Raw genomic sequence first — 144,179 nt, forward strand, 5'->3', positions numbered from 1 at the left:
CCTGAAATTGAGAATTACTTAAAGCAGCCGTTCCCAACTCCTGGGCCACAAACCAACACAGGTCCATGGCCTGTTAGGAACCGGGCTGCACAGCGGGAGGTGAGTGGAGGGCAAGTGAGCCAAGTTACATATGTATCTGCATCTGCTCCCCAGTGCCAGCATCCCCGCCTCAGCTCCACCTCAGATCACCAGGCATTAGATTCTCACAGGAGCACCACTGGTCCCTGGAGCCAAAAAGGTTGTGGGGTGCTGACTCAAAGCAATGATTTCTTGATCTGACAAAAAAAAAAAAAATCAGTTGCACTAATGCATAATTAAATAGGAAATTATAAGATCCCAGAATCAAAAGTTTATGTAAAAACCCATGAGTTTGGCCACACACTTTTTTCCAACCAAATGGCAAGAAGTTGAACTTATGGCTGTTATAAGACTCTGGTGAGCAGATGCCATTATACCCTCAGGAAACCACTGTAATCACCACTGATAACCTGTATACTCTCTTATAATAAAATCATGAATAAATAAAAAATAGCATATTTATAATAAAATCATATTACTGTGGAACAAGAAAAGCTCTAAAGTTTAGGGATATCTTTTTTTTTCTTTAAAGTTCATTACTCCTAGAGAATGCTAATATTTAAAAGAAATCAAATCATCCTCAAAGGCCTGAATCAACTCCCAAATGTTAAGCAGTTACTGGTCATAATATTTCATTCCTACAGAAACATTGAGACTTAAATTTGGAACTTAGGCGATGTTAAGTCTTAAATGTAGACATCATATACATATATATGTGTGTGTGTATGCTATACACATATATAAATTTGAATTGAAGGGGAGAAATGCAGTAGGATTTACAACTTCTATGCATCAAACCCTATGAGTCTAACCAAGCCTGTGGGAAAATTTCAAGAAACTTGAGTAAATATGGATGTATTGGTCACATTGATTTTTATTTCTCTCTCAATGTTGAAAAAATACTACATAAAACAGAAGGAAAAAACGAACCCATAAAATCATTTGATAAAGTCAGTCTCTGCTTGCATCATAGTTATGTTTAATTTAACCAAAATCAAAATCAATGCCTAAAATGACCCATTTGGCAAAATGTTCCTTAAACTGCTCCAGGATTCTTTATTACAAATCAGAACATTCAGTATCTCTTTTGCATTAAAATTAGTTCCAAGTGTTGCAGGGCCTCAAAGGAGGAGCCAGCCTCAGGTTTCCGACACAAAAGCCTTAAATTAGCCTGAAGAATTCTCTTAGGCACATCGGGAGTAATCAAATTTCATGTTAACTATTAAATTACAAACATTCACCTATGTTTTCCAAACCTCTGTTTAGAAATTCAAAAGGCCCTTAGAAAACATCCTTAAACCAAAGCCCAAGTTGGCAAATGAAACCATTTACCTGGCAGAGCGAAACAAAGAGGGGTCCTCGCAGTGCCTGCAGGCACATTGCTAAGTGGCACGCGATGTACCCCATCCCTATTGTGAGGCACAAATTCTTTGTGACACTGGGAGACACCGCAGAACAAAAATACTATTAGAAATGCTTCAAAAGGAACATTTTTGGCTGCGATAGAGACTTTTGACATTATTTATTAGGTTCAAAACTACTTCACAAAAGCCTAACAATGGTTCTGTGGAAACCAGTACATCTGAGGCCCTTTCTGTTGTTCTGGGCAGGCATTGATTTGAAGATGGGCCGCCCTCCCGGAACAATTCCCTCGCAGCGGTCAATATAAGTGAGCATTCACCCTCAGCCTAGGAGGGGCCTGTGAACAGACCGTATGGAAACGCGGGGGTGGACGGGAGGGGGGATAAGAGCAAGTCACGATTAACTTCTTTGTGGGGAGATGGGTGGGAGACCCGGCAAGCTGAAGATGGGGCGCTCCTGCCAGACTGTCATGGAGGGAGGCGTCTGCCCTGGGCCCCTTTATCTCCAGGGGATGAAGATGCTTGGGGAGCATCTCCGGTGTCATGGCAACTGCGTCTCTTCTGACTAGATTTCCGGGCGCACCCTGGAGCCTGCTTTGGGAATCTGGGTTTGCCAGAGTGTCTCCTGTGGCTGCCATCCTCTCCTCCAGCTTGGTCTCTGAGGAGCTCCAGGAGACTCTTGAAGGGGCCAAGGGGCTCTGTCTTCTCCCGCAGAGACCGATGGCAGTGGAAGGTCTCGCAGTGGGACCTGGAGGGCAAAGAAGGGTAGAAGTGGCACTGAAGTGTGAGGAATCGACTTGCCCACTGGGACATTTTTTTTTTTTTTAATATCTTCTCATAACCGAATGTTTTAGAAAGCGACATTTGCAATGTAATGTTCTGAGTGGGGAAAATATCCTTTGACGTGATCCTCACGTGCTCCCTTACATTCTTTAAGAGGATAAAATGCTGTTTTTTTTCCTATTGTTTGAAAGCACCCCCTCCAATTAATTTTTATAGAATCCACATATAACTTTCATTTCAAGGAAAACTATTCAAAACTTTGAAAGACTGGGAACCAGAAGAATTGGTAACTAAATAGGGCTTCAAATTCTAAATTTGGGGAAAGTTTGTGAATGGAAAGTTATCAAGTGGAGTTACATATCATACAAAACAAATGGATTCACAGCCCATTTAGACTTACAACTGATAATTTAAAAATCCAAGAGGCAATTACTTCCTGAGTTTTATGAGAAATTTCAAAGCAACTGAAAATGAAAACAATTAGTGAAGTAATCTGATGCCTGGTCTATACAACGCACACATACACACTAATAATAATAGATTTAATTTTTTTCTTTGTCCAACCAAATAATTTTTTCATGTAAAAGACGAGGCATTTTTTACAATGCAATCAACACTGTGAATATACATGCATATATACATATATATTTCACATGTATTTTCATATATATACATACATATAGAATGTGCATATGTATATATCATATATACACTATCTTGAAGTTTTTACCTGAGAAATTCTACCCATTTACTTACACAAATTAAGTCTAATTCTTCAATAGTTATCTAAGATAATTTACATGCTTTAAATCACTTCTTACAAAAGTTTTTAAAGGGCTTCGAATAGAATGTAGAAGTCTAGAATATTTGGAACAACCTACAGGATCATTTGCAAATTCAAAAAATATGTAAAAGATTTAGAATGCATATTGCCCTCCTAAGAGTGGGTGTCAAATAGCCAGTCTATCTCTAGTTGACTCAGTTTAGTCCACCACACACTGTTCGGTCTATGCCTGGTATGAACTGAGCATCTCCCACTCGACATACCCAAGTCAAAGAGTGAAAATTTTTTCATGAATACGATTTCTCCAATGTGATAATTATTTCCTGGAAATAAAGATGAAATGGCTTTTCAATATCTCCAGGTAAATAAAATCTTTCGGAGAGCAAACACATTGCCTTTTGAAAAAACTGGATGCTTAATAGCTATTTGTCGATTTCCAGCCTTGGCAGATGACCCATTCATTGTCATCAATAATCAATGCAAGAAGATTCCACCAAAGAACATGAATGTGTGTGTGGCTCTGGAATTTGGAGCAACAGAATATGACCTAGACAGAATATACTGTCTTCTGTCTTGAATCGAAAATTGGAATTCCTTCCCTGGATACACTTTGGTAATAATGTATTTTGTAACAAACTGTCTTAGAGGGTCAGTGTGGTAGAATGGAATAAACAAGTTTGGGAGGTCAAACTATCATAGATTCAAATGCTGACATATGACCTGGCCTAAGTTTCTTTGTCTGTACCTGAAACATGAGGATTGTACTACCTACTGCATAGGATTGCTAATATAATTAAGTTTGCTTATTCATTTATTCATTCATTAATATTTGACTGTCTGTTATATGCATGACAGTATTCTAGATGGAATAGAGTGGGCAACGTCCCTGTACTTATAGAGCTTCCATTGTAGTTGTAGGGAGAGGGAATGGGGAAGGAAAATAGACTATTAAATAAACAAATGAAGAACTGTGCAAGTGTCTGAGGAGAGAACATGACAAAATGTAAAGCATCTAGGACCCAGTAAGTGCTCAGTACCCAAGAGATGCTATTGTTATATTTAGATTCTAAATGTAGGAGTTCTCTGACCTGGAGTCAGATTGGAGGGTTTGAAACCTGGATCCAGCCCTAGAAGTTATGGAACCTCTATGGGCCTCCAATTATGTATCTAAACTGCTGGAAAATAAAAATTCTTAGAAAATGGACATATGAATCAAAACTAAAGATATATGTTCAGATTTTTAGCACACTGCTTTTTATATAATAAGGATTTAAAAATGTTAACCAACCAGCATCCTCAGCATCCCACCCTTAAGCCTAGCTTTCCAGAAATGAAGGAATCTCTGTATTAGCATCTTTAATAGATAATATCTCAGCCATACTCTAACACTTCTGGCCCACAAGCAGTATACTCTCCTCTAGTTCAAAGAAAGTTCCCCTTTTTACTGAGTCCAACTATGTCTTTTTCTGCTATCGATCAATTCCAATGAACTAGAAATGTTTGGAGAAAAATCCACCGAAAAATTCCCTAAAAAAAAAAAAGGGCTACATAAAGGTAATCTGATCCTATTTGATCCTTTCTCTACATGACAGTTCCTGGACTACTTGGAGATAAGCAATGTTTCCTGACATTTTCTCTCCTCCGGTCTGAATATCAGCACCATAAACACCACCACCATCATCCCCACTGCCATTCAGTCTCTGCTATATTCAGGGAACCTTATTTATATTAATCCTCTAATTACAATATCTCTTCAAGGAAGAAATTATTGTTTGTTCATAGATGAAAATACTGGGTTCAAAGACCATTCGTGGAACTTGATCATGGCTACATAACTGAAACGAAAAAGCAGAGATTTGAGCATGGACCTCCCTGGTTCCAAAGCTCATTCTCTCTGGTCCATCTCCTTACATTTAATTATTCCTCCTATGAGTAATTCTAAGATACTTCGTTATCATATACCTCATGCTGTGCTATGAATTCACAGCTTTCTCATCTTTAAAATGGGAATCATCACATTATCTGCCTAAGAATGTTTGTTATATGAGGATTTCATAAAATAATGGTGAAATGCTCAGCATAGTGGCTGTTATAGGATAAGAGCCTAATAAATGAGGGGCTGGAATGGTGACAGTAATAATGATTATCATTATCATTATTATCTGGGGAACGCCTGAATCATCAAACTACTTGTTATCAGCTCACACTTGCTCTGTCCTCCAATACAACACTTACCAACAAGTAGACTTCCATGAAGGACTGTCTAATATGCTTCTTACAGAATCTTCTAGAATAGAACCCACCATTGAGTCAGTAATTTTGCTGATTATACTGATGTGAAAAATAAAATATGGCCAATTGAAAAGAGGAAAAAAAAAGAATTAGTGAGACTTACCAGGTGGGACAGAATTTCTCTTGGAATTTCGAGAGGGCTGGTTCTGACATCTCACGTGTCTAATGAGCTGTGTGCCCGCAGCCTCCAGGCGCAAAGGATACGCTGAGTTAGATGGAACAGGCACTTCCGTCATTGGCTTTTCCAAAACCACACTGCTCCAGGCCTGCTTGGGTGCGCCTCTGTCGCTCTTATTAAATTCTTGTCTAACGGTGAACATCAGCGGGGTCTCGTACCATTCGCTGGATGATGTTGTGCGAGAACTGGCTTCTTCATGGCTTTCTTCTTCAAAAGAAGCTATGCTTACATCAGGAGAGCTGGGGACACTGTACTGGCAAGTATAAAGCAGTTTTTTACGTGCCATTGGAGTCTGAATCGCTTCTGGAAATACTGTAACAGGTAAATACATCGGTTTGAGAATTTCACTTCCGTATCACCTACTAAATTGGGGGCCAGAAAGATGGATTTTTGTTTGGTTCATATTTCTATCTTGAGCAAACAGAAATGACAAACAAGCCAAGGACTGGGGTGACGGAGTGGGAAAGTAGAGGAGGGAAAAGATGTGGAAAGAGAGGCAAGAGCCTGAGACTGCTTTTGTTGAGTTCAAGCTACGTTGCAGGCTCCGTGTGAGGGCCTGGACACATTGGTCATTTAGTCCTTACAAGAACTGGATCTAACAAATACTATTATCTCTGCTTTATAGGTCGGGAAGCTAATTTGAGGCTTATGGGTTGAATTGTGTCCCCCAAGAAGACATGCTGAAGTCTTCACTCCTTGCACCTATAAATGTGACCTTATTTGAAAATAGGGTCTTTGCAGATGCAATTAAGTTTATACAAGGTGATTAGGGTGAGGCCTTAATTCAATACGCTAGCGCCCTTAGAAGAAAAAGCAGATACAGGCACAGGGGAAGAATGCCATTTAATGACAGAGGCAGAGACTGGAGCAATACATCTACTCTAAGGATTACAGCAACCATTAGAAGATTTTATTTTAAGCCATCTAGTTTGTGGTTCTTTGTTACAGCACTCCTAGGAAACGAATATACTCATAATAGTTCCAATTTACACATGTTATCCCAGAGTAATTATTAACAGCAGCCCTTTCACTCAAAATGAAAAAAAAAAAAAGTATTCAAACTTGGGGTAAGATAAGAGGAAAAGTCAGGAGGTGGGAAGGTATAAAATAGGGGGAAGAAGGAAGTCAATTTCTTGAGTTCTACTACATGGCAGAATCTGTGCCTGGGTGTAAGAACTCTTAACAAGACTCTTATTCCTTGTGCTCAAGATGCAGTCAAGTGACAAAGAGGATATTGGCCATGTTAGGTTCCAGGACACACTCCTTCTAAACCACAACTTGTCTACAGGAAGAAGAGTCAAAGCAAATGCCTCCAGAGGCATTGAAGATAATAAAATGAGAGGAAGGCCATGTAGGGATACCCTGGGGATATGTGCCCCATCAACAGGGGCCAGCCCCTTTTCAGACCTTGTCTTTTATTGCCATGAGGGAACACAGGCCCCATGTAGACAGATTTTGCTAGGTTTTCAGGAGAAACAGAAATATTGTGTGTGTGTGTGTGCACGTGTACATGTGTGTGTGAGGGGAGAGAGAGAGAGTCAGTCCTGACATTTAAATATTAGTAACTCACTCTATTTCTCTATATTTTTTTAATACAATGTGGGCTACACAAAACATATCTACTCTCTGAATTACCACAAGCCCGTGTGCAGTTTTGGCCTATAAAAGTCATACTATCATTCATCTACTTTCATACCATCTCCATCTCAGAACGTGACTTTATAAATATTCATCCTGGACCTGTGGGAATGCATTTGCAAGCTCTGTGCATAAGTAGATTTTAGAGCTCTAGAAGTTTCATTTACCTCCAAAACCTAAGAAAGACTAAGCTCTTCATTTCAATTTTGAATGGTTGCCCCATTTCGTCATGAAGCCCAAAATTTGAAATGGTAGACAAATTTATCAGGCTTTCCCGAATATGGAGAAACATCTAGAATCTTTCAAAACAGCAGCTCTTGGACTCTAGATCTCAAAGGAAAATCTATGACACCAGGACTAATGGCATTTGATCTGCCCTATCTGTTGTTCGAATATCAAGAATGGGATGCAAGACCTGATGGCACTTCGCACACCTTTACATCCTAGAAGTTATGGATTGAAAGAGTCCTTACCACCCTCAACATTCGTTTCTGCTTACATACCCCCAGGGGTCTGAACTTCACTACCTCTGCATCAGAGACTTCACTGTTCATCAGGAGAGCAAATAGGTAACTTTATATTTGCAACATACAAGGCATATTTAGATAGGTAGATTTAGATAGATAGATGATAGGTAGATGATAGGTAGATAGATAGATTGATAGATGATAGATTGATAGATGATAGATTGATAGATGATAGATAGATAGATAGATAGATAGATAGATAGATAGATGATAGATAGATAGATAGATAAATAGATAGATGATAGATTAGATGATGAGAGCCATCTATCTGATATTGAGACAGGTGAAGACAATGTTTATATATTATTTGACCAATATTTGTTGAGCTTATACCATAAACTAGGTACCACTCCAGTGACAAAATGTTACTTAGGCCAACAGAATCTATCATTTTGAGATTAAATCGACCAGCTGATTGATAGCAAATTGGACTGCAACACAGAAACCCAGAACTCCCAGTTTCACAGAACCCTGAATGAATTTCAGGAGTTCTCTATGATACAACAACTAGGTAGGTTTCCTGAACCGAACAGAACCAGCAGCTGTTTTGCATTAAACAGAGACCATTGGGTATGGAAGGGCCCTTTGCAATCTCCAATGGCTTCCAGTCTTTTTCTTTTTCAATTTTTCAAATTTATCCACCAAGATAGTGACAGAAAATTCATTGCTCATGATTCGTTAAGTTACACATCTTTGTTAAGTTACACATCTCTTTAAGTCTAATTTGGCATGCATTGAAAAATACAGATATGTGGTCCCGGGACCCCAGCAACTGTAGTTTGTAAACCCCTCAGAGATGATAATGTGCAATCTAATGCTCTAATTCAATCGTTAAATGACTGTTATAAACTTTATTCAGTCCAAACAATCATCATGAACATGCTAGCGCCGTGAAGTTAGGGATGTCATCCTCAGAGTATTACCACTCTGGGGCCCGCCATCATTTCAGACACCAGCATTCTATGGAATCTTACAACTTGTATATTCCTTTACATTGTATCTGCTTTCATACTAGTAACCACACTGGAGCCTGACAAAAATGTTTCAGTTTATTAATTTTACTAAGGAGGAAACTAGTTCTGAGAGAAAGCATCTTGTTCATAACCCTTAATCGAGCATCAGAGAAGCTGGGGTTGGGACCCAGTTCTTCGATTTTGAAGGATTTTTGTTTTTTCACTACATAATCAATGCCAGTAGTGCCAGAGGAAACATGGCTTCTGAGAACTGGGCTTGATGAAGGGAAGGATGCAAATGTCCACAACAATAGCTGAGAAATAGTTTGCCCTGACCACAGCCCAGGCACTACCCTATTGTCCATGCCTTAGCCTGTATAAATGCTATCAGCAATACTTTTAATGTACAGAAGAAAGGGTACCTTAGGCTGAGTATTCTGCCTGTGGTCCAGTTACTAAAATTAGCTCCCAAGAAAGCTCACCTTCTAACCACTCCCCAGTCTACCTCTTCACGTGTTCACTCACTGGAATAACAGTCCAGCTTTGCCCAGCTACCGAGGCACTTGTTTTCTGGTGTTTTGTTCGTTTAAAAAAAGAAACAAAACACAAAGCAAAAACAAAACACAAAACAAAAACCAAAAAACAGCCAATGCTTAAGTTGTGCAATTTATTTTAATGTGTAGGCAACTTTGTCTCTTTTTCTGCAGCGCAGGTCTTCCATCTGTCACTAATCGCATTTGAAATAATATTGTGGCAGACAGGACATTTCAAGGCACAATAAAATAAACCTTGGAACTAAATGTATTTCACACAAGCGATTTGCCTTTCTGTTGAGCTGCAAAACAGTTCAAGATAAATCATGGCGGATGTTGATTTATTCATTTCTATTCATTAGAAAAAAGACAAACATGGCAAATCCTGCACGCTTGGCCCCGTTGAGATTCCAGGGGGCATCATGTTACCTACACCCTTTCATACATGTGCCTGTCAGCTATCCCTCAATACAGAACCTCTGTGTCTTTGTATCCGCACTCCATCCCTTCCACTTTCTTGGGCTTCTAACTTCAGCATGTTCATGTTATAAAAAGGCCAGAGATAACTGTCCTAGAAGGAGAAATGAAACCCAAAGATAATTCTCCAAAGCCCATTTTTCCCTTTACCGTAGGCACAAATAGGGCCTAAATCTAATTGATTTCATCTCCTGTATACCTAAAATCAAACATAAACCTTAAACAGGTCTTCGGTGATCGCTAAAAACTCCAATGATACACCCTTTAAAAGAATCCTTAGACCACATAATGGGATTAATGGAGTCAGTCCCCTCACACTCAATCTTTTCCCTAGCTGCGGAATGAGAATTATTTTTAAACTGATAGAGTCGAGTCCATGTGAGGAGTCTCAGATGCATCAAACCCAGAGCATCGATGAGCTTAAAGGCCAAGTGCACAAGCTCTGAGTCCAGACTTCTTGGGTTAAATCTGTGTTTTACACCTTCCTGGCACTGTTACTCTAGGCCAAGCTACTTAAGTGTTTTCTGCCTCAGTTTCCCCATTCATAAATGGCAACAATAATAACATCTACCACACAGGGCTGAGGTGCAGATTAAATGAGTTAATAAACAAAGGCTTAGAACACTATCTGGCATATAGGAAGTATTCAGCCAACCTTGGCTGTTATTGTTGTTGAAAATGTTTTTTTCCCCTTCTCTTTGCGTAATAGCTCCTGAATGGCCTCTTTCAGTGATAAGGACTCAAGTAGAAAATAATACATTTACCATCTATTCAGTTTGCCACATTTTATTCATTCCTTCATATAAACATGTTTATTGAATGCCTACTGTGTGCCTTGCCCTGTATTTGGTTCCAGTAGATACAACAGAATAAGGCGAATACAGTCTGTACCATCATAAAGCTTATAGTCTACTGAGGAATATGGCATAATGAAAGGGTTACAAATTATAGAGAGTCATTTCAAGAGAGAAACAAGCTGCTGAGACACAGAAACTTGAGTGGAGAACTGTGAAGGTAACATTTAATCTGAGACTGAACCAAAAGCTGACAAGGATTTAGTCATGTAAAAATGGGGAGAAAAACATTTTAGCCAGACAAAAACTGAGATGTGTTCCTAAGGTGGTTAGCTTCCGCGGCTGAAGAGAAGTGAGCAGGAGGGAAGGGGCAGGCAAGAGGTGGAGGTCACACAATGAGCAATGGAAGGCTACTAAAGGTTTCACAGGTAGGAGATGACAGCAACGCTTAACTTTAAATAAGCTCTCTCTGGGTAGTGGGCAGAAGGGGACAAGAGTGGAGGCCAGTTAGAAGGCGGTTAACAGTCAGCCAAATGTGCGGTGATGGCAACTTGGAAGTACATGGTAGTTTTGTATAGTGCTCAAGAGCTAGACAGTCTGGGTTTGATTCTCCTCATCTGTAAAATGGGGGTGATGATAATAAAGTTGACAGGGGGAAAAAAATACATGAAATGGAATTCTGGTTTGAGCTCCAACATGAAATCAATAGGTGTGCCAATTTCAGCTTGGAAATTGACACACTTATCCTTAGGACAAGAAAGAGCTAAACAAACTGAAAATCAACAACTTCACTTGGACTCAACCAAGAACTTAGTTTGCAGGCAAAAGGCCACCCCGAAATCTGGAGAGACAAGTGAATCCAAAGAGTCAAACCAAGATCTGTTTACCTGGAGTAGAAGCTTCTAGAGTCATGTGCAAGTAGGAACATTTAAATGGTAATTTTGATGACTTGCTATAGTCTGGGTATAGACGATCTTGAGAGTGAGAAACTCCTGAATACTCTAGTTTTAGCGAGTCCCTACTCTGCAGTTGGTTTTGCCTAAAAAGAACCCCACCAGTTTCTCAAGCTGAGGATCTGAGAAAGATCCCTTAATAGCTCAGATACAGGGAAGAGAAGGATAATCACTGTGCGATATGCTCAGAGCATTCTCCATCACAAAGGCATATTGGGGCCTTATCCCAGCTGAGAAAGGGGCAATAATACTGTCAATAATACTGTACTGAACACTGAAAATAAGCTACGTGTAAATTTCAGGTGCTCTCATCTCTCTCTCTCTCTCTCTCTCTCTCTCTCTCTCTCTCTCTCTCACACACACACACACACACACACACATACAAATGGTAACTATATGAGGAGATGGCATGTTAATTAGTTTGACCATAGTAATCATTTCACTAAGCATATGTGCACCAAATCATCAAATCATCATGTCGAACATGCTAAACATGTGCAATTTTTATTAAAAAATAAAATACGATAAAATACAGCAACAACAAAAAAGAAAGGCTGCAAATATAAGACACTAACAGAATTGAAGAATGTCTTTGATAGTTCGAATACGGCCAAGGAAAGAATCAGTGAGTATAAATATAGGTCAATGAGAACTCCTAAATGCAAAGAGAGAAAGGAATGGGGAAAAAAAGAACGGAACATGCAATAACTATAAAACAATTTTGTAAAGTATAATGTACATATCTTAACTGGAATACCAGAGGGAAAAAAAAATGAGAGAAAAGGGCAGAGAAATATTTGAAGTAACAAGGATTGAGAACTTTCCAAACGTAATGACAAACACAAAACCATAGATCCAGGCAGCTCAGAGAACATAAAGAAAGTTAAATGCCGAAAAAGAAAAAGCAATTACATCTAGGTGTGTCATATTTAAACTATAGAAAACCTAACACAAACAGAAAATCCTTCAAGAAGCTCAGGGCGGGTAGAGGGAAAAAGACAGGAAACACCTTTTGGAGAAATAAAGAATTAAAGTGGACTTATTAGAAACCATGAGAGCAAGAAAAGAGTGGACTGAAATATTTACAAAGTGTTGAAAGACAATACCAACCTAGCATTCTACATCCAGAAAAATTATCCTTCAACACTGAAGAAATAAAGACTTTCTCAGATTTAAAAAAAAAAAAAAAAACCTGAGAGAATTCATTGTCCACAGACCTGTTTTGCAAGAAACGTTAAGAGAAATTCTTCAGGGAGAAGGAAAATAGTACATGTCATAAACTCAGATCTACATAAAGAAAAAAAAGGCTCCCAGAAAAAAAAAATTAAATTTTTTATTGTTCTTTATTTTTAATTGATTTAAAAGATAACTGCTTCTAAAAGACGTTTACTCCCCCCCCCCACTTGATTCCCAAATGGTCCCCTCTGACCTCCATCATGTATCCTTTCTCTGCTTTATTTTTATTCAGTATTATATAATGATATATTATACATCTAATTGTTTACAAGTTTAACGGTTCATCTCCCTTACTAGAATGAAGCTCTATGAGGGCAAGTATCACCTCTGAATTATTTCTGATGGCATCTCAAGCACCTGGCAAGGTAGAAGATACTCAGAAAATTATCCTGAAAAGAACAAATAAATGAATGGATTCCTTACCCCTCCAATGGAAGCTCTTCAGTATTATAGCATTACCCTTCTTCATGCCCACCTCACCACCTTCCACCCTCCCCTCTGCAGACTTATCAGAGGGAGGGGAACAATCACTTCACCTCTCTCTCCTCAGGAATTGATCCATGCCAATTAGTTCACCACAATCAATCATTCCAACTCTAGGGCCTTATGTCCTACCAAAGATGACAAACAAGTTTCATCTCAAACACTGGTACCCAAAGTTGGTTGTGGCATCAATTTTTCAAGAAGAGTTCCAGGGCTATGTCTCAGTTCATGGGGAAATTACAGATGTCTAACAGGAATATGGGAGACTGAAATGGTCACAAGAGGGGCAGGCACTTGTCATTGTTGAGGGATTCTGCTAAGTATCAGGGTACCTGTCCTTGCCTTCTGGAAGAGGGATGTTCCTTCCAATATCACTTGGCCATCTCCCTTCCTCTACAGGAAGGGGACACATGGAGTCAGCCTCTCACTGTACAACAGAAGGTAACTAAAGAGCGTTCAGAAGTACTTCACCCTCCCCTCCTGACACAACCTTCCCCCCGCCCCGCCCCACACCAATAGCCTTATTCAGTTGCATTTGAATCACAGAAAATATCCAGCCCAGGGACATACATGTGCATTGGAATGTTTTGTTTTTAAACTTCTGGGCTAGACTACAAATCATTTCAAACATGATATAGAATTTGAGAGCCAGTACATTTGGTTTCTGGTGGATTCAATGAATGAATGTCTCCAGGCCTTGGTATCCTCAGATACAGAAGAATTAAAATGACCTCTAAATTATTCTCCAGCCTTAATAATCCTATAAGTTTTGAGTTTTTTTAAACTGCATTAAACATTTTTTTCTTTAATTATTTTACTCATTTTTTGAAACATTTTATTACCACATGAAATTGCTATTTTGTAGGTCAAAAATGATCAAATGTGGGCAATTTCATATATTACAACTTATCATAATGACAAGATATACATGATATACACACAGAGTTTAAAGAAAACAAATAGCCACAGACCAACCCGATTTCATTAGATGAAAATCCACAATTTATTCATCACTTCTCATACTGCTGGGTGCACGAGTGAAGCCCAATTTTGTTTTGTTTTTTAATATTACAAATAAGGCTGCTATGAATATTCTTGTAATGTCTTCTACTGGGCGTAGTCTGGTTTCTCTAGGAGTGGAATAGCTAAGTCGTAGCGTATGCTTATCTTCAACCTTATTGTACTCAGATAATGGGTATAATACCCATTGTTTTCCAGAGTGATTTGACCAATTTATTTTCCCACCAGTGGCATATAAGTCTTGTTGTTCCACGTCTTGGCTAGCACTTGCTATCTCTTGATTTCAATTTTTGCCATTCTGGTGGGTCTAAAACAGTACTGCATTGTGGTTTTAATTTATATCTTCCTGATAAATAATAAACTTGAATATCCCTTCTCCCATCAAATCTTTAAACTGAATGGTTTACAAGCTATGTAACTGGGATGAATTTCAATCCCTTTCCTTTCTCCTGCCCTTCGTATTCTAACCAGATGGTGAATAGTGACATAGCCCTGGAGGACACAGTGGGAAGCACTTGGATAATCCACAGAGTCGATAATCTGCCTCTAAATAAATAACCAGGAGTTGACCCTCAGGGATTGTCCTCCTGCAATTCAACTGCCATGACCCAGTGTAATATTTCATGTCTTGCTAAAACTCTGGCCAAACACTGTTTTGCATGCAACTAAGTACTTTGACAATTCTTTCATCTGAATAATTAGCTTATTTCAACCACAGCTTGCTTGAGACACAAAAGGCTTGTGCTACCTGCCTGTTATATCACTCCAGATGGCACCTTAGCCTTCGTACATGAAACGTTTTTCACGTTTCTCACCCTTCTTCTCTGAAAATGTACAGTTTCTCAAAGACCATTTTTAAATGTGGTACTAAGATTGGAAAAATTTTAAACTATATTATTCAATAGTACATATTCAGGAAAGCAACCCTTCATTATTATTTATTCTATAGGGAAAAAGCAAAAGTGTTTTCACCTCAAGCTAGAGAACAGAAGAGGAATGATATCTTTCTTAAATGATTTTGCGAGTAAATGATTCTGATGAATAAAATTAAGGAGACGGGTAGAGAAAAAAATGTCACACATAGAGTCAGGAACAATTGAAAAAGGAATCCAGGCTACCCGCAACCCCAGTCTTTGTTGAAGGGATCACCAGAGATCTAAGTAGATATTATTTTGAAATTTAGAGCTTCGACTTGTATGAACATGAATGCCCATGCTGAGTTTTTGCGTGCCACTGTGAAACAGCAAAAAGAACCCTACAGACCCTATTCTTGCATTAAAGCAACACACTGTGGAAAGCCTGAAAATAAACCATCTATGCTTGATTAATTAGGTTTGTAAGTATTGTTTCAGAACCAAACAATATTTCTAAAGATTTCAATAGTTCAAAGATTGCCCTATGGCCGTCTGGCCAATACATCTTCTAACACACGCAGTTTACAAGCATTTTTCTTCCCAATATGTTGTCTTTGGTTGGTGCGACATTGTTTGAGTGCAGGGCTATTTGGGTCATAGTGGTTTTCTCCCCTGCACAGCAGTGGTGCTGAGCACAGCACTTTGACCATACATCTTCCATGTCATTTCCATCAAAGGCACATGATACTTCCTGGTGACCAATCAGGAGCGGCCCAGCATCTTAGCAGAGGGCATATTGGCAAACCGAGCTTTCTTAATGACAGCCATTGTTCAAGGCCAACAAAAGGGAGGTCCTGAATATTAACATGTGGCCTTGTGTAAAGGTCACCAGTATGGCACATCCATCATATTTCACAGTCAAGAAAGAGAACTTTATAAGTTCTGTCAGAACCTACTGTTGTCCAAATAAATGCATTGGGCTGACAGCTGACATCGACGAGGCAAATGATCTTGAGTGATGATCCCCTCTTTTAAAAAACATCCTTTCACTTCTTTGAAGCAGCAGCAGACATTACGGTGAGGCATCGTGCTTAAGGAATATACCTCAAGGCCACAGGGGGTTAGAATAACCGGGCAACCCAATTAAAATATTAATTTAATAACATATAATCATTACACCAAAGAGCATCTCCTCCTAACAGGGATAACTTTCTATGCTGAAAAGAGAAGTCTCATATTTGAACATCTGAGTCTTGAATGATCTTCTCATAGTAAAGTCCATGAAAATTCTATCAGTAAGATTTAGACTAATACAATATTATAGGAGGACTCAAAGGCCAGGATTTATTGACAGCCCTGCATCTTGGTTAAGAGCTATACAAAGTGATAGAATTTAATGGAGTTAAATGGTATCACATGCATTTAATACTAAACCTAAGAGCTTTTTACCTGACAAACTTGATAGAGCCAGTTCTATGTTAGAATATTAGAGATATACAGTTCTGTTTATTAAACATGATTTGTTTTTAAAGGTGGAATTTATTTCTATTTAAAAGATCCAAAAAGAATATAAGAAAGAGAAAATTAATGAATGAGAATGTGTCTCACCTCCCTCATTCTGACCTTACTGTCATAGTCGTGGATGGGGCAGGAGGGAGATGAGAGAGGAAAAAAAAAGGAGAGTTCTTTTTGGTTCTTTGGACGCATCATACTTTTATACTCTTTCCTAACATTCAGACGCTTTCTTTTTACCTGGAACGTTTTCCATGGCCTCTGTTCCTCTGACCAACTTCTACTCTTCCTTCCATTATTTTTTCTACTCCCCTAATGGCTAAGATCCTTCTGCTGTATGTTCTCATGGTTCCTTAAACTTGCTTTATTGTGACACGTGCTTTATCATAACACTTGAAACTGCTTATCAAATTATCCTGTTTCAAAATTACTCCAAACCCCATGAGGAGGTAGGATATGTCAATTTCATCATTGTAGGTATCCCGTAAACACTTGTACATAAGTAGTAACTTCTAATAATAAAACAGGATCAAAGTCTGAATTCATCACCTCTTGACTTATAATTTTCTGTTAAAGAAAAGAAATTCTCGAGCACATGAAGGAATAATTCAGCATCGGAGCAATTTGCCTTTATTGTACTGTAGAGAAGACACCAATTAACTACAATACAGCCTCACCAATTTGTACTGTTATCTCAGAGCAAGGCATAATCAGATAAAAGAAGTCAGAACTATCTTTAAAAAGGAGATTACTAGGCAAAATAATTTTGCACATAATACATCAGGGACAAAGTCACTCAAAATAATGATGTTTTAAAACACTCAGCCAATTGTCTTGACATTAAGTCCTCTTTTCCACCTCTGTACACTGACTCTACTTAGAATATCTTCCACTTGGAGTGCTGTCTACCTGCTCACTCCCTATTGGCCTTCAAGGTCTAGGGTAACTAACACCCCTTTGGTGAAGCCTTCCCTTGCTGCTCATACTCACAACACCTTCCTGACTTCTGAATGGTTCTAGTTCTTCCTATATTCTCATTGAAAACTAATCACATTGTAATTGGAAGTCTTAAGTGAGTACACTATCTTTTTTCCAAAAAAAGTTTGTAAAGTATTTGAGGAAAGAATCTGCATATTTAGACTTTTCTGAGTCCAGCCCAATGCCTAGAGTGTTGCACTCTGTGAGTATTCAATAAGTATTTTCTGAAAAAATGCATTAACATATAAAAGTAATCATCCTAAGTATTTAAAAAGATTCCCTAAAACATCTCTGTTGGCAACGCTTTATTAAATTTACATAGTAATTACATCTCATTCTGTCTGCTCAGACACATACACATACATGCTTTCTTTAGGCCAATGATCCTATGACTGTAAGTGGTTTAAATGAGAGCTTCCTTATTAGATTATTCTTCCTTTTTAGTTGTAATGGGAAAATCATCCAAAATGGTACCCTACTTCCTGTCCAATATTGATGGGTCCAGGTTTGTGCAACTGAACCAAGCCTGAACTATCACTCTTTCAATGGATTTTTGTGCTTAGGACCCAAGAGACCACATCTAAATTCCTTTATGGAAGGAGATGCTTTGAAATATAAGCTGCGAGTTACTGGATGCCACGTTTTCAGTCTCCATTGAAGAAGCTACTCTGAGGAGATAAAGATGATGTGGAGGAAGAATGAGAGATGCAAGATGCAAAGTTCTAGAGGTTCTCACATTCCCTGGTTCAGATCTTCCCTGAGGCTCAACTCACCCAAATTCCATTTACTTTAGATGTATAAGGCTCCTCTCTTTTTGACCAATGTAATTTAGAATGATCTCCATGTTGCCTACTCAGAACAACTCCAATAAAACTGCACTTTTTACATTAAAACTGGTCTCTCCACCACAAACATGTATATTCGTAAGAATGCTATTAGGTTCATCTGATATTTCTCTTAAATAAATGGAGTGCTTATTTTAAAAAGACAAGTTGTGAAGACCTTTCTTCCTTATAAATATGGTAAAATTTATTACCATATCTTAATGAATTAAAAAGGGAAGAATGATAACATTAAGGCCCCAGGTGACAATAACATGCAATTATACACTTTCTACTGGAAATATTGCAATTATACATTTTAAAATAATAAAATGTCATCAGCTCCTCTTTGTCTGTTTCACTCAACAGATAATGAAGAAACAGGCTTAGACAAGTTAAGAGATTTGTTCAAGGATGCCCAGCTCTTCATGGGTAGAAGCCATCTTCTAGGATCGACTCAGAGTGCCTAGCACCCCACAGACACACATGTCTATCAGATCCCCTTCAACTCACTTCCCCCCAAATTCTTCTCTCTCCTCACCAGAGGACTCCTGACAACTATAGAGATTCCTGAAACCAAGTTCTATAACCTCCCTTTTTGACTTAGAGTAGCCACTGATTCTCTCTGCCTTTTTTTCCCATCAGAAAAAAAAGAGACAGAAATAGTTATTATATTCGCCCAACAAAAAGGAAATTAATGGTTGATTAGATGCCTGTTCAACACACCAAGGATGAAAACCAGTCTTCATGGTGAATTATTGAATTAGGAGGCCAACTTACAGTGAGGCTGTGTCTACACAAAGGCAAACATCCAGTCAATTCAGCCAAAAAAAAAAAAATACAGTTTAGTGACAGGAAAAAAGAAATTAGTTGATCAGGATCACGCAGACAAAATAAAATGTAAACACAAATACAATACCACAGTTAAATTTCTGGAAGACTTTACAAATTTAAAGGAGAGAGTATATAAGGGTGAAACTTTTGATGTTTGCTGTCAGAAAAGTACAAAAAAAGATTCATTAATTTTGTGTAGAGTTATCCTTTCCTCTTTCTCCTGTTATTTCTATTTCATTTTAAGAATGTGAATTTAAGATAGCAATCAAGAAAAAATGAAGTCACTGTCCAAAGATCTGAGTTACGCCCCAGCCTAGGGTATTAAAAAGAGGATCTCTCTTTGATAAGTCTGGTATATGATCTATTATGACGCGATCATTCAACATGACTTAATTTTATGTTGGGTTAAATTAAATATCTTCATTTCCTACAGGGCAGAAAAAAAAAGTATATTGAGATGCATATTATCTATGAAGAATTCTAAATAACAAAATTTATTTGATATCCACACTAGTTTTCCCAAGTCATTTGTAATACTAAGGCAAAAATCAGAAAATCCTCCATAAACTGTGTTAAGTTTTTTGGTTGACTTCTAGTTAGCAGTTGTTGACCAGCATTGCGGGTGTATGTGAATTGTGCTTTTAGGAGGTGTCATTTTAATGTCTTGTATCATTTTTAGATTGATGTGTCAGTTATGAGCACTGCATTACTATACTGTAATACTTAAAGCCCACATACTCGAAATAGGCTCCAAAACCACATTTAGTTTTTATAACTATTGACTCATAACTATTTCATAACTGTTGACTCTTAAGTAGGGTAGGAGAGATGATGATAACTTAAGAGTAATTTATCACTTCATTAAGAATGAAATACAATTAATTAAAAATGCAGATCTTAATTAATAACGTATTAATTGAACTCTCTCCCTAACCCTAAAAGAATTAGCCCTAGGAGTTAGACAAAGGAAGCATTCTCCAAGACAAATTGGAAAGTACAGTTTTGTGAACTGAGTCCTGAACCCTAGAAACGAACAGTTGCAGCTGTAACATGGACTGTTTTCTGTTACCTTAAATACTGCTGGGCCATATGGAGCATTTCTGAAGACCTTCTATTTTAAAACGTTCTGTTCATATTTTATGCTTTTCCATATGTCTCATCCTTACTTCAGAGTTCCTATTCATTTCCATAAAAATAAGATCTTTGTTTTAGAAGAGTTCATTTCGCTCTCTCCCCTCATCTCTATTATGGCCACGAACCTCTACTTGGGATATTACAGCCACTCTAGGACAAGTTGATTGTGGCCAGATGAATAGAGAATTATTTGGAAGAAAAACAGCAGGAGCAGATGATCCATGGGGCTGCAAAGCTCCCATTTTCTTTGCTCATTCCAGCCAACCCAGTGCAGAGGATAATAAACCTGACATTGGTGTTAAACTACTTCAGAATGAATCAAATGTTTACAGAAATCATCGTTGAAACGTTGAAGGAAGTGCTGAAGGAAGATATAATTTGGTTAACCGAAAATTAACCAAAATGTGCTTTCTGAGGAAGGCAGCTCCCTGTAGTTTGAGGTTGACTTCAGCAATTATCCAAACAAAACAGTTGGAGCCTGTGTTGGCGACAAAATAGTATTTGCATAAAGTTGAGGGAGAAGACAAATATGCATGAAAATTAAATTTAGGCCTCTGGGACTTCCCTTTTGGGGCCATAGAAGGGCTGATTACATGTTCACAGCTGGAACTGGTGTTGGCAGGCAGGCCTTATTCATGGGCAGAGAGAGGGACTCCCTTTTTGAGCAACGCTCTCATGGCAAAGCAAGAATGGCAGCATTAGAAGCATCTGATGTTTATAGACCTCAAGCCTCTCAGATCTGGCAAACAACTGGAGTTGTCTCCACTGAGAATGCATGATATGGTTCAGAGCTTCTGTGTCTGATCAAGCAGACATTCTCCTACATCCCTCATCACACCCTCATCCACCCATTCTGCTTTTTGTACTTTTTCCATTTAGAAGGCAGTGAATATAGACAAGAGAAGAGCCAGAATTCTGGATGATAGGAAAGCTGGGTCTTGCAAAGCCAAAGTTGAAAGTCGCAATATAATGCTGACACTATCTTGGAACAGGATTCCTTGAGTACATACTAACATTTTTATTAAAGTCATCCTCCTCCAACTCTGCCTTCATCATTTCTTCAGCAAGTTCCTCCTTCACAATAGGAAGATGCATCTTCCCCTCCCCCAAACCCAATCCTTTTCTTGTTGTTTGGTTCCATCGAGTGAAACATTTCTTGAACAGAAAATATTTCGATTCTTTAGGAAGACAACTTTTCCAATAAATATGGGTGAGCAGTGGTGGAATGGGTTATCTCTCAGAGCAGTGGTTTTCTATCTCTAAGAGTATGCAAGTCATACATTGCTGAAAGAATTGAATAACTGCTAAGGACGGCAGTCTGTTCTGTTTGGGGATGGCTAATACCAAAGGCTCTTCCAACACTAGGATTTCAGTATCGGAAGAAGAAAGATAGAACTCCTCTGTATTTCTTGAACATTTATGACTTGAAAATAATTATTAAGCACCTAGAATGTGTCAGGTACTGTGCCTAAAACTAGAAATACAAAGATAAATGAAGGCATGGTTTGTGTCCTTCAGACTATGCTAACCTAGTGAGGGAGGGAAAAAATGCAGGGGAGATTATAAAATGATGTGATAAGTACAGTGAGGCAGATATATGGAACTATGGCAGCACAGGCGGTGACACTTAAGTCAACAGAGATGCATGGTAGGCTCTTATTTCTACTCTTTCATTATTCGGGAGCCAAATGTTTATGCTAGGACTTGTTAACTTTTAGTTTGTCACCTCGCTGTTTCGGTGGTTACTAAGACAGTCCAAAAGACACTAAATTAAATGATGCCATTGTTCTTTTCAATACACAAAGGCTTTTAGTTTGCTAATAATAAGAATATACACAATCAAAATCTGGCAAATAATAAAAACTTGGGAAAAGGAAAAAAGTATATATAACCACTGTTAAGATTTTCATGCTATTTTTATCTTTCCCCTTCCTCTTTCTACAAACAGATAATTGTAATACATATGAATTAATATGATATGTGTAAATTATATAATGCATATGTGTCTACTCGGAGATCTCTAGATATATATTACACCTATAGTATTACAGTTGATTTTATATTCTATTTTTAACTTGACTCTCCATCATTAGATAGTTCCCATTGCCGACAAATATTTTTGAAGACTTTTTTAGGACTCGATAATATTGTGTACAATAATAATATCACTGTTCCTTTTGTACAGTCTTTCTGACAGGCAATAAAAAGAAATTATCAAGTTAAATGACTCATTTTGGCAGGCAAAGCTGTCAAACTTCAAAACAGGCTGAGATTTACAACTCTAAAAATTTAAGAAAATTAAAGTGCCATAATCTCTAAGGAAGATAAAAATGTTGGACTTTCTTTACTAATTTACCTTCTAAATATAGAAGCAGTTATAAAATATAATTTAGAAATAACTATCATGATTTTATAATATCTTCTTTTCCATTCAGACCAAGCATTTTATTATATTTATAGTGTTGTGTTGGGATGAATACCTATTACTTTAAATACTCAATTTAAAAGAATTTAATGGGTCAATCTTATTCCAAATAGACCTACATGATACAGAGGATGTGCCTCTTGATTTTGCCAACCTGTATTTCTGTTAAACGCCACTAATGATGTTCAGATTATTTTATTTTGTAAATTCAAGAATAAGGAGGTAGTTCCGTTGGAGGTAAAGGAATTGCTTCCAGAAGTGCACAGGGAGTTCTAATAGAATTAGACCCATTAGTCTCAATAAATCCCTTGCGTCAAAGTCTGGATAATCTGTAACCATTAACTTTAAACTGAAGTGGTTGGTTGCTCAGGCCATGGCATAAAGGCACTATATGGGTCTGAATTTATTTCAGATAGCCAGCCAAGTTACATAAGTCTTTGTGGGTAAGAATGAAGGCCATTTGTCTACCATCACTATGGTTTCTAAATTCTCATCTTTTGCTTTCTAATTATATTATATTTCATCATCTGCCTCTGTCTTAACTTCCCATAGGGCTTTATTCCTCACCACCTGCATCATCTTGAATTATAGCCATCTGTGTTCTTACCTGATTCCTTTGTTTATAAGGGTTATCCCTGTCTTCCTCATCTATTTTGTTACCATGTGTCTAAACTTAGGTGTAGGAGGTAGTTGATATCAAAGTCTCGCCAGTCCTCTTTCCTAATCCCAACATTACTCCTCTCCCCAGTATAGACTGGCCAGATTATCAACTACAGGGATCACTGTACCCCAAAGCAGGGATTTATAGGATTTAGGCATTGTGTCACATTCTTGTTTTTTTACATGTTTGCTCATATAAGGCAGGCTCACCTGTGCTTTCATTGTCCACGCTATACGCACACCAGGCACAAGCGCCTCATTCTTTCACCCAGCTTTTCCATTAGTTGGTAAAACTGAGGCTTTGGTCCTATTCTGGTTTCTTATGTCTACTCTCAATTGGATTGGGAGGAATTAGCACCTTACACAAACTAACTCATTTAACCCTCACAATAATCCCACTTCGCTGATAACAATGCTGACGTTTTCTCTGAAAGTAACTTTCTTCAAGATCATAAAGTAAGTGGTGACCTCTCTGGCTTATTCATCACACCAAATTGTTCCAGAGACAATAAGTCAGAGTGTTTGGGACAAATTCCTTAGAAGGTGAAGTGCAGGGTGAGTTTGAAACAAGAGTTTAAGAGCAGCACAGGAGGGTTACTGACATAGGCATTGAAGAGTTCTTAACTATCAAAAATCTCTTAATGAAGAAAAGCTCACGACCAGATGGCTTTACTGGTAAATTCTACCAAACATTTAAAGAAGATTTAGTACCAATCCTTCTCAAACTCTTCCAAAAAACTAAAGAGGAGGGAACACTTACAAATTCATTTTATAAGCCCAGCATTACCCTCAAACCTGATAAGGACACTATAAGAAAAAAAAGTACGGGCCAATATCTCTGATGAACACGGATGCAATAATCCTCAACAAAATACTAGCAAATTGAATCAAACAGCACATTAAAAGGATCATATACCATGATCAAGTAGGATTTATCTCTGGGATGGTTCACCAGACACTTATAAATAAATGTGATATTCCGCATTAACATAATGAGGAATAAAAATCATATGATCACCTCAGTAGATGCAGAAAAAACATGACAAACTTCAACATCCTTTTATGATTGAAAAAAAACTCAACAAATTAGGTTTATAAGGAATGTACCTCAACACAATAAAAGCCACATATGACAAGCCTGTAGCTAACATCATACACAATGGCTTTCAGCTTTCCTCTAAGATTGGGACCAAGGCAAGAGTGACCACTTTTGCCACTTTAATTCAACATAGTACTGAAAGTCCTAGCCAGAGCAATTAGGCAAGAAAAAGAAATAAAGAGAATCCAAATCAGAAAAGAGAAAGTAAAATGATCTCCGCTTGCAGATGACATAATCTTAGAAGATTCTAAAGATTACACACACACACACACACACACGCACACACACACACACACAGAGTTAGAACTAATAATGAATTCAGTAAAGTTATAGAATACAAAATCAACATACACAATTCAGTTGTATTTCTATACATTAACAATGAACTACCCAAAAAAGAAATTTAAAAAAATGATTCCATTTATAAAAGCGTTATGAATCAATTTAACCAAGGAAGTAAAAGGCCTATACAATGAAAACTATTAACTATTGATGACAGAAATTGATGACAAACAAATGGAAAGATATCCTGTGTTCATGGATTAGAATTAACGTCAAAATGTTATTACTACCCAGTTTTCTTCAGATTCAATGCAATCCCTACCAAAATTTCAATAAGGTTTTTCACAGAAATAGAAAAATCCTAAAATTCATATAGAACCACCAAAGACATTGCATAGTTAAAATCCATCTTGAGCAAGAAGAACAAAGCTGGAGGCATGACACTTCCTAATTTAAAATTATATTACAATGCTATAGCAATCAAAACAGTATGGTATTGGCACAAAAACAGAATAGAGAACAGAACAGAGAATCCAGAAACAAACTCACGCACACTGATCAACAGATTTCCAGCAAAGGTACCAAGAACACACAATGGGGAAAAAGTATCTCTTCAACAGTGTTCGGAAAGCTGAATTCCCACATTCAGAAGAATGAAATTGGACCCACGCACCATACACAAAAATCCACTCAATATGGATTAAAGACTTAAATGTTAAGACTTGAAGCAGTAAAACTCCTAGAAGAAAACAGGGAAAGCTCCTTGACATTGGCTTTGGCAATTATTTTTTGGATGTGACATCAGCAGCACAGGCAAAAAGGCAAAAATAAACAAATGGGCCTACCTCAAACTAAAAAGGTTCTGCACAGCAGGAGAAAACATTGACAAAATGAAAAGGTAACTGATGGAATGGTACGAAATATTTACAAACCACATATTTGATGAGGAATTAATATCTAAAATATATAAGAAACTTATACAACTCAACAACAAAAACAAACAAATAAAAAAAATTCAATCTGATTAAAAACTGGCATAGGACTTGAATAGATATTTTTCCAAAGATATCACTTCACACCTGTTAGAATGGCTATTATCGTAAAGTCAGAAGATATAAAGCATGGACAAAGATGTAAAGAAAAGGGGATCCTTCTATATTGTTGGTGGGCAGGTAAATAGGTATAGCCATTCTGGAAAACAATATAGAGATTCTTTGAACAATTAAAAATAGAACTAACATATAATCCAGTAATTCTACTTCTGGGTATATATCCAAATAAGAAGAAATCACTATCTCAAAGAGAAAGCTGCATTCTCATGTTCACCGAAGCATTATTCACAATAGCCAAGGTATGGAAACAACCTAAGTGTTCATCAGCGGATAAATTAAAAATGAAAATATGGCATATATATGTACAATGGAGTATTATTCAGCCTTTAAGAAGGACGTGAGCCATTTACAACAACATGGACAAATCTTGAGGCTGGGAGAACATAATGTTGAGTGAAATAAGCCAGACATAGACAAATACTGCATGATCTTACTTATATGTGGAATCAAAAGAACAGAGAGTAGAAAAGTGGTTACCAGGGACTAAGGGGTGGGAAAAACGAAGAGATGTTTGTCCAAGGACACACTTCCAGTAGTAAGATAAATAAGTTTTGAAGACCTTATGTACAGTGTGGTGACTATAATCCATGACACTGTATTATGTATTTGAAATATGCTACAATAGGTCTTAAGTGTCTTCACTACACACATGCACACACGAACCATTATGGTAACTATGTGAAATAATGGATATGTTAATTACCTTGATTTTGGTAATCATTTCACAATGTATACACACATCGAAACATCATGTTGACCACCTTAAATATATACAATTTTTATTTGTCAATCATACCTCAATAAATCTGTGGAGGGAAAAGGAATCTTGAATTGACCATCCCACCTAAAATGTCGCTTGAGTTTTTATATCATTACCCTGTTTGATTGTCTAAAGAGCATTTATACCTATCCAAAAACAAATGTATGTGTGTCTGTCTATTTCATGGAGGGTCCTGAAAGGTAGTTCTATGTCTAGCTGGTTTGCCACTGTACCCTCAGTAATTCCTGTCTCATGCTAGGCACTTACCGTGAGTTGAATTGTATCCCCAGAAAAAATATGTTGAAGTCTTAACTGCTGGTACCTGTGAATGCAACCTTAGTTGAAAATAATCTTTAGAGATGTATTTAAGATGTAAGTTAAGCTGAGATTATACTGGAGTAGGGTGGGCCCTTAATTTACTCTTATAAGTGTCCTTATAAAAAAATGGGGGGGGGGGTGGAGACCCAGAGACACACAGGGAGAAAGTCATTTGATGAGACAAACAGAGATTAGAATGATACAGATGCAAACTAAGGAACACCAGAGATTGCTGGCAAACCCCAGAAGCTCAAAATGGACAAGGAGCACCCTCCCCTACAGCCTGCTGAGGGAGCATGGTCCTTCCAACACCTTGATTTCAGGCTTCCAGCCTCCAGACTGTGAGAGAATGAATTTTTGTCATTCAAGCCGCCTGTTTGAGGTACTTCTTTATGGAAGCTCTAGGAAACTAATCTAGTACTCAATAAACATTCTTTAAATGGATGAACTCTGAGGTGATATAAGTTTAAACCAGCGAGAGTTGAAAGCGGTAATGGGTAGAAAGAAGAAGGAGATACATAGGAAGCACCAATGGGATTGGTTGGGAATGGCCGAGTCTGAGTTTCCATTTGGTCAATTGTCAAGTCGTTCTTCAAATGATGCATTCTAACTTGGGAAGATTCTTGTGGATCTTCAAATTCTAGAGTTCTAGATCTGTAGGCAGTGTACCAGAATGGTTAAGAGTAAGGCATTAAATGAGACAGGCTTGGGCTGAATCGGGTTGGGTTTCTTAGTGGCTGTGTGACCTTGGGTAGTTACTTGACATCTCTAAGCAGGCTCTGTGATCTAGCCCAGTGTTTCCTCTTTAAAATGTAAATTCTATTTCAGGAGGTCAAGGGCAGAGCCTATAATTCTGCATTTCTAACAAGCTCCAGAGTGACTTCCATGGCGCTGGGCCTCAGACCACATTGAGTATCAAGGAGCTTGAGAACGTTAGCTTTTGTGTAATAAATTCAGCATAACCCAGAGAAGCTAAAATAGAAAATGACCTGGCTAGAAATATAACACTTGTTTTAACAGAAATAGAACACTCCTCCAGCAATACCACTTAAGTCAGCAATCTACAGCCCACGAACCAAACTCAACCCACCTCTGTCTTGCAAAGCCTACAATATTTACTATCTTGACTTTTACAGGGAAAGTTTGTTGACCCTGGATTAACAGGTCTGCCTCTCTGTTCTGGGAATCGAACAAATATTTAGGAAACTGCTTCAAACTGCATAACACATAAGCCATTGACTTGGTACACACAGAGGGAATTTCAGATAGTAAGAAAATACAAAATGCTGATGATGCTTGTCTCACAGGACCATTAAAAAAACTACACATATTTGAGAACAGAGTGATAGACTTTTTTTTGCCTAAAAACTTACCAAAAGTTAAAACTAAATTTCATAAACAAGGAAGAAAGCGAAAGAACGAAAACCTTTTTTTTTTTTTTTTTCCAGCTCAAGCAGGTAAACTGTGCCCTGGCTCTAAAAACTCAGAACGTCACACCCAAGATGAGTTGAGAAACTGCTAGAGTCCTCCTTAAAAATTACCTTGTTGTACTAAGACCAAACTTTCAATGATAAAATTTTAAGATGTAAAAAAGACAAACAAACCAACCAACAAACCCTATAATTCTTCAATTTCAAATCAAATCAATTCCAACTTTCTTGACATATGCCATTCATTCACGTGGGCTCTTGAGCGATTTTGCTTTTAAAAGCTCAAAAAATGTGCTCCACTGTCATTGGCTTTCAGGATATGTCTCTCTTTGAGGTGTCAGCTTTGGGAGTCAATCTCCCAAAGACCGAGAACAATGCCTCATCTTTAATAGAGTAATCGAAAAAGCAAAAATGGCAGCGTCAGTAACTTGTCTGGGCTGTAACTTAGGTACTGTAACTGCAAGTGTTTATTAAGATTGAAGTTGCTGAGTGAATAATTTTTTCAGCTTAATCTGTTTCTATGCATGGAAATGCACAGTTAATCTCTAATTGGTAACTTTCTCTTCCTTCTTCTATTGTGCTTCTTCTGAACAATGTAAAATCCAGAAAGCACCTAAGTCGTGTCTGTTCAAAGTCCATGTGACTCTCAGTTTTACTGCTTCAGATTCTCTGGAAAAGGGGGAAAAAAAAATCCCTACTAACTGGTTGCAGGAGATTCAAGTATCCTGAATCTAAACCATCTTATCTTAACTTGCCTATGTGAGATTTACAAATGGGAAGAGAACAAATAAGGAGTAATTTAAATTTTAATTTAAAAAATTCTCTATTTTCTATCCCTTATCAAACTGCCAGCATTTTTCCCTGCTGACAATGAGCAAGTGACATTGGCACAGACCCTACCCACAACCAAGGAATCTCTTTCATCTAAAACCCTGATCCCTTTAATAAACAAAATACGAAAAGGCAGTCAAAATTACGCCGTGGCTTTATAAAAGAAGGCAGGGAAATCCTCAGAGTACAATCCCCTGCTTGTTATTTTCACATGCCATGTGACTCCAAGTCATTCTGAAGGATAAAGAGACAGGGTCTGCGACCAGATCCCAGCCATGACTTCCCCTCCGTTCCCAGCCCTGGCCCATCTGTTCTCCAGAGGCCACATGAATGGCATATGTCAAGAGAGTCAGAGCTGTGCAAACTGCCCAAAGAAATCACGCGGCCAACTTCCCTTTGCTTCCATGGCTTTGGCAATTGTTGTTGAGCCAACCACCATATGGCGAATAATTAGTTTTTCGACCCCACTCAAGAAAAATGTCCGCTTCATTGCCAAGCGTTAGCAATATGTGTGTTAATGAACAGTGGGAGCTGAATGCCTATACATTAACAAAAGTTGGGTTTTTTTTTTTTTTTTTTTCCAGCTTCAAGCTCTGTCCTTTTTGCTTTGCCTTTTTTCAAATAGGTGACAGTCTGGAGTCTACAGCATTTAGGGGCAAACTGTAATTTTTTTTTTTTTTTAATGAGAGACTGCAACCCGATGGAAGAGGCCTCATTTTCACAACCAAATGTCTTTCTTTCAATAAAATGGCTTTCATCTACTTTTTCTTGAAATGATAAATTCAGTCTATATGAAGTTTGGAACATCAGTGCCAAGTTCCAAGACTCTTTCTGTCCTTGATGCACAAGAGGTGAGCACAAATTTGTAGCGAACTCCATTAGTGCCATCTCCACTACAATGTACTTTGTGGCCTCTTTAAATAAACACTTACCTCCTTACTCTAACAGAAAATACACTTGATGCTTTTAGCAGAAAGATTTAAGAAACAATTAAGATTTCAAGTTCACTATCCCAAGAGTAGAGGCCTTAATAGGCAGATATTTCTCTCAAGAGAAAAAGATCTTTGTACAGTTAGAAAACATACATTTATTTAACATACCCAATGCAAGATAAAAATACCTAAGTTTGCAGCCATTTTTGCATTTTCTAGTTCAAGGCAACACTGATTTGTTCCTGATAAGTCTGGAATTTGCTTTCTGACCTTGGCCTTCACATTCTCTGCATGCAAACATATGGACCCTGAGAAAAAGAGAAGGGAAATTAAAATGTTCTCTAATGCAATTCTCAGAGTCTTGCTATAGGTCAGTGGTTCTCAAATACCTTCAGTTTGCAGACTATCCTACCATGGCAGAAGTCCCTAAAGCTCCTCCCTCCTATTTGTGGCTGAAAAATAAATGCCTCACAGGAATAAATCAGCAGAAGGGTGCTGATTTAATGAGACAGTTGAGAGGAATCTCACAGGCAAAATGTGAATTAGTGCCAGACACAATGACAACTGTCGCATTCTTTTTATTTGTGATCAGTTAATACCTGCATCACTCTCTTGACTATAAACTCATTGAGAACATGAATTGCTTGTTTGCTCATTGCTGTATCCTCAGTACTTAGAGCTCAGCATGAGATAGATGTTGAGGTATCGTAAGTGATATTAAACAAACCACCTAGTGGTATCTTCAAGTTCATCTAATTAGCATTGTCCCTCTGACTACCACTGACCTATAACGATGGTCTTAATGTGTTTCTGCTCTAAAATTCTAATTATAGGAAAAACATGTTCCATTTCTGGTCAGAAATTAGCCAATCTGGTGTTTTCCATATACTTTTGACTGGAGAATTTAGGGGCCAACGCCTAATTTGGAAGTCGTGGATTCTGGCCTTGCTCTATACCTCGCCACTGACCAATTCCCTCTTAATTCCTCCATGTCTCAGTTTCCTCATCTGTTTATAAAAGGTAGTAGGAAAGGGAGAAAATAATACCTCCTTTGCAGCATTTTGTGGATTAAAAAGTAAGTTGTGCAAACTGCTTAATACGGTATCAAATAATAGTAGATCATTTTTTTAAATGTGGCTTTTTGAGTTATAATCAATGAATTCATCTTCAAAGCATCAAATCTGGGGCTTCAGAGTTGAAAGAGCCATCAATAAACACTAACTTGGAACATGAGAGGAGTCGATTATGGGTCTAGCCTCTTATTTTGAGCAAAGCCCTTTTTCTCAATGCATATCAACTCATGAAACACTGAAAATCCATCACCGGGAAAAATAAACTGCTTGAAGTGACTCAAACAAAGCACTAGAGATAAGTTTCCTTTTGCTTTGTGTCTTGATGAGAATAACAATAACTTGGTCAAGTACAGGATTCTTAAGTCTCTGGCATTCTACCTTCATCCGGCTGGTGGGCATTGAACCTGGTTCCAGGTACAGCCCTTGAGGGAAGGGTGGGGAGGGGAGGCACAGCTTCACCAATGAAATTGCTCTTAAAGGAAGTACTTCTGCTGCATTGCCAAAGACTGTTATTTTGCAAAGCTACAGTTAAGTTATGCTGAGTGGCTTGGAAACGTATTAAAGCAGAGTTGCTGTTCTGATTGGTCTAGAGTCAAAAACAGTATTCAAGAAGATAAAGCAAAGTATAAATTCAACTGTTTCAATAAGAAAGTAATTGTCTGCAGGACGAGTCTGTCCCAGTGTGTGCTCCTGTCTGGCAACTTATAAATCCCAGGTGTAAGGTGGGGACAAGGGTCTGAAACTATGAGGAGAAACAAACAGAAAACATGGAGAGGCAGGGTGTTTTGATAGAAGACATGGCTTATCACTTGGACTATATTCTTCTAGCCCGGGTGTCCTCTAATAAGCCACACACACTCTGGCACCCCGGCCCCTGTAAGTTAATACTCTCTCTCCTCTTCCTCTTCTCTCTCCATGTTTGCCCTCACCTTAGGCTCCCTAATCAATGGTTAAATGGGTGTTTTGTTAAAAATAATTCTTCAAATAACCCTCTACAAAAAGCTGCCCTGCTTCAAATGAGCTGGTCACATAAACAGGAGGTGACAATCGGGTTTAACTCTACAGAGTATGCAGTAGGCTCCTCCTCACGCGATGTTAGCTGAGGTGTGCAATAAAATCTTTCCTTTCCTTTCCCAATCCATGTCTTTATTTGGGCTCCCTAGGATTCCCTGAAATTCTTATCCTTACGTGGTCATAGTGTGGGGTTAAGATACTATCTCCAGAAGCTCACCATTCAACAGCCCGCACTTTACTTGGAGGGGATGCCATATTAGTTCCTCGGCACTTTGTGCTTCACTCCGTGGACTTGCCATGTTAGCCATATACACCTTCTTCATTCTCAAGCCCAGAATCTCATTGCCAGCCTGACCCTACTACACCACTGAGAAGACGAAGCTACCAGCATGAACCTCAACACACCACCCCTCTGTCTCTACCCACCCACTCTATTTCTGCACTATTTTCTTTGCTAACACTCAATCAAGCCTCTCCCTGACCTCTTCATTTCATCCCCTGCTACCTCTCTCAAGGCCAGTTGTGTTAATTGTCCATATTTCAATTGGACATTTTGATCTCTTCTTCTCTATCAATGACGCAGCTTTTTTCTTAGCTCTACTATTTACTAGCTTATCATTTTCTTCGCCTTTACGACCAAACTTTTGGAAGTGAGGGGTAGAGTCTACTTCAGCTGCTTCCATTTTCTCACCCCCAATAAATGTGTCTAGTGCATCTAAAAAGCTTGATTTCATTATTTATTTTATTTTAATGAATTGCCATTTAAATTGCCACGCGTGGCTAGCGCTGGTCCATTAAACAGCACAGCCATAAAGTTCTGTCTCATTTTGGGCATCCTCTCTCGGTGCCTCCATCCTCTCCCAGAGCTTGCCCTATCTCCTCTATGCAGAGAGTGACCAAAGTTCTCTAACAGGAAAAAGAAACACCAGCTCTCTAGCCAATACTTAGAACTCAGCATTTCAGATTTCGTGTTTTACTGCCATACTTATGCATTTGAAACTGATATCGTCCTGAAAATGCTCCAAGCAGCATCTGGCTCCTGTCCAGCAAGGTCTTCTAAGGAGGCCTGAAGAAGTGTTTCTTAGTCATCTGCAATTTTTTCATTGCATTGAATCTTTACAATTCTCTCCTCCGAGATTATATTTTCACATAAAGCCCCTCCTCAAGATAAGGGCTTCCTGAAGTGTTTGTATACTTTCCTAACGTTTTCACCTCTCTCAGTTTTCAGACCATGGCTTCATCCCATAGACTACAATTCCTGAGTCCTTGGTGCTTGTCAAATAAGAGAGATGCTCTCTGGATTCTCTGGCTGATTCTCAGCTCACAATGGCTGGGGATGTGCTCATTTGCTGAAAGGGATGTAGGTGGAAGCAATTCAGCAAGTCTGGAAGCAGGAGGGGGGGAAGGCAGGCGCCATTTTGACTGATTTTGGCACTTTTACCAAATCAATAACTGAATCCAATTCTTTAAGAAACTGTTGCCTCACCTCAAAGGCTCAAGCCAATCTCTCTCTTCCTACAAAGATACATAGAAAAGCACATTTTTATGAAAACAATCTCGAATATTCATTTACATTAAACAATAAATATGTGTCTGTGTTTTGTCATTTTACTGATTTTTAAATTACAAGTAGATTAGATTCAGAAGATTTCTCTTCTCTTAACCTTCACAATAAAAACAATTCAAGATAAAATATTATGTGCATTTTGGATCTTTAAGGCAGGATGACGTGTTAAGACACATGTATCATTGGATAAATTCAAATACGCATTTAAATTTTTGTTTTATTTATGTGTTATTGGTACTCTAACAAGGTCATGGTGTTTCAGAACTTCAAGTGGTAGTTGTATCATCTGCTCTCAAATAATTCACTCAGAATTTAAATAAATTATTGCCATTATTACAAAATACATTTAACGGTGTTTCTTGTACAGTGAAAAAGACTTCTTAAAAGCTGCTAGGAAAAAAATTAACACACAAATCAAAAAGGATTTATGTGAAAAGAGTCTCATTCACTTTCGTCATTAACATGGCTAATTAAAACAACAGAACACACACCAAATGGTGGTGAGATTGTGGAGCAACTGGAACTCTCAAACTGTTGATGGGGATTTAAACAGATCAACAAGTTTTTTTTATTTTGTTATTTTTTTTCAATTACAGTTGACATCTACTTTAGAAATAATAAGTCAGTTTCTTAAAAAGTTAAACATGTTGGCCTGCGGGAATCGGTAAATTCAATATAAGGTGGTTCATTTCCACACAGATGTAAGTGGTTTTTAAAGACTTTTCTTTTAAAATTGTCCTTGTCGGGCATTCTTTTTTTACTATTACTCAATAATTTTAGACGAAGAGTCAAGGAATGGTATATCTGAGAGAACTGCCCGATCCAGTTTCTAAGAGTGTTTAATAGGGCTGGATATAGTGACTACGGACTTCTATTTGGGTTTTGAAGAATAAATTGGTTACACTAAAAGAAAGTTAAACATGTTAAGTGAAAAGTGAAACTACCAGATGATCTAATCATTCTTCTCCTAGGTTTTTATCTAAGAAAAATGAAAACATGTCCACACTTAGACTTATACACAAATGTTTCCACCAGCTTTATTTGTAATAGCCTAAAACTGGACACAACCCAAATGACCCTCAGTGGATGAATGAATAAATAAAAATATGCTATATCCATAAAATAAAATACTACTGACCAATGGTAAGAAATTAACTATCGCTATATGTAACAGCATGGATGGGGCCCAAAATAATTCTACTGAAAGAAGTTTGACCAAAAAATAAATAAAGGGTACACATTGCAGATTCCATTTTCATAAAATTTTAGAAAGTGCAAACTAACCTCTAATGACAGAAAGCAGACCAGTGAATGTTTGGCTAAGGATGGGAGACATAAAGAGATAGGAATGAGGGATTACAAAGATAAATGAGGAAACTTTGGGGGGTGATGTATATGTTCATTACTATTAGTGTGGTAAAGGTTTTAACAGTGCATACATACATTATGTTTTTGTACCTTAAATATGTGTTTATTTTATGCTAATTATGCTTCAATAAAAAAGGTTCCCTAGATTAAGTTTATTTTATATTTCAAAAACAAATAAAGAAAAAATTCCTTAGATCAGAAGGAAATTACTTCAGTGTTACTTCAGATTCTTCCTGTCCTACAATATTCTCTACCTGACATGCATCCACTGGGTACAAAGTATAATCAATATTTCAAATAAGCAAGTAGAAAAATGATTATGATTAGATAGATAGATAGGGAGCAATGGATGAATGGATGGATGGATAAATAAAATACCTATGCCAACCTGATCAATTTTCAGGCACATCTGAATTTATATGAATCTTCCAGGTAGATTGGTGCTGGGTCAGATACCTCTGGCACATGACGAATATCAAAGACTCAGTAGATACTCAAAACACTTGATGGTCTTTCCTAATCTTTTACTTTTTAACAAAAGAACCAATTTTTTAAGACTCAAAGGGCTGTAAAGATATCAAGGGACAGTGTTAGGTTTCATCTCTTATCCCATTTAGTCTGGGACATGGTGTCCTACTCTTACAGAGAAGCAAAAAAATAATGCTTTATTGGATCCTGTTTAAAAAGTGCTCAAGTAAAGAGAGGTGATGAATAAAAATGAATATGCACTGAGTACCTACTGAGTACCGAGCACGGTGTTGGGTGTTCCGTATACATAATCTCTATTCCTCAAATCTGCCTGAGTATAGTATTATCACCTGATAACACAGACTCCTTAAGAAGCTCAGGCAAACTAACCAGAAAGCTTGTAAATTTGAAAATATCTTAGCTCTTTTAAGTTAAAAATTGTGAACCCAGACTCAAAGATTACATATGCATTTTTTTCCTTGTTTTTCTATAAAAACAAGCCTACTTGTGAAACTCCATGATAGAAGCTACAAAATGCAGAGACGACTGCATTAAATTACAGATATGACATCAGTTTCCAAGAGTCAGCTATGGAAATAGATAGGAAAATATCACTGTCCTATCACCAGGCCTCTGGTGCCCTTCCAGAAAGAAAATAACCAGAGGAGAAATGGGCAGATTCAAGGGTGCTATGGGCAAACCCTTGCCCCCTCCTCATTTTCAACTTAAATTCTGCATCCAGAAGGCAGAGAATTATAAGAACCCATTAGAGGCATTTTACTTAATGAAAAAAAATATATATGCAAGTATCAGAATTTCAGTACAAATCCAAATAGAAGAATTCATTTTTAAAATATCAGTGTTTGCTCCCAATGTGACTTAACTAAATAAAAAATTCTAATGTTCACGAATGAAAATAAATTGTTTTCTATACCCAAGTACATACAAATATCTTCTCTCTAAAATGGAGATATTCCATATCTTTTTAATTTGTTTCTATCTAGGCATTTGAACCATGTAATTAATTTAGATTGACTTTGAAACCTGATTTAAAAAAAAATCAGTGTAGTAAAATTAAAACATTGCTCTAAAAAGGAAAACATGCTGAAATCAAAGGTTTATTTTCTTAAGTTAGATTGTGGACAAAGTTTTTCATTTCAAAAAGAATATTTGTAAAAGTTATTATGTAATTGAATAATCTTAAAAGAAAGACTATAGTCAGCCGAAGAATACTTCCTGACATGCATTTTAATGGCATTTCAGAACCCAGAATTTTTAGTAATGCTTGAATTGAAGCACAGGGAGAAAATTCAATGGTTTTCTCCAAGGCTGCTAGTTTTAATGTTACAAATTCATTGAATCAGCACCATAATAAGCACTACCGATTAGTGTATCCATGTGCCCTAAATGTACGCATTCAGAAGTAAAGATTTTTATCTTTCTCATCGTTGGACCCAGCCAAGAAGCAGTAGCCAAGCTCAGGCATGTTACTAGATCTCAGCTGACCATGACCAAAATAGGGCAAGACCATGCATCTGAAGCCCCTCCTATATTTGTATAAAATTAAGTCATGTTCAGCCATTTTCATCTTTGTTATATAATAAAGAGGGAAGGCAGGGAAACTGGATCTTGGATCAAGGTAAAGAAATCCTTTCGATTTCATCAGCAAAGATAAAAATTAATCCAATTTCAATTTCTCAAAGCTGTTGTCATGGTACAAAGAGGCCAGCTGCTGGAATGATTGTGATGATGCCAGAGGGGGTACCCACAGGACATCGAACCCCTCCATGCAGAATTATGTGGGAGAACTCTGTGCAAAGCCTGATCAGCAAAGGTGCCAATAGATGAGACGAACCACACAGCCCTTTTCCTTTCTTAAAAAGCTCTAGGCTTTGCCTGTATGATTCCAATCAGTAATAAGTGTGTCGATTCCTGTTTTGCTGTCCATTCCCACTTTTTAGAGACGTGGGCCCACCTATAGCCTGCACAATCTGACACACACACAAACCACAGGTGATTGAATAAACCCTGGGCCAAATTGGACAAATCAGACTGAAATCTGAAATTCAGACACAGGGACTAAAATCAACTGGCTGGAAAGTCATGGAAACCTAGAGAATAAGGGCACATTTGGGGGGTGTCCATGATAGCTCCAGTGCAAGCGGTTCAGAGGAAGCTGGTCAATAGAAGGAGTGAAACAGATGTGCACAGGGTAAGAACACCAGGAGGAAGGGACGGAGGGAGTAGGGGCAGTGGAGAGAGAAAGAGAGAGAGAGAGAGAAAGCCAAGAGGTGAACAAAAACAAAACAAGTGCTAGAAGTCACAATAATGTATAGGAAGGGGCACTGAACTAAGAGAAAGGATATGGACTCCAGTCTATAATTTGTTACTGCTTATGAGATGACTCTGAATAAATCACTTAAATTCACTTGGATTTTGTTCCATAATGACAGCATAGCTTATAACTAAGACTTGAGCAATTTTGGCATCAGGCAACCTTGGATTTGAGTCTGTGCTCTGATCTTTAAAAACCCTATGACTTCAGTCGCCTAACTTGTTTGCTTTGAACTGAAATATTTCACATGTAAAATTAGAATAATAATTATATCCCTCATACAGATTTTTGGAGAATAAAAGGAAATATGAAAAAATAGTAGTCATTGGCATAGGCATTTAAGAAATATTAGGCTAATAATTCTTCGTTATTATAGAGCTATCTACATATGTTTCCTCTTCTATAAAATGGAGATGATAATAGTATCTTACTCATAGTGTTGCTTTGAGGATCAAATAAGTTTTTAAGACACATAAAGCCCTTAGAAGAGCTCCTGGAACACAGTAAGGGTTCGATACTTATAGTTGCCATTATTATCACTATTATTGTTGATGATGATATTATTGTTATTATTATTAATCTCCCCAGTGCCTTTCAGAACCTGGCAGCATTTTTAACATCTCTACCTTTGCAGATTGAGTTAATCGGAAAATTATGGAATTGTGTTTGCCTCTGTGCAGAACTTTGTAAATCTTGGGTCCTTCATTAGGGCCATGTTTACTAACACTCCTGTTAAATATGCAGCATGAGCAATAGTTTACTTTAATGTGATGCTTGAATTCTATACAGGCAAGCATTTCAAAGTTATTCACAAAAAGAAAAAAAAGTAAATGCAACCTAAATGTCCTACAAGAGAAAAGTACTTAATTCAACGATAGCAAGTCAACTGAGTATAATGTTGTTGAGCCATTCAAATAATACGTGAAAAAGTTTATTGTAGCAAATGATGAAGCAATACATAAAGATGACAAAATGGGAAGTTAAAGCAAAATATTAAATTATACATATCCTATGACCGAAACTCTGTAATGATGCCTATGCATATAGGGAGTCTAGGTAAAAGCAATAAGGTCTGTCCAGTTGTGAGGATCTGAAGACTCGTACTTCATTGGCCACACTTTCTGTAATGAATATTCTATAAGGGAAACAACTGCATCTATTAATTAGATTCTTCCAGTGTTAAGTGACAAGAAAAGTCATTGAAAACAGATCTTGTTGTTTTCAAACATAAAGGAAGCAGATGAAAACCTACAGTTTTGACTAATCACTTTTCTGAATACATACTGATAAATATTAAATTAGAATTGGCCAAAGGTTACATCTTTAAATAAATAATACATTTTTCCTGCTATAACTATGGGCTAACCTACCCTAATTTATTGTAGCATGTAAGTGTGGTATATGAATGAATAAACACTAGTACTTAACCATATATAACAAAGCATTCTTTTCCTAAATCTCTGTGCCATGCCAGAGAATGTTGAGATAAAGGAAGACTCTAGCGGATGTAATTAGCAAGGAAGGGTTTCTATTCCCTTCAAGAAGCCCCACAGTGACTTCAGAAGGCACTCCCACACAAATATATTCATTTCCAATGGTTTGGCCATTCTTAGGCAGAATCTCCTAGCCATTGATTGACACAGTTTCACTACAGTAGACCTCTTGTATCCAAGTTCTTGGGTGACATTGGTCCTGTGAATCTTGCTATAAAATCAGGTACCATCTTGACAGAAGTGAGAATAGAACAGGTTGAAGTGAAGACTAGTTCATGAGGTAGTTATGGATGAAGAAAAGTTGCTAACTACTAAACAATAGAAGTGCATTCTTCCTCATCTTTATAGTCTGATTCTAAGTGTTGATGATAAGCAAAAAAGGCAATAAGCTCATTGTTTAAAAAAGAAATAAATTACCAAGTGATAAGAAATATGGAGCAGCTTATTGGTCAGCCTCTCCCGAGTGAATATCATAACATCACTGACAGGCTGCCCCATCTTTTGTAATTATCACTCTATGGATGCTGTGGAATGTAAATAAAATTACATGGCAAAAATTCCATATCTCACCAATCCCAAGTGAAATCCACTATTAGAAGAATAGTATAAACTTCTAGCTGTCATTCTCTGGTGCAACCCCTCCCCACTTCTTGGTAAAATCTAAGCCTGAGAGACACCCTACACTGGATTCTAAGATGCATTTATAAAAATGAGATAGAATGAAAATGACTGTCACTACCAGATATGTACTTTGGCTGATAAACAAAAGAAGCCTGGCTGATAGAAAAAAGAAGGACACATTTTGCACCACATAGTTGTCCGCCCCACCCTCCCTTCCAAGAGAACCAAAGTCTGTGGCCAAAAATAAAAATAAAAATGTAACCACCTCTATGTATTGCGGACTTCTCTAATCTCTGCCCTAGAACCCTGCCTGGATGTACAAGGGAGAGAGAAGACTGGCAGTTGGTCAGTCTATCCCCAGAGGTATAAATCCTACATGAAAGTGTTAAAACAGAGAAAATAACAACGCTTGCAGGAGCTGTAACTCCTCTTATAATCCATGCATATCAGAGAATCAGGTAGTGGAGGGAGGTCTCACCTTACTGTAAGAGGCCAGCACTGTATGGATATAGGGTTATGGTCAGGGTTAGGGTCAGGGTTAGGGCTAGGGCTAGGGCTAGGGCTAGGGTTAGGGCTAGGGTTAGGATATAGGCTAAATCCTAGGTACAAGCCTGGCCTTGTACTCATAAACTTTTGGTGGGAAGGAGGGCAGCAAAAGGAGCCATTTCTTTGTCTTTGATGTGAAAACAGAAAATTTGTGGGGGGCAGGGGGAGGGGTAGGGGGAGGTGTGGGGAGAAGGAGAACAAGAGAGGAACTAGCCAGCTGCTTAGTTTTTCTGGGGCAGCAGAAAGCCTGAAAGGACTAGAATAGCTTCCAAGAGAATAATGAAGAAAAGCAAATGATACCTGCATATGTCTTCTGGAAAGCACCAAGGAAAAAAGAGACTGCTGCTCACTCAAAGACAATATATATATCTATCTATATCTATATCTATATCTATATCTATCTATCTATCTATATATATATTTATATATATATCTCTATATATCTATATCTATATATATAGATATAGATATAAAATGCTATATAAAAATGGATATGTAGTTATATATAGAAAAATGAGGGAGAGAAGGTAGCATCCTGAAAGTTCAGAAAACTTCCTGCAGTTAGTCATTTGGGGAATTTTACCAAAACAGAGCTGGAAATCCTTAATAGCTATGAAAAGACATAGCCTTACTGAACAGAAATGGAAACCTACAAAAGGACAGGATAAGAAGAAAGGACAAGAATATAGAATGATTTATTTACAGAAAAACGCCAGTAGATTGGCAAAGACCAATAAAAGAGACGAAACAGGGCGCGAGGGCAAGGTGAGATAAGGAACAATTCCAAGGAGATTAAATGTTCAAGAACAAATTCAAGATCTTCTTTAGATGAGTAAATGGAATAAATAACCAACACTAAAAAAAACTTGATAGCAATGAGGCTGCAGTAGATAGGACTGGTACAAAGAGAAACCATGTTCTCTGCAAACAGGAAGCACCGAAACAACTGGAACGTTCCACATAGTTCAGTGATGGGGCTGAAATTGAACCAAGAAAAGGTAGCACATATGAACATGACCTAGAGATTTTAAGACATGCAGCCCCTGAGACGGGAAACCACTGAGGCTCCTTTTTGCCCAGATGTGCCTAGAGGCCTCCGTAAATGAAACTTAATTGGCATCTAAAAATTATTTAAATCTTAATTTCAGTCTATTGAGGAAGTACTGAATACTTAGATTCAAAAGACACAACAAATTCCTTAAAAGCCTCTTTTCCCCAACTCTCTTCCTCATTTTCTCCTTCTCTCACTCTCTTTCTTCTTCTCACTTTACTTCTTCACCTCGTGCTCTCCCCATATAAATAGCAGCTGTCCCCCAGTTCTCCCCCTCGCACTCCCCCATGCCAATCCCCCCAGACTCTGCTTCACATCAGCTGGGACCACGGGCGGGTCTCTTCCTCTTCCTCTAGGCCCCACTTGAAATTGTAATTTTTCTTCTCTTGCTTTTGGTACTTTTCCATTGCTTCAATTTTTTCAGTTCTTTGTTCACCGGTAACTCTGATCTGATATTAAAGTCCAAGGAGCTCATTGCTGAAGGCAGAATTCTTTTTTTTTTTTTGCTTTTTTGTCAATAAATTTGAAGAGATCAAGTAGGCTGAGGCAAAAGAAAGAATTCTCACTCAAAGGGGAAGGTGAGGGAGGAGAGAGTCTGTGAAGTTCCTTTACCCTGTCATAATTGACACTCAGACAAATAAGTACAAGATGCCGAAGTATCTATGTAAGTTGGTATGTTTTGAGACTTGGCTTTTTCTCCTGTTACTAGCCACTCTCACTCGCTCATTCTCCATCCATTTCTCCCTCTGTTGATGTTTTCCTATGAGGTTTTAATCAGAGCTTTACAACTTATAAGTGACAACAATGACAAGCTGTGGGCCAAAATAGGAAATCGTCTGCCATTTTATTTTATCATTTTGAAGAAGGCGCGATTCATTAAGAAACTTACAGCATAACTTAGAAATATACACATATATATAGATATATACATAACTGTTAAAGGCATGATTAAATGAACTGGCTTCAGGCAAGGAAGAACAGCAGCCAAAGTTAGAATCACAGACTTTGGTGAGTTGTGTCCACTCTATCACTTAGCATGAACTTCGTGAACTTCAATCAGATACTGAACGTCCCTGATCCTGGTTACTTAGAAAATAGTAATAATAATATGCATGTCTCATAGGGTGTCTATGTGGATTAAATGGATACTTCAGGTAAAGTGTCAAATCAACGCCTGGCACACCATCAAGTTCAACAAGCAGTAGCTGTTGTTGTTATTGTTGTCATTGTTGAATCTGATGTAGGCCAAATGGTCTTATCTCAGAAGACAGGGAAGCACAGGTTTATGAAAGCTAAAGGGGCTAAAAGGAGTTGAGATCAACAGATGTGCATCTAAATAAGGCCCTTATCTAATATTGTTCAACATGTACCAATTGCCTTTAAGTTAGTCTTTGCTCTTGGAAAAAAAAAAAAGAAGAAGACGCTATAATGTGCTACTTTTTACCCATAGCAAACTATGCAGAATATAGAGTCCAAAAGACACCCAGAGTTTTCCCTAAGCCACACAGGTTACCATACAGGCACAAACAAGAGTTTTGCATACTGAGAAATTCAGGGAGCCTACCTTGCAGTGGGGATGGACCAATAGACCAATGGCCGTGGTACTCATAGAAAAAGCCACTCTTTTGTTCCCTCGGAGTTCCATAGAATTTAAAATGGGCAGAGGAGGAGGGGAGCAACTACAAAAGCTAGGAGGCACCAGTGAGTGAAGGCCACTGTGTTTTATTAATCCATGTGATTAATCCAGCATGCTAAGGGAGATTCTTTATAGAATCGAAACTTACGTGGTTTGGATCCACATGGATTAGAAAACACTGCTGCATTCACTTGCCGGCACCTCCTTTGCTTTTGCTAGAGTTGTATTCTTTAGAGTCCCGTAGGGACAAAAGAGAAAGAGCATTTATATGAGGACTAGCAGCATAGGCACTTTGACAAATGTCCTTCTCCCCCTCCCCTCTACGAGACGCTTCCTGAATTTCTCAAGAATTAAGCTCTGGGTTTTGTATTTGCATCATTCCCCCTCCCCCTCCAAAAGGCAAACAACTGGAAATTCCCCCCACACCCCCAAGTGCAGATTTATGTCAACCCATGACAAGTGTTTTTCACCAAGGGATAGGTGGATGGCAAATCCCGCCCCAAGCTCTTTGCAAGAAAGTGGCGAAAATGGCACAGAAGCATTCCAGGTTCCACTGGGAACCACCACTGCTTCATGAGGGTAAGTAACCTGAAAAGAGGCCTGTCAGAGCCCGAGAGTTTTCTCACAAATTTTAATGTGAGAGGAATGGGAGCCTTTGGATATGGCAAAGTAAAAGCAAGAAAACTTCAGTAAAATGGAGAAGGAGTTATCCAAGCAAGGCCCAGTCAGGCTCCACCCGCCACGGTCAGCTGTAACGTGATTCTAAAACTGACGTGAGGTATGTCTGAACCAACTAAGGCATTCTGAAGCCGTTTCATCTCTCCTTATTATGCTTGGGAGGAGCAAAAATGAATCTTCTCTAAGAAGCCTCCATGGTCTGTAACACGGGGTCTCCAAAACGTGTTGAGACTTTCCCGGACAACAGATTGTATGCTGAGGATGCTTTCAGAGCCAGCAGAATGATGGTATGGGTTAGGAATCCCGGAGAGCTTCCCAAAGCACAGTTAGGAACAGGGCAAGCCTTGACTCTCAGTTCTAGAAAGAATGAATTACGGCTTGCAAGTGAAATCGGGCAAGTACAGGAGAACCATATCCCGGCCCTCCCTCTCACGCTTCTGCCCGCCATCTCCCATAGTTCCCTGAGCTATGATTCCAAACCCTACTGCAAAGATTGAGGCCCCTGCAGCAAGCAGGAACCCCCCCCCCCCCGCTGTGACATGCTGAGATCACCTGGTTGTCGTCAATCAATACAGTTCATTAAAAAACAAAACAAAACATAAAGTTTATGAGACCTCCCTGTTCAAAATAATTTTACATTCTCCTTTTTCTTACAGCTCTTTCTAGTACCCACCACAGTGTTTGGTACACAGTCAGCATTTAATAAATATTTCTTAAACTGTGTTATAGAATTCATTACCAGCCAATGACCTTGTCCTCTAGGTAAATTCCTAATTAAATTACAAGATCTGTAAGGACAATCACCCTGAAGGATTTTCTGTGTGCTGCTCAGCACCTAGCAGAACACCCAGAACATGGTAGGTTATTGGTAAGTGGTTGCTGAACCTGTGGGCTGTGGCATAATCGGCTTATGCAGAGTCTTGTCCTGTGGGTCTCTGGAGAGCATTATTAGTGTTTGTGTGGGTGTGTGTGTGCACACAGACATGCACACAGTCCTGACTGCATTTACATCTATATTGGTATATATGTCTGGCTCTCAAAGAAGCAGCACCAAGGAAAATAAATTTTGTCAAGTTAACACTCATTTGGAAAAAAAAAAAAAACATTTCTATAATATTCTGCTGATTGACCATTCGAGTTCTCATCTGTTAATTGAAAAAATATATATATGTATGTATATGTATGTATAGATATAGATATAGACAGGTATAGGTATAGGTATAGATACATATAGATGATAGAGATAGAGATAGAGATAGAGATAGAGATAGAGATAGAGATAGAGATAGAGATAGAGATAGAGATAGAGATAGAGAGATATAGAGATAGATAGATATGGAGAATAGAATATCCCATCTCCTTCTCTTGCTTTATAACAGAGATTGATCAGAAAGGTTAAGCAGCTTGCACAAAGCCACACTGATGACTGAGCCAGGGTCTCAGTCATCTTCAAACCTCAAATCGCAGCAGCCTAGTCTGAGCTTTATGACTCTAGAAAAAGTTGTTCTGGCCGATGTTACCAACACATCCTAACTGTTAAATCAAATGAGCATCCTTAGTACATTTATTGTCGTTTCTTAGTATTTGATGCCAACTAGTCTTTTCCTCCTTTTGAAACTCATGACCTCCTTTGAATGTTGTAACAGTAATGCTAATGATTACTGGGCATTTAATATGGGCCAGGCACCATTCCAAGAACTTTAACTATATTGTGACATTTACCTTTCACAAGAAACCCTAGGAGTCAGCTATATTAGCATTCCTATTTTAACTTAATGAAACTAAAGTGAAGAGAAGTTAAGTAACTTGCCCAAGGTCACACCACTAGTCAATGATTACCTTGGAATTCAAACTTAAAAATCTAATGGCAGACTAGACGCTTCTAACTATAGTGTGCCTTGTTAGCTCCTGCTTTTTCTCATTTGTCTAGGCCACAAGGCTTCTCAACTTTTCTCCTTTTCATTCCCCTTAAATATATTCCTTTGAGTTCCAGTCTCGGCCCTCATACATTTCCCCCTCTCTTATCTCATCCACTCCAAAGACTTCCTTACAATCTCGTTATGACTCCATAACTTTGTTCTCCAGCTCACACCTTTATTCTGAGTCACAAACAGGGATACGTGAACCCTCCCCAATGCGGTCCTCTCCCTCGATCCCCATCTTTAATCCATGATCACGTCCAGTGGGTGTTGCCTCTTAAACATCTCTTTCAGTTATCCCCTTTCCTCTAACTTCACGGCCACGTACCTGCTCTTACTGTTTTTCACTGAGATAATTTTAATAACCTCAAAAGTGGTTTTCCTGTCTGCAATCTTGCCGCCTCAATCATAGTCTCTAATTGCTGCGAAGTACAATTAAATTACATCACTACCTTGCTTAACAAGAGAGAGAGAGAAAAAAAAAAATAGTGGTTCCCTATTACCTAACGAGGAAACCAAACTAGTCTTGGCTCTTCTCCCCTCCAGGTGCCTAACCCTAACAACCCTTCTTCCTACTGACAGGGCTCTGCTCTCAATCAGACATGGTTTCCAGAACCAAAATGCTGCTTCCCATTTGTCTAAACTAAAACCAAGTGAGTTCCTCATCTCTCAAGAGTTCCTGTTGTCTTCATATTGAGGGAGCTCTTCTGTGCTCCCTCAATCCCAACATACCTAAAGGTTTTATGTCCACTATTTAAGACAAATATCAACATGGCAAGGAATTTAAAACTATTAGAGTAAGTCATGTAATTATAAACTGTCACACTTCTCAAAGTTGTACTCATACTCTCAACTCTCAAAATGTGAGCGTACTAAATAAATGTCATACATTTTCCACTCACAGTGGCAATTATATTCTCTGTCCCCACATTGTATTTTCAAAATAATTAAGAGGTTAGCATATAGTTTTATTAAATTGCTTTAGTTAGATGGAACTAAGCCTCAGTTACTCTTTCTTTAAAACCAACAAAAATGGACAAGATCAATTTTTTTAATAATTTTAAATACATGCCATCAAAGCTCTAAAATACGATATCCTAATTACTTCATTAGTCCTTTTTGGGGAATCATGGGTTTCCATCAAAGGAAACTAGATAAATAAATTAAGGTATAATAAAAATATGTATGACTCTCAAGTTATAAGAAAAATGAATGAGGGCATTCTCTGTGTACTGCTGTAGACAGCTCCAAGTTACAGTGTCAGGTGAAGATAGCAAAGTGAAGAATGCTGCTTGCTGCTCACCTGCATGCTTATTTGCTCATATACACACTCCTATTTGCTTACGGAAAATGTGGAAGGATTCCCAAGAAACCGGAAAAAGTTCTTTTCCAGGGGGTGGCAGGGAGGAAGAGGACAGATTGAAACAGGGGTGAGAACAAGACTTTCCACTGTGCGCCTCTTTATATTTCCAGTTTCTGAACCCTGTGATTGTATTACCCCATCTCAGTTTCCAAATTTTTGTAAAGAAAGAGGAGTATGAATGGTACCACAATGTGATTCTCAAAAGGCCCAATAAAATTGTATTATTCCAGGTCTTTTAAACTATCATAGAATCAGGGAAACATTTCAATGGCTCTGATAGCTACACATATGTAATAAACTTATTTATTAATAACATAAATAAATACATTATAAAATAATATATCATCTAAGCAAAAATATAGCAGTCATCTGTTTTATCAATTGTCCTAAAAAGCTTCATTTGTTTCATAGGTAAGCAATTAGACATGTCAGTTTACCTACCTTTCCAGGTCATTGAAATGGTCTGAGGTCAATGATACCAGAACTGTATAGAATATAACTAATGCTACCACCCATCATTTTGACTTGACACAAAATGACACTTTTTGCTTGCTCTGTATTAACTTATTTTAGAAAACCATCCCTCCCATTCTCCACCAGCTCTCCCACTCCATGCATAGTTTGTGTAATTTAAATGCAGTTTTCAAGGTTCAACGCAAGGATGACAAAAGTTGACTGGTATGCTCCGTTCCCCTACACATTCTAAATGCACCAGGAGTGAACTTGGGACTCAAGTTTCATCAATCAGAATCGCTGGATAGGAGTTGGGGACCATTATAAATGGAGAGAAAATAGGAATTTCTTCTATAAAAATTACAAGCTCAAAGAGTCATATAAGCCTACACCTGAACATAAACCCCAAATGAGGATTAGATCAACATAAAGATTTTAAAAAAGAAAAAAGGAAGAAAATCAGGATAATATGGTGAATCCCAGGGTCCGGCCATGTTTTGAACCAGTCCACCACTTGGATTTTCCAACTTCATAAGCCAATGAATTCTCATTTGTTGCTATTTTGAAAAACAATTCTAATGTTCTTCAATAAAGTTTTAATGCTTTTTACCTACATATATGCCAGAGTTTCTTTAGAAACCTTGCTCTTTCTTGGGATTATTTCTTAATTTACCTGGATAACGCAGAAAACGTAGACTGCTAAATTTAAGAGATTCAGAGAAATTCTTCATGTGAGCGATAAATCTGGAGCAGGGCAAAGCAGTTCTTTCATGATGAGGGTGGGGCTATAAGATACACAAAACAAAATCAGGTCTATAGCTCCAAAAACAGCCTCTGCCACCTGTCATTCTTACTTCCCTAATGGGTGATATTTTAAAAAGTATTTTTGCTTCTTTATTCTTTAAATGAAACAATCCTAAAACAATTGCAATTGACTCCAGTTACCTGTATGTGCACATCCTTCCTGTATATTTCATTAAAGTGGCTAATTAAATTATTTATCTGCTTCTTCAACAAATTTTTCTCACATTACATGATATTGCAGACACTGTTCTAAAAACAGGATACAATATATGAAGTCTTTGGCCTTATGAAATGGACATTCTAGTGTGGGTGACAGAGAAACAAACATATACATCTATAATGTATCAGATGGTGAGTTTTCTATTGCTAAGGAGAAAAATAAGAAAAGGTAAAGGGAATGGAAAAATGCTGAGGGCAATGTACTAATTATATACAGAAGAGATGACTTTAGAGACATGGTGACATTAAAGCAGAAAGGGTAGAATCATGTGATTTCCTGGGTGGGGGTTATTCCAAACACAGTCAGTGGTTAGAGGGCACAGGCAAGGGGGTCAGAAGGGTGAGGTGGGGATGTCTCAAGTCAGGCTTTTTCAACTCGAAATAACCAAACTCAAAAATAAAGAGGAGAAAGAGATTTAAAAAGTTGTTGGATAATTAATACAAAATAAAGTCATAAATAAGGACCGTCTGATTAGATTTCATTTAAAAACAATCAGCAAACATGTAATCAGTATCAACTGTCCATTAGTGTTTCTGTATAAATTTTATTGTTTGGATATGACTGGATATTATTATTATTTGGATATCGGATATTATTTCATGTATAGTATTGTTTGAATATTATGTATTTAGGGTGGTGTTCACCTGCTGGTTCTATAAGAGACCCAAACACCCCTGCATGAGGGATTGGATTTTACCTGAAAGGTGAGGTGTTCATCCCATCATTCCCCACAGCCAGGCCAGCCCCGCCCATACCCTGAAGGAAGGCTTGTATCTCAAGCTAAAAACTTTCAACCGAGTAGGGAGGATCTAGGAAGGAACCAGCGTAGGAAGTCTCCCTTTGCTCTGACTACTGACCAAGGAGGCAGGACAGAACTTCAGGGTTGACGCTTAAGAAGAGACATACCTCTTAAAAGGCAGAAAGTGAGCTGGAAATGGAATGGCCTAGGCCAGCCTTACCAGTGACAGCGTGTGGGAGATTAACTGAAGAAGTCTCAGGGGTGTACTTTATAAATCTTGTCTGCTATCAGCTTTTTCTTTATTTCTATACTATGCTTGGCCTTAAGTGAAGTCTCTTTGGAAATCCTTTTAGATAAGCTAAGAGAAATGAAAGGAAGTAGCTTTCTACAATTGTAAAAGGAGAGGAAGCAGTAGCAATAGTAAGAACCTAGAAGGTCACTCGAGCATCCTCCTACCCCGTCTACCTCCAGATCCACTCATAACCAAGACTTGTCACCCCAACCCTTTCAATGTCCTCCAGACCCATTCCCTCCTCTCTAGTCTTTCTGCCTTAGCTTCTCTGCCCATTCCCTGCTTGCAGCTCATCTCAGTGGAATCCTCTTTTCACATTCTCTTTCTGAAACCCAATATGGTGACTATAATAATATACGTGGCACTCGCCTCCTTAATAGTGTTCGATGGCTTCCCATCATTTAAACAGTGGTTCTCAGACTTTACCATGCATAAAAATCACCTAGAGAACATGTTAAAATGCAGGTTTTGATTCAAGAAGTTGAAGGTGAGGCCCAGGAATGTGCATGGTTAACAAGCATCACAGTTGATTAAAACAAATAAGCAGACTCGCATCACTCAGAATGTGTCCATGGACCAGCATCATTAACATCACTTGGAGCTTGTTGGATACAGAAGTTTTCTGCACCCCCTCCCAGCTCCCCACCTAGACCTGTCAAATCAGGATCTGAATTTTGACAAAGTTTCTGAATGATTTGTATGCACCTTAAAGACATAGGCCACACTTTGATCTAAAGAATAAAATATAAAATCTTTTCCGTGGTATAGGAGGCTGTCTGAGCCATCGTCTATTAATCTCTTCCCCAATATGTCACAGGACCCTCTCTTTGACCTACATATGGCAAACTATGGAAACTGGGGCACTAAAAAGCTAAACCAGTGACTCCATCTTCTCCATCTTGGTTACCCCAGTGCCTAGCACAGTCTCTGCTACATAGGACATGCTGCAGTTGAACCAGATTAATTTATATTTTAAAACACCTTTTGAAATATGGTATTACATTCATATTGTATCTTTCATCAAGGTACGATTTAACTGGGATAAAAAAGAATGAATGGAGAAAAGACTATCAATGTCATGAGCCCAGACACATTTTACTCCTTGAAACACTAAACATGTGGTCACTGGGGATGGGAGGGGGTACTTTGTCCTGTCTGCGAAGTCCTTGCTGTTCTCAGTTGATTTACTGCCTGAAGTCAAAACCATGTTCTATATATTAAAGCACAACCCTCACCTTTTTTTTTTCTTGTTTAAGAAGAGTAAACTTTCACCACAAAGATACAAGAACAGTAAATATTGATCTTCTTGACGGATGGTGCACCTCACGCCACAGGCCACTCGAGCATCTGCTCATTACCACCCAGCTCTCCCGTTTGTGGGGGAAATAACGCCAAGTGGCCTCCTGTGCTATCGGCTGCAGATTGCAAATATTTAAAAGAAATAAATTTCTCTGAATGAAAAGCACCTTTCTTTGTTCTCCAGCTCCCTCTCCTTCCAAGTCATGTTGATTTTGGGGCTGTGCATACTGCCAGCACCTGTACTTTTCAATTGTTTGCTTGCCAAGATCACTGTGGTTTTCTTGCTTGGTTTTAAGAACCATTGTAAGTACAGTAGCCAATGAAGGTATATTTTCTTTCTCTCTTAGCAATCTCTAGGGGAGGCACCAGCTTCAGGACACCTAACAGCAACTGTAATTAGAGGAGATGGAAAGAGAGGGACAGAAATTGGAGCTCCTCTATCTGGATACTGTCCTCATATGACAATGAAAATGGAACACCACTGTAGACCAAAAAGAAAGGTTTGGATTTCCTCAGCAGCCTTATTGTTTGGCAGAAAGTTTTTAAACTTGGTTTTACTGAAACCCAGAACCATTCTTTCAGTGAACATGAAGACCTGCCATAAAAGATAAGAATGGAATTTTAGCAAGTGAATATTTGAATTGTGATTGAGAATGGCCTTAGACTATTACACCCAGGGTCTAAATATCAAGATTGAATTAAAATCATTATTTCTTCTACGTGAAGCATTACCTACCATTTGATTTAGTAGGATCGTGCCCTATATGACCTTGGTTACTGCCCTTTATTTCTTCCCACTGAACCATGTGACAATACGCCACTAAAGTAAAATAAACTGCAGCCAGTTATTGTGATCCGATCAACATAGATAACAAACTGGGTAGAGGGACCAATGATTAATGTGTAAAGCTTCAACCCCTTCCCTTACCTGAAGCTGACTTCTCATTCAAAGAGAGTTACTGCCTCTATTACCACCACTGGCGAGGATATTTGTCACTTTTCATTCTCTATATGATTTTATTCTAATTTTAGGAGCAAGTGTTTGAGGGTCCACATGAATCCAAATCTTGGTCCATATGGTTTACCCCAAACTTCAGGAGTAAAGTAAATGACCAGATCCGAGCATATCGGCACATTAAATTCTGTCGGCTACAAGGACTGATGTTCAGAACCAATAGGATATAATGAGATGTTGTCGAGACTTCCAGGATCAAGCTTTGACTGAGAAATGGCAGAGCCTGGGGTCGCCACAGCCATATTACCAGCATGAAACAGATGAATTACCTTGGGCTTTGAATGGACTTTTCTGGTAAGAAAGCTTGAGTTGGGTGAGCTGTCCTCTCCTGTCTGCTTGACTTGGTGCCCAGAGACCTGTATTTGTGATATGAGGGTTCAAAATGCAGTACGTGAAACGGTTTATTTCACTCTAGGTAAAACTGATCAGTTCTGATAAGGGCAGTACTGATAAGGACGATGCCCGCTTTGCCAGCATCATTCTCCAACCAGCTGAGCCAAAAAATATCTCGTGAATTTATTTATCCCGGAAATGAAAGAGATGTTACTTGCTACAAACACTTATAACTAAAATAAAGAGGTATTTTGGTTTTGTCAGTGTCTGTGGTGAGTTACAGAGTAAGAAGATGAAACCAGCCCCCCTATTTTATTTGCACTGGGTGAGGCGGATCTTCATAAAATTGCATAATGAGTGTTTTGGATTATCTGAATATCACTAAGCCACCTTCGGTTTCATGTAAGACAGCCATAAATTACAGGAAATATCATAGGGAACATGAAAAATACCATGGTATAAATTTACATTTAAAATTCAAGTCAGATTTACATGAAACAGATTTGTAAGAGGAGTTCAATCTTTTTTAAAAACTTGTTCTGCGAAAATCATCAGGTCTAGAAGTATTACGATCTCTATTTCAAAATGATTTATCATAAACTTATTCCCGGTGTTGTCATAGTCCATACAATACTCTTAACAGCTTTAGTAACCGTTGCATCAGCAGAAATATTCTTCTCAAAACCTAAACTTATCACAACTAATTTGCAATTTGACTAATCATTTATATTTAATAGGAAAGCACTAAAAAGCTGACTGCAACCTCTGGATTCACATGAGCAGGACTTGTTGACTATCGGGCTTCCCTATAGCAGGGCAGTGAGCCTGCCTTCCCCATAACGAATCCCTCAGTGTCTGAATGAGAAGGGCTTTTCTCTGGTTTCTCCAGAGAGGAATCTCCCAAATGCCAGCCCAGGAACAGAATGAGGGGAAGGAACTGAAAATATCAAAGACCAATATCTAAAATTTCAAGAAATCTCTGTTTGGGGGGCCCACCTCAACTCTGAGCCCACTGTCCCTAGGTTGGGAGTCTCTCTAATTTAATTTTGCAAGAGAATAAATCCTAGTCCTGACTCAACAGGGTGAGCCAAAGGAAACTGGAGCTCTGTATCCAGACGCTCACCAGCCCCCTCTCTTTTAAGCTATGAATACATATAAAATTACAATTGTCAGCAGCACTTTATATGTGATAGTGGTTCTGGGCATTAGCCTTCTGATGTTTTTTTAGGAAAAGAACAAAGTTACTCTCTCCACTTAGTTATTAATTAACTCTTCGGATGGGTCAGGCATCCTTTCTTATCGTTGACCCTCTTTTTATAAGACCATAAATAAAAATACAACTGACATCTTATTTTTTCAGGTTTTCAGGTCTCACTCAGACTCCAACCCACACATTATTCTACACGGCAAAAAGAGCCGAATGTGAATATTTGAGACTAATACCCTGAGAGCCAGACCATCACAAACTTATAACTACATGCCCTGATGTATTGAAGGAAAAAACTACTAAAGTAGGAAAAAAATAAATAAAAGGCCAGTGCCTCCTTGAGAGCTATGGGTACACATATTATTAACTCTAAAGAAAACATAAACTCAAGTTTCTTCCAGGTTCTCCTTTGTGATGGGTTTAGGTCGTGCTTGGACAAAGGAATCATAATTCAATTATCCAATGATTTATTACAAAACACTTTGCCCACACTGGATATTTTGATGTGTAAACATCAGAGTATTACACTCCCTCTATCCCAGGCTTCGCATTTCAGATTTCATTAGCCAATAAAGCCAGGTTTATTTATAATAAAGTTAAGCCCTTCAAACCACTGACCATGGAAACCAGATTTTGAAATAATTCAGATTTGTGTTTCTGTTCTTTCTAATTAGGGGTAATATCGGGAAGCACAGACAGTGGGTAGCATTGTTCGAGCACCATGGATTTAAGCAAGAAAATCTGATTATCAGCTCATGTCAGAAGCCAAGCGATAATGCAGCTTAGCATTCGTTTGGACTTTTTCTTTGGCCAAAAGATAATTACCGTTCGTGAGGCCTTACGTAAGTGTATCTAATATCTAAGGCCCTAAAATTTATGAATAGCAAAGGCACACAATAGGCAAAGAAGAATTACTGTATTTATTATTTCTATGGCTTGTTCCACCATGATAATTTCATTATCTAGCAAAGTCGAACCTCTAAAATCAAAGTATTATTTCTTAAAGGACGATAAGTTAAATACGCTGGCAAGTTTTCTGCCCAATTTCCTCTGGTAAGAGTTATTTCTAACAAATAAGAAGACCAGTCAGAATATTAGTAGGAAATTTTACCAAACGGGTTCAGAGTTACATGTTGAGGTCATTGCACAAACAGATGTTAAGCTTCTGCAGTGAGATATTTTTTTTTTCTTTCATAAAGTGCATTTCTTAATCCTGGGCTGTTGATGATAAATGCAATGTTCCCTATTAAACAATACCAAAAGCATGAAAATTGGAAAGTCCTTCTTAGCAAAGATGATGGTGTTAGACTGAGCACTGCTGTAATATAAGCAACCTGAGTGTATATCAGAATGAATTCTAGGAATCCGGAGGGAAAAATATTATTTGAACTAGAGATTAGAAGTTTGTGGTATAAAACCAGATCTGATTACAAAGATGAAAAAAAAATCAAGTTGTGAAATTTCCAAAGTAAGCATACTGAGATCCTCTAAAACATAAAGAAGCAACTGCTTTTGGAAGAGAAAGACAACATAATAATCCTTAACTAAGATGTTTTTAGGAATAAATTTTATTGTTCACTACTCATTATATACCAGTAGCAACAAACCCTTTATTGAGTATATACCATAGACCAGGCATCATTCTAAATATTTTAGACAATGTTAATTCATCAAATCCTCATAGTAATTCTATGAAATCAGTATTTTATTCTCCCCTTTTTGCAGAGTTGGAAAATGAGTCACGAGGTTACACACCTAGCCCAGTGGACTTCCACTACTCCCAAGTTTATATATAGGGTACTTGATTTTATTCATGCTGGTAATTAGACATAGTTTGGTATATCAAGCTTCTAACCTCTAGTTCAAATAATTTTCTGCTTCTGTGTTCCCAGAATTTGTTATAGGAATACTCACTCTGATACTATCCTGAAACGAAAGAAAATGGCATATTGAGACTAATCAGAGTAGTTCCACTGCTGGTTCTGACACTCACAACCAGCTTTCCCACCTTGGGCAAATCACAAAACTCTCTGTTGAACAGAAGGCAAACAGGAGCACTGTTCCCTTCCCTGTCTGCTTCCTGAGTTCCTTGAGACAGGATGGAACTTTGAGAAGTGTCGAGCTCTATAGAGAGGTGAGCACATGACAGTGCAATGTCATTGGCCAACATTGAAAACAGGGGGTGAAACTGTCAACGGTAAAGCTCTTGGAGTCTTTATCGCACTCCCCTCACACCCCTATTTTTCTTCTTGAGCTCTTACCTGCAACCTTGGTTTATTTGAAGGAGGGGAAAGAAATGAATAACATTCAGAATAACGATGATGATAATGACAATAGGAATAGTAATAAATACATGTAAAAAACAGACCCTGGAGCCAAATCTCCTAAGTTGGATCAAACCCTTGGGCAAATTGCTTAACCTTTTTTTGACTGGATTTCCTCATCTGTAAAATGAGGATAATAATAGTTCCTATCTGATAAGATATTTATGACAATTCAATGCCAATTTCATAGAGAATTTAAAACAGCCTGGTAGAGAGTCACCTACCTATCTATCTATCCATCCATCCATCAATCTATCTACCTTTGTAAGCTATGAATAGTAATAAGACTAATTGGTGACAAGTGCCACTGACTTAATGGTTATTGTCCTTGCAAGGTAAGAGATAGAATTATGTCTTTTCTTTGTTCTCATGTTTTATCCTCATGAAAAGTTAGTGATTTTTTTCCACTTTGGGCAAACGACTAGAACGGGAACCTGTGTTTCACAATTTACATTACTGATTTCCTCTACTTCTGTCTGTTTTTACTTTTTAGTGCCAAAATGTCCTCTTGAGCTTCATAGAACCATCTTTGATTATTGGAACTTTGGAGTTTCATGGGGACTGTGTTTATAGTGATCCCAAGGCATCAACAGCAAAGGGCAAAACAGTCAAGTCAGTAGCAGGCAGAAACAGCAGGGAAAAAGGAACAGACAATCAATAAACCTCTTGCCCCAAAGTCCCTGGTCATAGATCCTCTGCTCTTGCTCTGATCCTAATGACATATACTAAGGCGGAAGAATAAATATGTTCACTACAATACAATGAAATGAAGCACACTGTGACCATTTTACAGGGACAGAAACTCTGGGTGAGAGTATGTGGCTAAACTTGCCAAAGTTCAGCCACAACAAAGGAGTGGGAAGGAGCTACAAGGAGAAACCTCCTACATTTGAAGACAGAACCCAGAGTTCCAGGCCGCTGTTGGCTCAGCATTGCACATAATGATTGAGTAACAAGTGGATCAGAAACCTTTAACACTTTTTGTAGTGTTTTCCCATATTTTTAAGACTGAATATCGAGCAGCCAAAGACCCTAAATATTTTCTGCTAATCGAATGTCGACTTCGATTAAAACGAAGTTAGCTATTAGCATTACCCTAATACCAAAACCAGACAAGGCACTACAGAAAACTACAGACCAATATTCCTGATCAACATTGACACAAAAAGATCCTTAAAAAATACAAGCAAATTAAATTCAACAGCATATTAAAAGGATTATACATTACCAAGTGAGATTTATTCCTAGAATGCAAGGATAATTCAACGTGAAAAAATCAATCAATGTAATATACTACATTAACATAATGAACAACAGCCACATGATCTTTTTAAAAAAATTTTTTAGGTGAGGCAACCCTTGGTTGACCTCACAGATTGCAAGGACCTTGTCGGCTTACAATCCTTTATTTTTTTATTTTTCATGCCTACAGCACCTGGTCTTCCTAGGTGGTCTCCCATCCAAGTACTAACCAGGTCTGCCCCTGCTTAGCTTCCGAGATCAGATGGGATCAGGCTTGTTCAGGGTAGCATGGCCGTTGACTTCACACAATCATTTCAATTCCTGCAGAAAAAGCATTTGACAAGATTCAACAACGTTTTGTGATAAATATAAATGAATGAATGAATGAATGAATAAAACACAATGAAGTAGGGATAGAAAGAAACCACCAAGGCAAAATAAAGGTCATATATGAAAAGCCCACAGCTAACATCATACTCAATGATAAAAGACTGAAAGCTCTTTCTGTAAGATCAGAAACAAAACCAGAATGGTCACTCTCATTACATTCATTCAACGCAGTATTCGAAGTCCTAGTCAGAGCAATTAGGCAAGAATAAGAAACAAAAACAATCCAAACTGGAAAGGAAGAAGTAGAATTAACGGTTCATAGATAACATGATCTATTTGTAGAAAATCCTGAAGCTTCCACTCCTAAGAAAATAAAGGGAGACTGTTAGAACTAATAGATGAATTCAGCAATGTTACAGAATACAAAATCAAATCACAAAAATTAGTTGTATTTCTATATACGAATAAGGAATCATGCCAAAATGAATTAAGAAAACAATCACATTTAAAATAGCATCATAAAGAATAAAATACTTAGGAATAAACCTAACCAAGGAGGTGAAAGACTTATATGCCGAAAACCACAAAACTTCACTAAAAAAAATTAAAGATACAAATAAATGGATAGACATTCCATGCTTGTGGATTGGTAAAGTTGATATTGTTAAAATGTCCGTACTACCCAAAGCAATCTATACATGCAACACAATCCCTTGCAAAACCTCAATACCATTTTTGTTTTTGCAGGAAAAAAAACCTTATCTTAAAATTCATATATATTCTCAAAGGACCTGGAATAGCCAAAGCAATATCAAAAAAGAACAAAGTTAAAGGTTTCATACTTCTCAATCTTAAAACATTTTACAAAGCTACAATAATCAAAACAGTGTGGTGCTAGAGTAAAGACAGATAAACAGATCCATGAAATAGAAGAGAGACCCCAGAAATAAACCCTTTATGTATGGTCAAATAAACTTCAACAAGGGTCCCAAGACCACTCAATGGGGAAAAGATAGTCTCTTCAAAAAATGGTCTTTGGAAACTGGATAGTCACATGCGAAATAATGAAGGTAGATTCTTATACCTCCTTTGTCTTTGAGGTCTATAGAAAGCAAATGGCTCCAGTCTGCCTTTATTCACAAAGTAAGCTTATCAGGAAAAGAAACTGTTGTCCCAAGGGGAGCCCTGTTATTTCCAAGAGCTGCATGCTGGTTCCTGCAAGAGTGCCATTCTGGAGGTCAGAAGAGAAATCCCATTTTTGCCACAAAGCTAAATTACATTCTTAACCTATCTTGTTTTTTGACCTCTATTGGCCGATTTCTCTCTCTCTCTCACACTGGTTCAAAATTCATGCAAAAAAAAGAGGAGCGTTATGTATCCTTAGCCCACAGTATGAATGGTTGTCTGGGTTTTTGTTTGTTTTCTTTTTGTTGTTTTCAACATCAACCCAATCCTTTGCTCTGCGGGAGGAAATTTCCCATTGAGAGGTAGTACCCAATAGAAACTGAAGGGGCAGACTCTTTATCATGTTCCCAACCCTTGGCATCACGCAAATGCTTTTGCTTCTTAACCTATAGAGGTGCCTTAGATACTGTTTTCCAAGCTCAGCCCTCTAGACTTACAGAAGCTGCAAACCTCTGATGTCCTCTCTGTGATTTGAAAATGGTAAGGTCCTCCCTGATACATTCCCTAGACATATGGTGAGGCGTTAAACTACTCAATGATTTAGCTAGATTTTCCCTTTGGTCTGTGCACTGCTCCCCTCCCAAGAGCCTCAGCATGATTGTTAACCTGAAGTTAGATATTAGATGCAGTTTTCTTTATAACTTTACGTCTTGAAGCCTTGTTAGGCAAGAAATGTAACTGCTGCTTGGGCACAGCTCTTCCACTTAAGAGGAATATTGTTATTTCATTTACGAAAAGTTAATTATGAGAAAGGCCAACTTTATCACTAACATATATCTATTTTTTTAATTATAAAATAAATGCTCACTCAAAAAACCTTAAACACTGTAGAAGAATATACACATTTCACGATTCTCAAGAGGTCATTAATATTCCAAGTTGTTCTTGGGTTGCTTTCAGAAAGTTTTGATGCGTATATACACACACATTTTTTTTTACACAAATAAAATCACAGTGTAACCAGATAAAGCTGTTTCCTCAGGGCCCACTCCAGTTACAGGGCCATATTCAAAAGAAAGCAAGCCTAAGTCCTACCTCCAAAAACTAGTTAGAAAGCAACTAAAATCTACATTAGTCATTCAAAAAGTAAAAAAAGTATTGCCTTGCATAGCAAATAGCAATGCAATGGTAGCTTTCTCTTTTATTCTCTGCCCCATCCCGTCTCTCTCTCTCTCTCTCTCTCTCTTTCTCTCTCCCTCTCCCTCCCACTCTGCCCCTTCCCTCTTCCCTATCTCTTACCCCAATTCTCCTCCCAACAGGACACTATCTCCTCAAAACTCAATCCATGCTAGCTCTAGTCTTTCTTCCTTCCTTCTGCCTCTCTTGAGTATTCTGTATCCTTTAGTAACTTAGGTGCATTCCAAAACCACTAGCCTTTCTAGGATTCTCTTAGTTCTTTTTTATACCCATTACTAGAGTAACCCAACAAAAGGTCACACAGACATGGCTGATAGGGCCAGCAACAAAGGCGCTTGACCACTGGAGAGGTCAAGATTATGAATGCACACATACACCTTGTCCTTGTCACAGTATGGGACTTAATGTCTATAATTTCCTTCTTGTACTTGTGAATTCATCATGGACATATTTGCTCATCGACGCATAGCATTCTGACTCATTTTTTTTAAGTACATAGTATTCTATAGTATTAAAAATTCATTTAACCAGTCACCTACTGATAAACATATAGTCTTGTTTGACATTACAAAGAATGTTACAAAGAATAAATTTAGTACTCATATCTCTTTATACTCCAGAAAGTATAGATGTGTTCTTATCAACCACTGATGTGCATTACTCTGGCTCAGCCTCATACAATAATAACTAATACACACTGTTTAAATAAATGAATGAATGAGTTAGCAAATGATTGAGAGCGTGATGATAAACCACAACCAAGGTAAATGGTGTAGCAGTCGGGCCTGCATTATAGGATGAAACCTTTTCTTGGTGACTCCTGAATTTAACTTTCTCACCTGTGAAATGGGGAAATATTTTGAAAAACTATTGTAAGAATTAAATGAGGTGCCTAATTCATGGCATCGTAAGCTATTAATACTGAGCTAAAATCACTCATCCATTTAGATCATCTAAACCATTTAAAGCAGAGTCTGGGTGCTGTGAACCTTTCATGGACTGGGAAAATCTTTAGACGTGTTTGAGAGACACAACGCAGAAGAAGCTGTTTCAAACCTGGACGGGCATTTTCATGACTCCAGTATTTTGGATGTTTTTCACAGCACTATTATAGGCGTTGGAATTTGCCTTGATCTTCCCATGACAACTTCAAAAATTAATTCCACAGATACATATTTTCCTGTTCTTAAAAAAATCTACAGTGACAGCTATGTTAGCACTGTCTAAGCCTTGGGGAATTTATACAACATCATAAGTAAAAGGTATTTATTAAACAATTGCTTACAAGCTAGGTGATGTTCAAAGAACATCAGTATATGTTCAAAGCCAGTATATTCTTTACCCTAGGAAATTAAAAAAAAAAAAGGCAACTAAATATAGTAGAAGATCTTTGGTATCACATAGACCTGAGTTTAAAGCCCAGCGTTCATTCATTCATTCATTCATTCACTCATTACAATTTAAGTGGTTTAAATGCTAGACATTTTGTTAAGCTAAGAGTGAACAAAAATCCCACACTGTCACTTAAAAGATATTTAAATGTTATCAAATGATTTAGTTTCTCTTTGTTTAGGGTACAATGTCAATTTTATAAGCTTTCATAAAGGTAAAGTATGCAGCAGAATTTAGTAAAAGCTGGTTTCTTCTCACTCCTTCCCGGCTAAGAGCTTACAATTCAAGACAAGCCACAAACCTATTAACAGTCACAGAACTTAATGAAGAAAGCATTAACCATAGGAGAATAAAGAGCAGAACAGTTACATCAAAATCAAGACAGGGAATTAAAGAGATCCTGGGGCCTAGTAGTAGGCACATAGTAGATACTCAAAAAGGTCTATTGATTGGGTATAATAATCAAAAATTCAAATAATTAGAACCTCACATTTGACAGGAGGCAATATAGCACTCCAAGAAGGGACCAGTCACAAAAATCAGGGACGTGGGTTTTATTCTAAAAGTCTGGTCCACGAGCCATGTTATCTTGGGCAAATCACGATCTCTGGCCTCTGTCTCCTTATCTAAGAAGTTAGAAGATTGAGCTACATTTTTCCAAAGGTACCCACAATTCCAGGTAAAGAATATTTGTCAAAGCTTCAAGCCACCACTTTGTAATTTATTTGCTCAGTCTGAAATTGAACTGCACATAGGTTCTTCCACTAACCAGAGCTGGTTTGTGGAAGAGACATCATCGGTGTGGACATGATCAGTGTAGCTCTGTTTTATTTTTCACTCTAAAGTATAATATATATTCTAGCAAGTTGAGAAACACATATCACTTTAAAAAAAATTTTTTTTTAAATCTAAGGACTAAAAATTAACCAGTCACTTCATGTTTTTAGCAAACACACTTACCATTGTGTAGGGTTTTATTGTCCCCTCAGTGAATAGAAGCCTTTAAAAATGTATATGCCCAGAACTGAATACCGTGTCAAATCTATTGGCACTGCATGTTTAAACACCTGCATCTCATCATCAGCCCTTCATAATATTGTTAAACAAAAATTACACTTATGATGAGTAATGAAACCAAATATATTCTTCCTTGAGATGTACTCATTCCTGCATGATAAGTAACCCAATAATGAAATAGGAAATCTACTCAGGTAAAACGGAATTCATAAATACATTCATAGAATGCTCAATAAAGTTTTTAAATGATTATAATAAACTGTGATGATCTCATCTCCCTTATTAGAGAATTCTCACCTTATTTGTTCAAGGATGATCGATTTCATCATTTTTGTTTACCAGAGTTCTAAATTTCACTTGGGTTTAAGATTTAAACCTCAAAAAATTATTTTTTTACTTTGAGATCTGACCAAGTTTACTTTGATGTTTGTTTTCATATTTATAATGAAAATGAAAACTGGAGATAAAGGCTAAGCTTGACTTTGTTTAAAAGCAACAACATTTGCTGATGGATTTAAAAGGAACCACAGAGGAAGTAATTCATCCGCTTCCTCAAGCAAAAAGACAACAGCATACTAATCACTGGGATCAAAGAAGGAACAGCCTAAAAAAAAAAAAACGGCCTTCAATATATTAGTCTATCAGATTTAATATTAGTTAACATTTATGAATCAAAGGATAACATTTCATTAAAAAATGTACTAGCCGTGTGAAAGTGAGAAACACAAATATACAGTGCATTAGTCGGAAAAAAATGGTAGTAAAGCTACCATCCATGGAAAGTCACTGTTCCAGGCATTCTACATTGAACTCAATTCCCACAGCTTATGAGGTTGATGCTATTATTATCCCATCTTGCAGATGAGGAAGCTGAGACATAGAAGGATAGACCTATTTCCCAAAGTCACAGGACAGAAAGCAGCAAAGCCAGGATTTCAACTGAGGTCATCTGACGCCAGGGTTTGTCTATGTAATCACTATCCTTAACCATTTATTCAGTTTGCCACCCACTCAAGCAACAGCCATCTGGAAGCAGGTACCAACAACCTCGGCATCACATTCCTAAATAACCTGGTAGATAGTCAAGAACTTGCTGGTAATTTCGTAATCCACCCTGGAACTAAACTGGCCTTTTGGGACTCCATCTTGTCCTGACCCCAGGTCATCTATCTCCGGCTTATTGAAATGGGCATATCCCTCCTTTCTCAACACTCTAAGCTCTAAAACTTATCTGATCAATGTCACATTCACCATAGGTAAAGAAGGCTACTGGAACCCTGTGCTGGAAGTCCTCTGCCACTCGCAATCTTCCTGAAATCCTTGCTAAAGCGTGTCTTTGATACTCAGGCATAACGTTTATCTCGGAAGAGGACTAATAGGATCTAAAACACAGCAACCACTCCTGCAGCATGGGACAGCTTAAAGGCCTTGGAGCGGCCCGAAGTCGCACTCTCTCTCCCCCTCAACTGTTTTGCTGCAGCTGTCGTGAACTGACCCAGTTTGAAGTGGATTGAGTACCTCCCACACACCCTGGCATGTTGACTGAGGCTTCAGGTATTAGACGTGCGAACCTGTCCTGAGAACCGGGCCAGCTGCCTGGGCCTCACTCCTGCACAGCCCTGATCTCCTGGGAGAAATGCATGCCTGCTGCTCTCCTGTCACCTCCAGGAAGTCAGCCCGACCAGTCCTCTTAAACCTAAGTCACGCCCTGTCACTCACAGCCCTCCAGCGCTCCTCATCTCAGTCAGGCAGCACAGGCTGTGAGACCCCCACAACTGCTTTGACCAATTTGAAACATTTTTGAGCATTAGAGAGGATCCTGCTAACAATTATTCTGGAACAAGGACAGGTATAAACTGGGACCCTCCTAGGCAGACAAGAACGTCCTCACTACCTCGCTTATCTACTCACTCTACTCCAGGCCTTTTGCCATTCCTTCGTTATCCCAGCTCTATTATTATCATCTCAGAACCTTCACACTTGCTGCTCCCTCTGCCTGGAACATGGTTCCTCTAGTATCTTCATGGCTTGGTCCTTCATCTCCTTCACCTCTTTACTAAATATTATTATTAGACTCCCATGACCACCATATTACAGAAGTGGCCACACACACACACACACACACTCACTTAACCCCTTGGGTTCTTAAGCACCACCAAATTACCATATATTATATTTATTTATTTCGTGTGTTATCTGTCTTCCTCAGGGCCTCCACAGAAGATTGCACAGGTTGGCCTGAAGCCCACATTCCACTTGCCAAGCCTCACACAAGGGCTCGGGGTTGCATCAACCTGGAGAAAGTGTTCCCTTACACCTATAATGAGTACCTTTTCCAATTTGTACAAAGGCTCCATGCATCCTAGCTATGGCCCTAGTCTCCCTACCACTGGAATACAAACTCTATGACTTCAAACTTGTCTTTCTAACTATTCACTGTCTATCTCCATTGCCTAAAAAAAAAAAAAAAAAAAAAAAAAAAAAAGGTGTTGCCAGTTATAGATGCTGGAGAACATGAGTCAAATAAACAAATGAATGAATGCAAGACTGAGTTCTCTTATCACATCTCCAGATGCTAAGATGTTTTTCCCTCTTTTCTGTTCTAAGTTTCCTTCCCTTTCCTCTCAATTTCTATTTATTTTTTTATACACATTTACCTTTACTTTCTTAACCAAACTCACACTTGCATTAAACAGTTTACCTTAAAACTTCAGGGAGACTTGTAGAATTTAAAACAGTCTCTTTCAGATAAATTTCTCAGCCAATTCAGGATTTAATTCCAACCAGTTCAAAGTTCAAAGGCATTTTCAGACTGGTCTCTACTCTCAAAAGCGCTCCCTACTCTTCCCCTCTAGCCTGGAGCTTTGCAGGAGGAAGCACTTTGCCTTGGCCCAGAGAAAGGGTGATGACCCCGAGTGCCATCAGCCAGGTTCTCCCTGGTCTCTGCCCAAAAGTCTCTTCCCTCCTGTCTCTGCTGTTTTGATCTCTGTCCCAGGTGCCACTGTAGCTGCTATAAGGTTCCAAATGACCTTTGGAATGTGGAAGGACAGTGTCAGTATCCGCCATTGAAGTCCTGCTCGCATCCTGGATCTGCAGGTCTGTGCGGCCCGCAGCTTCCTCTTCTGAACCCCAGGGGACTCCTGGGCCTGGCTCCTCTCAGCATGCCCACTCCCCACTCTGGGTTAAACGGAGAATTCTGGATACCCCACGCCACTTGTAGGCTGTGGTAAACTGGGGTGCTAGTCAGTTTCTTGTTCTTGCTCCCTCTCTCCCGCTCTTTTAAAAAACTATGCTGCTGCGTTTTTGTTATATTTATTCTTGAGATAAGATATGGGAACACAGGCATTGGTTAGCTATGATTTTCTCTAGATTTTTAGACGCCTGGAATACTTCAGAGTCAGAGAAAAGAGACATGGTATCTTTCCTACTCTATTGCTCTTGCCTCATATTGATGAGGGTCTCCTAGAATTCCAACAGAAATAAAGTCACGGGGCCTCCTGGGAATGAGTATTATATTACCTCTGGTACTGAGCATCTTTTAGGTTTTGATCAAATGCACTCATGGTTTTCCAGCCTTGGTCAAATCCTGCAGCATTCTCCCAATCTCTGCCTCCCCCCTTCTCATGGTCAGACTGGAACAGGATCAAGCTGGCCACTGGTAGGGGACTCTGACTGGGAACCGACAGGATTCTGGGAAGAATGGTAACCCAGACTCTACATAAACAGGCTCAGGAACGGGCTTGCTTAATCCAAGTTCTCCAGCCCCAAGGGGTAAGTTCAGCCCATGGTCCAAAGAGAAACAAATGACAGTCCTTCTGAGTCGCTCAGTCTGGAAACCTGACCCAGGCCGGGGGTGAAACTTCACCTTCCCCAAATCCCCTTTGCCAGAGCAAAACACAAAGACTCCTAAGACAGACTGATAAGGGAGGGAGCTGAGCCCAGAGGGGCTTGTGCTCAGCTTCCCATTTCCAAACAGCGACCCCCAGCCCTGAAAGTGCAGGACAGTACAGCATGGGTTGGAGGGAGCGGAACTAAGAAGGGGAGGTTGGGAAGACTGCTTCAGACGCCCGCCCGTTTCCCTCTGTATTTGGGGGTGGCGATTGGGATTTAGCTATATGTGAAATATCACATAGGGGCCACATCCACCATGACTCTGTTCTCCATCAGAGATTTATCTTCTCAAAATCTGCCCTCTCCTGAGAAGGGGGCCCAGAGGAAAGGAAGTTGCAGGTAAATTTCGGCTTTATATATATATTTTTTTCCTCTACATATCTCTTTTTGAGGGCCTGGAAGCGTTTGATATCCTCTGAACTTTCTTAAGTTAGTCATCCAAGGACCCATTCACCAGTTCCATCTTTTCTGTTTCAATGAATGAGAAACACAGAACCCTCCTTGAGAGCCCCTCTTCTTTCGGCCCAATGTTTGCACATTCAACAAGCGCTCAAGGGGTGGGGTTTGTGCGCAGCTCATTGCAAGGGACAGACAGAATCTCTTTCCCATCTGGATACCTCAAGGAGGGCCCAACGATTGAAGCTGACTCTAAATCGTGACAGAGCAAATCCCATCCAGGGTGGGTCCAAGTGGAGGGAAACGAGACCGATGGGAAGGGCTTCCAGAGTGAACCAAGTTCATTGCAGGGACACCGACTAAATACAACAGAAGAGCAGGCACAGAGCTTTATCTGGGCATCTCCAGCTCCTGCAGAGTGCCCAGTTCACTCACTGACATGTTCAACAAATACCTGATGAGCATCTACAATGCACCAGGCATCCTTTGGGAAGCTGGAGCTACAACCAAAAACAAGACAGACAGCCTAGGCTTTGCCCTTATGGAGTTTATATTCTAGCACATGGCAGGCAATGAATCGATAGTTGTTGAATAAATCAAGTGAAGAACATGGCTGAGTTAGCACTTCTTTTTCTAGTATATCCTCATCTGCCACATTACAAGATAAAAAGGAATGATCTCATATGAACTGTCAGGTTGGCCGAGATATCTAAAATTTAGTAAGAAGACTTACTGAAGACTTTATATAAATAAGACTACATATATCAAGATGCTACATCCACTACTACTAACAATAACCCTTGTGTATAGCGTTCTTGAGATTTTCACTAAAAATAGTATAAATTGTCATGATTAGACGTGAAAAAATAAGATTCATTTTTATTTTGTCTTTTATGTTTTAATTGGATGGGATATGTACTTTATAATACATTTGTAATTTATAAACACATTACAATATAGTTTATAGCATTCTAATGAATGGAGTAGTACATACACATAAACAAATATAAGTAGATTGAAGAAAGGCACTCAATTCTTTTCAGTGCTGAAAATTTGCAGTTAGAATATAGACGCCATTAGATCCTTGGGCACAAACGAGCCGCTGAGTAATTCCAAACTGGTTTACTTAGCAGAGCGCCAACCAAACCAGGTTCCACGAGTTCTGAGGCAAGTGGGGCTGAAACCTGAGAGGATGCAAGGTGCCTTGCAGGCAGACAGAACAGTGAGTGCAAAGGGCCCAGGAGGGACGTGTGCTTGGTGGGCTGGGGCAGTGAGAGACTAGAGAGAAATAAATGAGTGATGAAGCCGGGAAGGTAGTGAGATCCAAATCATGTAAGATCTTGGAGCCATAATAAAGACTTTGGATTTTATTGGGAGTGAAACTGTAGCCCAGTGGAGGTTTGTGAGCAGAAAAATGATATGACCTGTTTATATTTTTGGAAACATCACTAAATCCTTCAATCCAGCTTTGACCTGGAATGTATTTTTACCATCATCTGTCTGATTTGTGTGTATACGTTTCAAATGACTCTAAACTGGGAAAGGAAACACATAAATTTATCCCCCAAATGACGATATCTGTCACACTAAATACTGACTTAATTCTATAACTTGACTTTTCCATTTAGCATCTGGTTATTGAGATTTATCCTCGATAAGTATGTGTAGCTTTAATTCATTCCTTTAAACTACTTGCAACAGTCCACTGTACAAATGGACCACAATGTATCTATCCAATCTCCAGTTAACAGACATGTATGCCGTTTCTATTTACCATTGTCAAAAATCAATGCAACAGAAAACATTCTTCGATATGTCTCCTTGAGTATATATAGTCTCTAAATTTATACCTGGTGTGAATTCTTGGGTCAAAAGTATTTGCATTTAGTTGTGTTAGATCATAAAAATGCTCTTCAACATGACTGCAGCAGTATGCATGAGACTTCTCATTCCCCAAATCCTTTTCCAACACTTGTTACCATCAGACTGTTTAATCTATTTCAACCGAGGGATATGTAGTAGACCTAAATATATATTTACATACTTATTGGCTATGCAGGTTGCTTTGTGAATTGTCAATTTATGCTCTTAACTCATTTTTCTTCCCCATTATCTATTTTTCTTTTACCGATTGGTAGGAATTCCCTGTGAAGTCTAGATACCAATCTATTGTTAGTGTTTGCTTTCTAAATATTTGCTTGTCTTTTAACTTTTGTTATAAATCTTGGTAAATAAAACATTTTAATTTTAATGTAGTAAAATTTATCAATAACTTTAAAGTTTGGGATACTTACGCCTTATTTAAGAAACTCTTCCTAAGGGATTAAGGTCATAAAAATATTTTTATTTTCTTCAAAGCTTATTTCTTTCACATTTAGATCATAAACTCACCCCAACTTTACTTTTCTATATGGTAGGAAGGAGGCATTTAATTTCACCTTTTGTTCTGTAGAGATTGCCAGTTGTCCCAACCACCGTTCATTGGATAGTTCTTCCTTTCTCCATCAGCGTCTAATGCTCCTCCTTTCATATCACATTAATATATTCTATTCTTTTCCATTGGCCTATTCTTGAGCCAATAGCACACTGTCTTTTAGTATAGCTTTATAAAAGTCTTGATATCTAGTAAAACGAGTTCCACATTTTGTTCCTTATAACTCTTAGTCCTTGATCTTCCATACAACTTGTAGAATCAGATCCAAAAACACTCCAATTGTCTTCTCATTCATTAGCATAGTATATCTTCCTAGATATTTTTAAATAATATTTTTAAATATATATTCTCTGTATATGTTTTACAAATATTTCATTAGATTTATTTCAACCTAATTTATAGTTTTGGTTTTAATAATTTATATGTTTTAATAATTTGAAGATAATTTTAAAGTTATGTAACATATATTGTCCTTTTTTCTCCAATTCTTGTATCTCATTTTTTTTTTCATATATTTCATTGCTTTGGACCCCCAAGACATTGTTGAATAGAAGCAGTAATAGTAGACATTCTTGTTTTTTCTGACTTTAGTGAAAATGCTTCCAAAGGCTCACTATTAAGTCTGATTATTTTTTCTCTAAGCTTTTTATTGACTTTTTTTTCAGGTTAAGGGACTTCCTTTCTAGTCCTAGTTTTCTAAAAGTTAATTTTTTTCCTCCCAAAAATTAATGTTGAAATGTTCATTAGGACGTTATATGATTTTATTCCCTTAATCTCTTAATGTACATTTCATGAACTTATTTTTTTATGTTAAACTAGTCTTGTATCCTTAGAATTCTACCTGATTATGATGTATTTTATTATATACACTGATGAATCTGATTTTCCTACTACTTCATTTAATATTTTTCATAAGTGAGATTGACCCATAGTTTAACAAATTCTATGTTCAATGTGTTACTAGCTTCAAAAAATAACGTAAATGACTTTTTCTCTTTCTTTATGTAATGACTATATGACATTTGAAATTTTAAAAGAACTCAGCACAAAACTCTCTTGGAATGCTATTGTCGAGGGAATAAAAATTTCTGAATATTGATCCAATAGTGATTTTAATTTGTTGACCTAAGTTATTCATAGTATATAGTACTGACCCTTAATCTTCTGAGTCTCTATGGTATTTGTACGCACATTTCCCTTTTTATTCACAATATTGTTTCTCCTTTTTTTTTTGTTTTTTTTGGTTTTGTTTTGTTTTTGTTTTTACTGATCAATCTTGCTAGGTTTATATTTTATTTACACCTTCCAATGACAAGATTTTCACTTCGTTATGACTAATTGTATTTTTTTTTCTATTTTGGTGATTTATTATCTTTGATTAGTTCCTTCTTTTTGTGTTCTTTGAATTTACTCTGTTGTTTGAATAACTTACCTGTAATTGTCCATTTTCAACCTTCATTTTTCTCTGAAATTTAAGACATAAATCTACCTCTAAGAACCACTTTAGCTGCATCCTAAATTTTTTATTATCATTTAATTTTGAGTATTTTCTCATTTTTATCATTATTTCTCCTTTGACCTATGAGTCATTTTGAAGTAATTTTTTGGATAATATTTTTATTATTTTCTGTGCCAAATACTGTTAGTCATGTACTCCAGCATCCATTTTCTTCTCATCCTTTGTAATAGAACATTAGTTTGAGGTCACAATGTTCCCAGTTAATGGATATTTCCCAACCTCTCTTGCAGCTAGGACTGATCATGAGACTAAGTTCTGATTAATGATATATTAAGTATTAAGCATCTCAAATGTAATATTCTCTGAATACAGCTATGATGATCTCCATCAAAAATCTATTCTCAAGATCCCCAAAACTATCACCTAGGGAGTAAACCATCCACCCTAATATTTTTAGGCTAAAAACCCAAAAGTCCATCTTGATTACTCTTCTTCATACCCCACATCCATCTCATTATGATGTCCTATCATCTCAACCTCAAAAATATTACTAAAATCTGACCACCTCCCACTTACTCAACTGTTATGAACCTAGTCCTAGCCACTCCTCCCCTCACTGGAATATTCTAATAACTTCCTAATGGTACTTGAGTTTTCTTATTTCCCCAAAATTTATCCTTCATATATCATCCAGGGAACCTCTTAAAGAGTAAATCAGATTATTTTATCCCCAGCTACGAAATAAACTCTCATTGGCTTCTGCTTCGCAACCAGAAAACAAACTGTTTTCTTGGGCCGCAAGGCCCTTCGCGATCTGGTCCCTGCCCCCTGCTCTAGTCACTCCTTCTCTCTCCACTTTCAGCTGCACTGACATGCTGTCCGCTCTTGAACGTGCTAAGCCCTGTCTGTCTCGGCTGTTTTTTCTGCTTTGAACAGTTTGCCTCCAAATATTTTTTGCTAGTGAGAACTTTACCTGGTTGTCTCTTTCTCATAGATCTTGTCCGGGCTCAAAAATCACCTCTTTAGAAAGGTCTTTCCAGACCACCCCACCTTAGCTAACACAGTAACCTCCCTACCACTCCACCTCAAGCTCTACCTCATTACCCCACTATGTTTTTTCAGAGCCCTGTAGTTTACATTACTTGCAATTACCCTATTTACTTTTTGTTTATTTTTCATTATTTATGTTCCTCAGTATATGATGGGCTCTTAGAAGGCAGATTTTTTTTTTGCTTTACCATTGCTTTTAGAACATTCCTCTGTCATAGGTGGCCAGTAAATACAATACATAATATATAATATTGGAATACACACACACGATATGGATCATTTGATGTCTAATATTATGTAAAATATGTCTGTATATGATGTACAAAGCATAACTAAAATGTATAATATATAATATGTCATAAAGTATTAGTCAATATACTGTAAACAATGACAAATAATATGAAAATCTTGTAAAGGTATACATCTTAATTTTTTTGGTCCTCCAAAGTTTTACAAACACAGAAAGAGAAAGACAACAGAGAAAAGAGAAAAAGGAGGAGATAAAATCATTTGAAAGAGGATCCAGCTGATGCCAAGCCCTCAATCTCACACTTGCTTCCCAGTCCTCACTTCAGCTATCAGAGGAGAGGAAAGGCAGACACCCAGGTGGTACCTGTCTGTAAGCTTGAGCGACATGATACTGCTATAGCATAAGCTAATCAGTAATGTACAGTTCTCACTGTCACCTGCATCATTTCTTGCCCAGTGAAAGGGGGCCTATGGTCCTCTTTCATGAAGCTTTACCTTCTCAGAGCTTTAACATACTAATGGCAGAATGGCAGCAATAAGGGGGCTTTGCTGGGCTCCATTTTCTTCTTAACACAACCCATGCTGAGAGTCATGGAATTCCCTAGTTGCAAAGATTCTTAGCAGGTCAATTACTTAAAGTCCAAATGGAAAAATAACTAATGAAACAGAATCTTGCAGATATCTAATTTAAATATATTCCTGTGCTTTAGTGATAGAAGAATAGTTAGAAAATCAGGTCCAGTTTTTCAACTAGGTCATGTTTTTTCTTACTACAGTTGGCCTTTTTCTTTCATCTTAAAATGCAATTGGCCACATTTCTTGATTTCTACCCTTGAATACTATTTCCAGTCACCATATGCTACTTTTCAGCAAGCAGGAGCAATCCAATCCTGCTCACGAATTTTGGAAAAGAGAGACTATAGAAGACAAAACTAGAGTCACCCCTCCCCCATGTGCCAGGGACTTTCTGATTTCATCAGTATCACTATGCTACGTGGTCCTCTCTAAAGGGCATTGCCATTCTCTTCATGGTAAACAGGAAGGAAAGGAAGGCAGTTAGAGCCCTTAGGATGTAAATTTCAGTTAGCCGAAAGGTTCTTTTTGCCCCCAATCCCACTTTTATAAACAAAGCTCTGGTGAGACTAAACCTGGAAAGCTACCACGGCTCTGTGACACCAGTTGGGGCCAGCATTGGCAACCATCTCTATGTGCACACCAGTCTTTTATAGACATGCATGTGCACATTACAGTGACGAACATTCACTTTGGCTCTTACCAAGAGGAGATCATTAGCGATCACTGAGCAGAAGGTAGGATAAGGGAAGAACATTGCTAATGGGTCAGCCTTTTGCTTGATAAACTCAGTTGTTTATTTTTAGATTGTACTAAGATGGAATTATTGTCCTAGATTCTGTGTGTTGTGCCACAGACAAGCACTGCAAAGCTACCCAATGCACCGTGATTTCTATTACTATTCGTCGAATGAATATCTTTTTTTCTCAAAGTACATGTCTGTGTGTAAAGGATAAAAAGGTAGCATGAATCTCTCAGAGATCCGAAGTGCTATGGGAAATGTCTTCTGACATTCTTCTTATTTTGAAATTTAAAAAGTAAATCTTTCACCAGTTGCAAAATAAAAGTATACAAAGGAACGAGTCTTCTTATGTATAAAGCAACCGAACCTCAAAAGATGAAACCAGGGACACAGTCCTACATGACGACATTGCTTACTCACGTTTGCGTGTGATACGCTCCGCTCCCACAAGGTTGCACTTCTCACAATGGGAATATAGCAAGAGGATTTCTGGAAGAGTTGAAACGAGGCATTTAATATCACTTCAGTAATTCCCCCAAAGATGTATTTCCATTCCTGAGATGGCTTTTAGACAGATCAGAAGCTAATTCATTCAAACAATGGTTGTTCATTCACTGAATAACCTGATATTGTCCAGAACACTGTCCTAGGTGCTAAGGAGACAATAGTGAATCCAAACAGACTCGATTCCTACCCTCAAGGATCCAGAAGGAGACACATGGAGTAACTAAAAAATCAAACAAATAAATGCAAATTTTTAAAGGTAAAAAATGTTTTGAATGAGAGAGACAATGTATTTTGAAAATATCGTGATATATTAGGATGAAATAGAATTAAATATTGACACCCTTTGCCATGTGGCTTTGAAGCACTTCCCATCTGAGTGAATGAAGTATCTTTCTTTGTCCCAATGATGCTGAGCGAGGCCCCATGACTTGTTTTGGCCAGTGACATATCTGCACACACGACATGAGCAGAGGCTTTAAATGTAAATGCAGGGAGTGGCTTGGCCTCTTGCATTTCTGTCTTAGCAAGGAAAACACATGCCCCAGGTTGCCACTGGTCCCAGAATGAGACAAATGTAATAAACTTGAACCGGACCCACAGTCTTGAGGCAATCCCAGCTGAGACCAGCAGAGCCCTAGCCAACACACAGCCAGTAAACATGAATAAGAAACAAATGCTGCTTGTTAAAAGCTACTGATTTTGGAGTTGTTATCTAGAATTATCTAACAGAAACCTGACTGACACAAATATACAATAGGTCCATTCATGGAGGTCAGAAAAGGCACCCGAGAGCATGTGACAATGGTAGGAAATCTTGTAATTTTACCAACTACATCAAACCTTAATAAGATAATATCAAGATTTAGTTATACTTCTGCTTTTTAATTTGATACTTTCTATTTAGTTACTTTAGGTTAATCCTAATCCTCAGGGTCCTTGACTTTTTGTTGGTCAATATTTGCTAAAATTGTGCTTCAGCCTTTTATTGGCCTGGGGAGCCTGGTGTCATCAAGGAGAGACCCCAACAGGACTATGACCAGAATATATGAGTAGATATCTAGATACCAGAAAAACAATGGCGTGTCTACTACTTCCTTTCCTCAAGGTGATTAGAGTCAAAAGAGGGAGACAGTAACCAAAGAATCACACAAATAAAGGCAAAATTCCAAATATGCTAAATGTGATAAAGGAGAGACGCATGGGGTACAGACATATATGAAGCCAAGTAGTAGAGAATATGTAAATTTGGCTGACAGGAAACTTCAATGAGGGACAAAACTGGAAGAGACGGTGACACATCTGAGATCAAGTACCAGGACTGATGGAATCTGGTAAGAGAGATAGAGAAGGAGGTTCTAAGTGGAATCTGAAGAAAAAAAATCGGGGAGCCTAAAAAGAGTTCGAAGCACTGAAAATGAGAGGGACTGTAGGTGTGCTACACTTTCACTGCCCAGCAGGTACAGCCAGAGGCATGTGGGCCACATTGATTCATCTTCCCATGAAGTTAAGAAATGTGTCATTTACACAGTATCCCTGACACCAACTCGGGCACATAGTAAGCATCCAATCAGTGGGTTTAGAGAATGCAAGTGGACTCTCCCATGGTCCCAAAAGGAGTCACAGAGCATAAGAACTAGAAGGAATATCCTAGATCATCAATATTCACATTTGATAGGTAAGGAATCTGCCCAAGAACACACGAGCATGTTGTGATAAGCCAGTGGCCAAATTTCAGAGTCTGGACTCTGTGCCCCACCCCCCAATCCTTTGTTCAGTTATCAGCACCCACATGTTCTTCAAAATTGAGCTTTCAAGTTTCATTGGGAAAGCAACTCTATGTCGGTGGAAAAGGGAAGGGATCTCATTTACAAAGTGAGAATCGCCATGTAGAGAGTCAGGCCCAGTTTCAAAATGTGCATCTCAGTCCTCTTCTTCAGCAGACTTCTCGCCACTCACTCCAACCTTCACACATCGGCTGTCTTCTACGTAGATAACCCTTGCCCAGGTGGTCAGCACCAAGCATGAAATGCTGTCCCAAACCCCACTGCTGTAAAACATTCTTAGTGGAGATTTCTAGGTGCCGCTACTCAAAGCTGTGCAGGTTATGGATGGCACAACGAGGCAGCATTGTTCACAAAGTGTAATGCAAACAATGCCGTCTACGATTGCTCAGTGCACCACCTGAACATCCGTACACAGCGGTCCCGAGATTTCTGCTCTCCGAACAATAAGGTTTCATGATAGCCAACAGTCTGAGGAAATCATATACATTCTGACTTTCATTTTAATAGGAGACTTTTTCTAAAGAGGAAAGGCACCTGCAAGAAGAAAGAAGAATCAGGGATTGGGGGTATTTGATTCCTTAGAAAAGCTTTATCTTAAACTTTTAAGCAAGCCTAGGATGCAGGTAGAATTTCTTTGTAAACAAAAAAGCTTTGTAATCAACAAGCAAAAAAAAAAGAAAAAAGAAAGAAAGAAAAAGACGAAAGAATAAAGCTGGGACATTCATTGCCAGTCATTAACCTGATTTTCTAATGAATATGGCATTAGGCATTCATTAACAATCATTTGTGTTTATGTTGAACACTAGATGTATAATGAAGGTTGCATATGAAAGTAAAATTAAACTGGGGAATTTTGGACACTTATAAAGCAATTAACTTGTTTGGCAGTAATTACACAGTGAAAGCTAAATCAAGTGCATTTAGAAAGCCACAAGAGTCGCCACATAAACCAGAGGTGCTTTGCTCTAAAATAATAGGAAAACCTCTCTTTCTTTCAAAATGAAAAAGAAAGGCAAAAGTATGGTATAAATGACAAACAAGGCCCAAGTCTAATGAAAAGAAAGACGGTTACAGCCCATATGTTAGAGAAGAACCAAGTTGCTGAAAAACAGGACAGCTCAGCTAATTAAAATTTAAAAAGAAGGAGAAAAAAAACCTTTTGTAACCACAATGATGTGGAAACAGGTGGTACGTGCTGGAGAGTTCAAGTTTTTGTTTGCGCACGCGGGCATGTACATACACGTGTGCGCACGCGCCTATGTACTTTAACTATAACTAGTAGATGTGTGAACAGTAAGAACTAAATCCACAGTCGCGTCCTTGGAAAACCACTCCATCTCAGTAGTTATCAAGTCTCCGTTGCTGACAATTTTGTACCTTATTCTCCAAAGGAGTGCTTGATTTTTTTTCGATTTAGTACATGGAATTAAACGTCAGTCATTGATTGCATTCTAGGACCCCCTTTTTTTTTTTTTTTACAAGAGGGGAGAGGTGCAGTAAATAAAAGAAAGAAGACCCCCAGGGTAAAAATCATTACTGAAGTGATGAGAGAGAGCAAAGGCAGTAAACACAAAATTTCATGTGGCCACGACATCCATAAACAGAAATTTTGCTCCAAAATTACATTCAAAATTATATGATGCTTTCAAGATGATGGATGAATTTTCTGTTTTCAATCCCACCATAGTCAGCCGAGAAATAATATAGAGGTGCTCTGTGGGTTTATTCATTTATTTTTGCTCTCCTGGAGCTACAATAGGATGGCTAGGCTGGGGAAGCAAATTTTCAGATGATCCCAGGGGTCTGAGCTAAGGGACAAAGTTTTCAGATTGGAGCCTTGAACATCCTCCTCCAAAAGATCTGAAGATTCATGAGCCCTTCCCATTTGATAAATACCTTTGCAAATAGGGGTTGTAGGCACTTGAGGGTTAGTAACCAAAAGAAAGGTTCCCAGGGGGATCTATAAAGGGCAGCTGGCTTTGTGGAAACATTTGCGAAGTGCTTGGGTATCAACTATGCTAAAAGCAAATACTGCTTTGCCTCGGGAGTGTAACAGAAAACGGAAACCAGGAGATAGCTTTTGAAATCCTCGCTTAGGTCATTTAGCTGCCACCAAATAAAAAATGTGTTTGCCATGATGGGGCGTGTCCATTTTTTTTTTTCAAGAAATGTGCTCTCTCTTTAAAAAGATAAACATTTTATTTCCAAGCAGAGGCTTAATTAAGCTGAAAAACTGATTTCTTGCTTATTTGAAACCATTTTAAATATTTAGATCATACACCTAGTCCTAATCTAATATAAAGTGTTTCATTTGAGATTTTCTTGATCAGAAAATTACTTCCAGATTTTGACCAAGACCTCATCAATATTTCTTTCTTCTTGCAATAGTTCCAATACCTTTTCCTGAGCCTTCACAGACGAATACATTTATATATCAGGAAATTCAGGGAAAATACTCTTCTTGAAAGCATCTGCTATGATCTGGTGCTCCTTAGCATTTTATAGCACATGAGAATGACCTGGGAAACCAGTTAAAATGCAAATCCTGATTCAGGAGGTCTAGAGTGGAGCCCGAGATTCTGCTTTTATAACAAGTTCCCAGGTGATATTAATTTCTGTACAGCGAGGTACTGATCTACTGATCTGGGTAGTAAGTAGCTGGTTTTAAAAGGCTGTAAGACCTAGGACTAGAGATAACTGAATCCTTGAAAATAGATCGGTTCTTCTCCAATAAGAAATTGGAAAGTGTAATGGACTACAAATGAAGCAATAGAGGAAGGACTTACCCACTAAAGATGAAACATACAAGAAAAGTGGTTCAGTCACCACGACTCCTTAACATGCATTTCCCAGCTGCCACGGATTTTTGTCCGCCTCTCCAGACAATTCAACTCACTGAACAATTATTGATATGCCATGCACTGTGTGAAGCACTGAGAATGTAAAAATAAATGAGGCATAATCCCCATAATACTCCCCCAGTACCATGTCAACATAGTAAGATAAAAAATATGATAAAAGGATACATAAGGTACCAGGGGAGCTCTTAACCCACAACTAAGGAGAAGAATGTTAGAAATATCAAAAAACACTTCTTGGAAGAGATGTCGGCTGAGTCAAATATTGAAGTAGGAGCAAAAAATATGTAGTTGAAGGAGAGGAAGTAAGTGTCATTAGCAGAGGATCAGCATGGGAAAATGTCTGGACTGGGAGAGCATTCTGATCCCGGGTAAACGAGTAGGTGAGTTGCCGCAATAACTCCCTTCAGCGTCATGGAAAGGACTATTTTCATCTTTGTTTTGGAGATGAGAAATCTGAAGCCCAGAGGATTTAATGGCAGCCCAAGGCAAAATCACTAAGTAAGTGTTAGAGTGAGACCGCAGCGTGAATCTGCCTAGGTGTAAAGCCCGCATTCATTCCCTCTGTCCCTGCGTCTCCCAAAAGTATCTCAGTATCACTGGACTGTGGGATGGGAGGCGGCTAGTAATCTGATAAAAGGTTGAATTGTATTTTCCATAAGGATTCCAGACCCGAATCTTTTCTTTTCTTAACTAGAATTTTGCTAAATAAACAGAAAAACAATTTATCCCGATCCCATGGTGATTTAAATTTTTAATGGCCTTGGTCAGACTCTGGTTCACTCTTGACCACGTGCTCATTTATTAACGTTTAAAAGGTCTGGATTTTGAAGAACAAGATCAAACAGCAAAGGCTGAGATTGGACCAAGGGAATCATTGACAAAGTCACAGCTAGGACGATGGAGCCTTCCAGCAAAGTATTAAAAAAAAAAAAAAAACCCAAAACCCCACCCGCTCTGGACAGATACATTGGTTTGGCCAGCAAAGCACCTGGATTTCAGCCTTCCCTCATCCCTCCGGCTGGGAGTCCTAGTGTAGGGTATACTATTCCAACCATATGTGGTAGCCCAATGTCGGTGAGTTCAGCTGGGGTACTAGTATACAGCATAGGGGTGAGCATGAAAACTAGAATCCAGAAAGATAGCGATGCGGAAATAAAGGCTGTGGATATAGTACACACGGCTTTCAAAAGTTTAACCAATGAACAGAAAACAAGAGATGGCACAAAAGCCAGACAGGGCAGTGGGGTCAAGTGTTGACCCCCCCCCTCCCCGCGCTTCAATAATTAGAGAGACCTGGGGAAACTTCGAAACAGAGGAAGGGGGCGTAGAGGTGAGGGAGGAGGCTTAACACACAATAGTCAACTTTAAATTCAAAAGCGTCGATTCCTTATTCTAATCCTCTCTTCAAGGAAAACAAAATCATCTGGGATTTAAAGATTCTTTGAATCTAAGTAGATGTAAACCTGATTCCTCCTAAAATAAGCACTAAACCCCAAACTTGAATAAAATGACATTCTTTCTGTATGTCATGATTATAAAACTGATTCCTCAATATCTTATGGTCAGCCACTGATTTCAGAAGCCCAAGAACAACAATGGAAAATGGATTTCTAACTGGCATGTTTATGTAATCATTGCTTTTTATGCAAGTTGTAACTTATAGACAAGCTTCTTATTCAACAAGTAATATGCATAATAAACTGTTTAAAACCAAAACCTGCATATTCTTTGTCAACACCTGTTGTAACAGTTTCCTAACATATAAGGACTAAAAATACATCTGCTGGCAGTTCTTCCCTTCCTCTGGTAACTAGAGAATCCAGGATGTGGACACGTTATATTTTATTATGTGGCCAAATAATAGCAACTTCATTTTAAATCTATGACCATAATTTTTGAGTGTAAACATAGTAAACGCTTAAAGTATTAGTTTTAACAATAATTATCAAGAATAAGAGGAGTTAGAGTTTTAGCTAGTCATATGTTTCATCTTTTATTGTGGTTACCATTTCAGAAGACTCATTGAATTTTTAGGAACCCGCCTGTCTAGTCAAAAGAAATCACAAATCCTTAACTAACGTATGCTAACTTTTCTTTGAGGAACAAAAGAAGCATCTTTGTTTGTTCCTCACCAGCAAACACCAAGCCATCTAAAAAGAGTCCTTTCAGTGACAATGTTCGGAGGGAAATTCAATTGTATTTAATTAAGTTCTTCCCAAAAAAACTGCACACAGAAGCACCAAAGAGGTTATCAGAGGTCAGATGCCTGTCATGACTTTCTGACCCTCCCAAAATGCCAAATAAAAGATAGCGGTATCCCTGCTGGTAAGATGGGCTTCCACATTTGTGTCTCTCCCTTTCTGCTTTAATTTAATAGCAATCAGCACAATATGGCTGCTTTTTTCTGAACAATAGGACGGGCAGAAGTTAGATTTATAGCACTACAAGGGGAAGATGAGACAAGAGAGGCTCACTATGGCTTTTTAAGTTTCAATAAGAACATCACTTTGATACCCATAAAAAAGAAAAGTTGAAAATCTATTTAACATTTATTGTTGTCAGAAATGGACAGATGTGCACTCCTGAAATTTTGTTATCTAGAGCTATCTTAAATTTCCAACTTTCTTATAGATTCTTTTTAAAAAGGATATTCAGATAAATAAGATTTCTTCCTTGTCAAGTAAAAAACATATATATATATTATACATTTAGGAACTCCTTAACTTAAAAATATTAAGTATTTATGTAGCAATCCTTATTTTCCAAATTTTATAATTTTCACAAGTCTACTAACCACCTTATAATGAGCAACATATTGACATGATCAGAAATACTAAATGTGTTTCATGAAACCAGACAAAAGCTAATCATCCCAAATGTTATTTAGAGTCTCAAATGTCTAATTACAAATGAGCCCCAGACATGGATCTTACTTCCTGAGACATTTCATGTTTAGGAAATTGCATTCATAAGTGACACTGTAAGGAGAATCTAAGAATCTCAGACCCAGAAAACATCTTAAAGATCATTTAATCCAACATCTCAGCTGACATTTGAATCCCCTCTTCATTGTATACCCACTCTGCTGTCATCTGGTCAATAGTTGGGTCATTCTTCAAAGACTTCAAACTCGCTGTTTCCTCCAGCCACCCATTTCCAAGAAAACAATTTTTTAAAGCAACATTTGAAAACCTAGACTAAAAGGAGCCTTAATTTTTGAAGTCAAGAGCCCCAGATTTTAATCCTTGTTCTGCAATCAATTTAGGATCTTGAGTAACTCCGTCGCTCTCTCAGTGCTTATGTGAAAAAAGGTAAAAATATTTGTGTGATCACCTGTGAGTCAAGATCTTTGTGTTCGAATTTGCGTGCTGTAAAATTATTTCCTATAAGACAGGTAGGTTGGCTTCAACTTGAACACCAGCTCAGATCAATTTGTAGTGACTACCTGATGCGCTATGTTAAGAAGGATGTTGCGCTCGTACAGATTTGATGGGAAAGAGCACCACAATTGACTGGCAAGATGATCACGGGCAGAAGCAAATCCCAGGGCGGATGGGGAACAGATGCCCATATTTACCATCTTTGCTCTAGGAAATGCCTAAGAAAGAGCTAAGAAGAACAACATTTCAGACTGTAACTTTGTTCCAGCAAGGATAGTGGGAGATCAAGGCGGGTGAGATCATAGGGCTTATTTCCAGAGTGGTTCTAGTCTTGGAGATCAGAGCAACCTGACTTCTGCACTTTCAGATTAGCAAATCAGGTTAAAGTAGAAGCCTCTGCAAGTTCAGGTCCCTTCACTCTTGAAAGACAAGCATGAGGTTAACAAGGAAGAGAGAGCAGCAGTTACCGAGCACATCTCAACAACCCTGTAGAGCGGGCGCTACGGTCTCTATTCAGATGAGAAAACTGATGGAAAGATTAGAGGACAGTCCCAAGGAATCAACTACCAAACGAGGTGGGGTTTGAAATAATATCTGGCCCCAAAATGATTCCAAATATACCCAAATAACTTTTATTATTGCTTTAATTTTCTCGAAGACGGAAGTCCAGAAAAAGACTATGCTGCGACTACGTCCATCCTCTTCAGCCCATTTTAGTGCATTGCTCCCCTGCACATTCATTGCCAGCTTTATCTATTATAATTAAGCTAATATGCAACTAATTGATTTGCTACATATCTAAAAAAACCATCAGTCTTTTATAGTAATAACTCTATTCTAATAGCGTTATATATTTTATCTTCCTTAATATGCAAATATTTTTGAAGAAGTAATAATGATCAAAGGGAGACTTATTGTCGATTTTATTATGCAAAATTATAGCAATATATTCTTTGCAGAACCCTCCATTGGGTACTATAATATACAGTTATTATCCAAAAGTAAAATCACAGAAAGTAAATTTGTGATATGGACCATTAGAGAGAGGAAAACAGAAAGATAAAGACAGACAGACAGACATAAAACTGATTACTTGAATTGCACACCCCACTCTCAGTCTAAATATAAGTCATAAAGGGAGCTGATATTGTTTCCCCTGGTAACAGCCTGAGTGACCAACGCCACGAGCCCCGGCGGCTGACCACAGCACTCCGAGCTGGGAGAGAGTAAGTAAGCAGACCGCACACGGACACCAGTGCCACATCTGGACTTGTTACCAACACAGAAAACTCCAGCGGATACCCCAGCATAAAACACGTGTTCTGGAACTCTTTCTGTTAACATTTTAACCGGATCCAAATTTTTAACCTTTGAATTGGCACGAGTAAAATGTCATAGTTCGGAATCGAAATGAGAAATATATGGAACATTGAGTCTTTTTATATTGAACAGCCTTTCAACTAAACATGAAGATTATGTTACCTCGACTAAACCGTAATAACCAAATAAAGTGTATTGTGATACAAATGCGTGCTATGGTGTTTATCCAATAAACTGGAATAGAATTTGAGAGAGACTAATCTCCCGTATCGCAGAGAGCGGACTTGACTTTTGTATTCACTTGGGAGGATGTACTGTAGATAGAGCAGGAAAAGCGTGGCCCCTGGAGCCTGACATGGTGCATTATGTCTTCCTTCTTTTGCTAGCTCTGTGACCTCCGGTAAATAATAACAAAAAACAACCATTTACCAAACACCTATGCTGTACCAGGCATCTTACATGTATTAACTCTTTAATCACAGTCTGAGAATTCAAGTGGTAAGTAAAACGTACAATGACATATATATCTTATACACACACACACACACACATTCAAGTGAAAGTCATATTTTTAAAATAAAACTTTTTTACAATCCAAGGAAAAGGCAGCCTTCACCAAACATAACCAAGTATATGAGGACAGTGGAAACCCATGAATGTCAGTTTAACACCGAGTGGTCTATAAGGACTGTGTGGCCAGCCCTGAAGATAGCCTAGGCCACCAGGATAATATGTTATGAAGATGGTGCTAAATACGCCTACTTTGGAAAGAGGTGGACAGCCCTGTGAGACTCCCCTGAACGTGGTGCAGGCCTCCCAGGGAGGGGGCGCCTCATGGAAATAAGAAGCAATAAAGAAACTAGATAGAAGGGAGTAACTTGTTTACATTGTAAATTCAAGCGTGCATATGAGACAGCTCCTGGCTATCAGAGATCCTCTTCTTGCAGATTCCGGTCAAGTCCATGAAATTAATACATTCTACAACTACATATTCACATTGCCCCACCTACCTCTCAAACGACTCAACCCTGCTACTGGGAGAAAACCAGACTGAGGCAGTTAGTTCTTGATAGCCTCCCCTTCTCCCAGCATAACCCAGGAATGCAGCCTCCGACCCAGGGGCAGCTCAGCCAAAGGGGCTATCACCTGAATTTTCTAGACAATAAATCAGGTCCTCCACCAGGTCAGCTCTCATGGCTGGTAAGAAGCGATGCTGTAGATTTGAGTCCCAGCCCCTTGAGTGCAAAGCTCATGCCTTTCCCACTGCACTCCCCTAGCGCCGGTCCGTAAATTAGTTAACAGAGCCTCTGACACATAATAAGCATTTACTAGATGTAGCCCTTTGCTTTTTTATTTTTAAGACAGCTGCTGAATAATCTGAAAAATATCATGACAGTCTGTGACTCATGCTTTACGGTAACATATGCTTTCAGAATTTAATTTGGTTATGAGCAGAATTAAATGTGCTGAAAATCAGACCACGAGATATTCATAATGAGGGACAGAACACAATATTCACCTTACGTGAAGAGCAATTATTTAACATGAATCCGCGAATTGCTTGATGGTGTTTTCTTGTAGAGACAGGCACAGCTGCTACACTGAGAAGTGCCACATTTTATTCATTTTTCCTCATTTCCAGGAAGAGAAAGCCTTTCTGCCTTCTTCCGTAAGTCTCCCTATTTTTCTCAGATAGGTCCACTTGATTTAGCAGTGATTACTAAAGCACCTGTTTTCATTGCAAAGTGTTTCTCATTGGCCTTTTGCAACTGATAATGTGCATACGTGGGTGGTGGGGTGTCATTCGGTTGCTGCTTTTTATTATAATTGCAATTCAATAAGGGCCTGCACATTTATATACAATAACATAGTAGTTGATATAAAAGCATTGTAGGAAAAAGTTTTGACTCCCAGAGTTTCTCAGCTGATCTGAAGAGCTGGTAAAGCCCTCAAAATCTGAGAGGACATTCTATGAACCAAGAGGTTTAGAGCATCACGGGGGATGGGGGAGGAGTGAGTGGCATGCATCACTGGAAGGAGCTCGACATTCTGGGAAAATAGTCACATTTTCTCGGGAGCCTGGAAATCCTATAAAAGCCAGAGAACATTTCTGCAGTGAGGTTTCAGGTTGGTTATTTTCAACAAGGCTATATAAGAATGATAAATTTGTGGAGATAAGGCATTCTCTTGAGACTGAATAAAAAGCATTAAAGTAGCCCACTCCCAAAAAAGGGAGTGAGTTTAGTCACATATGCGCTGTGTGTACTACTAAATGCAGGCAGTTCAAACAGTGTGCTCTGGGGACAGCTATGATATTTTTGCCCTGAAATAACAAATTTACACTCTATCCACTCTGTAAAAAGAATCCACTCTTCCATAATTTGCATGATTCTGATTTAGTTTTTTTTTTTCAAATCGGTGACCTTGAGAATTAGAATTCTATACCACTGTTTTAGCCTTCCATACCCTGAGCATTGTGTTTCAAAGCAAGCTACATCACTAATGAGTCAAATATTTGTTTCCTCAGTAGTTACACAAAAGATAGTACAACCAGTATGTGCAAAAAAACAAAGGACTACTTGCTAATGTTGGTGTTATTTTACTAAGAAAAAGGGCCTCTCCTTCCCCTACACTCAGACTTGGAGTTTGACAATTGTGTCTTCCCCCTAAGCCTTCACACATCACTACAATAAAAGCTACCTGAATGTCCCAGCTTAAGAAGTGTTCTTCCAAATACACAAATCACCCTCTTCAATATTTAGGAGAAAGTCAACATTGAACCTAAATGAAAAAGAGTAACATAAACATAACTTCTCTCTTCTATCCTTGAAATATGACCCGTACCTGAGTAGTTTAATGGGAAAGTCCTCTAACTTAGCTGTGGCACAGTCCATGTGTTGTAAGTGACCCAAATCAGGGCAAACCTAATTATCTTGAAGCACTAACCGGTCTCTCTGCCTCTTATCTCTCTCTTATCCCTCTACTCCAATCCATCTCCCAAATTGACCTGGATTGATCTTCCTAAAGAATAGTTAACCTTCATGTTCTGGTCCCTGCTCAGAAATCACCCAAAGTTCTCCACACTCCTCTGTTTGGCATTTAAGACCTTCTGCCCCTTTATCCAAATCACCTTTCCAGTCATAGCCACCATTGTCCCCTGGACACACACTCAGCTCCCCCTTACACACACCTCAATGTGCTTCGCTCTTTCCCAGCTGCACGGCAGCTTTCATACTGTCTTCTGCCTTGACACTCCTCTCTCCCTATCTGCATCCAGGACCCAATTTTAATCATCTAAGAGACCCTTACTAACCTTTAAGCTCTTTGAGAAGGAAGATTATCTTGCCAATTTTTGAATCTTCTCAATAACTAAGAATGCCTTATGCTGGGTAGATGCTTGCACAATATTTATAGGATAGATAAATGGATGAATGCAGAGATTAGTAGGAGAAGAAATGGTTGAATTAATGGGTGAGTGGGAGGATCACAAGTGAATAGCTAAGTAGATAAACGGCTCAATGGTTTGATGAATGAACTAATGAAGTACATTTTATCACATGAGATTCAAGTAAGAGAAACATCTAATGCAGTCAGTTGACACTAAAAAATTTCTGGTAAAGAACATCAATTGAACTCTGACTCTGGTCGAATCCAACTTTGTTCACACAAAGACATTTTTAAAAAATAGCTTCATTACTCTGTCCTACAGTCAAGAGCTAGAATAGCTATTTCTATAACTAGCATGGAAATGGTATTTAAATTAATCTCGCCAATGTTCATAGCAGCATTATTCACAGTGACCAGGACACGGAAGCAACCAAAGTGTCCACAATAGATGATTAGATAAAGAAGATGTGATATATATATATATATATATATACACACACACACACACATATATATATATATATATATATAATGGAATATTACTCAGCCATAAGAAGAGATGAAATACTGCCACTTATGACAATATGGATGGACCTTGAGATAATCATGCTAAGTGAAATAAACCAGAAAGAAAAAGTTGAAAATCACATAATATCACTTATATGTGGGATATATACCTAAAAGCAACAAATGAACAGGACAAACATACAGAGACTCATGGACATGAACAATGGACTAGTGGTTACCAGAGGGTTGGGGGAGGGGTGAAGTAGACAGGGTAAAAGGGGTCAAATATGTGCTGACAGAAAGAAATTTAACTATGAGCAGTGAACACACAATGCAACGTGTGTGTGTGTGTGTGTGTGTGTGTGTGTGTGTTACTGTGGAATTGTACCCTTAAAACTTACTGGATTTCATTAACCAATATCATCATAAAAACAACAACAAAAATTAATCTCAACTCAGCTCTGTTTCTAAAGTACTACCTAATCAAATCCTCCTTCCACTGACTGGGAAAATATATTGTTTTCTTAAGACAATAATTTTCACATCTGAAAAATTCAGGTTTCTGGAACCATTAGCATCTAGACACAGGCCACTGAGATTCCAAAACAAGCGTGGTACAAGCCTGATATCAGCGGGCTTGTGTTCTTCTGAGATAGGAGTACGCAGCCTCCACTTAAAGCCTAGAGTCTCTTATATAACACAGAATGCTACGAAGATAATTTGATCTCCAACAAGCAGCAGATTGCAAGCAGCTACTTGGATACTGCAGGGTTCTGGCACAGATCAGTGTATTTACCACAGTAAAAACTAACAATTTTTAGCCAACTGCTTAGCAGGGTGCAAGAAAACTATTTTAAAACTGTTTCTAAAAAGCTTCTTTTTTGTACGCAACATTCCATGAAGTTTTGTTGTTGTTGTTGTTGTTGCTTTATTTTCTTTTGTTTTTGTAACCATATTATACAGCTTGCTTACATTGTCTCTAACTGTTGACAGAAATCTGGAGTTTTTTCTACTCGTGCTTCTGGTTCTCTGAGCCCATTGGCGAAACAGAATGAAACAGATGAGTCCCAAACAACTGCACTAGAGGACAACGGTCAACTAGCCCAGTCCTGGGATATCATGAAAGGCTTCCTAAAGAGAGTGCCATCCAAACTTCGTCCCGAAGGAAGGATGAGCGAGAAGACAGCACATACAACAGGGGGATGATGTCGCATTCAGGGAACCATAGCGGTTTAGAGAGATGGCAGCAGGGAGAAAAAAGAAAGATCGGTGGCAGATAAGAACTGGAGAGGAAGCAGAGTTTAGATGAGAAAAGACCTTGTAAATGTGTAAAGGAGTTTGGAATTTATTCTGGAGGCAATGGGGAGGCATCAGAAGGTTTGAAGCCAACGTGTGACTTTTTAAGCAAAGATTCATTTTAGAAATATCACCTTGGCCCCAGTGTGGAGGTTGTGTGGGATGAAATAAACTAGAGGCATAGAAGACCATGCCACTGGTGACTGTAAGTATCCCAGTGACCCCAACTCTCTGAATGTCCCTGACTCAGAGTCCTCCAGGGTAGATTCCCAAATTCGCCAATTCTGCTTAGTGCACTCACTAGTCCTTCGAACCTGTTTGCGTCCACTCCTTTTACTGAACTGGGATTCTCCAGTTTGACCTTGGCATTTTCAGAGAAACGTAGCTGAGAATCGCCCTTTGGTTATCTCCATTCCTGCCCCCTCTGGAGATACACCGCCATGACTCTGTCTCCTAGAGACCAAACCTGCTATCGGTTTCATCAGTGTCCTCTGAGCCAGGGTTTTATACAGAGCATTTCCTACCACAAAACTGAACTTGTGCAGAGTTTTTTTTTTGCAACAAATGTTTCCATAATTATTATTAAGTGTATAAAATTATATACCTATATGTATATTTCATATTAAATTGCATTTTTAAAAACCAAAGGAAACGTTTGGAAGGGGGATAGTTGCACCATCCTTTATACGCACACTTTTACATATTCGATATCAGCATAAACATAAACACAGAGGTGGGGGAGGGGGAGCCACAGACTGAGGAGAAATGAGGAAAAGAGAGAAGGGAGGAAGAAAATATAGAAGAGAGGTAAAGAGGCAACAAAAAGAATAAGACCAAATGACTGTAAACTTAAAAACACTTCAAGAAAAAGGAGCCCTTGTCCACTGCTGGTGGGACTGCAAATTGGTACAGCCACTATGGAAAACAGTATGGAAGCTCCTCAGAAAACAGAACGAATCTACCATATGATCCAGCAATCCCTCTACTGGGTATTTACTGCAAAGACTTGAAAACCCATATCCGAAAAGATATTTGCACACCGATGTTCGTAACAGCATTATTTACAGTGGCCAGAACATGGGGCAACCAAAGCGACCTATGATTGATAGATGATTGGATAAAAAAACCGTGGTCCATATATACAATCGAATATTATCCAGTCACAAGAAGTGATGAAATACTGCCATTTGTGACAACATAGGTGGACCTCGAGATAATCACTTATATGTGGGATATAAATCTAAAAACAATGAATGAACAGGACGAACAGAGACTCATGGACATGGACTATAGACTAGTGGTTACCAGAGGACTATAGATTAGTGGTTACTAGTGGGGTGGGGAAGGAGCGGGGAGGTAGATGGGGTAAAAAAGGGTCAAATATAGGGGCTTGGGGGAGGGCGAAGTGGATCAAGGGGATCAAATATATGGTAGCTGAAGGACACTGGACTTTGGGAGGTGAACACGCAATAGAATATACAGATGTCAAATGATAATGTACACCTGAAAATTATATGATTGTATTAACCAATGTTACCCCAATAAATTTAATTTAAAAAAATGAAATAAAAATAAAAATAAAAACACTTTGTAAAAAAAAAAAAAACAAACCTAATATTCCAATACAATAGCATTGTCTAAGTTTCAAAACAACTGTTCAAACACGTGCCATTGGGCTATGACTCCCTTATAACCGAAGGAGGCAGCACTGTCTGAAGTCTGCGCAAAGGTTTCTGTGAAAGGTACAAATTGCTAAACTTGTCAACGTAACAGCTTCGCAGAAGGAATGACTAACTGCAAGATGCTTCGGTCCTAGTCTCTGATCCCATACACCTGGTACATGCATTCTCCAAAAAAGGAAATAAGATGATCCGACATTATACGATTTGTATCTGAAATGTATTTATTGGAGTCAGAGGGATTAATTTATGTGTAATGAAGTATTGAACTTGATTAGATTTGGTATTGAATTGTTAAATTATTTCTTAAATAAAGTAAAAAGAAGTGTTGCTCTGAAGGGCAAGAATAGAATAAATCTGAGTGAAATCTCCATTTTTGAATAAACTCTTGTTCTTTTCAAATCTCTTTAACTTCACTGAAATGAATTTGAATCCTGTAAAGGTCATGACTTAAAAAAAGAAAAACCCCAAATTGATTTAAAGGAGCTAATCAAGGGAGACATTTGCAGTTACGTTCAAGAAACAACCTTCTGAAATGGAAGAGAATTGGCCAACAATTTCATTTTACATGTTAATATAACAGCCAATTATTGTTCAACAAAAGCAATATCCCAATTCATTCTTTTTCACAAGGTAACGACTCTGGTTTGTGAGTTGAGAAAATAAAATGATGGACTAGACACACGCCACAGAGGAAATGTGTGGGGTAGGATTTGGGGCTTTTTACTGGATGCGGTACATTTCATTAGAGGTTCTGAGTCTCCCGCTGGGCTCTTATTTCTAAGCCTTTTGTGTGGGATTTTCCTTTTAAAATGATACCTCAATGCAAACGTCCACATTAGTGTAAGAAAGCACTTAGCACATGCCTAAGAAACCTGTAGAATGGTCATGGAAAGCACGGAAATTTTTAAAGCAAAAATAAAGGGAATAAAATGGAATATTTTTTGGCCGCCGTAGCAGGTGGGAATTTGGTGGTTGAAACCTGCTCTAAAACAAGCACGACTGGAACTCTGGCAAGAGAAAAGACACTCGTGTTCCAATAATTTCAACAAAACTAAACTGCAGATCTGGGAACATTAAAACACACACACACACACACACACACACACACACACAACACCCTTCAAAAGAAAAATAAAACAATGCTCCCAAAATAGGCCCGATTATGTGGGTCACTGCATACTGTGTATTTCCCCTGTAGCATTTTATCGTGGATACTGTTGCCAGGGGACACTTGATGCTCTCATTATATATGTTTGTCTTTCACATCAGAGCCAATCTTTTCCCTTGGATGGTCCCAGAACTGTAACAGAAATGAAAATAAGGAATGGACCCCATTATTACACAAATACCTACAAAGCAGAGGGAGTGACCCCCATAGGTCACCGTGTTGTCCCTAGAAGCATTGATGCCCTTGCCCCGGGGGCCCCCAGCCTTTTGTCACAGGGTCAAAGCCAGGACCTCGGCTGAGTATCCTCTGTGAAGAATTAACAAGTGTGACAATTTGTGGGCCCTCCCCCCTCAGCCCCTGGGCCAGCCTGCCTGAATGCTGTAAATAGAGACATCTGGATAGAGCCCTTTCACTGCAGTAATTGAAAATGAACACGGATCAAGTTCTGGCCTGTTGTATTCATAAATCTTGAGGCTTAATTACATTAAAGGGAAATCTAGGACCCAGCACTATGGAAACTGCAGATTCTATCAGGCGCTTGAATCATGAATCTTTAAGATAAGTGGGTTTTCTCTCCCCTCCCCATCCTCAACTCTTTACTAGGGTTGAATGGGAAATTTCCAAACCCAGCCTTCCAGTATGAATGCATCGGGAATCTTCTGGGAAGGTTCCGGGGCTCCACCATTTGAACATGTGCTTCCGCTGCAGGTTCCGTGAGTGACGTGCACGGTATCCCTCCGAGCAGATCAGCATTCTGAGGCCTACGATTAGGCCCTTTTCTAAGAATAATGATGATGACTTGACAGATATTTAAAATATGCTTTTCTCCCAAGTTGAGAGGAAAGGGTTTGCATTTAGTTAAAATTTAATCAGTTTTTTAAAAAATGTATATGGCGAATGAACATTCCAGACAAAATCAAAACTCTAGATATCCCTTTTAAAGATAATGAGTTGGAAATTATATATCTGGGTAATTCTACTGAAATGATAGATGATAGATAGATAGATAGATAGATAGATAGATAGATAAACAGATGATAGATTAGATAGGTAGATAGTAGGTAGAGAGATAGATGATAGACAGATCCATCCATATATCCATCATGAAATTTTTTTATTTGCCAAATATAAAAGTTCACTCCACTCTATTAACCATAGATTTAAAAGGAAATGCCTAACACTGGAGATTTGTTTGGTTTATGTGTTTGTTCTAATTTCATGTACTGTATGATAGAGCCACTTCGGCAAATGGATGAATGGAAAGCAGTGTCGCTTAACTTCCTACAAGTACTTCTACATCAGTCACCAGGCAGAAGGCCTTTCAGGACAGGCTTCACACGTGGCTCCTCTTTTCCCTGAGGAAGTCGCCTCTTCCGGTCTCCCACAGCCTGTGGGCACACAATAAGTTGTGGGGATGAGCTAATAAATGAATCTGCACACTGGATCTGTATCTCTGGGATGGGCTGTAATAACGTAATCTGTTACTCCCACCCCTTTGTCTTCATTCCTTTGTGGCAACTTCCCAGCCTCAAATGAGAAAAATCACTGGGTATAAAAACATGTCAAGGAACTGCGAGGCCACTGAAATAGCAGTTATCATTGATCTAGAATCTAATCTGTCCAATGTTTGTTACAGTTCACCTGCACAGTCTCTCACATGCTCACAATGATCCATCAAGTCAGATATCATTATTTTCATGTTCTAATTGGAGAAACTGTGGTTTCTCAGATGAATTAGGAGCCCAAGACCACACGGCTAGGAGCGATGGAGTTGAAAATTAAATAGAGGCCCTTTAGACTCTAGAGTCCATGCTATTTCTAGTGAACTACATAAATATCTAACCTTTTATGGAGATCTGCCATCTATAAAACATTGTCCTAAATATTATGGGCATCATACTATTGTAGTATGACCATGAGCTTTGGGTTCAAATCCTTCATCCTGCACTTATTTGTGATGGCAACCAAGACAAGTTAATCTATCTTACCTCCTAAGTTCCTTACCCTCAAAGGAGGAATGGGGAATGGTAATGATAGTGATCGCAACAGACAAATTTGAGGGTCATTCTGAAGAGGAATAAGATTGTGTGCGTGTGTGTGTGTGTGTGCACGCGCACACACGCATGTATATACTATTTAGCCTGGTCCATAATAAGTGCTCAAGAAACATTAACTATATTATTCTTTCATACAAGTTTTCAATGAATGCTTTCTATGATTACTTAATTTTTTAGAAATCTGTAATTAATGACTCATTTACTAGAAACTTATTAGAACCATATTAAGAAATCATGAGGTATAACTGAAGGTCCCCTCCCCCTAAAGAGGCTTGCAGCTAGTGAGGAAGAAAATGAGTAAATCTTCAGCCTAATTATAATTTATGAGCTGAACTGTGTCCCCCAAAATTTTTATGTTGAAGTCCTAACCCCTAGTACCTCAGAATGTAACTGTATTTGGAAATTGGGCCTTTAAAGAGGCAATTAGGTTAAATGAGGTCAGACTGATAAATCGTGATCCAATCTGAGTAGTGTCCTTACAAGAAGAGATTAGGACACAGACAGCTACAGAGGGAAGGCCAGGTGAGGACACAGCAATAAGGTGGCCATCTACAGGCCAAGGAGGGAGGTCTCAGAAGAAACCAGTCTTGATCTTGGACTTCTATCTTCCAGAAATGAACGTAAATTTCTGCTGTTTAAGCCACCCAGTCTATGGTATTTTAATATGGCAGCCCTGACAAATTAATACATTATACAAAGTAGATTCAAAACAATAATATAGGAACAAATAATCCAAGCCCAGAAAGACTCCCTTAGAACTGTGTACTTTCTTCATAATATCTGACACAATATGGTAATTGTTTATTTACTCATCTATATTACTTAAAGCAGAAGCTTCCCAACAGTAAGGTATAGATATGTTTGCTGTTATGTACCCAACACCTAGCACAGGTCCTGGTACCAATAGATATTCGTTAAATAAATAAAACAATGAGAAGTGCTTTATTCTCTCTTTCTGTGCTTCAGGGTAACCAAATAATTGATGAAAGAAAGTTTTTTTATAGAAATATTATAGCTAATAAGTGCAGAATGATAGAATGGGTGAATGCCATCTTGTAATCCTTAATGCAAGAATGGATTTAAGTCAATGATTAAAATTGGATTCTAAAATTATTAGTGAATGGTTGACGGAGAATTTACAATAAGAGGATTATGCTACCACCACCTGTGATCAATGATCAATCTTAAGATATCTAAAAAGGAGATGACTAGATAGTATGTGCCTTATGATGTAATATAACAAGAAAAACATAGCACAATCTCTGAAGTATCTTCCCTAAAAAATTGTGCCAATGTGTAAGTGAACCTCTAGATCTAACTACCTGTTTACGAAAATGTAGAAGGTTGAATAATGAGTAAAGCACATCAGTAAAGTAAAGTAAGATCCAGAATGTGGGACATTTTACAAAGAAATGACCCGTTTTCTTTAACAAGACTGTAGTGTGAGTTGGAGGGACAAAAAAGGGAAGAGTGTCACAAAATTAAAGTGAACTTAAGAGATATTTGCAAAACATGCAATTTGCTTGACTCTTAATTCAATCCCACCAAATGTAAAAGGAACATTTTTGAGACAATCTGGGGAAAAAATATGGACTAATCATAAATTGTGTTGATAAATTACTGTTAATATTGTTAGAAATAATTGCACAGACAGTATATAAAACTATAAAGTCATGTAAATTTAGTTATGGTCTATAAATCCTTATCCATTAATGATACATACTGAAGAATTTATGGGTAAACAGCATGATGTTTGAGAATTTCCATAATAATTTTTAAACTTCTTGGTTCTTATAAAGTCTATATAAAAGAGGGCAAATGTCGTCATTGCTGTTTTTTAAGGGGAAGACACCAGTAACCCAACTCTCTTGGTTAAGAAGTTTGCCAAAGTTATTCCGTCAGGAAGTGGCAGAACCTGCTTCTTCTAACTCCTACTCCAGTGTGCATGGGCATTTCACTTTAAACCCCTAATTCCAAAATTAGGAATGAAAGCATAAATTTTAAATTATCACTTATGCTGATGCAATCACCTTGCTGGGTGTTTTATATGTGTTATTTCATTTGATTTCCACCACAAAACCCTGAAGTCTGTGCTATAAGGCCCATTTTGCAGGTAAACCAAAGTTCAGAAAGGTTGTGTGATTTGTGTAATGTGGTACAGGATTCAAACCCAGGTCTATCAGACTCCATATCAAATGAGGAAAGCAGGTCCTTAGTCATGGAGTCAAATCAGCATGGCAATCACCACACACTGCAGCTTTTTTCTTGGTGAATTGCAATGTGTATTAGTTTAGCCAACGTTCCCAAACTTTGACCATGAAACTTTTTTCACACTTAAAATCTATTAACCTAACTTGGGTCCTTGAGAAATGCTCCATTGCTCCGAGCTAGCAATGGGCGATCTCTTAATATATTTCTACCATTTTTTAAATTTGGGAATGTTAATGCATACCATTAAAAGGGAAAGGAATAAATCCATTTATTTAGCAAGCAAACAGTTGACTATATGTGACCAGCATCATTTTCAACTGCTACGCAACTATCTTTACTCTGTCAAAAGCAATATTATTTCCTCCCGAGAAATTATACTCCTAAATATTATACTTTCCAAGGGGCCTATGAAGTTTTAGGCACCCTTTACCCAACCAAAGCTTATCAAATAGTTTATTTCTTAAAATAGTGAATGAAAAATGGGGAGGAAATTTAATATACCACATACAAGTCCAAGGCTGTCAGCAAAATTTGATAGAAATGAGTAAAAAATTTTTCTTGAGATCTGAAGCCTTCAAACTGGAACTTAGATTGGATTAGGGCCCATCCATGTGACCTCTTTAACCTTAATGACCTCTTTGAAAGTCTTGTCTCCAAGTACATCGCATTCTGAGTTTATGGGGGTTAGGGCTTCAACATAAGAATTTTGGTTCAGCCCATAATATCCACTTACCATTATCTCATTTTGAACTTAACTTGCATTTCCTTGATTTACTAATGAGAAAAAAGCATCTTCATATTCTGATTGGCCATTAACATAAGCTTTTTTTTGTAAAATACTTGCACAAGTTCTTTACCCATTTTTCTATGGTAGTGTTTGCTTTTAAAAATAAAATGGTCATAAAGAGTTATTTATATATACCAGATATTAATATCTTCTGGGTTATTTGTGTTGCAAAGATCCTTCCCCATTTTGCAAGTTATTGTTTTGTTTTCTTTGTGATTTTCTAAATAAACACAACTAATTTTTAATGTATTGTACTAATAAAGACTTTCATTTTATGGTTAATACTCTTTTTATCTTGTTTATGAAAATTTTCCCTGGCTTAAAGTTGTAAAGATGTTCTGCTATATTGTCTTTTAAAATATTTATAGATTGTCTTATATATTTAGTCTCTAATTTACCTTAAATTGATTTTTATATATAGTATAAAACAAATTTCTTTCTTTCTGTAGGGATAATCAATTGCCCTAGCACCAGTTATTGAAAAGTCCACAGTTTCATCACCAATCTGCAGCAATAATAACAATAATCTAAACCCTATCTGCTTTCCTTCTTTCTGGAATTCCTCCTTGCAGTTAGAATAGCACTTGAATATAACTTATTAGTATAATAGTAGCATTATATCTAGTAACATTTAAGTATTTCTTCCATTATATTATTAGCTCTCAGAGGGAAGGACTCTGTCTTTCTTATATCTACTTACTTCAGATAACATAGCAAAGAGGCTAGATAGAGAGACTATAAAAGGAAGCCTTGGAGAATTCTATTTCAAGATGGCAAATTGGGTACATGTCGCAGTCTCCCAAACCAACAATTGTTTCTTGAATTGAATTAATTTGAATTACTGGTATAAAGTTTATAAGCAATGGTTCTCATATTCTAGTTCTGGGGAGACATAATTTTGTAATTGAGCTATAATATAAATGAGTTTCAAGATACAACATATCTGTATCTGTATATGCTGCACAGTGATCAAATCACCACAATGAGTCTAGTTAATATCTACCACCATAGCTATAAATTTTTGTTTCTTGTGATGAAAACTGGAGTGATATAATTTTGAAAGAAGGGTGGTATAGGCAGAAATGTCTATCTTTATAACCTTCTTCAAGTTTTTTTATAACTTTCTTCAAGTTTTAACGGGTTTCAAAATTGTAATCCAAGGGAATGTTTATTTAGAATTTCCCTATCTTTTCTGATCTCCTAGGAGTCTTTTATTCATCTCCCTCAAATAAACTTTCATCTGCACCATTCTGGTCTCATGCCCCATCTTGGTCTGCCATTTTCTCTCTGCTCCTCTCAACACTGTCTGAGAAGTCTCATCTCTCTACCACAGTCTCCTTAAGGTGTGAGGTTCCTCTTCTATTTTCGTTAATATTCTATTAATAATAAACTCATGTATATTTTTGTCTATTTCTCTCCTTAGAGAGAAGGAGAAGAAAGATGTGAACCTACAGGTTAATTTTTATCCTATCGAGCTTAGAATAAGTATTTATAAGTAAGTTGGAGACATTTAAAACACCAACTTATCTGTTACTGAAAACATCTACCCATACAATATTCCTTTTGACTTTATCCAGGACACACTTCCCTTACTAAGAATCCTAAATCTACTTACTCATCTTTGTTGATGGGATGATGATCTCACTGATGTCTCTAGAACAGACTTCCTTTGAATATGAAGGCTTTTGACATTTATAGGAAATTTTCCGGAATCAAAAGCATTTTCTCAAACCTTCTCAGTAAAAAGACCTTTCATCACTGCCTTAGTTCACTAATGTTTGGGCTCGAAATTCCACAGTGTTAGAATTGTTCATTGTACCCAGAAAAGGAGGCTTTCAACTCAGTATCCACCACTCTTGTTATCCAAATAACAGAAACAACACACGTGAGAAAAGAACCAATAGCAAAACACAAAAGTAAGCATACGGAATTTCACTAACATTGAATATTTCCCTCTGATGTCCATTTAGGTACATGGTACTGCATACCTTTCCATAAAAATCAAATTTGCTTAAAGGTTGAAGTTTATCAGTAGACCTTTAAAATTGGGCTGTGATTTTTCCCCCTTCGATCTGAACCCATCTACACTTTTTCTTTTAGAAATTCTTCATCGATCCAAAGGTGTTCCTTTTGTATTATTTCATCATGTAAATGAGCAATCTAGAAAAATCCTTTAGGCGATCATTTTCTACTTGTGTTTTCTGTGTCTGATTTTTTAAGGTGATATAATCCACTTTGAAAAAATCATCGGGATGACGAAAAGACTTCTCAAAGAAAAGGACTGTCTGGTCAATTACTGTCCTGAAAACGTGATTTCTAAGAAACCTACATGGTCCATACACAATGCAGAAGGCAGGAACACCTGGGGCCTGATGTTTCCTCTCCCTTTTGTGATCCTTCCTCAATTAACTCATTCACAAATATGTGCTGAAGAACGACTATGTTCGCAGAACTTCAATCTTGTTGCTTTAAGTCACTGAGAACTTTTATTTACTTATTTTCTGCTTTGAACCTGATGCACGTGATGGTAAAGGGATAATTGTGGGAGTTCACAATTCCAAATGAACATGTAGACATACCGAATTCCTATATCACTTTGTCCCTCCATCAAAAAAAAAAAAAAAAGGGTCACTTTTAATATAGTTAGTAAAAGAAGCCATTGGCAGGAAGGATACTGTGTTTCTCTGAGGAAATTCACTTTTCTCTTTTCCATGTTCATGCACTAGAAACTGTTAGTCTGCTCCTTCATCCATGGCTTAAAGGGACAGAAGAGATGAAGTTAATGGTGCCCTCTTCTCTGTGTACCTGGGGTGCTGTCAACCCCATCCAGCTGATCATCTCCCAAACACAGTGAGGAAATGACGGCCTCGGTGCCAGGCCTGCTCTCCTGGCTCAAGCTGTTGTTTCGTAACCACGTCCCTTTGTGCAATCTGTCCGCTCATCACGGCAATGTTTTACTGCTGCGTCACCCACGTCAGCTGAACAGAGATCTACGTGTGTCTGTTTTAAAAATATTTTTAGTTCCTATGCTTTCGAAAACATCTAGCTAAGTTGCCTAAATAGCTTGCTCTTTCAAGCTTTTAAATCAGTTGCCATGGTAACAGATGTTCAAAGACAGGGGCCTACAATTTTATATTAAACTATGTTTTCCTCAACTTCCCACAAGCTTCACATTTACATGCTCTGTCTCTGGGGAAGAGCAGTAAAGCCGCCCCTCCGCCAATGCAAAATTCGATCTTTATCCCCTCTTTGTATTACAATTCTTTTTTAAATAAAAAGCTCCACATTACCCTCAAAATTCAGCCATAATGTAATGTGATTTCATGTCATTCTTGGTGCTTAGAAGGCCTGAAAATATTAAAATAATCATTGTAGTAACTGAAAAAAGAAAGAAGGAAAAGCATTAAGCTCTATTGCCTGTTCTCAAACTACACTTCAGATAAAATTAAAACTACACAACTCCATAGACCGGTCATCTTGAAACAAAGAACAAAAGCTTAATCACATATCTAGACAGGGCAATTAAAGTCAAGACCACAGAAATCTAATTCTCCAAGCACATCCATGCATAATAACCACTATTGGAAATGTGGTCTATACTGAAAAGCCTCTGTGTCTGTATAGAATCTGTACTTTTTAATTATGAGACATTTCACATAAAGAAGACCTGGGGGGCAGGGGGAATCTAACAAGCCATGGTTGAGGAACAAACCAGACTCTGAAGCTGGTAGGTTTCTAGCACCAGCTTGTAAGAAGAAAAAAAAAAAAAAAAACAGACAGTACTGTTCCAAGAACTCACTGCAAAACTGCTTCGTGAAAAGGCCTGGTGTGGAGTAGAAAGGGTATGCCGGGTTGTAGGGCAGGGAAGACCCAGGTTCAAATACCAGCTCTATCTCTGATCAAATGTGTGACACTGTATACATTACTTACCCTCTCCGAACCTCATCCTCGCTCTCAGATTTTTATTTAATCATCCAATGAGGTCCCCTATGGAAAATATTCAGCTTAGCAAGGTCTTTTTTTGTTTTCTCGTCTCCCTCAGGAATCCCTGAGTTTAAAAGCAAGAAATTATCTTTTCTAATGGCTCTTGAAACTTGATCATCTCATTTCTCTGGTGGACCACAGGGGTCTCTGTAACCACACCTTACCCAGGATGTCAATACAGCTCAAGAGCAAAGGCTCATAGTTAATAATTGAATCTTACCTAGTCACGATTCTAGATGAGATAACCACAGTATCCCTCACATCTTAGGAGAACTGGTCTACTTCCAAACAAAAAGATTAGAATGGTTTGTGGGTTAGTCAGATCTTTGGAGAAGCAGATGCCAAGATAGATCAAACATGTAAGAAATTTATTAGGGTAGATACCTGTGGGAGAAAATGGGAAGGGACAAGTCTGAATCTGAGGGAAGGAGAGAGAAAAGGAAAGAAGGAAGATTGAGTGGAAGCTTCCTAGACTGCAATGCAATCTGAGGAAAGTGTGCCTAGAACTTTGGGGAGCCTAGCTCAGCCATCAGAGGAGTCCCTTGTCTCCTAGGGTGGGTCTCAGGATCCCTACCACGCATGGCCCCATGACAGATCTGAGAGGTAAATTCTCATTACTGCCATAGCTTCCTAATTAGGTTTCACATTTTCTCTAGCTATAGAAACAGCCTTAAATTAACACTTAGGTGTTTCAAAAGGAGCACAGATATATAAAACCAATCCTTTTAATTAATAAGGTCCTCCTATGAAGTAACCTATGTACAAACAGAGGTGGGGGTGACATTGCCTTTCCCCGCCTGGTGCTCCTGCCACAGCTAGAGGACACTCTTCATAGCTGAGCCAACACTCGCCATTGAGGACACTTATCCCCTGCCCTTCTCCAGATCTCTGCTGCAAGAAGCCTTCCTCCTCAGCTACCTTGAGTGCTCCCTGTACCCTGAGCTTCTCTCAAGTTTTACTCTCTTGTTGCCATCCCATCTTCCTGAAAAGCTCAGAACATAGCAGTTTAACTCCAAGGGCACAGAACTCCTAAGGGGCGTTAGTTAACACTTACTGTTGTGATTAATAAACCCCAAAAGCTCAGTGGCTTCACACAATTGAAATTTATTTTTTGTATATCCGACAATTAATACAGGCATGTAGCAGGTACCTTCACTGCAATAAGTTAGGGACCTCTGCTTGGTCAACCCTTAGGGATTTGGGGACCTTCTCTTGCAGCCAGTGGACAGAAAAGAAAAGAGTATAGGAATTCTTGGGGGGGTGTTTTCATGGGCCAAGCCTAGACATGAAATCCATCGTTGTCACACATATTTGTTGACAAGGACAAATTCCGTGGCCCCATCCAACTTCAAGGAAGGCTGGGAAAGGTAATCTAGCTATGTACTCCAGAGCAAAAGTAAAGGTTTCATGAGTACCTATCAATCTCTGCTAAGAAAGATCCAGTGCTAGGTTCTGAGGACTGGGATCTCAGGCTGAGTTACTTTCTACCTGTGCAATACAAGCTGCATCTTGCTTTAAAAGGTTTCTGAGGTCGACTTCAGAACCTAACCACAAGACTGCTTGAGGCCTCGGCTTGACGCACTTAGTAAAAGTTTCCAGGTGGAAAATTTCTGTAAGAAAATGTATTGTGAGTTATGAACAATCTAGTTATAAACAGATTTTAGTAAAAAAACCCATCTATAAATTGAAAGCTAAATATATACATTCGAGCCTAAGTTCACATGTTAAATGTTAATTCAGATACGAGGTAACTGGCAATCGGCTCTCATCCTCCAACAAGCTTAAATTGTTATTAGTGGGTTGAGTGGATCAGAGGCATGTTAGAATGTGACTATCTGTGATACACAGTCTGATGTAAACATAAACATCTTGATCTTTACTTCTATTGTCTTGGGAACAGTACAGGCTGGCTAAAAATATTGTCTTCCATTAACCTCCAGTGAAGTAACATGTTTTATGAGGATAAAAATGTATTGCATTATGGTGAAATTGTACTTTATGTTTTTATGCATATGCAATTTCAAATATATACTTGGAGAGAATGCAAAGACTGCTGGAAATCTAGCCAGTTAGCTTAGACGACAAATAATAGTATCTTTTTTCAAACTACATAAGAGCTTCCTCTTACTTTAAAGTTACAAATAGCTCTTCATAATCTAACAACATAGTCTCGCATGGCATTGTTCATTTTAGAGGACAGACAATATTGTGGGCTTACGAATTAAAGTCAGGAAATTTTAGGTCTGCTAATAAGTTGAACAATAGATCCCTGATTAGAGAAATATGCATAGACTGTCTTCCAGATGCGCTTTGCATTTATAAAATATTTCCATAATACTTATAGACATTTGAACATGATATTGTATTTTCCATGTACGCATTTATGCTCATGAAACTGGATCAGAAATACCAGAGTAGAAAGGGCTGTGATACAGAGGTCCAGAGACTTGAATTCTTGACTAAGGTCTGCATTTACTAGCTATGTGATCTTGAACAAGCCACCTAACTTCTCTGGGCTTTGGTTCCCTCTGTCGTAAAACTGAGATTTAGATTAAATGACTTGGTCCACCTCCATTCTATATGATAAAAATAATCTTTTTGAGTCTCCATTTCTACAAATAGAAAAATCATTATAAAACTAGCTACCCTTTTTTATCCTAGGGTTGTTTTAAGGACCAAAAGAAAAAAAAAATATTAAAAGGAGCTTTAGAAATGGCCAAGTGCTATAAAAATATAAAATGTTTTAAAGAAAACTAATCACATTTATAATGTTCAAATCTACTGCATAATTACTTAGTCTGGACCCAAGCATAGACACAGTGGTGTTTAATACCCAGCTTTGTTGATCCACCTAAACACCACTTAGAAGGCTGAGAGCTATTCCCATTTTTGACAAGCCTAAAGTACAGACAAAGAAATGTTGTTTACAACCAGAAAGTGAAGAATCCTCATAATATCACAATACATAATAGTTGCTGCTCTAGGTTACCTTCTTCAGCAATTCAAACCAATATGTCCCTTAAAAGCCATAGACAAAACGTGTATACAAAGACTGAAACGATAAGAAAGCAAACTTGCTTTCTTAATAACTACCCTTCTCATTTAGCCTGCTTTTAAATTTTAGATAGTATTCAGACAAACATAAATTATCAGCATTCCAAGAAGTTGATGTATAAAGTATAGTTTTTATACTCATAAATAAATGGGACCTGCCCTTGAATCCAAAACTTAGCCTGGGCATGATATCTTAAGACTTGCTGGGTTGAGAAAGGTCCTTATTATCCAAAGAACTGTAAGCATAAAGCATGTGCTAGTTATATTTGTAGGATGGTTATATAATTTTATTAACCAGAGGAATAATCTTCAGAATGCAAACTGCATACACATTGTAACCTGCGGTTGTTTCCTGGATCCGACTTTTAAAGACAAAATTCTCACTGATCTTAATTCAGACTCTTTTACTCTTGACTAAGAGGGAACCTTTTCCATTCTTGGTATTTAACAGGAGGCAGCGACTTTGGAATTCCCTCCCACTTCAAGTGCCCACAGAATTGCTACCACCATTTACAAGAGGTGTACATAAGCCTGGATACAGAACAAACCCTATGGGAAAAAATGGGTCTTATGAATTCACCCAAAGTGCAAATATCCTCCAGATTCAGTCTCCCCTTTTCTGTAGAACTAACCCATGAATTTTAGTAGTCTGCGCGCGCGCGCGCACACACACACACACACACTCACTCACTCACTGAAGTGAGCCTTTGAGAGAGGTTTGTGCTGGTGATGACAACATTTTCATGATAATTTGTTAACACACTTGCAAAGCAGGGGTAATTTACTCCAGTAAAATCCAGCTAATAGCCTTGTAGATGTGAGGTCTTCTTCAGAAGGCCACATGCATGCCTTCAGGCTGCCGAGTGCCTGCAGGCTTCTGTAGCCACCCAAAGATCTCCTGCCAACTCTGCTCTGACTGGACCCCTGGAACCTCCTGACCTGCTTTCCTACCTTAGCGCCCAATATGGGAAGCCCGACTGGGGTTAGAGGGAGGATGTGGTTTGGGGAGACATGGGACAGAAGGCGTGGTGTTCCGCAAAGTCAGACTCTGGGAGTCGTTAAACTGACACCTTTCTCTTTGGGGAGGCAGTCTATCAGGAACAAGACAAAAAAAAAATGATGTATAAAAGACATCTATCAATACCATTCATTTCTTTTTCTGATTATAAAGAAAAGACGTATTCATTATAGTTTTTGGAGCACAGAAACACCCAAAAAAGGACAAAATTATCAATAATTCTATCTAAAATATCTCAATTCTGATATCTTCCAGTTTTTCTCTATGTAGATTTTAATTACTTCATGTAACTTTACTGTGTATAAATACTTTTTTAAAAAAAATATGATTGCAGAGGACCTAAACAGACACTTCTCCCTAGAGGACATACGAATGGCCAATAAATATTTGAAAAGATGCTCAACATCACTAACTATTAGGTAAATGCAAATCAAAACCACAATGAGATCTCATCTCACACCTGTTAGAATAGCTATAGACAACAGGACAAGTAATAACAAATGTTGGTGAGGATGTGGAGAAAAAGGAACCCTCATACACTGCTGGTGGGACTGAGAATTGGTACAGCCACTGTGGAAAACAGTGTGGAGGTTCCTCAAAAAACTAAGAACTGATCTACCATATGATCCAGCAATCCCTCTACTGGGTATTTACCCCAAAGACTTGAAAACCCATATCCTAGAAGATATTTGCACACCGATGTTCAGTGGCCAGGACATGGAAGCAACCGAAGCATCCTACGATAGGATGATTGGATAAAGAAGCTGTGGTACATATATACAATGGAATATTACTCAGTCATAAGAAGAGATGAAATATTGCCTTTTGCGACAACATGGATGAACTTCAAGATAATCATGCTAAGCGAAATAACCCAGACAGAAAAAGATAAAAATCACGTGATATCACTCATATGTGGGATATAAACCTAAAAGCAGCAAATGAACAGGGCAGAGACTCATGGGCACAGGCTATAGACTAGTGGTGCCCAGAGGGTAGGGGGTGTTGGGAGTGGGGAAGTAGACAGGGTAAAGAGGGTCAAATATGTGGTGGCAGAAAAAAAATCTAAAAATGGGAGGTGAACACATAGTGTAAATATATATATATGCCTTCTTGTTAAAGTATACAGCTAAAATTTACTGGATTTCGTTAATCAATGTCACCATAAAAATTAATTCATTCATTTAAAAATACACATGATTGATTCTGGTAGCCCCATAATGTCACGCTCTGTATGCAGTGTAAGTTATAGAATGTTCCTATTATTTGACAACGTAGGTGGCTTCCATTATTGTATAACTAAATAACATGGCATTGACTGTGCTTGTACAGAAATCTCGGTCTCACACTCTAGTTTCTTAAGATAGATTCTCAGAAGGGATGAACAGCTATCGGTGTTTCAGCATACTTGATATATAAAACTGAGTCAAACTGCTTTCCAGAGAAGCCGCAGCAATTAGAAAGCTCAGCAGCAGAAGAGTCTCATATTAATGTATTTTCACCAACACTGAGTTTTTAATCTGTGCTAATTTGACAGGCAAAATTACAGGCCAAAAGTCACTTTTTCAGTTTATGGATACAAAATGCATTATGTATAGCTCGGTTTGTTCATAAAATTAACATATTTGGCCCATTTGGAAAACCATAATATCAATCATGGAAAACTGAAAGTGACCTCAAAGAGTATAAGATACACCAAAGGTGAAGTGATTTGCTCAGGATCATGTGACACTTTAGTGATAAATTGGGGACAAGAACCTGAGAGTTCTTCTAATTCCCATTCCAGTATTCCTAAATAGAGATTTTTAGTAAAAATAAAAATCTACTTTAAAATCTGGAAAGAATGGAGACATAGATGAGGCTTTTAACTGTTGTTTAGTAACTAAACATTTTCCCCTCTAATTCTTCCCGTCTTTACAGCGCTGTACCAAGCTGGCATTCCTGCCTCCAGCAGTTCATCGACAGTCACCTTCCATCTCTCGAAAAGGGTCCTTTTGGAGGAGAGAAGTCATAAAATGTGAATTCGTTTTAGAACAAACTGGAGCAAAGCGTCATTAGGAAGCTTATTCTATTCTGAACATATCTCAAGTGACAATCTAAAATCACATATAAGTGATTCCTCCCTGACCCTCTGCATCTGCTCCCAAGCTGTCTGCGGCTAGTGTACAATGAGAACATGAAGATCACGGCCATAACTGAAGACTTTCCTGAATATATCACTTCCACATCTAAAACCACCTTTTCTTTTTTGCATTCATATCTCTTCTTCATCTCACCTGCTGTGGCTTTAGAACATAGCCACAAATTCTTCCTGATGAGAGGAATGGTCTATGTCACCCTAACCTCCTTTGAATGTATGGGCATGGGCAGGCTTGTGACGACAGCTTCGACCAGTAGAGTCTAGAAAAAGTGATGCCATGTGACTCACAAGGCTAAGTGATAAAAACTAGGCGGCTTCCTCCTTGCCTGCTGGGAACACTTGTTCTTGGAGTTGTGAGTCACCATACAAGAAATTTGACTACTCTGAGGCTACCACATGATGAAGAAGTTTACGTCACATGGAGAGGCCACAGGTGAATGCACTGACTGACAGTTCCAGCTGAATCCAGCTTTCAAGTCATCCCAGTCCAGGCGCCAGACATGGGAGCAAAGGAACGTCTAGTTCCCAGCCATTTGAGTTAACCTGAGCCTCCCTGTCTTCCCAGCTAATGCCTTCCATGGAGCAGAAGCAAGTCACCCCCACTGCACCGTAGCTGAATTCCTGACTCACAATTAAAGAGCATAATGAATGAGTGTTGTTTCATACTGCAATGGTATTAAGCAACAATGAGTACCTGGAATACCCCCACCGTCACTGCTGCTGCCGCCTGCCACCCTTCCACCCTGCCCGTCTCACTGTCCCATGTGATGGCATTAGGAAGTGGGGTCTTGGAGGGGTGATTAGGTCACGAGGGCACGACACTCAGGAGCGGGATTAGTGCCCTTACAAAGGAGGCTCCAGAGAGGTCCCCAGCCCCTCCCACCATGTGGGAACACGACAAGAAGTCTGCAACCAGGAGGAGGGCTTTTGCCAGCACCCGACCACGCCGGCACCCTGACCTTGGACTTCCAGCCTCCAGACGATGAGAAGTACATCTCTACTGTTTATAAGCCACCCAGTCTGTGGTGTTTTGTTATAGTGGCTGAAATGGACTGTGACAATTATTCTCCACCTTTCCTTTTCCTTACTCAGCCCAGTTTCCCCTCCTTTCTTTCAAAAATCTCTGAGGATTGGATCAGAGGCATTTATAACCATTTTAATATTAACATTTAATATTAATTTTTATATTAAAAAGGAGATTTAGAAGTCACCTAGAGCACATAAGAAGATCTCGAAATAGACTTTCCAGGTGACATTAAATTCCTGAGATCTTTTCTTTGCTTTTTTCCCCTCGTCATTCATTTGCTATCCCGGTTCCTAAAGCCTATCCCCATCTCAAACATAAGGAATTTCCAGAAACTTCCCAAACTCAATCAAGTAAACAGTCAACAGAGGTTGATTTCATTTAAAATAGGGAAATAAGCTACTGTTTGTTGAGTATTAAGCACTTGATCCACATTATTTTATCATCTTGTTGTATAAGGTAAGTCTTATTACTAATTCATTTTACTGAAAAAGAAACTGTGGCTTAGATGCTAAGTGGTGGAGTTTGGATTTGAACCGAGGCTCACAGGACCTCAAACCCAAGTCTTAACCACTACACCAGTTGCTGCCAAGTCTTTCAATCACATTCCATGGAAAGAAATGCTTCCTACATAATGACCAAAGAACACCCACACATACATAACTGAATTAAAATGGTCAGGAAACAATGAATACCTTACCATGCACACAGCACATTGCATTGATCTTCTCTACTCTTTTCAGTGTCTTTCTTATTTTTAAAATGTAGGTAGCAACCCATCCAATGGATTGCATAACCTGTTGCGAATTGATCACAACACAGAAACTTAAAAAATCACTGTACTACCTTCTCCAAATTGACTTAAAATCTGGGAGGCCATCGCCCCATGACCCTTTTCTTCTTTTAAACCGAAGGTCACTACCCATAGGGTCGATAACAAAAAATTTTATTTAATACGACATTTTAAAATTTGAAACGAGCCTTAAATTTTCTATCTACTTTTTTAAAAATATGAGACCATTTAATAAAAAGCCCTATTTGGAAATTTTAACAAACAATAACATTGATACCTCAGTGACATATTAGATGTAGTAGCTGGTCATGGTGGCCGCTCAGGAATAGAGGACATAGGAGAGATATGCATCCCAGGTTTGCCTCTTTGCCCAAACCTCTTCCCCAGGGAGCCACTGGCCACAGCCCTGACCAAGCCCCACAGCACAGGACTCTGCTGGCCCCTCCTTGCTCCAGCTGTTTGGAGAATCAGCTGACGACAGAATCGTGATATGTCATGGCATGAGAAAATTAGCGGACTAATGTCAGAAATTAGAATGAAAGTGATGGAGGAAATGATCCAAAAGAATTGGGAGAGTAGAAGCTGAAAAGTCATGAGACAGTGTTGGGGCTGGAGAGGCCATGGGGACCAGGGACAAACCACAGTGATGACAAAACCGAAGAGGCCACCTGACAGGAGAGGAGAATGACTATCGCATCGACGGAAGCAGAGAGAGTCCCTGAATCCGCCAGAGTCAAAGAGGAGCTGGTCCCTCACGTGACAGGTCCTGTTGGCTTTCTAGTTCCCATCCCAGTAGCATGTACATGCAAAAGAAAGGTATATCTTTCTTTCTAGAGATTTGAAGAGCTTTTCGTTTTTTGAAATCCAAAGGTTCAAAATACTCTTACAGTGAGAATCTGAGATGAATGTAGTGTGGGACAGCCACAGAGTCACAGACAAGAGACAGAACTTCACAGAGGACTATGCCCAGGCTTTTGCCTTTTGGAATATTAAAAATATTAATTACAATAGCTTTTATCTGAATAATATAATACTTCATAATCCACAAAAAAATGATGACACACAATCATCTATAAAGTGACGATAATAACTGTACCTTATTCATATTTTCATTGTGGAGATGAAATGAATAAAAACATGTACAATCCTTAAATGAGTACCTCCCGCATAGTAAATGCTCAAGATATTGGACTCAATCCTATGGTAATACTGCAACACGGGTAGGTATAATAGAGCCTTTTGATAGGTGGAAAACTGGACGCTCAGAGACACCCCAGGCCATGCTAAAGGTTACACAGCTAAGAAGTGGTAACAAAGGTCTTCAGGCTTTGTGTCATCTATCTATTCATTCCACAGATATTTATGGAGTCCTGGGATCAGTGCCTGGCTCACACCACACATAGCCAATGCAACGGATACAATTCCTGCACCCACAAAAATTACAGCCGAATGTTCCTTCTCCAAGTCCTACCATGTTTCCGTAACATAGACATCAACTAGATAGTTGTTCATTTTTTTATATCTTTCACATGAGATTCATTTAACCTACAATACAGGGCCACAAGATCAGAAAGGCATGCATCTTCCTGCATCTGGAGAAATTAGTTGGTGCCTCCTCTATCCACAGCCTCCTGGGGTCACACCACCATGGCGCTTGGCACACTATATTGCAATTCTTGGGTAATATCTGTCTCCCATGTCTCAACCCAAGACTGTCAATTCCCTCAGCATAGGGACTATACTCACAGTAACACAGACTGAGTGTTAAATAAATACTGGTCGATTTTAATTAAATAATAGGATTTTTTTTATCATATAAGGGGAGGCATTTTGATTTTTCTTAATAATCAAGTTTCGCCTAGTTTTTAGTGTCACTGAGAAGTTTTTGTTCCTCAAGGGGTTTTTTTTGCTTGTTTTGTTTTATTATGGTGACATTGGTTAACAAAGTTTGTGTGTTTTCCCTCCTATGGTAGTTTTTAAGTTTAAGAAGGGCACTAAACTCAGTGGAGCTTGAAGTCAGTACCCAAGAACTAAAATGGTTTCCACCACAACCACTGATAACACTTTAGAAAATTTCCTAAGCCCTGAGCTCTAGGAAGACAAGGGACAGAAGAGAAAAGTAAATGAAAGGGTAGAGAAGAGAGAAGAGAAGTGAAGGTGAGAAAGATGTAGGCAAATAGTTCATACCGATTCAGACTTGACAAAGCAGATTGAAAACTACAAAAAGGAAAAAAATGTAGCACGCCATTTTTTCCTACCTCCTTCTCACCAAATCAAGAAAAGTGTCTGGCTGATTTTATATATATGTACGTATATATGTATGTATACACACACACACCCTACATGTATATGAATAATTAGATATTATGTATTTATTAATATAATTTATTGTTATTTATTTTATATATGAGAGAGAGAGAGAGCAACAGAAACAGAGAGAGATAAAGAAAGATTAATCAAAAATTAGTGTGGAACCCTTTGTAATTTTTTGTTAGAAGTAAATAATTCTAAAGGATTAACAATAACTTTGCAAATGTCAAATCAGCTAGATTTGAGAGCAGAAATTCAAAGAAATCTATTAACCAGAAACATAGTTCTCACTTTTAAATAAAGCCACCACTTTTGGTTGATTAAACCGTGCCCAAAGTAGATTTTTCTTCATTATTAATATGTATCACTCATACCAATTCAGAGCAGAGCAGTTTTGAGGTCAAAATCACTCTCCATGAAAGCCAGAGTTTACAAAGATAATGTAAATGGAGTTCGTCCTCATGAAACTCAGGGGTATGAAAAGGTGGCTGGATGATTTCGAAACTTCATGAAAACTTCATAAACATCAAATATTGGGAGTTAGTTATGAATCAGCAAAGGTTTAGAGACCCTCGAGATAAACTTTCCATTAGGCTTCTTTTCCGGTTAACCTAAATCAAAGGATCTCTGGGGGATACAGTAAATTTGAACTTTTGTGTGGCCTTTTTATTTGTATGTGTGTGTTTTAGCAAGCATCCTGAAACGGCAAATGCTTCCTCATCGGTGGAACCATGTAGATTCAGAAAAAGCCATCTTCCATTGAGAAAACAATTGTTTTCTATAGAGACAAGAAACAAATGCCCATGACCTGGGTCACCTCGTCCCAGCAGGCTTTTGCTGCGGCTTCCTCTGAGCAAACACAACAAAGTCCAGAGCAGTCAATCCTGCCGCCCCACACTGGGCCCCTGCAGTTGTGCTCTGCTATTTACCCTTCCTATTAATCTGTCAATGTTCTAGTCAAACATGCAAAACAATATGGTGGGTGCATAGTTTGATTGGCCATTGCTAAGTAACTTGGGCCAAAGATGAAGAAATGGAACATCCAACCAACAAAATGTGAGGCCCAATCTGATTGTTAGAAAATGTTCAACAATACCAGTGCATTTCAGGGTGGCTGTGATTTAGCATTCCTCTCGCCAGAAAAGAGTAGTCCCAATAGATGACATTCAGTTCTTGAATCTAAATTCAGGTCACATCCCATCCCATCGTTGTGGGATAGGACAGTCTGGGTATTTTGTGGAGGAAGTTATTTGATATGAGATGCAATCATCCTGTTAATGAAGGGACTGTTGGATTTGGTCTGGCACACAGGTGAGCCCCTGGCTAACAACTGCAACATTCTTTGAATTGAAAAAAATCAGAATCCTTGATTCAATGCTCCATGAATGCTAAAATGCATAGTTCTAAAATGTAATCTGAATTATCAAACATTTTGAGCAAATTCAGTAGCTTGTTTCCTCACTCCACTTTTCTCCTTTTCTGCTAGCCCAGACGACGCCTCAGGATCCTTCTCACCACAATGCTCTAGGTAGCCATTTCTACTCCATTAGAATTAGTACGAATGATGGAGTTTATTTGTCATTCCAGCCCTGGAGTCTCAAGTGAGCAAATTTATCAGGATATAAAATACATAGATGATCGGCAACTGTTCAAAACACTCCCTGCTAGTACTACAGAGCATGCATTTCCCTGCTGTATGGGAAATCAGGCAGAATGGGAAGACTAGATGGCTATTTATAAGTTTGGAAAGCCAGGACATAATATAACATAGCACAACAAAATGGAAGAAAATATGGATATTGAAGTCAGGCTGACTTGGCATCAAATTCCCCTATTTCCTATCTATTTACTAGCTACATGGCCTCTAGCAAATATGTAATTGTTCTGATATATGTTTGTTCATCTGCAAAATGGAGAAAATAAGGCAGTATAATGTTCGTCAGGACTTTTCGACTCCTATCCCTGCTCCATTTTCTCCAACTATTCACTTCTCCACAGGCTATAGGCAGTTCTGGTTCATATCCTTGCATTTTTTGACCCAAGAGAAAAAGAAACCCTCCCTTCCCAGTCTGAGTTAAAAAATGAGAGGAAGAATTCTGATTGCCTTGACTGAGGTTATATGTCAACCACTATGGACTCCCATTATGGGGATTCTGACTGGTCTGGACTGCATCAAATGCCCATCCATAGCCAAGGTACTGTGGCTGGGCTATTTCTAGAACCACTTAATGCGAGTGGAGAGGAGCAGTTTTCCAAAAGAAGTGTTGAGTGGAGGAAATACTTTTATGAGGTAGACAAAACGGTAAATGCATGCTCTGTGACCTTGTAGAGTGAGACCACTAAATAGAATAATGTAAAGAACTAAGTAAGTGGCACATAGTAAGTTTTCCATAGATGATAGCAAAGATTATGGTAATTATTGCCACTATTATTATAAATCTCTAGCTTGCAAAGGTACCCAGAAAGATGCTTAATGTTTCACATGGAGTTCATCACTTACTGAGGTGTTTTAAATCTGGCTGCCCAGATTATATACTCAAATAGCAGTCTCTGTGAAATAACTAGATGCAACAGATGTTCTTTTCATGCTTCAATTTGAATTCAGCTCGTAGTTCAAATTATAGAAATTTCACTTCAATCCAGCTCACGGAAGTAAGTGTTATGCTAAAGAATGAAGGTAAGAAGTTGGTTCGCTCATGTATTTACTTGAAATCCCACGTGCCAGTCACCAGATTAGCCAGACTAGACACAGGGGAGCAAAACTGATCCAATCCCTGGGGAGTAGTGAGAAGTACTATGAAGAAAAATGAAGCCCAATAAGAGGTTAGAAAACGCAGAATGGTTTTTTGATAGAGGCAGGTCCTCCGAGGAAGGGGCATCTGGGCGGAGACATGAACAAAGTAAAGGAGGCAGGGGAATCCCTGGGGGGCGGTATTCCACGCTGAGGGAATGGTGAGTACTGATTCTAGAGTGTGGCGACGTGACCAGAGCAGAGTGAGCAGGGTGAAGGGGATGGGAAGTGATGTTAACGAGGTTACCCACACCCAGGAGATGTCCGCGTCCTAATATGTGAAACCTGTGCCTATGTTACCTTATATGACAAAAGGGGCTTTTCGGATGGGATTAAGTTATGGACCTTGAGCTGGAGACATTATCCTGGATTACTCAGGTGGGCCCAGTATCATCACAAGGGTCCTTAAAGAGGTTAAAGAGGGAGGTAGAAGGGAAGGTCAGACTGATACAATATGGGAAAGACTCAACCTGCTGTTGCAGGCTTTGAAGATGGAGTAAAGGTGACACAAGCCAAAGAGTGCAAACAGCTTCTAGAAGCTGCAAAGGCAAGAAAATAGAATTCCCCCTAAAGTCTCTAGAAAAGCATGCGACCCTGCCAACACCTTGATTTTAACCCACTGAGATCCATGTCAGACTTATGACCTACAGAACTGTAAAGTAGATAATCTATTTTGTATTAAGCCACTAAGTTTGTGGTAATTGTTGCAGTAGCAATAGAACACCTAACACAGTATCATTCTAAACATTACTCGATGATTCTTACTCTTTTTACATGTCAGTGAAAAGTTTCTTTCTGTTTTGACTTATGCAACTTTTCCGGAACAGTACCTGTTGCTTTAAAGTGAGTACATAAGGCCCCACCTTAATGGTCTGGAGTCATCTTATAAATACACAAAAGAAAAAATAGCAAAGGAAACATGGACTATTTCTCCAGATTTTTCTAGTGGAGACATAGTGTGTCCCTGGGGTGGCAAAAAAAAAGTATATTTTATGAAGGCATGTAAAATTATGCTGTAATTTATAGTGATGTAGATAAATATATATAAAACTAAGAAGATGTTGCAAATTATAAAACTAAGAGCACTGAATCAAGAATCAAAATTATTGGTGAAATGGAGCAAATCTACTAGCCTAAAAAAATGTTAAAAGATGTATTATCTCTCATATATTACCTGTATCCTGATTGCAAAGGGTCTGGCTCGTAATGACAAAAATGCTTCTTCTCCCATTGCTCCATACCACGTAACTTTCAATATATATTTGGTGAGTTCAACTCCCTATAAACAATGATGGAAAAAGAAGAGAAGGTTTATAATATTCAGAGCTTCTTGTCAAGATGGCAGAGTCAGCAAATGCTGTGCTCACCTCCTCCCAAGACCACATCAAAATTACAACTAAACTACAGCCCCAAATTCATTGAGAATCACCTGAAGACAAGCTGAACAGAAGTTCTATAAGGACATACAGAAGAAGCCACATGAAGACTGGTAGGAGGGGCAGAGATATGGAAGAGCTGGTCATACACCCACAGAGTGGCAATTAAGAAACAGGAGATATATCTCACTGTGGAGGTCCTCCCAGAGAAGTGAGGTGTCCCAGAACTACACAGCTCCTCAGCGTAGCTTCAGTGTTGGGAAGAGAAGTCTCCATAATTTATGGCTATGAAAACCAGTGGAGATTGCGGCTGAGTGAGATGGAGAGCAGCTGGAGTCCCAGGTATTCCTCTTAAAGGGTCCACACACAAATTTACTTGCCAATGGACTCGCAATGAGCTCCAGCGCTGGGGCAGCAGCTCAAAAGACACCAGGGACATACGGGAAGGAGCTGAATTATCTGGCTTCAGGGCAAGGGCTAAAGGTGCACCTTTCCCCTAGACAGAAGTGCTGACAGAGGCCATTCTTCTTTTGCTGAGCCCTTCCACCAGCCAGCATGCAGATACAAATATAGGCAGGTACTATATCTGAGTCTCCATCAACATGGCTAACATAGTTCACCCAGCCATGGTAATTCTTTGAGACCCCACCCAACTTGCAGGCCTGCCCAAGCTGTTTCAGTGGCTCTTCCATACCCAAAAAATGGCCTATTTTGGTTCATGCTGCAGACTTACCTAAAATCTTTCAAAGGTTCACAAATTCTAAACAAGTAGCATCTGGCCTCGGCATGCCCCCTACCTCTAGCTGAGCATCCCCAAGCCCAGCACTAGCAGCAGTTGGCCTCAATTTGCAGCTTAGCCTCTCCTAAGCACCTCCAAGCCAGCACAAGTGGCAACTATATGCATATTAATTCATAGCTCATGTCAAGTGCCCCTGACAGAGCATAGGCAACAGCTGACTTTGGCCTGCAACAGAGCCCCTCTCAAGAGTCCCCAGAACCAAAACACCTGGTGACTAACTTCAGACTACATCAGAGCACCACCCAACCACCTTCACAAATGACACACACAAAGGGCAGACTGGCCAGGTACCAGAGCCCTGCTAAAGTGAATCCTGCTCCACAGGGTCAGCCCCTCCATAACAACTCCTCTGCTGTAGTCAAAGCTAGTCCTCACAACCAGTCAGCCTGAGGGTCACTCCCTCCCCTACTGATGAGCATACAGTAACCAGTGCTCAAATACAACAGGAGGGCACACAAAAAAGACTCATCTATGGCACCTGGCTTATATAACCAGGAATACTGTGCCACTGGGCCACACAGGATGCCTTGTACATAAAGCCACTCTACTAAGACCGGGAGACATAGATGCTCTACCTGATACATAGAAACAAAAATAGGGAGGCAGCCAAAATGGGGAGACAAAGAAACATGTCCCAAATGATGGAACAGAACAAAGCTCCAGAAAAAGAACTAAACAAAATGGAAACATGCAATCTACGTGATGCAGAGTTCAAAACACTGGTTATAAGAATACTCAATGATTTCAGTGAGAACTTTAATAAAGAGAAAGGAAACATAAAAATGGAGATAGAAAACATAAAAAAGAACCAGTCAGAAATGAAGAATATAATAACTGAAATAAAGAACACGTTATAGGGAATCGACAGTAGATTAGATGAAGCAAAGAATCAGTTCAGTGATTTAGAAGATAAGGTAGCAGAAAACACCCAATCAAAATAGCCAAAAGAAAGAAGAAGCCAAAAAAAAAATGAGACTAACATAAGGGGCCTCTGGGACAACATCAAGCATACAAACATTTGCATCATAGGGGTACCAGAGGATAAAAGAGAGAATAAGGGATCAAAAGCCTATTTGAAGAAGTAATGACCAAAAATTTCCCTAACCTGGTGAAGAAAATAGATATGTAACCCCAGGAAGCACAGGGTCTCAAACAAGATGAACCCAAAGAGGCCCGCACCAAGGCACATCATAATTAAAATGTCAAAGGTTAAAGACAAGAGAGAATCTTAAAAGCAGCAAGAGAAAAGCAGTTAGTTACCTATGAGGGAGCACCCATAAAACTGTCAGGTGATTTCTCAACAAAAACTTTACAGGCCAGCAGGGATCGGCACAAAATATTCAAAGTGATATAAAGCAAGGACCTACAACCAAGATTATTCTACCCAGCAAAGTTATCATTGAGAATTGAAGGACAGATAAAGATATTCCCAGACAGAAAAATCTAAAAAAGGTCATTACTACCAAACCAGTATCATAAGAAATGTTAAAAGATCTTCTTTATGAAGAAGAAAAAAAAGATAAAAAATATGACTAATAAAATGGCAATATCTGCATAACTATTAACAATTACTTTAACTTTTTTTATCATTTAATCTTTGCAGCCTGATAGAATTATCCCCATTTTGTTGATGAGGCTGCATGAACTGCTCAGTTTTCCACAGCCAGAAACAGGCAGAGCAGGGATTTCAACCCAGCTCTGTCTGCTTTCGGTGTTCTTTCTACCACCCCACCTCGCTCTCTACGTACGAGGAAACATAAGTAGTTCTCAGGACATCAAATAATCTTCTGCATCCATTCCCAGGTAGCTCTGCAATGTGACATGTTTTCTCTCCTCTGCCTAGCCTGCCAATTGCCAATCTTCAAGTGTGTGTTTATTATCTTTGTGGCACACAGTTACTGCAGCAGTAAAATTTATACTCAATATACAGTACTCCTATGATGTTCAACTACTAATGGAATTAGTTTTTGTTTATTTTAAAGTCATAACAATAAAATAGGCTACCAACAAAAATTTTACTTTTAATATAAAGGGATTAAATGCTCCAATCAAAAGACATGGTGTGGCTGAATGGATGAGAAAACAAGACCTTTATATATACTGCCTATAAGTGACTCACTTCAGATCGAAAGACACACACAGACTGAAAATATAGAGATGAAAAAGTCAGTTCATGAAAATGGAAACAAACAAACAACAAAAGTTTGAGGTAGAAATACTTATACCCAACAAAACAGCTTTTAAAACAAAGGTTATAACAAGAGACAAAGAAGGACCCAGTAATCCCACTTCTGGGTATTTATCTGAAGAAACTCAAAACACTACCTCAAAGGGACATGTGCATCAACATGGTTATTGCAGCATTATTTACAATAAACAATATATAGAGGCAAACTCGGTGTCCATCAATGGATAAATGGATAACAAAGAAGTGGTACATATATACAATGGAATGATCATAAAAAAAAGAATGAAATGTTGCCATTTGCAACAACTTCGGTGGACCTAGAGGGTACTATGCTGAATAAAGTAAGCCAGAGATAGAAAGACAAGCACCATATGATTTCATTACATGTGGAGCCTAAAGAACAAAACAAATGAACAAACAAAATGAAAACAAACTCATAGAAACCAAGAACATTTTGACGGTTGCCAGATGAAAAGAGGATGAGGGGATGAGTGAAAAGGGGGAAAAGGATAAGAGATACAGATTGGTAGTCACAAAATAGTCATGGGGATGTAAAGTAGAGCATAGGAAATGTAGTGGATAATATTGTAGTAACTAGGTATGGTTCAGTAGGTACTAGATTTATCAGGATGATCACTTCATAAGTTATATAAATGTTTAATCACTATGCTATACACCTGAAACTAAAATTATATATCAATTGTAAAATTTTTTTAATTAGAAAGAAGAAAGAAAGAAAGAAAGAAAGAAAGAAAGAGAAAGAAAGAAAGAAAGAAAGAAAGAAAGAAAGAAAGAAAGAAAGAAAGAAAGAAAGAACGAAAGAGAAAGGAAGGGAGGGAGGGAGGGAGAGAAGAAAGGAAGTGGGCAAGGGAGAAAGAAAGAGGGACAGGGAAAGATAACTATGATAACTATGTGAGGTTTTGGATATGTTAATTAGCTTGATTGTGATCATTATTTCACAATATATACAATATATCAAAATACCAAATTGTACACCTTAAATATAAACAATTCCTATTTGTCAATGATGCCTCAATAAAGTTGCAAAATTAAAAAAAAGGAAATGTGATTTAATTTTATATAATGTTTTAAAACAGCATGCCAGCTAGACTCTCATATTTATTCTGACTTCATTGTGTTCATGGGGTTTTAGGAAATTGACATAGTAGTCACAAGTAAAATACTTCGTTGATTTTGTTTTATTGCACTATCTTTGTCCATCTTGGCTATCAAATGAATCAGGAAAAACTCACCAGTTTTTACGTCCTATAACAATTTCTATAATGTGGAACTTGTGTTTCTTTAAAATATTGAAAAAGCTCACTTGTAAAACTGGGCTAAGAGCTGTGTTTGGAGTCAATAATTTGAAAGCATTCTTCATCATTGCCATGACTTCTATTCTTATTAAGACTTCCTTCCATCCCTCTCTGAGTTAATTTTGTTTTTGCCCATTAATATGATAATTTTGGTGAGGCTTCTAAATGCATCGCCACAAAATTCTACATGGTGGTTTCTTAAATCATAAATCTCTATAAGTACTATAGCAAAAGGAAATTGGTTCATCCCTTCCATTTCCTTAGAATTGTAGGTATAGTCATTCTGTTTTGTTTCTCGAGAAGAAAAATACAGAAACAAGCACCCCTCCCCTCAAGAGATAATTTGTGAGATTCTACCTATTGGGCCAAATTTACCAAGAGTTATAGTATTAAAAAGTAATAAGAGTATATCTTTATCTTTGTTTTTATCCTGCTTCCTCTCCTGCCTTTCCATGCCCAGACACGGCAGGCCTGGTTACTATGTGGTAAGCAGACCTCACGGACCCTGACAAGGAGGCCTGCGAGTCACTATTCACCTACTCAGCGTCTTCACTGTCACTTGTGAACTATCTTCAGTCAATTCAGGTTGGAGAGAGTGGAAAACCCATTCTGGCTTAAAAATCAAGCCTCAATCTGAATTCACTTTTACCAGGGAGCCCTTTACTTGGCCTACATTAGTACAGTTGATAAATGGATGCAAAACAGGCCTTTAGTCTACGAAGCATGCCTCTGAAGGGGAATAAGGAATTATTAACTTCTCAAACATAACCTCTAACTTACTAGAGACCTCTTCTCACCCTCAGTTTTTGAGTTTGTGGTTTATCTTTTTCCTTAAATTGACGTTCCGGTAATTTGCATGTCATCATTGCTGTTTTGCCATCTAAAATAAGAGATTCTGCCTGGACGAAAGCAACTGTAAATACATCAACTGCATGGCTTTTAGAGCTTCCCTCTAATGGTATTCCAGTCACATGGTACCATTTCTTTGTGTAAACTTGCTTCTCTCTGCCACCTTCTCTTCCCTCTATCAAACAATTCCTTGCCCCTCCATTACGTTTCTTAACTTCTGCTTATTCATGTCACCCATTTGATCATAATCCTTAATGCTTCTTTCTCCAGCTCATGACTCTTCAGCCCCACCTCTGATGCTGTGTTAATAGTTCCAGTTCAGATCCAGGAGGTAGGTAATCTTCCTAGCCCAGCTCATGCCTTCATTGCAAGCCACATCACAGATCCCGAGGAGCCTAGAGAATGGTCAGCCTAGGACTGGTCAGGTGTCTGCCCCTAAGCCCACCATCTCCATTTGGTCACCTCAATAATAGCTCGAAATCAACATGTCAAACCAGAATTCAAGCCTGCCCTCCCATCTCTGTTCTCGTCCCCACCTCCACAATGTGCACCCCCATCTGCCCAGTTATCCAGACCTATCTGCTCTCCTAGGTTCTTCCCTTTCTCTCGTCGCCTCATTCTCACATGCCACATCCGTTATCAAGTCTATTGCTTATGTCTTATCCTTATCAAGTCTTATCCATTCTTCCTCTAAAGTAGATCCCAAATTCACCCATTCTCTTCATTTCCATTAACATCGCCTTAATCCAGGACACCATTATTTCTTATCTAGATTATCACAACAGCCTCCGAACACCCAACTACTCAGTCATTGCACTTCTGATTTTTTTCATTATTCAACCTATACTCCACATACCCACAACCTACACTCCACATGGCCACGGTAAAATCTTCTTAAAATATAAATTTGGTCATGTAGCTCCCTCACTTAAAATACTTCAGTAGCTCCCTATTTTTCCTAGAATAAAATCCAGTTTTTTCCCATGCCCAACTCGACTCTCCACGATCCGGTCCTGGCTAATCTCTCCACCTCTTCTCACAGCATGCTCCCACGCACAGTGTTCCAGCCATACTGGCTTCTTTCAGTGACTGGAAGCTCTTTTCTACCTCAGGGCCTCTGCACAAGCTTGCTCTTCCCTCTCTGCTTCTTCACTTGCTTCAGAGATGCGATCTGCTCTGAGAGTCTTTCCTTGGCCACCGTATGCAGAGGGAATTTCCTCCAACTTGTAATTCTTTATTTTATTGACTTATGTTCTCATATTTTTGCCTGTCTCCCTAAATTACTGAAAAACAAACTGCAAGGAACAGAAAAAGAAGCAAAAGCCAAAAAGAGAAGCAAAAACAACAACAACAAAATACTTTGAAAGATGAAAAGGGGGGGAAAGGCAAGAAATTGGAAGGAAATAGGCATAAAATTATTAATCTTATTGGAGAAAAAGTTCATAAAATTTTTAATTAAATTCAAATCGCGTATACGCCTCAAGCGAACATTTCAACCACTTACTTCTGAGTCTTATGTAATGATTTCTAACTTTTCTGCCTTCAAGATTTATGCATTTCCATTTTCCCTGAATTCTGGCAACTATAATATTTTCTACTTTAATGTATCAAAATGAACGCTCAAAATGAGTTGGAAGGATTTGAAAAAGTCATTAGGAGCCGCTAGAAGAGTTTAATGCTTCTTTTTTCATTGTAAGTTTGCATAGCAAGCCTCCGAGACAAGTTTTAAAATAAACGACCCTCTCTTACGGCTATGGGTACATGAGGCATCATTTCCCCACAATAGTCTGGCCCCCTTGACTCCTTTTGTCCTCCGCAACGCCTCTTTGTAAATCACAGGTGTTTGCGGCCATAAAGACCATCCGAAGGGAGTTTATTGTGAGGAGTTCTTTCTTTGCCACTTGTTCTAAACCTGTTCAGAGAGTGCTCCATGCCTTAGACCAAATCTCCATAAAAATCAAGAAACAAGAAGTTTTCTGTACTCCTGCCCAACAGCCGCACTATGACATTAGTTTCGACAGCTCTGTGACCCCGTATTGTCCCAACTATATTCACTAGTCTCCTTTTTTTCTTTCTCTCTCCACTCCTTTTTTAAAGCCTTTATTGGGATTTTTTTTTTATCTACTGTAAAAGAAAAAGCAAGAGGATGGGTGTTTTTTAAAAGCACTCTATGTGGCAGCTAAAAAAAAAGCTATCTGTAGTTACTGTAGTAATGGTTTCAAAAAACACCTGCAAATCAAAGAAAGACACCCATAGCAGTGTCTTCAGATTTTTTTTCTTCTTCTTCCCTTAAAGTTTCTTCTTGGCCATTATAGAGTAGGCTCAGGAATGAATTTATGTGACAGCTATGAAGTTAGTATTAAAATTGTGAATAGTGCCTAGCAGTTTTCATGCCCTTATTATAAGATTGCCTCAATTTGCCACACAGCGGTGAATAGGGCAGAGAAGGGGGGTTGCCAAATGAATGGGGGGAGGAGGGTATGTGAATGGGAGGGTACCCCTGGAGGGCGCAACACGGTAGTCACGGGAAAAGAGTGATTTATTTTCGAAATTCCAGAAAGAAAGGCCAAGAGAAGCTGCCTAAAAGATCTTGGAGCATGGGGTGGGGAGATGTGAGATAAATATGTCCACACATTTAGCAGGTGTCAGCGCCAACTACAGAAGCAGGAAAGGGGCGCAGGGTTGGAGGAGTGGGGGCTGCAGTGGTAAATCCATTCCTCTGCTCTTCCAAGATTGACTATGAAATGCCAGCAGAGAGCAGATGTGGGTAGGGGCTACAGAATAGGGGTAAGAAGCACGGACAGAGGTAGTTTAGCGCTTATCTCAATGGAAATTAAACACTTGGGGAGAATTAGGAGAGAGTGGGAGTGGGATGGGAGAGTGGGGGGCGTGGAAAGTGTCTCTCTCCGTGTATTTAAAGAGAAGAACTGTTCTGGTTAAAGATTTGGGGAGCGCATTCAGAAAAATGAGGTGAGCAGGCCTGCAAAGACGGAGGCGGGGCGTGCCCTCCGCCGCCCCCGTGGCCCCGCCCCCGCAGCACCCTCCTCTCCCCTGCCCCCCACTGCCCCGTATTAGCATGCGGGCCACAGAGGGCCGGACGGGCGGGGGAGGGCTGCAGTGGGATCGCAGCGCGGGGCGCATTGTGGGCCGCGCTCGCCTCCGCGGGGGACCATCTGCTCGCTGTCAATGCATCACCTGCTCGTCTGGGCCGTCGCCGGGGCAACGGGGGGCGGGGGATTAAGGAGCGAGTGTGTCTCCATCCCCGACGCGGCGGCGGGGGCGGGACAGGCGCTCATCCGCCACCCGAGCCCCGGGACCCGTCCGCTGGGCGGAGGGGGTCTGCGACCACCATGGCGGGCTCTGCCACTCGCCTCTGCCCTTTGGGCTTTGCAGAGTCCCCTAGCTGCCTCCACTCCAGGAGGTGGCTGGAGTCCCGAGGAGCAGAGAGCAAAAAGACTGGCCCTGCGGACCCACCCAGCGATAGGAGAACCGCGACCCCCACGTCTACCTGGAGCTGCACCGGACAAGTCCCAGGCGCACCGCCCGCAGCCTCCTCCAGGGGAGCTGCTGGCCCTGCCGGGTCACTGGGGGGCGCTGCGCAGCGCGGTTCTGAGCTCCCCGCAGTCTCTGGGCAACCACAATGGGGTCAGCATCTCGGTTAGAACCTCCCCGGCTCCAGCCACCCAAATTACAGATAACTTCCACACCTCTCATCTGACATTCTGGTCAGCCGCCCGACGTCAAGACCGGCTGGGGGAAGCCTTCCACATCAAACTATGACATGTGACACCCGCCCTTTGGGAAAGAAGGGTCCTGAGGTTTATCAGAATGAGTTGATTTTCCACGGAGGAAGTAGTTCTGGAGATAAAAATCCCCAGAAGTCCTGAAATCCCCTTCACCTACTCTTCCTCGCTCTCGCTCTCGAAATTATTTTGATACAGGAGATGTGCAACGAGAGATGCGTCAACAACAGGGGGCAGAGCTGGGCTGTAGATGGGAGCGGAGTTGACTTGGGGATTAAATTTGCTCCAATGTCTTGCTCTCTGGTTTAGAAACTTTCAGGAAAATCGGTCCTCTGCCCTTCTCCATCTCCGCCCCCGAGCTGATGAGACCACTGTTGCATCAACAAAGGTTAGTCATATCTGCTAGAGGGTTCCATGTCCCCAAACAAAGCGGGACCAGTTAACTGCCCCCACATAAGCTTTCCACAGACTGCACTGAACCAGGGGTCGTAAGCTTGAATCACAACAGATGCAGGAGAAAGTTGAGGTTCAAGGAGTCCCAGACTGGACACTCGCGCCACACCACCTCTGCCCAAACCAACATCAAAAACATTTCCAGGTGGTAAAATCCCAGTTTGTTTCTAAAGATCTTTGAGTGAAGAAAGCCCTGGTCTTTCTTGTTGGGTCTCATTCCAGGGTCTGGTAACCCTTGAGGAACCAACAGTCTTCCTTTGACTAACTTAGTAACTCACACCCATTTCCTGTAGTTCTGCTTTCTGAAGATAAAGAGAAACTGGCCTCTTTTCAAATCGACCCTTTGTGTTGAAGATGTTATTAAATTATCAATTAACGTTCTCAAAATTTCTCCTTTCACTCTAGTCATTTTTCTTAAACAAAAACCTTAATTAAATTCACAACAAATACAAACTTGTGATACTGACCCTATGTACTCCAACTAAAATTCCATAATTATTAAATAAAATTTCTCTCATACTTCTCTGATTTTTAGATATTAATATTATGAATTTTATGATTAAAATGAACTTCTGAAAACTTACTATATTACTTCATTTATTCACGTATCATTTCTATGCAAGAGAAAAAAGTCAACTATAAAAATATCCATGTTTTTGACATAATAATGAAAGAAAAAAACAAGTGTATAATGTATAAACTTGTTCAAAAGATAAAGAAAATTCTACCCATTCAAAACTGCTTTCTATTGTGATTTACATAAGTTAAAGTTGAGTGATCTGAGAAGGCATGCTGTTTAATTCACAAGATACCTCCAAAAAGAATTATGGCATCATTCCCACTTGAAGAAGGATAAGTCTAACCATCGTATCTATAAACAAGGTAATTGAAACCTGAAGATAAATGCCCAGCCCAAGACTGTTACAGACAGTGGCTGGGGATGCCCAGGACACTCTCAACCCTAACCTCCCAGAGGAACAGCTTTCTACACCGAGATCACCTCAAAATGCCATCTATACATTTCATTCCCATTCCTACAGCTGCTGGCTTCACAGGCAGAGATGAGACCTCTTCATCAATTCAACTAATAATCACCAAACACCTGCTACATATCATGCAAACTAAACAAAGCTCCTCACCCTCATCCTCACTGTTTAGTAGAGATAAATAGATTATTTTAGAAACTGCCCAATAAACATTTCTTGAACACCTAATCAACTACTATAATGAGGGAAAATATATGCGTATCTAAATAAGATATGAACATCTCCCTCAAAAAGAGAAAAATAGAAAAAAAAAATCAGAGCATAATGTAATCAATTAGAAAATAATATTAATATGACAAAGCATCATGGAAGTATAGAAGAGGCATCAAATAATTTTGCCTGGATAGCGCTACAGAGATTCTTAAACTGGACCATGAAGTAGGATTCCCAATGCTTAAAACAGGCCATGACACATAATAGATAATTAATAGTTGTTGAATGAATGATGTATTTTCCAACAGACAGAAAGAATGTTTTCAGGTAAAGATAACAGGATAAACCGAGCTCCAGGACATGTTCAAGGAATAACGAGTGAGCAATTCATCGTGAGCAGAACGATACAAGGCAAAGAGGAAGATGCAATGCTGGTGTGGAGACAGGTGGACGATCTGAATATCATGCCAAGAAAGTGGATTTTGTCTTAAGGACCAATAAATTTTCAACAGCGGAACACTCGTTTCAAACAAAATCTTGCAAGAAACTCAGATAGAATCAAATCGATCGAAGTAGGGCCACCCTCGTTGAAATGGGGATAGGACCTGCCACCTGTCCCTTGGCCATGACCTCACCATCTAAGCACTGCTGGGCAACCCTAGTATGCCCTTTGGAATGCTGTCTAAAAAGCAGTGCCATGGACAGTGGTCACATCCCTGAACACTATTAGACATGAGGGTGTTGAGTTCGGATGGTAAGAACTCAAGGAGAGCAGTTAGAATGCTATCGAAATTGTCCAAGCACGAAATAAAAAGGACGTAAATTAGAGCAGTGACATGCGTAGCGCAATGAAAGATAAAGAGATTTTAAAGATGGAATCTTTAATATATATGGTCTTTCTGCTTCAGGGAAAATATCTTCACCTCTGGTACATCTGAATTTGGATGTTTAAAAATTCTAATGTATAACAAACTGTGGGTCATAACTTATTATGGCCAACGCATCCCCACACTTGCCAAAGTTAGTGAAAAAATACAAATTCCTTTGTAATAACAACTAAAAATGTGGCTCATATATCAGAATATAGATTTCTGTATAGTAACATGAGCAAGAGGAAGATTCAGAAAGATAGCAAAAAGGAGGGCACGCAGATGTAATACGGCTCTAATTTACTAACCAGAGGAACCATGATCAGGGTTATGGTGAATGGTGACCCTTCTCTGCACTCCCTCGCATGTAAGCATTCAAATGTTTTACTTAAAAGTCACTCAAAATTCATCATTGCTCACTTACATTTAGATACAATTGCCTATTAAAAGCCCCTCATGGGTAGAAAGCTTTTGATTTAAGGACTCCATGACACCTCCGGACTGGGTAAAACAAAGATACATCCTCACACAAATAAGCTAGTGGAAGAGAGGCAGGAAAGTGGAGCTGGGAAGCCGAGGAAATTCACATGATGAAGAGAGTTGGCGTTTAGCCAAAAGTGAAAACTATAAATATTAATCAGATGAGAATTGGTGTCACTTTGCTGCAAGAATGTTCTGTAATTAAAAGGGCGGGTATTGTGTTGTGCGTCTTAGCACAATCGCCACCAATAACATTGGACGCCAGCAGCTCCCAGTGCTAGAGAGAACACAGATTCTTAAGGATGTCACCCAGCAGAAAGTTTACTACAGAAGCACTGGCTGTTTATGTCGAATTCAAATGATACTTCAAAATAAAGGGAGAAGAAATGCAAGGGTTCCAAATTGTGCTTCCGTCTTTAAAAGAAAAGTCAAGGAAAGAAATACTAGTTGAACATCTATTATATGTCAGGCATTTACTAGACACTTTCCATACAACATGGCTCTTAATCCTCACTTAGACCACAGAAGAGGTGCATTCATAACCACATTTCAAAGATGCAGCAGTTCCAAAGTTGGTTTTGCAGTCCAGGGTATGGCTGTGAGTGAGTGTGCGAAATGGAGCAAAGGTGAAATGTCTCTGACATTGGCCCAGTTCTGAAATCATGAGGTAAGGGCTCTTAATGGATCTTCCACGTGAGCACTGAGTCTCCCGGGATGCCGATGACTCTTGGGATAAGAAGGAGGAAGGTGCCAAAGCTCTCATTTGGGGTAACTCTACTCAATGGTCAGGCACAAAATGTTTGAGCAACATACCAAGAGTATCAAAGGAAAGGGGATTATTAGAGATCAGAGGAATAATGGTAGAAAGAGGTAAAGGTGGATAAAAGTATGCGGGTGCCTTATTTCCTCTGTGCCTGCACATGAATGAGAAGGGATGAACAGCTTCCACTCCAGGAGGGTGCAAAAGAAGTTATCTCTTCAAAGGAAAACAAAGTTTTAGTTAGGTCAGAAGTGGAGGGACCTTTGAATGAAGAGACCAGGAATATAGAGTTCTGATTAGGTCACTCTCTCAACTACCCTCTATCTGTAGTCTAATATCCAGACATAAACATCGTTCAGGGCCTCCCTGACTTGATCTTGTCCAATGCTGCCATAGTAAATGTTTAAAAATCAACTCTCTAGGAGTATAAAGCCCTGATTTGGAGCATTTGCCAATTTCCCTGGTGTAAATATTCCCACCATGACGGATTTCAAGCTTCCAATGCTACCTCAGTGAGTGTAGAGTTGGGAAAAGATGTGCACGGTCAGCTCTGATGAGCCAGTGCATGTTGGCTCCGGCACAACACTGGCCTCGTCTAGTATCTCATAATTTCTTGTCACTTCTTCCCACTCTGTATTCTTGTTCAAATACAGGTCTACTAAGTTGTACAAACTATATATTGCACAACTCTAGTTGTGCCACGTTCATCACAGTCATCACTGATATGTAAACATAACATGACAGTTTCCTTCGGATGGCTGTGACATCTACAGAGAAGGCGAACTTGCATAATTTGCACAAAAACATCATTTGGTTGTCGTGCTGTTCAAAGACCACATACTAAAAGTCACAAGACAAACCCAGCCCAGAGACATCTTTTCTTTAACTCCACTGAGTTAAAAAAAAAAAAAAAAGCATGTGTATGTTTCTTTTTAGCTAGCTTGCCAACATTTAAAAGTAAGGAAACCCAAATCCACATTTCTAGATTCTCCTGAAAATAATCAAAGCAGGCTGCATTATTAACCGATGGTAAGCGCCTATGCTACAACAGGGTAGTCATTCAAAAGATGTCATTACCTTTGGCCCACTCTGGCTGACATTTTATCCTCACCATTTTTATCGTGATATACTGGAATTCATGTCTTCTGGACTTCATCTTCCTCTGTAACTCCTCACTCGCCTTTTCTCAGCTTTTAGAACAGTCTTTCTACCTCAGTACCTTCCACCTGACATTCTTCTTCCTCAGACCTGCTCTACTTGGCTAACTCTTACTCATCCTTCCATTCTAATTTAGACATAATTTCCACCATCAGCTCTCAATGAGATTCCCAAATAGCCTTCGACCTGCTTACACGCATGCTATGTACCATAGAGTGACCTGATCACGGTGCAGTGCAATCGTAATGACAACAAGTACTTGAAGTGCTTAAAGTACAAGTACTATGTGATTTGGTCACTCTCCCCTTTCTTCCGTCACCCTGTTTCCCTTTCTTCTTCACAAATTCACCACACTTGTGCCCTTTGTGCTCCTTCTGGAATGTTCCTTCCTAGGTCTCCTTCATGGAGCCTACACCTTCATATCATTCAGGATTCAGTGCATATCAACTGTAAAATCTCAGAAAGGTCTTCCCAAGTGACCCATATGAAATGATAGTCCTCCTCACTACTAGCCTCCCTTCAACTACTCTCTATCACATCCCTTTATTGCATATCCTAGCTACCCCCCGCCCCCAGACTACCAAATCAGAATTTCTGGTGGTGGTGTCTGTCAATCTGCATTTGTGTTTAGCTACCCTTAATGATTCTGAAGTGTGCCAATTTGGGAACGTCCAGTCTACGGTATAATGAGTGAGGAAAGAGTAGTATGCATGTTAAAGAATGCTGTGGTTCATTATTTGTGTTTCATTCCTTCTGAATTTTTATTGTTCAGAATGGCAGTGACAGTACAATACCACATACCCAGAATCATTTCACAATAAAGCATTATTATTTCCTTTCCAGTTTAGTGATATTCTAAAACCTCAATCAACAACATTCTAGAGAGCCTGTTAGAAACAAAACCAAAATTTTCTCTAATCCTTTTGAAGAGCAGTTATGATCATACTAGTAAAAGGGGGATGTGAAGGAGGAATGCCTAAAAGTGAGCTCGACAAATAATAGGATGAAAAAAATAACAGACGCACATTAAAAAGAAACCTGGAAAATCATTGGGAAAATATCTAATGTCGTGAAGAATTGTAAGATTAAAATTTTAATGCTTATGAAAAACAAAGACTAAAAGAAAAGAGATGGAAAATGACCATGAGATCAGCAAAGCTTAATGAAGCTTGTGAGTGGGGGGGATTGTCTTCCTGCCAAGGTGAACATGGGAATCTTGGAGAAATGATTTCCTGGCAGTTCTGCAAGCTTTTGAGTTTGTCTCAGCATAACTGAAGCCATTGGCGATGTCATTTCCATGGTATGCTTCCAAATTTCACGTTTAAATCAGAAAACATGTCCCAAGCCAAATCTGAATGCTCACAACCAATAACCGAAAATGCGATTCAGTGGATAGAAGACTGACAGCATCGCAACTGTCCAGAACACTGCTGAAAAGAAATGTCACTCTTCTCTGAAACATCCTTCGCATCTCTGTCTGAAAACGATCTCTCTTAGGACCTTTCTTTCCTTTTTTTTTAAATTGGGAATTACAATTTCTTATAATTAGCTATATCTTCCCTTCTGAACTAGAAGATTTTTAGGGTAATACAATTTAGAAGGGTCAAGAACCTAAGCATTGGAGGCTGAGACAACTGGTTCCAAGGCCTGGCTTGGCCGCTTGCCAATCGCGTGACCTTGTGTAAATTATTTGACCTCGCTAAGTATCGATTCTCTCATCTACAAAAAGTGGTGATAAATAATAATAGCTAAAATTATAAATGCTTACGTGCCGGGTAGATATTAAGTGTTCTGAGTGTTTTGCATGCAATACTTTAGTCAACCCTCACAGGAACCCTTTGAGATGGGTACTATTACTTTCCTCATTTTATAGATGACGCAAACTGAGGCATAAGAATGTTAAGTAACTTGCTCAAGGTCACATAGACAATAGGCGGTTGAGATGGTATTTAAACCCGGACCATTTGATGCCAGAATGAGATGATACTCGTAAAGGGCTCAACGCAGCAGTTATATGTCTAGGCTGACCTTTTCACACCAGAGTCCTCATGCCATTCAGCAGTTATCAACCCTAAATGTCCTTATGCTCCAATAGTGCAATGTTTGTTGCTGAGGAACCAGGGAGAGAAAATACAAGAATAATATGCAAAACATCTCACTTCTTCTGAGGTTAATCATCACCCAACTGAAGCCTCAAGGAAGAGTTATTTCCCTGGAACGTTTCCAAATCTTCCATCTTCAAAGGAACAAAGATCAATCTCAGCCCTGAGCCAAGTTTGAACACCTATAGAGAGCCTTGAAAATGCAATTTAAACACAACCATAAAAGCATCCTGTAAAATGCAGATGATGCTGCTAAAGAAAAGTAAATGGTAAACCAAAGCGAGTTTCCAAGCCTGAACCAATTTGGCACCAATTCTGAGCAGAGCAGGTACTGGACATGGCTTCCCTGACCCTAACCAAGTCCCATTTTTATTCCAAATTCGTGTTTTGAACAGTGCAACACAGCTAGCTTTCAGGGTCAGCACCCATACACAGAATATAATAAATCCCAACAGAGAGCTTTTTCTTTTTTCCCCTAAACACATAATAACAATTTTCACATCCCATTTCATCTTAGACCTTTAGACTTTCTGAACCCAGTGACTTCTGACACGGAGATACAATTTTCTTAAATCCCCCTGAAGCAATCATTTCATTTGTGATAAAATTATAGTATCACACTCCTGCCCTGAGTTCCTTTCCTTTGTGCTATAAGCCCAGACATTTGAAAACAGAAAACTTCAATGTAAAATCAGTAATATCTTACCTTGCCCCTTCTTTAATGGCTGCAATTTGGTTCTTAGTTCATCTTTAACCCCAGCTGCACACACACTGCAATTCTCTTTTGTATCCTATCCACACACATCAGATCCAGCCCCCTCTTCCACCAAGACACCACACGCTGTTGCATGTTCTCAAGCTAGACAGTGAAAGACAGTATTCAGTCACTTTGGGGACTTGTAGAGGTTCCTTCCACCACGAGGACCGGGCCAGGAGTCAGCATCCCAGCTCTCAAGAGGCTCACAGGTGAAGCTCTAAATTTTAAAGCTTTTAGAGAAGAGTGGGGAGAATATCAACATCTTTGAGAAGAGAAGAGAATTTCATTCATCCAAGATGCAGGTTTCATTATGACCTTAAACTGGATCCCAGTGACGTTTGGATAGTCGAAGAAGCAAAAAAAAAACAAAAACAAAAACAAATGTTGTATGTGTATATATATATATCTATATATATACATATATATAGATATATGTATATATATACACACACAAACACACTTGATAAAATTATATATTTAATAAAATTATATATTTAATAAAAGTATATTTTATATAAAAATACACATTTATATAATTTAGAATATGAACATAATAAAATATGTGTGATTATGTATATAATTATACATGTATTATGTATGTAATTTTATTTCATATCCTTTTTATACATATATATATAATTGAGATATAACAAAGATTGCCACGCTATAAAAACACCCTCTAACCCTCATTTGGGAGTGTAAGGTATTCCAAGCTGGATCACTCCATTACTCAATTCCCTTTTTCTTCTTTCTCCTAGCTCTACTCTCATGCTCTCTAGACACATAGATAAATGCATTCAATTAGTCAAAAGAGACCCTGGCCTGAGTGCATGTCCAAGAAAGTTAGTACAACTAGAAGCTGAACCGGTTAGCCAATAATGCGACATTCCTGGTACAGTAATGGTAATGCTTTGATGCCTTTTCAAACTCCTATTCTTAAATATTTAAAATTTTCACACTCTTAATTATCTTAAGTTTTGAAACATATAAATATACTTTTTAAACTTAAAAAGGTTTCGTTTTTTGTTTTGTTTGTTTTGTTTTGTTTTGTTTTGTTTTGTTTTGAGAAGGGAGACAATGAGAGTCCTAGCATCACTGAGTGTGCTGGAAAGTTAAGCTCTGCCTCAAAATGTGTTTTAATCTACTCTGTAAAGCAGAAGCCTGGAAGGTGCCCTGACCCAGCCTCCTCAGCAGTTTGGAACATGGGAGTGTCATATTTGAGCCTGCTCCTCCTCGAGAGTCTCGGCCCCTTCCCAGGAGGATTAGCCATATTTTCATTCCTATTGCTATTGTACTCTCCTGAGAAGTACTGGTATATTCCATTTTCTCCCTCTCATTACATTTTCAGCGATATTTTGATTCCCTTTTTGGAACTGATAGCCAACAGCACAGGTAGCCTGCCCTCCAATGAGACTCTGAGACTCTGTAAGGATTATTGTTGTTGGGGGTGGAGGTGAAGCAGGATTTAAGAGTGTAGTAGACACCTGTTAGTCTGTCTGCCCGGCATTCATTCCTGCTTCTCTGGGTAAGAGTTTGCTGATATTCCTTTCGGGACGTGCTCATTCTCCACACTCGGTTCATGTGTCCAGTGAGGCATGCGTCCCAGAACTGACGCAGTAACTGGTTCACAGAAGAACATGTGACCCCAGCCAGGCCAAAGTGAGTCAGGATGTTTGCATGATCCCTAAGGAAAAGGGAACTTTCTTTCCATGGAGTTTATGAAGCTGATAGAAGGGAAATCTGTAGCTTCACTGGCCATTTCTTGTCATCATACGAAAAGAAAATGAAGCCACAGAGAAAGAAACGGAGGCAAGAAAGAAAAAGATTCCTGAGGACGTAACTGCTCTAGCCATGCCTGAAGCCAGATATGCCCCTGAATTTCAGTTTCCTAAGCAACTACCTTCCCCTCTTTGCTTGAGCCTCCTGAGTTGGGTTTTCTATCCCTTGCACAACTGAAAAATCCTGGTTAGTAAAAGCTAGCTCTATGTCCAGGCTTCCCCTCAACAAAAACAACAGCAGCAGCAGCAACCACGACAACAACGACAACAGCACAAAAGACGTTACCCTGACATTAGAAGTGGGCTTTTTCTCTGAGGGTGGATCATAGTCCATCTCTGGATCTGGAGGACTCCAATTTGGGAAGAAAATTAAGATGGAGCCAAAATCTGTTTTAACTAAATTTATTAACAGAGAGAGTATTCAGTCCTTTAATGAGCATTTACTAAGCACCAAATGCATGCTAGACAAGTCAATGTGCCCATCACTGGGATACCAGCCCGAACACAAGGCTCACAGTCCAGGGTAAGGAAACAGAAAATAAACAAGTAAGTGCTATGACACGTGGCGACGTGTTTTGGAGGAAAAATAAAGCAGGATGAGGGGGATAGGGCGTGGGGGATGGATTGACAGGAGAGGCCAGTCATCTGAACAGGAGCAGGAAGAGGGTGTGGGAGCCACCAGTGAACAGCTCTGAGGGAAAGATGCTTCTGGCAGAGGGCGGGGCAAATGCAAAAGCTCGGAGGTGGAAGTGCACAGAGCAAGGCCAAGGGGCAGCCAAGAGGCTAGTGTGGAAGGACTTGTTACAGGTGAAGTCTGAGTTAAGAGGGAGGCCAGATGCTACAGAGCCCACTCGGAATCGTAAGGACAAATTACTTTGCCTGTGAGTGAGGCAGGAGCCATTAAAGGGTTTTGAAAAGAGGAGAGATATGATTTGACATCACTTAAAGGTTCACACTCGTTGCTCTATGGAAAATAGGTAGGAACTGGGTGCGGAGCAAGGACAGAAACTGAGACATACCATCCCTAGGCAATTTGACAAAAACTTTTAGATGGAAATAGAATAAAACTTCTAAATCTAAATAGTCTGTTAGACGTCTACTACATGCTCTAAAGTAAAGAATCGAGTATTAAAAAACAATTCCCAAATATACTTGGAGAGAGTTCAAAAACATAGCACACAAATAATTATCTTAGTCTCTCATGGTTCTAAACCCATGTTTCTCAATCAGGGGCCATTGTGCACCACCACCACCCACCCCCCGCCAACCTGGGGAGGCATTTGGCAATATCTGGAGACCTTTTTGGTTGTCAGGACTGGCAGGGGGAAGAAGGAGAGCGAGTGCTACCTGCTTCTTGTGGATAGAGGCCAGGGAGGGTGCTAAACAGCTATAATACCAAGGCCGAAAAACTCAAGAGAATGTAAAGATTCATTGTTCTTAGTGTTTATTAATGACTCTTAAACTTGCAATAAATATGAAATCAGAGATTGTACATACTGAGTTTGATTATTTTCCTCTTCAGTTAATCATTTGAAAGGCAAAGACTATAGCTGCTGTTTTGCATTTAAGGAAAACTTATTGAGGAAAAAATATAAATAGTGGCTTTAGCTTTCGAATAGATCATTAGGGGGAAAAATGATATAAGAACATGCCTACGTTTGCAACAGGAAGATTTAATTTTTTTTTTTTTTTAATATGAAAATGTCATTCCAGGGAAACAAAAGTACCTGGCAGAGATTTTGCTTTGGGGAGGGAAATGCCTTTCAAAACCCAACTAGTTGTATAATTAAGTGATAATGAATGCAGAGCTGTACTTTGTATTCCATTCCAGCACATTGGAGTTGAATTTGAGCTTGAAAAGCTAAATCCCTCAGTGCTTTGGCCCCTCATCAGTGAAGTGCAAATCAAGGCCTTTAACTGCTATAGAAGGGGTGGTTCCAAAAAAAAAAAGTGTGAACTACAAATATTATGTTTTCAAACTGCCTGCTTTCTAATGATATGCTAAGTTGTGTATGCAAAACGTATTTAATAAAAAGAAACGTTTCATTGGAACAAGAAAGCGGACTATATCATATGTGATGTTTTCTGCACAATGGAGTGATAATCTACTTTTTTTTTAAAGAAGAGCCATTAATTTTCATTTTATGTGTAAAATAGAAATGCTTTCTGGATTTTTAACTCACCGATGATTTCGTTTAAAGAAAGACAAAATAATATTTTATATTTGTGCTCTAGCTAACATCATCTGTAAGAAAGATGTGTGAGAGTGTATACGTGTGTTGCATTGAGCTTTTCTTGGTTAGAGATAATATAGTACAATTAGTCCTCGTAAACTTGTTGTACAGAAAGGTGGAGAAACTTAAAAAAAAAAAATACTGCCACAAAACCTGAATAGAGGACCTGCAAATGTAAGAAATTCAAAACTTGATGAGCTACTTAGTATTTTACCATCATAATTAAAGGACATAACCAATCTGTGGGTGGGCAATCGTTCAAAAAAGCCACTATCATTCGATATGTTTAAAAACAAACAGAAAGAAGAGATGAAATTGGTTTTTGTTTCCATACAAATTAGTGTTTTCTCAAAGAGGAACTAAAAAAAAAATTCCACATACAAAGAATTTCGGAGGTAAGCCTGATGGGGAGCAAAACAGATGATCTAATACACATTCAAGTTCAAGTAGCATTTTAATAATAGGTAGGCTTAAAAGTCTGCAGAAAAGGGGGGTTCTATAGTAGAAGAGTAAACAAATGACAAACGCAGTCAGAAAGCACACTTCTCAGTTTGACACCAACTGGTATCTACCAGATTTAATAGAGTTCTCACGTAGGCCTTGACCACAAGCACGTGGCATGGTGCAACGAAATCTTGGAGGAGAACCAACCAGCCATAAGTCTGTTAAGGGGACCTCCAGGGAGTTATCAGAACAGCAGGCAGACAAGGCCTCTCGGACCAGGTTGTCCAATCAGTCTATTCCTTGCACAGTGAGGACACGATAATAGAAGGAAGAAGAAGTTTGGACAAATCAGGCTGGTGACACGATAAGACAGACCCAATATGTATTTCTCTTTTGTAACTAAACACACATCCAAGTCTGTGTGCTTGGCGAACTTTCTGGGTGAAGCAGGCAAGTAGCTTCTTCTGCTGGCTCTGGTCAAACCGGTGTAATCAATCCACTCCATTGACTTGCATATCCACATTTCCCCTCCCCCCCCCCCTCCTTCCTTGCTAGTCAACAGTCTGACACCAATAAGACTATAGACTGGGAAGCTTGCAGCCTGAAGCCTGGATGGCTCACACAAGAGATTTTGGTAGAAGTAGTCAAGGCCATAGTACCAAGACCAGGACAGGAAGGAGGCCTTTGTGATGTCTTTGCCAATACCAAACATGAAATGTAGTCAGCCTTCTTGAAGTTCAATAGTGATGTGATCCACCTGACGGATGACCCACAAACTAAAAGACTCTTTCAGGGGAGTAGATGAAGAGTTAGATGACCACCTAAAACTTCTTTTTCTGATATTTTCTGATTAAAAGATACCCACAAAACAGCCCAGTGGCACAAAGGGGGCTGGCTTTTAGGAAATGTATTACCTTGAGTTGCGCTTTAAATTATTAATTTTTAATGGGAATATCTTTACTCTTAAACTAGATTATGTGATTTTTATGTTTCTCTCATCTCAAGCATGTAGCTTTTAAAGACAGCCTTTATCAAGGCCCTGCTGAGAGGAAAGAATAGAGTCATAAAGGATATTTTTAAGATTTCAAAGAAAATTCATTGAAAATAACTTTAAATAGTTTCTTGAAAGAGGATGTAAATTATTGGCATATTTGTGGATTATACCTCCATATTTTCTTCTGTCTTCTTCATCCTCATGTACCAGAAAGCAAAATAATTTTTTTAAAAAAGCAATATTTAAAAGAGAGCAGAAATATTTTATTGCCATTGAAGACCCAGTATAAATTAAAACACTTCTGTCAGTATATAATGGTTAAAGTAATTGTGCACCGTGAAGAAGATGCACAGATGTTGCTGTGAACTCCAAGCCAGGAGTCCCCAACCCCCAGGCCACGGAGTGGTACTGGTCCATGGCCTGTTAGGTACTAGGTCACATAGCAGGAGGTGAGCGAGGATTGAGCTAGCAAAGTTTCGTCTGTATTTGCAGCCGCTTCCCAGATCCACCTGAGATCATCAGGCATTAGAGTCTCACAGGAGCACCAGTCCCTAGTGCCAAAACGGTTGGAGACCGCTGCTCTAAGCCGTAAATTGGCTCACGAGCCTGCCACTGGCTAACGCTGTATCAGTCAGAGTTCTTAGTGGCAAACAACAGAATCTACTTGGCTGATTTAAACAGAACAGGGACTTATTATTAAGTTTTATAAGATAGCTTGTAGACTCTTAGAACGGGATAAGGAGCCAGACCTGAAGCCATCTGGCTGGGAATTCCAGCCATCCCATAGGATTCTCTAGTGAAACATCACTGCCACCTCTGCTCAGCCTGCTCTGCTTGGGACCAGGCACCAGAAATTCCCACTGCTGCCCCTCACGTGAAGTGGACATCATCGCCCCAACACACCCAGGGACTGACTCTCCCCCGTGGGGGGCCAACCTCTCCCACTGCTGTTTTGTGAATCAAGTCTCATATAGGTGGGCACGATTGGTGGGCACAAGAGAGTCCAGGGACATGAGGATTTTGCTTTTCACCTTGAAAAGGATTTATAAGGTGAGAAACCATCGAAATGTACACAGAATGTTCAAAGATGGTGGGTAGCTGCAAATGACAGAAGTCTAATATGAACCTCAATCTCCCTTTTTCATTCATATTTCTTTTCCCTAAACTCTCCAATCTAGGCAGCCTGATCTCTTTATTTTCCCCTATACGTCTACATTCCAGCTTTACAATACAAGGCTTAGTTTAATAGTTTACTCCAGATCACACAACTACTAAGAAGTAAAAATCTGAATTTAAACCCAAGACTATCTTGAGATCCAGAGTCTGCATCTCAGTTACATGTTGAGAACGAATTTACAGTCTACGCTTCACCACGTCCCCAAACACCAAATCTTCTGTACTAGGTACTTAGTATCATGTACTAAAATAGTAATCGAATTCATTTCAGCCGTTTTATTTTTCATGCCCGGAATGGAACTTAGTTCGTCCACTTAGAAATTATGTACTGTTGGGCAAATTACTTAACTCTCTGAATCTGTTTCTTCAACCACAAAGTGAGAACGATGAGTTTCTCACAGAGTTAATGTGATGACATTTTTGGAAATATCAGGTTCACATATAAAGGACCACAGGAACAGGCTTTATGCTTTAATGGAGTAAGCAACTCCCCAGATATATGATTTCCAAGTTCCCAAAAAGCTCTTCTACACTTCAAGCAATGTCCCCCACTACACACACACACACACACACACACACACACACACACACACACACACACAAAGCTGTTCACTGATGACAGAAGTCGGGGAGATTCCAGGACCTAGACAAAAGAAATCAGGCTGCCAAGATCATGAGTAGCCCATGCTGAGATGGAAGTGATGTTTACAAGGTCCTGTTCTGAAAGCAGTTGTACAGGAAGAGGAGGGAGAAAAGTATAGGATGCTGGACAGTCTGCTAGTGGCAGGAGGTGGGCATCACGGAAGGCTAACTGGAAGTAAAAAGGGATCAGGTGGCTGCCGAAGTGGGCCGGACAGTCCTCAAAGTGACAAGCGACAAGCTCCATTTGACCAACGTGGAGAGGGAGCAGTGAATATAAATGACCTGCAAGATCCAGGGCAGGCATCACAGAAGACTGAAAAACCGTGATGCGACATGCCTGTGTCACCTTATGAGGGGAACAAACTGCCCACAACTCCTGGGCACAGGCTGTCCCCTGTGGGGGTTTGGGGGAAGCAGAGGAGAAGTCACTCTCTTTGAAATTCAGCAACAGAAAGTTGAGTTCATCACCTCTGGCCTATGAAAGACCCCCTCCTCCTTTGTGTACCCCCAGTTTTCCTACATATCACCTTACAATAAACACTCCTCCAAAATCACTCTGTATTAATGATGATCAAAAGCAAAATAAACCAAAAAAATAGATACATAACTGAAATAGTGGCCTCAGTCAGATATCCTTGAGAGAAAAAACAGAAATGTGAAGACGTCGTGGGCGTGCCCAACCACGCATGCTTTTTCACGCCTCTCTGCCTTGTGCAACGGCCCTTCATCCCTGCCACTACCTGGCGGAGTCCTGTACTTCCTTCAAGTCTGAGCTTCATTACTTACTACCTTCCCTATGAAGATGTCCTCCAGAACTACAGAAGAAATCAGTCACTCCCTTCCCACTTGTGAGAAGCTTTCATGTTTCCATCTGCTACAGTGCTCCCCCATCTCCCCTACCGGGCAGTAAAGTCTTCTTTTATTTGTCATGTCATACTTCTCTATGTGCCACATAGGCTGTAAGTGATGGCATGCACAGTGCTCCAGTACAACCTCTAGCTCCAGCAGCAAACATAATGCACGGTACAGAATGGTCCTCGGCAGATGTTGATGGAGTGACGAACCTTGACCTTGAATCTATCTCCCCCTTGGTTGTGCTCTGTCTCACTGGTTGGGTACCTCTTGTGTTCCGTTTCTCATTTTCCTGGCTCACCTTTTTGACCCAACCCTTGCTGTGGCACCATTGGTCCTTTGGAGTTACCTGGCGATCTTATACCTCAGCCGTACCCTCACCTCTCACGTTCCTCCATCAAAGCCCCATCTAGCCATCTTGAAATGTATGCAAACCTAGAAGGAAAAGGGCGGTAACTAACACCCCATGAGACAATTCCTGGCCATCGGAAGATGAGAACTAGTGAAGAAAATGCCCTGTTCGTTTCTATCTCGGGTGACAAATTTGGGGGCATTGTACACAACATTTAAAAGGTCCCCAATGGGTTTGTGTTCCAGTTGCCCTCAGCAATAACCAGCTAAAAATATACCCTTCAACTGGCTTTCAAGCCTTCCCAGTTTCACTCCATCCAGCCACCCCACCACATACACCTTGCAATTACTTCCCGGAATAAACAGGCCCTCATCTTAGGCTCTGGCAAGGTACAAGTTCACAATGGTTATGACTGTGAAGCACGCAGGGGAACAAGATAACCACAAAGACTACTCTTCTATCCTCAAGAGGTCAGCTTGGAAATAAGTCCCATTGTTACGAGGAGACAGTGTCTAGCAGGCTCTTGTGGCTTGATAAGCACGAACCTATCCAGCCCCAGAGAGGAAAATAATCCCAACTACGAAAAATGTTAGCCTGACCATCTCCTACATCTAACTAAAGATCCACCTATAGTTTGAGATCGGTCCTTCAGATGGTGGCTCCTAGTCACCTGAGGTCTGCGGGGCTGTTATAAGACCTGTTAATAATTTATATGAGCACTGTGCCTTGTCCAGAGAGAGAATAAATGTCTCATGATTTTCATCTGACTACCCATGTATATTGACATGATCGTGATCAATCAAATAGAAATTCATTCAAAAATCTTACTAATTTCAGCCAAGATGCATTTTCTCTGTCAATAATACATATCCTAACATGAGAGGTATCTGCAAATTACTTTAACATTATAAAGGGATGCCCATATTCCAAAAACTTGACGACTCCCTGTTTTAAGTGATAGTAACATAAAATAATAATTGCTTAATAATAGCTTCTATGTATTTAGTGCCTACCTGTATTATCTTAAACCTCTCAACAAGCCTGCAAGAAAGTATTGTTAGTCACATTTTAAAGGTTAGAAAACATTCAAAAGTATAAAGGACTTGCCTAAGAACACAGAGATAAGTGACAGAACTAAGACTAAAATCCAAGCCTATGAGACCTTATTGTCATCATCACCCATTCATTCATAATTCATTCACTCACTCATAGAATAGGCATGTCTGGGGACACAGCATGTGCTATATATTTGGGGTGAACATGGTTGTTACCTAACCCCTGCTCCTCAAAACATTTTTCCTCTGCCAATTTAATTCAATTATTCTGTCTTTCTGTTCAGCTTAAGCAGGTTTAAAGTGTAACAGAATCTGACCTCTTTCAGCTTATTTTTACAGCCCGTAAGACCCATCCTGCCTATTCTTTTTCAAGGATTTCTTGCTCTTTTATCACCTGTTTGTTCTCTGGCCTTTAGCTCACCTACAAAGTAAGATGAAAGAAAATACATGTACAGTGATTCGAATCTCTCTGGCTACCCCAATTTCTTCCTTTTGCTGGGAGAGAGCTTGGGTCTATAGAGAAGATTCAAAAAATTGGAAAGAACAGGGACCATTCATGCTTCTTTGCAGCACGGAGTGGGGGGAATGAGAGAATTATGTGGTTGTGTTTTCCAAGCGTGCCCTTTTTGTTCCAAAAACAGGGAGATCTGTTTTCCTCGTCAACCCCGATACACACACACTCTAGCACACCTTCCCCATTCACACCGAGTGACAGCTAACCATGAGCAAGTCCTCTCTTTAAAATGCCGCCAGTGAATAAACGTAGGCAGTCATCAACCCTGCCACTCATGAGAGTGACTGTCGTCAGCCCAGTGACACAGTAAGACTAGACCAAATCATTTTTGATTTATTGGAAAAGTATCATTTGCTAAGTACATTGATCTGTCACAAGAGCCCAGGATGTTCCTGGCAGGTAATGTCATGATGAATGGCTGCTCCAGGGCAGAAAGAATGGAAGTCCTCTTCCCAGATCCACCAACAGATAGGATGTGGGTGAACGTAGTACCAAGACAATCACAGGACATCTCCAGGAAATATTTTCAAGGATACTAATGATGCCACAGTGACAAGAGACACTCAGCATTGGAATCCCTACACCAAGTTGCCTTCTCCTGGGTCCAAAGGATGCTAATCATAAAATACAACTGGTCTAGCTGCAAAATTAACTTAGATCTATCAGATGGAGTTCTTGAGTCTTACAGAAGCAATGTGGCAAATGCTCTCTGATCCAACAATTCAACTCCTCTGGGAACTCATCTTCATGCCTGCAAATATGTGGTACCAATGCTGTTCATCAGTGTGATGATGATGATGACAACTGATGATGATGAGGATGACAGATCAAGCTTGTGCTGGCCTATAGACTTCGTGTATGTTAATTCAGTTTATCTTCATAGCAACCCCATCAAGTAAGTGCCATTGCTGTTATCACTTTACGAATGAGGAAACAAACATTAAGGAGTTAAATACTTTCTCAGTGTGACATAGCCAGTAAGAGGGGCTGTGGCCCTGGCAGTCTGGAGTCAGAGGCTGCTCTGTCAACCACCTCTTCTAGCTGCAAGAAACCAGCCACCCTGGTGCATTTCATCTTTCAACTGTGCAAAATGTTCAGTCGTACATCTTTTAGTCTTCAAGAAAGAGAATCCATAATCATATTCTTATAACGATATTACTAAGCCACCTTTGAGAAGAAATAGTACAATCATCAGGGAGAATAAAAGATAATTTGCTTTTTTTTTTTAGCATACTGAAATTACTCTGACTTCCTGGCTTGCAAGAGACACGTTCTCGTTGTTATCATCACATGGCAGAGAGAGAGACCATCTCTCTCGTGTCTCCTCGTAATGGCACTAATCCCCTTCATTAGGTCTCTATCCTCATGACCTAATTACCTCCCACAAGCTCCAACTGCAAATACTACCACATTGGGGGGTAGGTCTTTAATATATGATCTTAGGGGGACACAACATTCACTCCATAGCACCAAAACTCAGAGAAGCTCAGAAACGTGTTCAAAGTCACACGGCCAATGAGTAAGTAAAGCCAAAACTCAAATTTTTTGGACTCAATGTTCTTGCTACCATTTAATGCTTCCAAAGGATTATGAGAGTTTTACCTTTTTAAAAAAGCACTAATGCAAACTAAATTTTATATTCTGTCTCATGATCTTATGAAAAGCAATAAATGCCCGTCTTTCAAGTATCTGAGAGCTTCCATGAAGGGCACAACCTAAATATAGAAATGATCCCGATCCCTTACATGCATCTCATCTCAATAATCCCAACGAAAAGTAACACGAGATTCAAACCTTTGTGTTCACTATTTCACCCTTCTCTCGACCACTATTAATAGCTGCAAATATTAGTTCTAATGGATCTCCTATGATTTTTTTTTTTTTTGGATAAACAAGGGTATAATTCAAAGGTAGATTTCTTTAGCACGTAATACCTAAAATATTAGATTTTTGTTGATATTTTCATAAAAATGCTATCATGGCTCAGTGTTGGAGCCCCTCACCGCTGACTGCTTTCACGGTTCATAAACGATTTCTACTGTGCCTCGCTTCCTTCTTCATTCTCAGGATATTGGTTGCCAGGTAAACACCCCATTCTGAACCACACCACCTTATAAACAGCTTGTGCTGAGTTAGTACAATAACCCACAGGTCTGGGCTGGAAGCAGGAGATAGTCAGGGATGGGGGCTTTTGAGAATTTGAGCTCTACAGACTGTTGGATTTCTTTGGAATATACCAGAAGGTGTGAGTTCTGCTCTTCAGAACCTTGGCAGCTGTAATAAATGCATTTCCACTGATCATTTCAACCTGCAATTTGCAGAAATCTGACTCCTTTTACGATACGTGGCTATTTCAACGGGCGCAGCAACCCTTCACTTGGGCGATGAAACCCCATCACTTTTAAACTTCTTTTTTCCCCTCTGAAAAGCTAGTTCCAAAATTTTCCTCATGGTCACCCTTCTTCCTCCTACTTCGTTAGGTAGTCTTACCCCTCTGACACTCAAAATGTCCCCCAGAAACCCACAGAATGGATCTTAGGAATGTATTGAGATAGCCTTGTCTTCGTTTTGCTCCAATTATCATGCTCAGGGCACAAGTTATTAAAATGTGTGTCCCTGGCTTGACTTAAGTGTTTAACAGTACAAAGTGGTCTTCTCTTTATACTTACTAGCGAACGTGCTGAATATAATAAAGCCTGAGATGGGGGAAATTCCAACTAAATTCTTTTTCAGAGATTCTTCAGGGGGAAAAAGAAAAAGAAAAAAGGTGAACTATACCAGGATATAAGTTATCAGAAAGTGTTTGCGAAATTTTCCTGGAGGCGGAGGCCATTCTCGTCTGGAATCTGAACTGTCACCAGCACATGGAGCCTGACTGACTTATGAAGAGTGCGATGGGGGAGCGTTTGGTATTCTGCAAAGGCAGTGGCGTGTGTTGGGGGGCCAAGGCGTGCTGGCGACTCTGGGGTCTGCCAGGCTTTCACTCTCTTCAGATTGCGCCTGCCTCCCAGCAGGAGCTGACCCAGGCTTGGAAAAGGTTA

The 144,179-nt window shown here is 39.0% G+C and overlaps 1 protein-coding gene and 1 non-coding gene across 2 annotated transcripts; both read right to left on the minus strand.

The window, feature by feature from the left end:
* Nucleotides 1–1,689: 1,689 nt before the first annotated feature.
* Nucleotides 1,690–114,393, minus strand: CUNH12orf42 (chromosome unknown C12orf42 homolog). Its single transcript, XM_036235877.1, has 5 exons — nucleotides 114,223–114,393; nucleotides 73,408–73,476; nucleotides 48,331–48,442; nucleotides 5,402–5,788; nucleotides 1,690–2,187 (listed from the first exon to the last, which is right to left on the minus strand). The coding sequence occupies exons 1-5, from the start codon at nucleotides 114,277–114,279 to the stop codon at nucleotides 1,739–1,741; spliced, it is 1,074 nt and encodes a 357-aa protein (XP_036091770.1). The 5' UTR covers nucleotides 114,280–114,393; the 3' UTR covers nucleotides 1,690–1,738.
* Nucleotides 57,314–57,432, minus strand: LOC118614866. The gene has a single exon (XR_004956153.1). It is a non-coding gene; the product is annotated as a 5S ribosomal RNA (ribosomal RNA).
* Nucleotides 114,394–144,179: the final 29,786 nt, after the last annotated feature.

The sequence above is a fragment of the Rousettus aegyptiacus genome, unplaced genomic scaffold (assembly GCF_014176215.1).
Source record: "Rousettus aegyptiacus isolate mRouAeg1 unplaced genomic scaffold, mRouAeg1.p scaffold_m13_p_2, whole genome shotgun sequence".
Classification (NCBI taxonomy): Eukaryota; Metazoa; Chordata; class Mammalia; order Chiroptera; family Pteropodidae; genus Rousettus; species Rousettus aegyptiacus.

Coding starts and splice junctions, on each gene's coding strand:
- CUNH12orf42 (XM_036235877.1), bottom strand. CDS start 114,279: ATGGGAGAAGAAGCATTTTTGTCATTACGAGCCAGACCCTTTGCAATC. Junction 73,477..114,222: donor CCTTTGCAATCAGGATACAG/GTAATATATGAG, acceptor CAACTCTTCCAG/AAATCCTCTTGCTATATTCC. Junction 48,443..73,407: donor GGAGCGTATCACACGCAAAC/GTGAGTAAGCAA, acceptor TGTATCTTATAG/CCCCACCCTCATCATGAAAG.